The sequence below is a fragment of the Vigna unguiculata genome, chromosome 6 (assembly GCF_004118075.2).
Source record: "Vigna unguiculata cultivar IT97K-499-35 chromosome 6, ASM411807v1, whole genome shotgun sequence".
NCBI classification, from domain to species: domain Eukaryota; kingdom Viridiplantae; phylum Streptophyta; class Magnoliopsida; order Fabales; family Fabaceae; genus Vigna; species Vigna unguiculata.
In genome coordinates this window covers 33,277,902-33,409,865 of record NC_040284.1, presented here as the reverse complement: position 1 = coordinate 33,409,865, position 131,964 = coordinate 33,277,902, and the positions used below count along the sequence as shown (strand labels likewise).

Genomic DNA, 131,964 nt, shown 5'->3' with positions numbered 1-131,964 from the left:
ATAAGGTATTTATAACAGTATATTATATCTATCATATTTAAGAAAATAAACTTTAAGTTAAGTTAATTTCCTTTATCTTCGTTTTTAAAGTTTATTTTTTACATTGATAATGGAAATAACTTTACTAGAATCATAGTTGAGATTGCCATTATGTTAATATTAGATAAAAATAAAAATGTTAAACTATATGTAAGAAAAATAAAATTTATAAACATTAATCTTTTAAGATTTTATATTAGATGCAGGGTTTACTTTCTTGAGGTGGGAAACTCATATCTATGAAGTAGTTAAAGTTTTCTAAAAAAAACAAGTCAAAGCTATAAGATATAAATTAAAATTAAATAATTTACTTTTGATATTATATATACACCATTTTCTTACATGTGAAAACTATTAAAAATAAAATAAAAACACGAAATACAATATTAGTTACTTAATTATGCAATGAAATCCAGGTAAAACAAAATGAGACGTGGTGGCATGTGCCATTTTTCCTTATTATCAGTCACGTTATATATTTTAGACCATGTGGTAGATGCTTCTAGACTACTTATACATTTGTTTAAACAAGTCATACATAGAAGGTGGTGTAACCCACCAACCATTTTTTTTGGACAATTTTAAAACACAGATTTGAAAGTGTCTCTGAAGGACCACAGTATATTTTCTTGATTTATAACAAGAGAATGGGACAAGGGTGAGAGAGAGCGAAAAGAAAAGGGATTCTCTTTCGAAATATTTCAAAGAATGAGATAAGGGAAAACATTAAGAATTTTTCTGGTAAAAATTAAGAAAAATGATATTTTAACTATTAAATTTTAACAACTTCCTCTTATAACATGAGATATCATCTTCTAAGTAATTTTGAAATATTGAGAATGAAAAAATGAAAAATTAGTGAACTACTTAAAAAATGACACCTAAGATTATAAGAGAAAGTTGTAAAAATTTTGTAGTAAAAATATTATTTTCCAAAAATTAACAGTGATTTCATCATTTTCCTTAAAAAAATATTGACGTGCATTTTCATTCACCTAAAAAGAAACCCTAACACGAAATACAAGAATATCTTCATCTCCAGTCAGCTACCGGTGTGGTTATATAATCGTAATCAAAGCACATTCTGTCTTCTTAACACTACCACAAATACAACTGAAAACGCAGATATCATGGATTCCGGCAATGGCAAAACTGATAAGCCTGTTCACGTTGCGATGCTCCCATGGCTTGCCATGGGTCACATATACCCATTTTTTGAGCTGGCCAAGATTCTTGCTGAAAAGGGTCACCGTGTCACCTTCATAAACAGCCCCAAGAACATTGACCGCATTCCCAAAGCTCCCAAAACCTTACAACCATTAATTACATTGGTGAGGATACCCTTGCCACCCACACAGCATCTTCAAGAAGGTGCAGAGAGCAGCATGGACATTCCCCACACAAAGGTATGCTTCCTTAAGAAGGCTTTTGATGGCCTCCGAGAACCTGTAGCGGACCTCATCAAAACCTCAAAGCCTGATTGGATTCTCTACGACTTTGCAGCCTCTTGGGTTCCCGAAATAGCGAGGAGCCTCAACATCCTTTGCGCATATTACAACATCGTCCCAGCCTGGAACATATGCTTACTTACTCCACCCAAGAATCAAATCAAATCAAATCAACAAAGGTGTGGCCCTCCCAAGCGGCTTCATCTCAGGCCTTACGAGTTGATGAGGGCATACGCAGGTGCCAAGGATGAGGAAACAGGAGAAAGGCTTTCCGTTGATTTCGACAAGACGTATTCCAGTTGTGACTTGTTTCTTGTCAGAAGCTCCAGAGAGCTTGAGGGAGAATGGTTAGATTATCTTGCTGCTACCTACAAGGTCCCTGTGGTTCCAGTGGGGTTGCTTCCACCATCCATGCAGATAAGAGATGTTGAAGAGGAAGATAAAAACCCTGACTGGCTCACAATCAAGGACTGGTTGGATACACAAGAGTCTTCTTCAGTGGTGTACGTTGGATTTGGGAGCGAGTTGAAGCTGAGTCAGGAAGACCTCAGTGAGTTAGCCAATGGCATTGAGCTTTCTGGGTTGCCTTTCTTTTGGGCTCTGAAGAACCTGAAAGAAGGGGTACTCGAGTTGCCGGAAGGGTTTGAGGAGAGAACGAAGGATCGTGGGATTGTTTGGAAGAGTTGGGCTCCGCAGCTTAAGATCTTGGCTCACGGGGCAATTGGGGGATGCATGAGCCATTGTGGTGCTGGTTCGGTGATCGAGAAACTTCATTTTGGGCATGTGCTTGTGACCCTCCCTTATTTGCTTGACCAAGCCCTGTTTTCGAGGGTGGTAGAGGAAAAGAAAGTGGGTATTGAAGTGCCAAGGAGCGAGAAAGATGGGTCCTTTACTAGGGACTCTGTGGCCAAGACATTGAGGTTTGCAATTGTGGAGGAAGAGGGAATTAGTTTAAGGAAGAACGCAAAGGAGATGGGCAAGGTTTTCAGTTCGGAAGAACTTCATAATCAATACATTGAAGGTTTCATTGCTGCACTTCATGAGTGTAGGATTTCTTCCATCAGTTAAGCCATGTTTTGCCTTCCATTTTCATAATTTTGTCTTCTACTATGTTATTTGTCTCGTGTAATAAGGAAGGAGTAAATGAATCTGTATCACTCACTCATGGACTAAGAAAGCTATTTGTACCCATGTATTCCATCTTCCATAATGATTCAAAATACTATTATCTTGTATGGCTCTATTTTCTTTTTCTTTTAACATGATATCACGAACAACTTTCTTTTATAACATCATTATTGGAAGATTGAGAATGAGAAAAATAAAAACCACTTAGAAGATGATATCTAAGATTATAAAAGAAAGTTATCAAAATTTAATAATTAAAATATATATATTTTCTCAAATACATAAAATATTATTTTATTGAAATATTCACTAATCACTTCCTTAAATAGATCTATCGTACACCTATTTCTAATAATAAAATATTATAATAGCATAATAATAAATATAAATAAAATATTATAATAAAATAATACTTTATGTAGTTGACTTGTGAATTGTAAGTTGAAAAAAAAAATAGAGTATCAAGAGATTATGACTATTAATATTATGATATTTTATACCAAAAAAATCTTTATATTCATTTTATAGTTATTATTTTATCCTTTATCGGTTCTCTTCCTCACAAAAGTTTACTTTTTTTTAATAACTATTTAAAAATGAATTGTCATCTTTTGAAGTACCAAAATGTTATAAAAGCTTTGTTTACATGACTCTTATACAAGCTGGGAATATTACTTAATATCTTTTTTATTTAAATTAGTTTTTAGAAAATATTTTAGTTTTAAAGATATGTGTCAGTTTTAGAAATTTGTTATTATTTTAGATTAGGAGTGAGATATTCTAAATATTTTGTACTTGATATTTGTTATATTTTGCTCTATATATAGAGTATATTTATAAAATACAAAAACATGTTCCTCCGTATAACATATCACATATATCTCTCATATTTCTAAAAGTCCTAAAAATCCCAATAACTGGTATCAGAGCCATTGTTCTTACTGCTTATAAAATGGAAGGAAATATGTCACACGTCGCTATTCCACTCTTTGATGGTGAAAGCTATGATCTATGGGCGGTAAGGATGCAAACATATCTAGAGGGGCTAGATCTATGGGAAGTTGTGGAGGAAAATGATGTTCCCTTTTTTGAAAATCTCACCGCGGCTTAAATGAAAGCGCATAAAGAAAAGAAAACGAGAAAGGCAAAAGCAAAATCATGCTTGTTTGCAGGTGTTTCACAAATGATTATGACTGGGATCATGACTCTAAAGTCTCCCAAATAAATTTGGGAATACTTGAAAGCAGAATATGAAGGGAACAAGAAGATTCGAGGCATGAAAGTTTTGAACTTGATAAGGGAGTTCGAGATGCAAAGAATGAAAGAGTCAGAGACGATTAAAGAATACTCAAACAAATTGTTAGGTATTGTCAACAAGATAAAATTGTTGGGAAAGGAGTTTTCAGATTCCAGACTCATTGAGAAAATTCTGGTGACAGTGCCGGAAAGATATGAGGCATCTATTGCTTCCTTAGAAAATACAAAAGATTTGTCTACAATTACCTTTACAGAGGTGATATATGTCTTGCAAGCACAAGAACAACGAAGATTGATGAGAGAAGATCATGAGGCGGTTGAAGGTAATTTAAATTACACAGAAGATAATGCTCTCATAGTCAAGAAAAATAGAAGGAGCAAATATAACAACACAATCTTGTCCCCATTGCAAGAGAAAAGGTCATCAACCCAATTGGTGTTGGTGGAGGCCAGATGTCAAATGTCACAAATGCGGTCAATTGGGACATGTGGAAAAGGTATGCAAATCTAAAGATTTTGAAGAAGATGTTCAAATTGTGGAGAATAAATCAGATGAGGATAAATCAGAAGAAGATCTACTTTTTACAACATCATGTGTCACAACCAACGAATCTTCAAAAGATTGAATTATAGATAGTGGTTGCACAAATCATATGACTCATGATAGAGAAATTTTCAAGGAGCTGAATAAATCAAATATTTCCAAGGTAAGAATTGGGAATGGAGAACAACTTGCTGTGAAAGGTACAAGAACAATTTCAATTAAAACTCATTCAGGTATCAAATTAATTTTTGATGTCTTATATGTTCTTGAGATTACCCATAATTTGTTAAGTGTTACTCAATTGTTAGAGAAAGGTTATAAGGTCTCCTTTGAAAATAAAGTATGTATGATCAAAAATACTAACAACATAGAGGTATTCAAAGTCCACATGAAAGACAAAAGATTTGTGCTGGATTTTATGAAGGAGGAATTTGATACAAAGAAAGTGAGCATGAAAGAAGGATCAAAATTAGAAGATAAATATCTTTGGAAGAAAGTAGATGTCCAAGTGAAGAAAGTAGATGGAGGTTCACATTTTAATATTCACAAAAGGTCCAATGCCACTCCAATGAAATCCACACCGAACAAAGAAAAAGAAGATGATGTTGATATAAGAAGAAATATGAAGGATGATGCCAAATTGAAGAAAGATGTGATGCCATGGAAGAAGGAGAAAAACAAATATTGCAAGCACAAAGAGGAGAAAATCAAGCATCAAAAGATGGAGAATCAAATCTGAAGATATAAAATAAACAGATATTAAGCAAGGAGGAAAGACAAAACCATATAGAACCACAATCTCTCAATGACCATGACTATAACTAAAAACCATATATGTGAAGAATATATATAACCCAACAGTGGTATCAGAGCCGATGTTTCGGAGTGACTGACCGCATAACCATAACCAAAAAGGGGTCACTCATACACCTGAAGGGAAATATATCATATGAAAAAAAAAAGAAAAAAAAAAGAAAAAAAAATAAGGGACTCACCCTTGATGGAAGATTGTTGGGAATAGTCCAAGTGTGAGTCAAAAAGTTCCACATTGGAAAGAAAAGACAAAGTTAAACACTATATAAGAATAAAGACCCATAACAACATTGCCTTAAGGTTTTGGGTTAAAGTGGTGTCTAAGGTCTTATATGTATAAGACTAATGTCATATAACCATATAGAACCACAATCTCTCAATGACCATGACTATGCCATGACCATAACTATAACCCTTATAGTTAAACACTATATAAGAATAAAGACCCATAACAACATTGCCTTAAGGTTTTGGTGTAAAAGTGGTGTTTAAGGTCTTATATGTGTAAGACTAATGTCTAACCATATAGAACCACAATCTCTCCATATTTATAACGATAACCCATATATGAAAAAATATATAAACCTATCGGCAAGTCACCCACACGTGTTCACCATAATATTTTTTTTATATTGTGATACGTAACTAATTGATTATGTAAGACTTTTTGAAAAATATCAATCTTTAAGAAATAATAGATTAAAATTGTCTTGAATAGAATACCCTTAAAAAATTACTGTAGTTATCAACAAATAACTTATATTTATATTACAATATAAATTATCGTTGGAAAGATATAAATCAGTGACTCACCTAATAATTACTAATATTTGTAAATTGATACTGTGAGTGTGAGCAATGATAACGGGACAGAACGGGGATGAGTTTCGTTATCTCATATTATCTTTGTAAAAAAATTCATCCTCATCCTCATACCTAAATCTAATAGGTATCAAACTTTTATCTCATCCTCATCCCTACAGAATAACATGTATAATTTCGTACTCATACTCGTTTTCTTATTACTTCAATATTAATTTTAATTCATTTTTATAAAATAATAAAAAACTACGGTAAAAGGAACATAATATGATCAAATATTCAATATTAGGTGGATGGTTGTTTCTTCGATGTCAAAGACTTTGAAATAAATTATAGTTGTTTACATTTTATATTATAATACTAAATAAAATTTCATGAGAACCAAAAAATTTATTAAACTTGCAAATATTAATGAAACCTAGTTGATAAAATTCAAAAATATTTTAAAAAAAATATAAAAGGAAAACAAATATTCAAATTAAAATATATTTTAAATGTTTGTTTATTTTAATTTTTTAAATTCTAATGAATCTCTTTTTTATACACTAATAAAAGTTATAATACATCACTTGATCAAAATGACACAAAGAATTAATAATAAACATAATAATAAAGTTTTAACATAGATCTTGTATTTTTTGAACTTCATTAGATGGTGATAAAAAAAATTCATGATAATTACATTAAATTTTTATATTGTAATAAATAAAAATTATTTATACAATTATAATGAAAAAATTATAATATGATAGATAATGAGTTAGAAAATAAAAAATAAATTAGATAAAATATATCAAAATAGTACTCTACATGATGAAAATAAACAACAAATAAAAATATTAAAAAACTAACAAATGTGAGTCTTATGAACAATTTGAGAAACTATTGAAATAGATCGCACAAAAGAAAATGAATGTATAATTAAGGGTATGATAAAATAAAAAATACCTCAGAGATCTAAGAAAACTTTTCGAATACCAACATATATACTCAATAGTTGAGAAATAACAAAAATTGTATTAGCAAAACAAAAGAGTTCTTGAAATAAAACAAAAATTAATAATAATAAGTAAAGATTTTTTTTTTTATATTACCTAGTAAATGAAAAGTTTATGTTATTAAATACTTAAATTTAGAGTATTAAACATTTTCATGTGAAAGAAAAATATACAATAAATAAAATATTAAAATATAATAGAAATATTTAAATGTGAGACATAAATTTTTTTTATTTGACACATATCATTTTAACATAATTACATAAAGGTTATCATAAGATGAAAAATATATTAGAGATGCGAATGAGTTTCATGATCAAATAATTAGAAAAAATAAAAAATGAAAAGTATATATATATATATATATATATATATATATATATGCTTACTTAATTAATTGTGAATATTTTAATAATTTAAACAGAGACGGAGATATGACGGGGACGAGTATTATGACGAGAATATGTACATCCCCATACCCAATTGAAAAAGTCGGGGATTTCTCATACCCACATAGATACTTATACCCAATTAATATGGGAATTCCCCGTCAAAACAGGGACAGATTCGGACAGTATCCACAGAACGGATTTATTTGTCATCTCTATGTAAGTATGTGTGTGAATAGATGTTTGTGTGAGTGTGCGGGTACATGTGTCCCTGCGTGTGTGGATGAATGTTTGTGTGAGTGCATGTGTATATATTATTAAAAAAATAGACAACCATATGCAACAACACTTATTTTCGCTAGCTGTGGGTTAACAATATAAATATATTATGTAAATTAAAATCAATATTTCATTTATAATATTTATTGATAACGTTGAATGTGTAAAATAAATACTTTTTAATCATTATTAAAATAAATTTTAATTATAAACATTAACATCAATATTTCATTTATAATGTTTATTAATAACTTTGAATATATAAAAATATTTATTTTTATGTGAATTAAAATTTACAATTTTTATTAAAAAAATAATATAAAATGTATACATATTTTTACAAAAGAAAAATATAGTTATGTTTTTAATTTTATAATGTAGAAATTTTTGTGTTTAATATATGAATTATTGTAATTATAATGTTACCTACTTGCAATATTGCAATATTGATGAATATCAAATTAATTATACGAGATGAAATACCAACAATGAATAGATTATGTTTCGAGGAATTTTATTGAACTTGAAATATATTATGAAAGCTACAAATCAAGACCATAATGATAAATTATTCAATGGTAAAATTGTTATGTGAGAGGTTATTTTAGCCTAACTTTGATTGTTGTGATCATAATAAAGTTAAGATGTTATAAGTGATCAATAAATTATTTTTCAAATAACATCACGTTAGGTATCATTATGAATTTTGACATTTCAGCTATACTAATACCCTAAAGTGTTCATCAATCATCCGTCAATCACATGAAAATTTATTAAAAAAAAAAAAAGAATACAAAGGGACCACATCAAACCCATAATGAATAAATACATCATTAAATTACTTATATTGTTCTTTATGAATCAATGCTAAATTAGCTAACTTATCGACACAATGATTTTTTTCACGAAAAATATGAGAAATTTTGAACTACATATGTTTATAGAGATGTAGATATCAACGTTATCTCAATCTAAGACTCCAAAGAATCACTCGTTGATCAGAAAAACTATTACACATTGAAGAAATTATTTTGAATCATAGAAAAATGTTAAAGTTTCAAGCTTGAATTGAAAATTGCAAAGTTTTCAAACTTGAATTAATGACTGCATAGAAAAATTATTTTGAATTGCATAGGAAAAAATTGCAAATTCAAACACACCTTTACAATTAGATGAAGATCCAAAAATTAAAGGTGAATAGTTTATATCAAAGTTTTTGAATGACATTAAATGTCAAAGTTAAATTAAAAGTTTGTGTGTCTATAATACTTATAAGAAACATAGTTACAAATAAATGATTTGAACAAAGATGTTATTTCTACTATTATAAAAAATATTGATAACAAAATATGTATACTAAAAATTTATTTGATTTAGAATCATCCTTTAAGTTTCAAAGGAAACAATTGTTTTAATAGTGACAAAAAATAAGAGCTAAAATAAATCACTTTCTAAATTTGGATTTGTATTCATGGTCTTATGCACATGTAGTCAGTCACTTGTATATAATTGTTTACAGAGTAAAACAAATGCAAATGTCAATAACAACTTAAAAAAGTGTGTATGTCCTCTATTTAGTAACAATTTAAATTGATTTTTTTTCGTTTCTATTGAAAAATAATTAAAAAGATAATAATTAAAGCCATCCAACTGTTATAATAATTTATTTATATACCAAAAACAAAATCACTATTATAAATAATACTCTTTAAAGCACATATACTTTATTTATTCAATTTATTATAAACTCAACATATTACTTTATATTAATATTTAAAATTAATTTATATTATTATAAACAAACTTATCATATTTTTGTTATTATTTATTTTTTAATTATTGTTATCATTATTCTAATAAATATCACATAAATTTTATTGTTTTTTATATATAATAAAATATATTAATATAAATATTCAATAATTTTTTTTTCAATCGATCCGTTCATGCACGCGTCAAATAAAATAACAGACGCGAGGACCTCGTTGCTTAGCTGTGTTTTGTCATGGTATTTAAGTAATTTGGCACATGCGATTTATTGTTAGGTTTACACTATCCCATCACATCGTCTCATGTTTTCTATATTTTATTCAACATAAAACAAACTTTTTCAAGTTATTTAATTAATTTGGGACGTTGATTCAGGACATAGTTATGTAGTATCCAACTTCGTACAAACATTTTTTTCTCAAATGAGAAGAAGTTATAATAAACGTCATAAGTAACCGTTGGTTCTTACCATAAAATTCTGATATTATATAACATTACGTAGAACAGTCCACACATTTAATTTTATTTGTACTTATTTATTCATTTTTTTCTGTGTTTATTCCTCTTATAAAAATAAACTCTATAATATTAATAAATCATTTTTTTTCAATTACTTTTTTAGTATAAGCAATTTTCTTTAACTAATTATTTTTAAGAGAAAATCACCAATAATAAAACTGTAAACGTTAATTATTGTTATAATTACTTTCTATAAAAACAATTTTATACTTAATACTTTTTTTATTTTCATTTTAGTATTTATCATAATATAATTTTGTTGTTACTATAAGAAGAAATGGACAGACATGTCACTTGCATTGATAATGGAAATAAAATAACAGCCTCGTGGACCTCGTAGCATGTTTTTCTTTGGTCTTTGGTTTCACAAATGGTTTATGGATAAGGATGGTCTGCTCTGCAGTTTTACAACTAAACTGCAAGCTAGTGCACTTTCATCCGACGGTATTAAAATTATTGTATAAATAAAATTTGGTGTTTTAAGGGTTATGATTTGTGCAGCTTAAAAGTTGAACCGTAGAGGATATATCCCATATATAATATTATGAGGCATGTTCCACGACAGGCTTCGTTTTCTATGATATAAAACACACGAAGATATCATCCTCTCCCATAGCTATCTCCCATAGCTACCTGAGTATCTGTAACATTGTTGTCTGGGAATAGTTGAAGTGCTGATGGATTCTACTGGTATAGTTTCATCTCATGCAAATGGCAATGGCAATGGCAATGGCAAAATGGAGAAGCCTCTACACATAGCTATGCTCCCGTGGCTGGCTATGGGTCACATATATCCGTACTTTGAGGTGGCCAAGATTCTTGCGCAGAAGGGTCATCATGTAACCTTCATAAACAGTCCCAAAAACATTGATCGCATACCCAAAGCCCCCAAAAACCTACGACCATTCATTACATTGGTGAGGCTACCTTTGCCACAAGTACAGCATCTTCCAGAAGGCGCAGAGAGCACCATGGAAATTCCCCCAACGAAGAACTGTTTCCTAAAGAAGGCTTATGAGGGCCTCCAAGACAGTGTTGCTGAGTTGCTGAAAACCTCGAAGCCTGATTGGCTTTTCTACGACTTCGCAGCTGCTTGGGTAGTCCCAATAGCTAAGGGTCTCAACATTCCGTGTGCGCATTACAACATAACCCCAGCTTACAACAAAGTCTTTTTTGATCCACCCAAGGACAAAATGAAGGATTACTCCATTGAATCCATATGTGGCCCTCCCACTTGGCTTCCTTTCCCCACAACACTTCGTCTCAGGCCTTATGAGTTCCTCAGAGCATTGAAGCGTAATAGAGACGAGGAGACAGGGGAAAAGGCTGACTTTGATCTCAACAAAGCGTATTCCAGCTGTGACTTGTTTCTTCTCAGAACCTCCAGAGAGCTCGAGGGAGAGTGGCTAGATTATCTTGCTGGTAACTACAAGGTCCCTGTGGTTCCAGTGGGGTTGCTTCCACCATCCATGCAGATAAGAGATGTTGAAGAGGAGGATAAAAACCCTGACTGGCTCACAATCAAGGACTGGTTGGACACACAAGAGTCCTCTTCGGTGGTGTACATTGGATTTGGGAGCGAGTTGAAGCTGAGTCAGGAAGACCTCACTGAGTTGGCCAATGGGATTGAGCTTTCTGGGTTGCCTTTCTTTTGGGCTCTGCAGAACCTGAAAGAAGGGGTACTCGAGTTGCCGGAAGGGTTTGAGGAGAGAACGAAGGATCGTGGGATTGTTTGGAAGGGTTGGGCACCCCAGCTTAAGATCTTGGCTCACGGGGCAATTGGGGGATGCATGAGTCACTGTGGTTCTGGTTCTGTCATTGAGAAACTTCATTTTGGGCATGTGCTTGTGACGCTCCCTTATTTGCTTGACCAAGCCCTGTTTTCAAGGGTGCTAGAGGAAAAGAAAGTGGCGATTGAGGTGCCAAGGAGCGAGAGAGATGGGTCCTTTACTAGGGACTCTGTGGCCAAGACATTGAGGTTTGCAATTGTGGAGGAAGAGGGAAGTAGTTTAAGGAAGAATGCAAAGGAGTTGGGGAAGGTTTTCAGTTCGGAAGAACTTCACAATGAATACATTGAAGGTCTCATTGCTGCACTTTACAACTATAGGATTCCTTCCACCAGTTAGGCAGTGTTTATGCCTTCTATTTCTTAATTTTGTCTTCTATTATGTGCTTCTTCTCTTGTAATAAAGGAATGCCACTTCAACAATGTTGGTCAGAAGTGGCTAGAAGCCGTAGTTTTTGAAGGAGTGTCAGGTTTATTTTCAAATAAGATCACGACAGATATTATTATGAAATTTGACTTCTCCATTATATTTACATCTCAAAAAGAAAGTCTATCGATCAAATGAACGAAAGTCATGTTATCATATTTAGGAATTTCGAATGCGTATAATTTCATTTTAACTTTTTTCAAGACCTGGCTAGTGTATAGTGTTCGCCTTGTAAATAATAATTTTAATAGTTAAGTGACTCATTTTAAAGAGACAATTGTAATAAAAATCACAGCAATAAAAACTAAATTCATGTTGATTTCAGGATGAGACCTGCATTTTGCATAGTGCAGGGGTGTATCATGGATACACATATCAGATATAATGATTTTTTAATGCACAATCACATACATCTATTTAGTATACGTTTGTTTTCTCCTTCAACCCCTATTTCTCGTCACAAGTTGAAGATATTGGTTATTCCTACGAGTTTAGTATGTTTTGTTACAAAAATAGTTCTTAGATATTTAATGAAGATTGCCAAATATCTTACTGCACAGAATAAAAAAATGTATAGATACGTGAACTGCAAAGCAGAAGTTTTTTTATATTCATCGAGAGTTTAGAAGAAATTTTTTTTGACTCTTAGTGCACAAGATAAAAAATATATAGTGCTTAATAAACAACCATAGCTTAAAATATCAACTCTTGGAAATATTTATTATAAGTAACAAGCATATCTCTTCTGCACGGGTAAAAAGACGTAATTATGGGACAAAACCAAGTTTTGCGTGATTAAATCATATAAAGAGAGCTCTGATGAAAACTTGATTTTGTTTTTTTCAATTTGTGATTTGAATATAACAACACAAATCTGAGAATTTTGTTACAGTTACCTATGAATTATTTCTGATCCCCTCGAAGAAATCTTTTCAAGGAAAAAAAAAAAAAACAGTACAGAGGATTTGAAGACTTGTTTCAAACCCTCACAATAAATGGATGCTTCAAGTTTCCCACATGAAGCAGATGTTGTCCCAGTGGAACTTTCCTGTTGCCAAGCTCATCAACCACACTCAAATCCTTGCAAACGTCTACCTTAAACCTAACCTGTGCTTCTGATTTTCCTGGTAAGTGTACTTTCTCAAAGCCCAACAAGTGTTTCTGAGGAGCATTATGCACATCAGGAGGAGTAAAGAACAATAAAACTACATGGTTACTGTTTTTTTGGCCCATGTTCTTGACCCCAAGGTGGATATCAAAGGCCAGGTTTTGGCAATGTTCATCAGCAACATCAAGTGACATGCATTCTGATGAACGACATTCATGATCCTCAGCTAGAGGAACAGACACCAGCTGTGGTGCCTTAACTATTTTGTGATCAATGTTTGAGAAACTTATTCCATCTCCAAAGGAGAAAACAGTTTCCCCTTTGTAAAATCTATATGTTCTACCAGGGTAACCCGTTGCAGGATCTGCCCTCATGTTCATGTTTGTCATTGGCACCTTGTTTACATATGATTGTGGATACCATGTCATGGGAAGCCTTCCACCTGCATCAGGAAATCATCCTTCAGTGTCATCAAAGTAGTAACATCATAGGATTGGACTTTTTTTATTCAAGAGAGAACGTGAATGACGACTTACTCGGATTATAAAAGCCAAAAATCACGTCTGCTATGGCAGCTCCACCAGCTTCGCCAGGGTAGCCAACCCATAGGATGCTTGTGATTTTATCATTAGATTTAGCAAAAGACACATCCATGCCCCCACCAGACATGATGACAAGGATCACAGGTCCCTTGGATGCATTTGCAACTTGACTAACTAGAAGTTCTTGTTGTCCTGGAAGAAGAATGTTAATTCTGTCAAGACTCTCGGCCTCTATAGCCAGACTTGCACCCACTATGATCACAGTTGCATCTGCAGATGCTGCTATTTGTGTGGCATCATCTAACTCGGCATTCGCACATTGCACGTTTGGACATCCAGGAGCATAGCTCGTAGGAACTAACGCTGTTAGAGCTTGCAAGGGTGATATATAGCTACAAGGAATGCCTGCAAAATTTCAGTAACTCATCAAATCCCATGTTAAGCACAGGCTAGAGATAAAAAAGAGTTCAACTACAGTATCAACCATCTCATAAATTTAATAGGTTTACCAAATTTGGCACAGTTACCAACTTTATATCCATGAGGGTATCATAGGAGTAGGAATTTTTAATACCTTCATAGTTTCCAATCATTACCCTAGTAGCATTAGCATTGGGCCCTATCACTCCCAATGATTTAATGGCTTTGGCATTGAGAGGCAAAGAACCTGCACTGTTTTTAAGCAATACAATCCCTTGCCTTGCAGCTTCACGGGCCAGCTCCCGGTTCTCTGAAGTGCATACATCCTTTGGACCAAGGTTTCCATAAGGTTGCTTGCTCGGATCACCATCAAAGAAACCAAGACGCATCAATGTGGCGAAGTTGTTGGAGACAGCATTGTTAATGGCTGCTTCATCCACAAGACCTTGCTTCACTGCACCTTCTGTATATTTGCCAAGATAATCTCCACAGTTCAAATCCAACCCTGTGAAATCAAAATTACATAAGCAAACGGTATCTTGCATAATTTCTGCAAATGGGTATCACGAGTCTTTTCATATTTTCTGACCTGCAAGAATAGTTTGGGCTGCAGCTTCTTCAGGAGTTTTGGTGTAGTGCTGATCTTTGAAAAGAACTTCTACGGAATCACAGTCCGAAACTATATATCTGAACAGACCACACATTCATGTCACATTAAAAACCACATTAACAAACATAATCAATTTACATTACGTAAATTATAAGATTTAGGAATTAAAGATACCCGTTTAATTTCCATTTGCCCCGGATAATCCCCTTAAGAAGGTCAGGGTCTGCGCAAGTTGGTTTTCCATTAACCTGGTTGTAGGAACACATGACACTGGCAACATTCCCATCAATCACACAGCTCTTAAACGGTGGTTGGAAAGTGTCATCCAAATCTTGTTGTGTCACCTGACAAATTCAACATATAAGAAGGGGTGACAAAATGATCTTTCTGCATTTAAATCACATGAGCATTGAGTTTTCAATCAATGTATGCAGTAGATTACCACAGCATTGAAGGTATAACGCTGAACACCTTTCCAGTTATCCAAATCATAGGCTGTATAGTGTTTGCAACAAGCAGCAACCTTGAGCTTGTTGGAGTCTCCATCATCGGTTTGTTGAAGACCTTTCACGTATCCTGATGCATATTTACTACTTAGCAAAGGGTCTTCTCCCGGTGTCTCTTGTCCTCTTCCCCATCTGGGATCTCTGAATATGTTTATGTTTGGTGACCAATAAGTCAAACCGGCTAGCCCCACATTGTACATTGCTCTGGCTTCGGTTGAAACTACCTGAAATAAGAACAGTTAATCTTAAACCTGCTTATGATACATTTCGATTATTTAATGCAATTTAATCATTTCCCATTTAAATGTGCTATCAAAATTGAAAATAGAGTGATCAATGTTTAAACTATATCATTGGCAAACAATCAACATCAAACCCTCTCTGCCATTCACCTTAGTTTCAACATGCAAGCCAGAAAAAGGGGGACACATAAATATCTACAGTTTCACAGATGAGACTAACCATAAATTTCTGCTTCATTTATTATTGTATCGCTTAATCAGATGTTAATACCCAAAAGTCGTGAGTGAAAAAACAAACAATGTAACCACTCCTACCCACCCATCTACTTTTCCTCACTGCTATAAACACTTGTAAATAACTGCATATTAACAAAAACTAAAAATCTAAGAACAGATAAATCACTTACGTACAGTGTACAGCATTATGAAAGCAATAGAGAAGAAGTCCCCACAATGCCACAATTTTAAAGACTCTGAAGCCATAAAATGACATTTCATTACACATTCAAAACCTCACCAAACTCCCTCAAATTTTGTGATAAACAACCAACTTGGAGATTAAAGTTAAAGACTTTTGATGTCCTCATTCAGTAAAAAGGGAAAGAAACCACCCTTTCCCATTTTTTTGAGGAACCGTTGTGAATTGTGATCCACCCAACAAAGGAAAAAACTGACCTCAAAGCATGACAGAGAAGAAAAAGTTTAAATCTCACTCACTCTTCCGATGGCTTCAAACAGAGAAGAGTTGAAAGAAGCTGCAGTGAGAATGGGCATGGGAAAACTGGTGGCACCGGGCACGACACTGGAAAAGTGAGTCCCGGGTCCAATGTTGGACACTCCATGAAGTGCCTCAGACCACCACTCGTACTTGGGAATCCCAAGCCTACTCACGTTAACAGCAGAATTCACCAAGTTTCCGATTTTCTCTTGCAATGTCAACCTCTTCACCAAGTCGGCGACCCTGTCCTCCACCGAGAGTGACTTGTCACAGAATCCGTAACCCGCCAAAGCCGGGTTCTTGGCAACATCGCAGGCAAAAACAGCGGACGTTTGCCCCGAAACCCGCTCACAACTAAACAAAACCGCGACCACATACAGAAACGAGAAACAGAGGAAAACAGAAACCTTCGGTTGTCTGTTTTCGGTGCAGGCCATGTTGCGACCTCGGAAACTGAAAATAAAAACGCTAAAGGGTGTGTGTGAGAGTTTGTTGTTTTGGAAGAAGAGGTATCTATGGTGTATGGTGATGTATAACTTTTGAGAGTGAAGAATGAAGACACATTGTTTTTTAGAAACCCGTGAAGGTGGATACAGAGGGAGGGAGGTGATGGTGGAAGCCTCCCTCTGGACGAAGTAGATGTTGTCGTTGGTTTTAGCGGAGAATCTAGGAAAGAAGGAAAAGAAAAATGTATATACAAAATTATCAACAACTCAATGAGTTATTGAGATTTGTTTGGAAGCACAACTTGGTTGGGTGGTGTATATACGTGTATATATATGAACCTACTGCATAATGGATACATACAAATTCCTTTTTTTTTATATACATAAATTAAATAATGTCATCAGCAGCAGGATTGCCTGCTACGGTAAATCACGTGGAAGGTGAATGGACTTTGGCGGCTAGATGCCTTTGTATTGTGGGGCATTTTGTTAAGAGTGAAACCAAAGGAAAGGCTTGGGCTTCATGAATCAAATATCACTTCCCATGCATTATTTTTTTGATCTTATATAATTGTGGATTACTATTTTGGATTACATGTAAATATGTTGATTATGATCTAATCTAGTGGATTGAGATGTTTTAAGTTGAGTTCAAACACTTGTATGCGAATTAATTGCAAAGGAGGGAAGTGAATATTGTGAAACTCTGCAGGATGGGATCCTGTTTCTATGTCCCTCCAACTTGCCACTGAAGTTAATATCTGTGCTGTCATTTTCGTGGGCAAAGCCGGTTGCAGTGGATGTATGATAAACGAAGCAAATAATTGTACAGGGTATGAGATTAGGGGTTAATTAATCCTTGTGTCGTCTTTTGTGTTATGTGATGAGTCATAAAGATGTTCTGTGTTTAATCATGTTTCGTGAGATTGTCTCATGTATCTCAGAATAAAACTATTTTAATAAATATCTAATTTCATTTCTGAAAAAGTTACAGGACCCAATCAAATTCAAATCTGAATATATTATTAACTTTTTAATTATGAATATAGAATGTTTTATATAGCCTTCATATATTTTTTAGTTATTAAATGGTTTTTAAAAAGGTGTTTACTTCTGTTATTAATTGAGATATTACTATCGCCAAAACTGAGAGAAGAGGTGGGAGGAAAATAAATAATTGGTTTGGCACATCTAATGAATGTTGTACCTTTTTCTTTTTTCTTTTTTTCTTTTTTGTATTGGCATATTGGGATAAATTCAATGAGGATGTGGAGTGTATGGTATTAAGTTGAGATGTTGGCAAATGTGGGTAGGATCATTTAACTGATAAAAGGGATAGTTTCAGATATTTAGACTGCTTTTTTCTTTTAGGTTCATACTTATATATATATATATATATAATTCTATTTTTAATGATCCTAATAATAAATAAATATATTTTATTATTACTATTTATTTTATTAATGATTTGTTAATTTCATTTTTTTATATTTAGAAAAGTGAAAAAATAGGTTAGAATACGTTTCTCCAAAACTGAATTTTGACTTGTTTTAAGATATCTGAAAATAATGTCAGAATATATAGTTTTTTTAAAATTAATTTGTTAAATAAAGTGATTATAAATTTAATTGGTTAATTTAAAAAAGTAATATATTATTTGAGAAAGAAAATCGGGAACAACTAAAGTACTATGAGTGATGAAAATAAAATGGGATGTGGGGTTAGGATTGATGGGATTAGTCTACTCTGCGGTGGACCCGAGCACAGGTGAACTACTCTGAGTGTCGACTCATAAAAGCGCGTGACGTTAAAGTTTGAAGGAGTGGGACCCATGTGCGGGGTCCAATTTGACTCATTACCCATTGCTGACCTACATCCTCACTGTAAACCACCAACTTTCATACACTAACAACTTCCAACAAATTTCTATTTCTACCTCGTAAAAGAAATACCAATAATATCAATATTCTGCACCATATAATTTAACCTCCATGGATTTGTAAGGTTATAATTAATTAAAATTGCTTTCTGCAACCCTCAGATTTAAACCTGCACCTCTCAAAAGTGTGAGCTTTTCATATTTAATTTTAATTTTTTTTCTCTCTTCTCCTTCACCTTTACCTTCACCTCTGTGCGTTTCTGTTCTCACTTTTTCGTTCCCCCTTCTCCTGGCGTTTTTATCCCAAAGTGATTCCATTGTCTCTTATCCCTCTTTTGTGGCCTTCGTTGTGATTGCGCCGCCGTGTTCGGAGCACCGGAGTAAGGATTTGCGGCAAAGCGTCGTGATTATGCGGCTGAGGTAACACATTTTTCTCTCTCTCCTGACTGGTAATCATATTCTGGGAGTACAGTTTACGGAAAAGATGGAATCGTGGAAGACATTGAATATTTTGACTCTAAACATGCATGAGTATGAGTAAATCGATGTGCCTAATCAAAATATTAGAGTTTCAGTTATAAATAAGGGAGATATATAATATATATCATCGAAAAGGATAACAGAGAGTTAGCTAAACAATAAAGGGAAAGTAGAGGGATTTTAAAAATGAAAAATGTGAAAGTCAACAAACCTTTTCTATGCTGATCATCAATATTTACCTCTCTCTCAGGCCTCAAATTCTTCACGGTATTATTCATCAGGCTCCATGTGTTTGGTATTTTGCTTAGTAGGATAAAAGTCAATGTAGTTACTTTACTTTACCAGACAAAATCAAGTTGCTTAGACAACACTCCTAAGTTGGTATGTGCCTTTATATAAACCTTATTTATATGGAAAAGGAAGATGAATGGTGATGTATGCGAGCTTCTTAATTATTAAAGTTTCCCTGTTAAATATATGATTACAACTTAGGAAAATTGTACGTGTAGTTTGTGAGACCTCTACTCTACCTACACCCATGAGTGTGAATTGATTGGTTTTATACAGCTGTGGGTTTCTTTCTCTTCTCTCTCCTCGTGTAATGTGATGATTGATTCATGAATGGTAAAGAAGTCAAATGTGCTAAACCAAATCAAAGACTAATAAGGTTTTTTTTTGGGTGATTCTTGTTGTGTCTGGTAGTAATGTATTGCCTGGTTAACACCAAGAAGCAAAGCATGGTCATAAAAGTTTGGGAGAATTTATTATTTTTAGATGAAAGGCTTGAACCTATAGAAATTGTGTTGCAGGGGGATTGGGCAATAAATCACATTCACGTAAATTAGTGAAACCAGGAATATATTAAATGTCTCTATGCAACCCCTAAACCACCATGCCATTACCAATCAATTCAAACTCCTACCAACTACTTCAACTCAAACTACCCCATCTAGTTATAGGCTAATCTCGACTTCACACACTCTTTTATAACTCTCATTTTTTTCTCCCTTCTTAATCTTATTACAATGTACTTCAAATATTTTTCTCTATCTATTATAAAATAGAAGGTACGAACAAAGATCATAATAAACACCATAAAGAAGAGAAATATCTACTTTTCCATCTCTTTTTCTTTTTATTATTAGGAATATCACTACTGCACATCCCATTTATGGGATGTAGGTGGAAAGTAAAAAAAGCATAAGACAAAAGAAAAAAAAATGTTTGACTTGGTGTGATGTAAGAAGAAAAAAGATAAAGGTGAAGAAAGTGAAAATATTGTTAATATTATAGTTATCTTTTCCCTAAAACTTCCATGCGATGTTACTGTTTAGTGAGCGTGCCAAATTACCATTCGAAGATGATAAATTTGTTAAAAGGGACACATAGATTTAAAACAATATTATTCAACAATCATGTATGTATTACAAACTTAAATAAAAAAGAAAAATCTTTAATATTTATAAAAAAAATATACAATTAGGAATACTTTAATAAAAATACAGTAATTAAAGCTCTAAATACATAGAAATTATAAAAGTCAGAGAAAGTGTAAAAACATCCATTAAGTAATTTATTGCTTTTCCTAATACGTGTTAGAAATTCTCATGATAAATAAAATGAAATGGATAGACTATATTTTAAAGTGAATGAATAAGTTTCTCATATAACTTGGGGCTTGTAATTTCTGTCACTATAAGTCTACCTATCTCTTTCACACATCCCTTTTTGTTTACATTTTATACTATAAAATATTCGCACAATAGGTAAATTATGAATAAGCACAAGTTAAAAGTAATACCAAAAAGGAAAAATAAGACTTAAAAGGGGAATGTAAAGAACTTTTTCTCGGCAAAAACAAAAATATTATATTATATAGTATAATTAAGAACAGAGTTGAGTTAGCAGTAGTAACTACTGCACAGTGAAAAGCCAGCGTCAAATTCCAACTCCAAAATCCGCAAGGCACAATTTCCTTTTTTCAATTTAAATGAGACTTAAATTCAATTCACGATTAATATCATTTTTAACTCAAAATGTTAAAATAATAAATTTATGAAACTTGATCACTATTCAATTTCCTCGTTTATACCCATTCTGAAATTTAAACTCTCTATATAACATAATTGGAAAATGTTAAAAAATCTGCAGCCCTAATAAATCTAATCTCATACCAACTTAATAAGATGCTTCAGCCTCCTATGATACTAAAAAAATGTATAATCATACCAACTTAAGATGCTTCACCCTTCTATAATACTAAAAAAATTACATACCACACCCCTGTAACAATTATATTAATATTGCTGCAGAGAGGAAGAACAATTTGGTTTTAAGACAATTAATGAATCAGTTTAAGTGGTATTTGGTCTAACATTTACTAAAATTTTGGTAATTTTGGTCTAGTTTTCCCGCTATCACATGCTTTCATAAAAGGCAATATATATTTTTGGAAAGAAAAATGATTTTTTGACTATTAAATTTTGACAATTTTTTTTTACAATCATAAGTGTAATTTTTTAATTGGTTTTCATTTTTTTTTCATTTTTTCTTTCTTAATGTTTCAAAACTACTTAAAAGATGACAAATGTTATAAGAGAAAGTTGCCAAAATTTGGTAATGAAAATATGATTGTCCTTTTAGAAATAATATTCCTAAATTTGTAACTTTATCCTTCCACGCACTTTCCTTTTATTTGTCTTTATTCTAAGTAGATGAAGTGACATGATTCCTATGTTTGAATTTAAGGTCCAAGACACATTGTTTGTGCGAAAATAACACAGAGGGAACAAATGGGTAAAAGATTAATTGGGGATACTACGTAACGAATCTGGGCTTTTCTCATTCTTTAATAGATAGCTGTGCTCATTCTTACCGACAAATAAAACTATAATGTTCTACTTTCTTAAAATATCTATAATGTGCTCAAACTCTTTAAAATATGTATTCTAATTTATACTATTAGAATAATTTGTTATCTTTTAGTGGATTATTAGAGTGTTATTAAAATGCTACCTGATAAGAGAGTATTTGTTTTTTGTATAACAACCCTAACAAAGTTTCAGCTTTTTACCTCATGTAAAACACATCAATACGAATTTTTACATATATAGTACAAAGGAATAATAGCTAAAATACCAGTAAATTATTAACTATTTTGGAAACTTCTACCGGACAAGAAAGCATTTTCCATATATGTAATCTATAATGTGAGCCGATGAAATATAATTTATGAATAACCACCACCACGCAAGTGCTGATAAATATATTTGATAAGTTTATAAAATAAAAGAGATAAAGCCGAATAAAATTTTTAAGCTTTTAACATATTAAAATGTTGAAAAATCGTGTTTCAATTACATTTGATTTTCAGCTTGGTTACGCATCAAACAGGGTCGATCAAAAATAGAAAAAGAAAAGATTAAATGTCGAAAGTAAAAGTAGAAAAGAAAAGCATTAGTGATGACTTGATTAAAGTCATTGTTTTATTACACTATTTTTTCAAAAAAAAAAAATTGTTGAAGAAGTTCCCTTTTAACAGCCATGAATATGACCCTTGACCTTATCGGGAACGACAATAGATATGGCAGAAAAGCATGTATGGTGTAGAGTGTTTTACACGATCACGATCATTGTTTAACAAACATTAAATCGGTGCCTTTAATGCAGAAATGGACTTACATATGCTACCTACAATTTCATCCTAGGCTCTGTATGGTTCTTAGTTTTCAATAATGAGATGATAAGCACTTATTTAAGAAACGTTTGGCATAACCGAACCACCCTATCTTATTTTGTAGGCTTTTTTGGTATTTGAGGGTCGATTTTAACTCTAATATGTAAAAGGGATCCGTCTAATTTTTTTCTTTTTTTTGTGAAACAAGATCAAGTTGTTAGGATAGAAGACGATATTAAAGATGAATCCGTCTTCCATCCAGTCAGTTTCATATATTTTTCTTTTCAAAAAATAAAGTCATTAGAGCCGAGACTAATTTCTGTTCATGTGAACAGGGAAGTCATCTTTCCAGATGACGATTTCACTTTTAGGTTTTATTTTTTTTTAACAATAAGTGATAAAAAAAATAAATTGAAATAAAAATAAACATTAATATAGTTTAATATTATTATGTAATTTTTATTAAGTCATTTTTATTATCTAATATATTTTATTAAATTAATTTATTGTACCAATAAAAAATAATTACCAAAAAAATAAATATAATCTCAACTGTTAACAAAATTTTGTAAAAAAAAATATGTAGAAACTACAAGGTTAAAACAACTCAAAAGTGAAAAAAAAAAGTAAACTAAAACTGCAACAATGTTAAAAAAAAAAACTAAAAGTAAAGTTATGAGATGAGGACTTCATTTTTATTTGTACAGAAATTGTACTCTGTCCTAACGACATTACTTTAAAAAAAAATAAATAAAAAATTGACTGGAGGAGAATAACTTTACCTTTAATGTTGTCCTCTCCCATGACGACTTAACCCAAATTTTAAAAAAAAATCAACGGACTTTATTTATTTTACAAATTCATGATCAAAATAACTCAGAAAAAAAAAAAAAAAAAACCTATTTTGTAGCTTCTCATTGGTCTGAAAATTTGGACTAATCTTATTTTGATTTGGATTCCATCATAAGAGGATTTGCATGGCCATGTCCCACATGAGCATAACGTGTAGGGGAATCAAACATGATTGTGGCTTTTTTGGTTTAAGCAATCACTCATACTTATTGAAAGGAGGAGCATGATTGATAATGGTTCATCACCATGACCACTAAAAAGGTATCTAACTCACTTTAATCTTCATTTGAGCGTGGACGGTAGAGTTTCATATCTATCAGTGGTTGTGGTGCTTTTACATGAATATTCTTTCAAAATTATATATTTTTTTTCATACGTTTTAATGCATTTGTAGGATGAGGAGTAATGATTTAATTAATGGTTCGTTATTTGTGTGGCCCAATTCGACAAGGAATAAGAGATATTTTTTATTTTCTATGCAAGGCATCACAATGTAAAGTACAACAAAATTTCGCAAAATTGGAAATGTTTCACTTTTACTATGACACTGACTCCAGAGCCTGTGAATGGTTCCATATTCAAATTCCTTCTTTCTTTATTTACCAAACCGATATACCACTATTTAAAGAAATATATGTTTATTTATTTTATGATGTTTATGTTTATTCCATGTGTACGTACATGAATTTTTACATAAATAAGGATAAGAAAAACGTAATGTGCACCTTGAATTGAACCAGATCAGTCTTCAGTCAAGTAGAATGAGATGGAATAAAACGAAACAAATAAAGCAAAATATAAATGAAATAAAATCGTCATTTTACTGTTGGAGTATATATATTATTGTATGTTTCATTCCTTTCTCATATATAATAGATCAGAATATCCTATGAACAGAATCTTTGAAAGCACTATTTTGTATAAAATATTTTTTTAAAATAAATTATAAAAAATACTTGTAAATTTTATAATTTTGTAGAAAATAATTATTTGCAAAAAAATATATTTACCAATTAAAAATTTTAGAAAAAAAAATCTTTTCCTAATTTTTTTTAATAAATTTGCAATAAAAATAATAATATAACTAAAAGCAAATTAATTAATTAATTAATTAAATATAAAAAAGGTATGTATATATTATTAAAATTTTGATTAAAATTTTTCATAATGAACTAGAGATTAGTGGCATTGTGATTTGGCCTAAAAATAACACACACAAACTAATTAAAAAGGAGGGGAAGTGAAAATACTATAGGAACAGAACAAATTTAGATAATAGTTTGGAAAAATGAAACTAAAAAGTATGATTCAGCTGAGTTAATAAAATAGGTTCATGTTTCCCTTTCACCTAATTATTCTCAAACCAAACTGAAAATACAACACCACTAGTTCGACATTCTTGTTTAATAATTACTAATTATTCCTTTTTCTAAAATTATTATTCATCCATAATATACCATTATTGATGAGAATGATTATTAATGAAAATAACTACTATGAAAAGATACCCTTTTAAAAATAATTAAGACACTCTTGTTAGATATTATACATTGAGTGTGTTATTCAATTAGTTCAAAATGGTGTTAGTTTAATCTTCCATTATAATTTGTGAAGATTTGCCCTTATCAGTTAAGTTATGCTGTCGGTGCTTTAGGTCAGCCACACTTAGTCTCTTTATGTCTCTTTGAATTGACCTGCTTTGAAGATGTATCAAAGTGTTTGGTTACCAAAAACAAATATGGTGTACCATTTCCTCTAATTTGTTGTACAAGTGTAGAAGAAAAAAGGAAAGTGTCACTTGAATAACGCTAAAATACTGAAACGACAACAAGCAATAATTAAATTAATTTGATAAGTTTCTGATGCAGAGGGATCGGACAGAGAGAAACCTTGGTATGCTAACTGAAGAAGACAACATAACATTTGAAGATCAAAAGAAAAAAGAGAGTAAAAGTTATTAAGAATTCCTCACTTTTTGGGTTGGAAGATAAGATGAGACGCTACATGCTTATCTGGCTTGCGGTCCAGTACTCAACCTTTTAGTGGAAAAGAAATGAAAAATATAATCTATATATATATATATATATATATATATATATATATATATAATTCTATTTTTAATGATCTTAATAATAAATAAAAGTAAATATTTATAACAATATATAAAAGAGATTTTTTTTTTCACGTTTCAAAATATCAATTTTATTTTTTAAATATAATAATTTATTAAATTTTTAAAAATTAATTGTTATTTTTATAAATTTTTTATAAAATTGGATAACTTTGTTTTTTTTTTCTCTTTTTTTTTATTTATCAATTATTATTCTTTCATTGTTATGATATATTTCACTTTATTTTTAATGAATACAAGTTTAGTTTATATATTAACTTAATAACATTACAATATAATATAATATAATATCATGCATATTTAAAAATACATACACACAGTTGCGATAGCGTTTGTGTTTACACTAATATTTTATAATTACTATTAATTTTATTAATGATTTGTTAAATTCATTTTTTCTATATTTAGAAAAGCGAAAAAATAGGTTAGAATACATAGGTTAATGAGATTGATGGTTTATTATGGGTTCAAACAGAAGCCTTTTTGTCTAACAGAACACAGGCCTCTCTCTCATGATTCGAGGCCCAAGGACACGGTAAGATGGGCGATTTGTGGAACATTCAATCCGAAGTCACTTGTAAAAAGAGCAAAATTGTCACCTTAAAATTTCTAAGGATTTCAACAAATGTTGGGGGTGCCAAAAGTAAACCCAGTGCGAAAACAAAAAATCTGAATTTTATGTAGGGGTCAAGGCAAGGGACACAATTCTGCAATTTCTTCCTGCACCTCGGTAATGTCTTTCCACATTGCCATAAATTTTTTCTTATATTGCCCTCACATTGTATAATCTGGAAGAAAAAATGACTTCTAGATCGCATTATTTGAAAATTAAATAACTTCCGGATTGTTATTTCGAATGTCATTAAGGAAAAAATATTCTTATTCTTAGGTTACATAATCTGGCAATTATTTTTGATATTGGATTGTGTAATCCGAAAATTATTTTTCATTTTTAATTGCACAATCTATTAAAAAAATTGATTTTTCTTATATGGAGGTGCAGGAAAAAAAATTTATGGTGGCGCATGAAGAAACTACCCACAATCCAACTTTTCGACAAACACAAAAATCATCTGAAGCCCGTATTCCCTATTTTAGATAGTTTATTGTGCTAACCGCTTTGTTTAAGATGTGGAAAAAACTGGTGGTCTCTGATTTATTTTGTAGAACATAATAAAAAATTTATTCAAGTTATGTAATTAATAAATCAAACATTCACATAATTTTAAAGACTAAAACGATTTTTTAAGTTTAAAATTGAGTTTTTTTTTTTTTATTTTTATAAGCTGATGCTCAGTAATTACTCAAACGTATAATGAGATGGTTTTGGGCATGGAAGTCTAAACAAAAAAGAAGAAGAATGAATTATAAAACCTTGAATGACATAAATGGATGGAGTAGTTGTTCCTGTCGGTCAACAAAACGACTTGGTCAGTCTAACAAACCATTCAAACTAACTTTAATCTTCCTTTCTTATTGTGTGCTATAACCCTTTGCTTTATTAAATTTTAATCCTCTTATTATTACTCTTCTTACTCTCATTATCTTTTTAGTAAACACTTTCAACGTAAGAAATGGTCCACAAACACAATTTAGTATTTCAGCTATCACTAGGGACATATATCAATTACATAAAGTTGTTATAGTTTAATCGGTTAAACTTTCCACTTAAATAAATATTATGCATGTGGGTATCTCTGGTTCTGGATAAATTTAAAATATGAATAAGGAAGTATTTAAGATTATAAAATATACATACAGGTATGTAATACTTAAAAAAAGAGAGACTTTTACTCTTTTAGATTTTGTAGTGATTCTGTTTATCTTAATGAAAGTTTTATGGGAAAAATTCTCACGCTTAAAATATTATATACACGATAACAACTATATCACAATGATTATGCACTTAATATGATTTTCTCCTATAAACTATACGGTTACATACTAATTAATATTAGAAGGTCGATGACATTAAAATCCGAAAATGCATAACATTAAGCTAAGATGTATTCTATGTTTTTTCATAGATTCATACAATCAAAACATGTAAAATATGAACATCACAATATACAAGAAAATGGAAATGTACAAGAGAGTTACTAATAAAAGAAATAGACAGAAAACAAATCCGAGGAGAGAAAAAGATAAAAAGAAAAACTGAACAACAACGTGGGTGGTGAATATTTTTCAAAAGTTGAAACAGCTAAGCTATGTATGTAATCTAACACGCAGAACGTGAAACAAGTAGAAAAAAAAACAGAACAAGGAAAAACAGCCACAATTATTTGACTCAAGTGTTCACTAAAAAGTGATTAACCTCGATTTTAGAACTTTTATGTAATTGTTTTTCGAGATAAATTATTGTCTAATAATTGAAATAACTTTTGTAAACTATAGTAATTATAGTAAAATAATTAATAATTTTTGACAAAAACGTGTTTTTGTTTGTTCTATGTTTGAATTGAAGTTTGAACATTGAAAGCTTCTTGGGGCACTGTGTGGGGACAGTCACAGGCGTGCAAGCGTGCGTGTTTGACCCAACTTTCTTATTTATTACCGTTTCAAATACCAAACTCTCTCTCTCTCTTCTTAGCATTTTCATCTGAATTTTACTTTCTAATCACAATTCATACTTCATAATTCATATTCATGTAAATAAAACAAAGAAAAACCATAATAGTATAATTTTTAAAATTAAAAAAGAAGAAAAGAATAATTAGAATAGAAGCAGCAATTTCTCAACAAAGGATGCAACATTCGTTGACTTGAGCTTTCTCTTTTCCTCGACCCTTCTCTCTCAAAGCCGTTCTGTGCATTTTCTGCTAAACCCTGGCACACCCAATTGGGATTTTAGCTTCAGATTCCAAGGCAAGAGAAGAAAGTGGAGAAAGAAGAGGACTTGAAGCTGCCCACAGTTCGATTTTGTGTTGGCCAACAAGGTTAAGATGTTTCTGAGCTTGATGGGTGTCATGTAGATCAAGAGGGGCCTGCGGATTAGGGAAGCAATTGTTTATGAAGTTGAAGAGGCATGGAGAGAGTGACTTCATCTTTTATGAGTTTCTTTTTTGTTTGGGCAATTTTGGTGCTTGATTTGGTACTTAAGACTTCTGGCAATCAGGAAGGTGGGTGCTTACCTAACTCTTTGTGGTTTTAATTGTTTCATAAATGTCTCTTCTCATTAAACAGCTGCTTTATAAATGACTAGGATTAGGAAGATTCACTCAATTGTGTTATTATTATTTTTGCCCCCTTTTGATCTGCTATGTGTTGCCCTTCAACTTGATTATTACTGCTGCATGTGTTGTTTACTTGACAAATTGAACTAGAGAGGTTAATGTTAGAATCGGAGTAGATTTTTTTGTTATATTTCAGTTTCAGTGCTTCTCTAGATTTTATCTTAGTAAGCAGAAGATAATCATATAGTTTAAAGGTTTGGATGATGTTCATACGTTGTTTCTTAGTTGGGAAGTGGGAATTGTTAAGCTCAGGGAATTAACCATAATTCTTATTGAAATAGTTTGTGAGGAATGACCTGGGCGAGACAGTTTATTGAGTTCATTATCTCAGAGTGGCTTGTCAAAGTGGTTTTATTCTTGCAAAAAGATGTTTCTTTCCATTTGCTTTCCATTTTCAGTTGTTGGCAAGTAGTTAGGGGGAGTATATAAGTAGCTTCTAAGGCTTACTAATCGAAGTTGGGCTTCATGTTTGTGATTCCTGAATCTTACAATTTCACATTGCATCCTTGATATAGCAACACATTTGATTTCTTACTCCATACAATTTAATCTTGGGAACGATTGTACTTGAACATTGCTTCTTTCTTCCCATTACAGGCGATGCCCTGAATGCATTGAAGAGCAACTTGCTTGATCCTAACAACGTTCTTCAAAGCTGGGATGCTACTCTTGTCAATCCCTGCACTTGGTTTCATGTTACGTGCAATAGTGATAACAGTGTGACCCGTGTGTAAGTTAATATTTGATTTTTCCCTGTTGTTTTACAACTGTTTGACTACATGGTGAATTATTTATCTGTGTTTGGTCAGTGATCTTGGAAATGCAGACCTTTCTGGTCAACTGGTTTCACAACTTGGTCAGCTCACAAATTTACAGTACTTGTAAGTTATGAATCAGATATGATATTGTTGAGTAACTTGATTCTTTCCTGCAGCTCACGCTTAGCCTTATTTCTAGATTGACACTTATTTTCCTTTCTTCTTGCTTTCTTTAAAGGATCTTATAAGCAGTAGCTCTACATTGAGTGGCATGGCATCTAACCAATTTTTTATTCCCTTTCCGCACCCCTACATGTGCATGTACACACCCATCCTCTTTCCCCTATCCCTAAAAATATATAGTATATAAGTTGCACCACTTTTAGAGCATGGTTTTATTTTTAGACTGATCTCTTGTTTATTCATGGCAAAAGATTTGAGCTGTTATTCAATGACCATTGAATAGGAAAGGGGTTAAAGGATCTGAGAAAGAGTAATTGGATAATCTTTTATTTGTTTTATTTCCCAATCATAAAATATAGCTACTGTATACCTGCTTCTCAAAATTGTGGGAACTAACCCCTCATTTGGAAGAGCAGCTGGACATGGCAGAAAATCATTTGAATCATAGGGACATGTGCTTAATTTGTAAATCAAGTTAATAAGAGAAAGCAACTGATAAATCACGGAGGCACTCATATGGTTTAGAGACAACTATTCACAATGCAGTGAGCTTTTGTTTTCATCTTCTGTATAAAAATTCGAAAGGCCTTAACCACCTGTTTTCTATTGTTGAAGGCAGAAACTTCTGGCATTTTCCTATGGCTAACATAATATCGGTTGGGTTTTATAGATAGTTGCATAAGTTGCTAAAGCCAATATTAGAAAAGTGGTATTGTACATAAATGACCATCAATATCTGTTTGTCTGGTTCCACTCTCAAATGTGAATATTTTCTGTCACCTTTTAATTATTTGTTGGATGATTTTACCCTCAGAAATCTGATTTTTTTTCAATGACAGGGAACTTTATAGTAATAATATAACCGGAAAAATTCCAGATGAGCTTGGAAACTTGACAAACTTGGTGAGCTTGGATCTGTACTTGAACAATTTAACTGGTTCTATACCAACTACGCTGGGCAACCTTGCAAAACTACGTTTCCTGTATGACATACTATCCTTACTATCCTTATTCTCATATCTTTGCAGTGCAAAATTATTTAACTAAGTTCCGTTTTGTTTCTCCCTTTAGCACTTCATTCTTCCTTTTCACTTTCCCGTGCAAAGGTGATAAATTTTGCAGCCTACGACATACCCATTTAGGTTTTAATAATGCCTTTGATATACATGCGCAGATGAGAGAAGTATCCTCCCTATTTTTACTATTGCAGCTATTGCTATTGTTATTATTACATGATGCAATAGTGTACCAGGTGGGCAAACACAATCTAATGAGATACATGAGGTCACTGCTGTTAAAAGTAGTCTTAATTTCACCTTTGTACCCTCTATCTTGGATTTTGTGTGATTTTGGTCTCTGAAGTCTGTCTTAGCCAGTTAAGTTACTTTGTTATCCAAATATCTGGTGGGGTTTTTGATCAATTTGGGATGGGAAATAAAGTTGAGAAGTAAGAAACTTTGAGGAAACTTGATAAAAGTTGAAGGATATTATATTATTTTAGATCAAGGTTTGAAGAAGGGACAATTTGAGAGTTTTTAATGACATTTGATGTTTTGGTTGGTGAATTTTGAGCAGGAGATAATTTAATTTATAAATATTTTGAATTAAAATTTGTGAATATAAGGGTTTTTTAGGTGGAAGATATTTGATGGGGATCAAGTTTATTTTATTATAAAAATAGAGGAATTTAATTAACTAAAAAGCTCTTTCATCTTCCAAACAAGAGGGGACAAATGCAATTTGACCAGCTTATCAGAGTTTAACCATGAGTTTTAGTGACAATTTCTTTTTGGGGGCTTGATATTCAACTTTTCCATTTTAATCTGGTGAAAGCAATAAAGTGTTTTTCACATGTTTACATTAATCATTTAATTCCGTGTGTCAAAGATGCAACAAATGTAATGCAATAATTTTTCATTTACATACACATTGATGGGAGGGGATGTTGGGCGGTGGTGTTCAAGAATGGGCCATTATCAACCTGGCCACATGAAATTTTTTCAAGTGGCTGGTGTGGCTGATCTGTTGTGTAGCTTTATTTATTATAACGGCAACATAAATTACTTTTTATGCATATTCTCTCATCCCATATTTTAAACAATTAAGTTTGTGAGCATGATAATATTTTGAAGGATTGAACCCCAATTAGCCACATGATTCTTTCCCTGCAATGCATCTGTTGGTGGTGGGTTGAAGAAATTTAGAGATACCTTGTCTGTAAAATTTCCTATCCTTATCATTTAATTCATTCATGTACATGTATAGGAGTTCAATTATGATGCATCAGTGTGTCTATTCCCAGAGTTAGAGATACTTCTCATTTTTTACCAAATCACTTTACAAACTAGAAATATTCTTCTCTCTTTAAGCCAATAAATATTTATTCTATTTAAATATTTGATAATTGTTTCCTGTTATGTCTTATTACACTACTCTATCAGTAGCTTATTACTGCAAACTTGTTCATTTTTCTCTCTGAAATAGGCGTCTCAACAATAATACCTTGACGGGAGGCATACCCATGTCTCTGACAAATGTTTCTTCTCTGCAAGTTCTGTGAGTGTCACTCACTCCTATATTTACATTTTCCTTGGGTTACTGCCAAAGTACATTCTCATTTGTACTAGTTTCATATATTATGCGTAACCTGAATGAACTGTAATTTTGGAATACAGTGATCTCTCGAACAACAAGCTAAAAGGGAATATCCCAGTGAATGGTTCATTTTCATTGTTTACCCCCATCAGGTTGGTACAAATAATTATGTTATTTTCTATGGTTATTGTTGAGGGACAACCAGAAATTTTCTAATCCCATGTTCCATTTCACAGTTATCAAAATAATCCTGACTTGATACAGCCCAAAAACTCTCCATCTCCAGTTTCTCCAACTCCACCACCAGCTTCTTCAGGTTTGTTGAGGCCTGTTTATCATTCCCAATGGTTTAAGTTGATCAATAATAACTTGAGGTTACAGCTTCAATTTAAAATATAACTATAGCATGTTCACAGCCATCTTGAATTGAAACTGAACTCAAACTTTGTTCTGAAATTTTGGTTATAAGACCTGAGGCAGGAGCAAACTGAATTCCACACTATTAGGTCTACTAGACTTGGAACAATGTCAAATAATAATGACAACTGGACCTAAAAATTTATGCTGCTAAGCAAACACCAATAATTGTTTTTTAAATAAGTCTTAATGCTATGGGAATTTTGTTGCCTTGCCTTTGCTTCTTTCATATGCTGCCTCAAACTTTTCTCGTACCCACTTATACCCTTTCCCCCTAAAGGACGAGGAGAAAGGTAAGAGTTGATAATTGATAGGCACAGTCTATGTAGCTTTTTTCTAGATATTTATTCTTGTATTTATATGGAAAAGGGTGGAATATTTTTGAAAAGCAGTATCCTGAAGACAAACATAACTTAATGTCAGCTTCTGTAACTAAGTTGCATTATGCCTCACGCTTAGAAATGTCACTACTTGAGGTTGGTTTCTCGTGGTTGAATTTAACAGTGGGCGATATAATTATATTGAATCTTGAGTTTCTCATTCCATTCAATCACAAACAATTCTTGAATGGAGTTATAATTTCTTATTTAATCCGTCAATCATTTTCTTCAGGAAATAGTAACACTGGAGCTATTGCTGGAGGAGTTGCTGCTGGTGCTGCTCTGTTGTTTGCAGCCCCTGCAATTGCACTTGCTTATTGGCGAAGAAGGAAACCTCAGGATCATTTCTTTGATGTTCCTGGTTAGTTGAATGACAGAAAGATGACATACACACTGATAAATGCTGGATATGATGGCCATACCTTATTTGCTGATATTTTATCTGTTCTTTGCTGACAGCTGAGGAGGATCCTGAAGTTCACCTTGGTCAACTTAAAAGGTTTTCGCTACGTGAGCTGCAAGTTGCCACCGATAACTTTAGTAACAAACACATTTTGGGTAGAGGTGGATTTGGAAAGGTTTATAAAGGACGCTTAGCTGATGGATCTCTTGTGGCTGTGAAAAGGCTTAAAGAGGAACGTACGCAGGGTGGGGAGCTCCAATTTCAAACTGAAGTGGAAATGATCAGCATGGCTGTGCATCGTAATTTGCTTCGGCTTCGTGGTTTTTGTATGACACCTACCGAACGATTGCTTGTGTATCCTTTCATGGCTAATGGAAGTGTAGCATCATGTTTACGAGGTACCCTATTATCTGAATTGCATTTATTCATAATTTTCTCGCCTTTCTCATGTATAAAACTTTTCTCTCAGTGTCCTTCCTCGTCTCAATGTTATAGTGCTAGTGTTCAATGCCAGAATAGTTTCTAGTGTATTTTGATTTATTGTACAAGAAAAAGAATTCCGTGTTTCCAAGATGTTTTCGGGCAGCTACTTAAACAAATTTCTTAATTAATAGTTCAAAATTTCAAATACAGATGAATGCTGTTTATGTTGGATTCCAGCATGTGCAGTTTTATACTGAAACTAATTTTGTGTATGTTGGTTGATCTTGTTGTTGAAGAACGTCAAGAATCTCAACCACCGCTTGGCTGGCCAGAACGGAAGCGTATTGCACTGGGATCTGCGCGGGGGCTTGCTTATTTACATGATCATTGTGACCCTAAGATTATTCATCGTGATGTCAAAGCAGCAAATATTTTGTTGGATGAGGAATTTGAAGCAGTTGTTGGAGATTTTGGTTTAGCAAAACTTATGGATTATAAAGATACTCACGTTACTACTGCTGTACGTGGAACAATTGGGCATATAGCGCCTGAGTACCTTTCAACTGGAAAATCTTCAGAGAAAACTGATGTTTTTGGATATGGTGTGATGCTTCTTGAACTCATAACTGGACAAAGGGCTTTCGATCTAGCTCGACTTGCCAATGATGACGATGTGATGTTGCTTGATTGGGTAGGACTTGAACAACTTATGATAACTGCACTATCTATTAATCTCTTCACACGGTTCCTTATGCTCTAAATTATCAAGCTTACGATGTCCCTTGCTGATTAGTTTTTATTCATCTTCTTCAACCCTGGAAACTGTGCCTCATACTAATTTAAGAATTCAATTAACTTTCTTGTTTTTCTTTCTGGCAAGTGTTAAAAGGTTGAAGAAGAACAATTCTGTTTCAGCACCTTCTTGTTTCTTGGTTTCTTGATAATCTCATTTCATTTCAGTAGAGGGTTCCTGTAACATTTCCTTCAATGTTATAGTGTAACAACAAATTGATTTGGTATTTCTATTTCTGTAACAAATTTTTAATCTCTTTTTTTCTGACTGCTCCTTAGAATGTTTTGCTCGTGTTACATGTGATATTAATACCAACGAATGGCTGATCATTGATGGTAACTGACATTGTTGTGAGTCCAGGTTAAAGGACTTCTCAAAGACAGGAAATTGGAAACACTGGTGGATGCAGATTTACAGGGCAATTATATTGATGAGGAGGTTGAGCAATTAATCCAAGTGGCATTGCTATGCACACAGGGCTCTCCTATGGAAAGACCAAAGATGTCTGAGGTGGTGAGAATGCTAGAAGGTGATGGTTTGGCTGAGAAATGGGAGCAATGGCAGAAAGATGAGACGTTCCGGCAAGACTTCAACAACAACATTCATCACCCTAATGCAAATTGGATAGTAGATTCAACTTCCCACATCCAAGCAGATGAACTGTCAGGTCCTAGATGATGATCCCTTTAACATTCTATGAACAAGTGAATACACAATTCTGCCTGACTAGGCTTTCTGTTGGAAAGGGACATACTTCTGATTTGTGCATATGATTTTCACCCCTTCTACTTTTGTTTTCATCCTTTTGAAATTATCTTCTGTGCTCAGATTACATGCCCATTGATCACGTTGTGATTACTAAAGGAAGAAGTTTGTAATTTCTATTGGGTTGTCAAGTTGCAGAATGAAGTGTATGTTACAAGCAACTTTTGTCATTGTATGTATGAGAAATTAGCATAGATCTTTATGGAAATAAATGAAATTCTATTATCAATTTCAGACAAGTATATTATTTCAGTAATTTATTGTGGGGCTTAAGAAATCAGTGCTACTTGACTCATTGAGTAGAGTTGCTAATTTATTGTCTTTCAATGGAGGGCATTGCCATTTTTATCTGTGCAAATGTATTCATATGGCTATGCAATCGATTTTTCAGTTTCTCTTTTGAAATCTGTTATTCGCCAATTATGTATGAAGATTATGTTGCTCAAAATAATTGGCGCCAATAATTGTTGTAGATTATCTTCATGATTTACTCTGCAAGTTATAACTTTAAAGTGCTATAGCTAAACTATTTCTTCTAAACAAGCGTGGGATGCACAAATAACTTGTTAGGAGAAGGGTGTTTTTTTTTGCACGAATTACGAATAAAAGTATTAGTTGTAGTGAGTATATGTTAGTGTTAATTTGTGAAAATTGATTTGAAAGAGAGAGTAGATGAATTTGAGTAGATTAGAGGATGAAATTTGTGTTGTTCACTTAGAGATTTGGAGATAAAAGTGAGTGGATTTAAAAGTAAAATTTGTAAAAATTTGTGAATGATTTAATTGATGTGATAAATGAAAAATTAAGTTTAATTAAAAAAAAGCAAAATTATCAAATTGTCCTTGATGTTAAAAATAATGTAAAATTATATTTAGATGAATTAAATTTATTTTATAAAAAATATTTAATGCATAAATTGAAAAAAAAAAGTAACTATTTTAATAAAAAACATAAATAAAATACAATATATTTACATATTAAATTTTTTTATAAACAGTTTAAAAATTTGGAATATTAAAATATAATTTTAAAAATCATATTTTTACATTATTATCATAATATAATGATACAACATTATTAATAATGATTTACATAATCAATTTATATAAATTAAGAAAACATGCAGGTAAATATAAGACAAGATGAGAAAATAATACAATCCTTTGATTCCTTCGACTCTCTTTTTACTCTCTTTTTTCTCAAATCCTAACAGATGAATATCTCAATCATCTTTAAATCATTTTTGTCTTTCTTTTTTTCTAGATAGTAAATACCTTCAAATAAATGAACACAATGTTATGGTGGATTTTGAGGAGTTCAAATTATTTACATTGATTTTGGGAAGACTATTTATGTATTACTCACTCAATTGGAAGTTGTTTTTTCTTGTCAGGAGAGAGTATTTACTGGTTTTGTAAATTACTAATTTTCGTAAAGAGTTTGGTTCGGTCATCTTGAGTGAACTCTTTCTCTTTATCTTGTAAATTCTGTTGAATACTTAATAAAAACTTAAGAAGAAGGATTTCAATTACTTTGGTTAAAATTTTTCATATACTTAAATTTATCTTTAGAGTTGTATTATATATATATACACCCCAAGAGGAATCCACTTCTTCTAAGAGGACGTTTAAAGAGTTACTACAAGGTGAATGGCATTTATAGAGAGCGATTCTCCCTGTCCTCTTTGAAATTTAAATAGTTAACACGAAAGAAGAGACGTGAGAAAAAAATATGTAAAATTTAAATTTTTTACTTTTTTACTTTCCAAAACAAATAATACGCTATAAAAAAAATAAAAAATCTGTAAAAATAATTATCCTGAAATTATTTATTCAAACAGAAAAGAACACAAACCTTCCAATGTCTAACAGCGCAATGAAAACTTTCGGTGCTTCACTGTAGAAGTCAAAACGCCCTTGATATTAAAACAGCTAAAACACAACAAACCACACATTATATACATATTTTTAGCACTAATTAGTAGATAATTTCTTGCAAGTTTTAACCAGCCCATTCAACTTCTATACTTTGGCTCCATTATATACATATTCCATTATCCCGGAGCAGGATCTTCTCTATTTTCTGCCAGTAACACCAATGCGCGGTTTGCCCTTGACTTCAGATTCCTACATTTCATATCAATATAATTTGCGCATCATCCACATATAATTAAAGGATAATTTCTTTTAGAAAGGGATAGCCAAACCAAATACCTGAGGTAAATGCAGGAAAATGTAGGTCTTTGCTGTTGCAGGATTAGAATTTTCAGCCCCTTTACTCCAGTCATAGCAGACCTAAAGCAAGATGTCAATGTATTAAATCCACATGTTTTGAACCATGAGTTCATAGAAATACTTCCATTGAGGTAAAAGATAAGACAGCTAGAATACCTAATTTTGAAATCAGAATCATTCTATCAGCAAATTACGAATCATATCAAGAATTTAATTGCCAGATAGAAAGTAGAACAATGCGACAAAATTTCTATAACAAAAATAATATTACGGAATATTCAATTAACAAATTTTCTATGGCTCTGTACTGTATGCCACAGTAGCCATAGTCATCTTTAGAAGATGGAGGGCATAAAGATGGATTATCGAGAATATTCAATTACCTAATTTAAGTCATAAACAGGATTCAATATTGAACATCATGACATTTTGTGTAATCCATGTAGCTAACCCCACCTAGAGAAAATTGAAGACATGGATAGATAGCCATGGGTTAAAAGTGAAGACAAGTCTGTTATGTGAAGATTCTGATTCACTTTTTTTCACACTTATTAATCAAAAAATACAATTGTGAACTTATAGCCTGAAATTTGGCTTTCGAATTCCAAGCCTTAAAGTCTACTAATTATTAGAAATCAAGGCACAATAATAACCACTAACTCCTGACCTTTCCCCTCTAAAACTGCTAACACGTTAACTCTAAAAACCCAATGGTGCTAATCAATCCATATGGTCGAATGCATCACCCAAACTAGACCAGTGACTATTAGGCTTGGTTTTTGTTGTTGATGACTTTAGATATCTATACTAGAAGATTGCCATTATGTATCATGATCCCTTGTATTCTAACTACCTATCACAGAAGATTATCGTCATGGATCATAATCCCTCATGTTCTCCCTAATTAGCTTTTATCAAATATAGCAAGCAAGTAAAATGACGTTTGGTCCACACCACCCCCAATCCTCAAGAAAAAACCGTATTTTATAAAGATAAACCTCTAGATTGCATTTTTTTTGAACCATGCTTCTCGAAAGCAAAGTCCATCAACAAAATTAAGACATCCGCTGGCAAATTCTTTATCCAAGTCACTGGTTGTTTTGCTCTTTAGTATCTATTTTAAAATTTACAAATTATATTGCATCTTAACATCCTCTCACACTTAATGGTGTGCTGAAGTCAAGGGTGTTTTGTAAGGTATTCTCACAATAAATTGAAACAAGGAAAAAAAGTTATGCAGCAAAAAAAAGAAACCCAATCATCACTAGTATACGTGCATAACTCTAAACAGGTGTAAAACGAATTTAACAAAGATGAAAATTTATGCAGAATAGTAAGGTGGGCATACTGAGTAAGCAAACATTGAACCGTCACTATTGAAGGTGCTGCAAGGAATAGGTTGGTTGCATCTCAACATGGCCTGAAATAATGTGAGTTTGCATTAGATAAGTAATTGGCCAGAAAATATCACTACAATAAGTGTTCGTTAGGAGCTGATGATAAAGATGAAGTAACCTTGAGCCTCTGTTTACTATCCTTATCCCAAAAATTGAAAGCACCATCCGAACCAGCAGTTGCAAATGTGTGGTGTACCTTAATAGAAAAATATGTAAGAATGATGATACACTAAAGTGGACAAACTTTGTCAGTGATTCCTGGTGTCCATTGGGGCCAGAAGCAAGCAGAAATTGTGAATATATGTGAACAAACACCAAATAAACATTTGTACTAGATATGCTATATAATTTTAGGGAGACCATCAAGATGTAAACAGCACTCAACAAAACAGTACACTGGCGAAAAAAAGAACTGAGCGTACAAGTATCAGTGAAATTTCATAATTAAAGGGCATAGGATACTATATGCTTATTAATTGTTTACACAAAAATGAACTGGATAAAAGATGTCAATACACCATAACCATGGGGCTAAGCATTTTTCAAACTCAAACATTTCAATGTCAATGCACTAACACTTGAAATATTAGTAATTAAAATAAATTACAAGTGTTTTTATTCAATTACAACATGTCGGCATCTAAATTCCATAAATAAAAAATGGGACACTTCACTTAAGATATTTGTAATCAAAGAAGTCAGTATTAAAACCAAAAATTGAAAACATAGAATTTTGACAGTTAGTGTTAATGTGTTTCATTTCATGAGAGCTCATATATTCAAAATAACATTTTCAATGAATACAGAAGTATCTTGTAATTTTTTTTTTCATTATTACGAAACAAAAATGGATTCCCTTAAATCAGCAAGAGCAGGAAGATACTACCTTTTCATTCAAAATTTACAAAGTGATTGACTATTTAATAAACTCAGATCAACATAGCAATATATTTACACATATAGTTCAATACTTCAAATTGGATAAAAAAAAATGAGAAATTAACAAACAATTAAGAATGATAATAACATTACTAAAACAAACAATAAGGAAATCACAACCAGGAATATTTTAACACCAATCATTAATTATAAAAAGTGCAATGACCCAATTGATATTCAAAGATAGTCCAACAAATTAATACAAACTTAAATCAGAATAGTAAAGCACAGGTGGAACATAAATCTTACAGGATGGAAGTTTAAAGAGTTGACCGAGTATATTTCATTCCCCTCTCTGTGGCATTTAAAAGTGAAGTTTTTACCCTGCTGACTATCATCCAAATGATGCACCCCAACTCTTCCTTCTATTGATCCAACCTAAAGCAAGTATATTGTCAGTTTCAACATCCCAAAATTAATCAAACTAGACATGCAACTTATAAATTGATAATTAGACTGAAATGAGAATCGGGGAGGAAAAGTTATGAAAACAAACATAAGTTGGTGTAAACAGGAAAAGGGACCGAAAGTGGAGAATACTCCCCCATCTGCTAGAGTATGCTATCAGATTTAGGAGTCGATGTAAAAATAGATGAATACAAGCAACCAAAATTGTTCACCGAAGACACTAAATAGGAGCACACCGTTGGGAAACAGTTGAACATTGGTTTTTACTGAAGAATAAGATTACTCAAACGCAGAAAGGAATAAATATCTAAAACAGGTGGAGAATGATGCATACCAAGAAACCTTGTTGATCAGGGAATGCTGAAAGGCACCTTGTTTGATACTTTAAGGGTGAAACAATTCTCTTGAATTCAACCTGTAGCAAATGAACAATGGTCAAAGGTAGGGGACACTAGCAAAAAAAGAAATGAAAGTGAAAAAAAAAAAGAATCAACAGGATGAATAGTTTGTATAAACACATCATATATCAACACATTGATCTAGTCGCAACATATAAAATGCACACAATAGAATATAAAAAGGTAAATGGTCAATAAAATAGTATTCAGTTAGGCAATCAATACAGATATCGGTTGAAAAGGTATGATGTTGTCAAGCCCACCAGGTGAATGAAGAACCACTAACGTCCATTCATTTTACATCTACACACATTCCAATACATGAACGCAATCTATGGGTCTTGAATACTTGAGCTGAATAGACGTTTAACAACGTTGAACATCAAATCAACCAACTATATATATAGTTAATTGATTGTCCTACAGTGAAGCACACAGCAGAAGAGAAAAAGCAATTGCATCTTTGGAGCCAAATTGTGGCTATTCGTTTGTTAGAATGTTCATATAAGAAATGTGAAAAGTACATATGCCCTTGCGAAACCCACCCTCAAAAGTTAGCTATTAGGGGATCCAAATAGTCCACGGGCATCCCATACTACTCCAGTCAGAACCCTTGTTGGTAGCCATTTCCAAAACACTGACAACTAGGCTTTGATACTAGTTGATAAATACTGGGGGTTCCATCATCAAAAGCTATTTATTAGGGTGGAAAAACCAAACACTTAAATACTACACCGAGCATCCCATCCCATACTACTCAATTAGGGACTTAGGCACCACAAATTACCTAAGTTCCTTCCAAAATGCTTGATGTTGGGTTGGAAGTACTTGAGACTAAACTTCTGTTTAAGGTCCTAACAAGCAAGGAAGTACTTGAGACTAAAGTTCAGCTAAGTAAAAGATAAGTGAAGATTGCCTCATGCCTGGGCAAAAGTATGTTGGGCTACAAATTATTAAATGTGTGACTTGAGTGACTGACACCCCAGTAGAACTACTCGAGACTAATCTTCTGCAAATAGGTTGTCCTACTTTTGCCCAGTATGATTCCAAAAATGAGATGTCTAAATAAACCATGAACCAAATAAGTTTTTCTGGATATTATGTTAGTGACTCGAGGATGCCTATCGTACTTAGAAGGAAAACTCATTCCTTCCTTTTTACTATTTGAAACCTCTGGCTCCAAACAATCATTGGGAGTATATGAGTGAATATACATTGAATTTCTGGCCCAGAAATTGGGATGTCTCTTCTCTTTCTCCTAGATGATTTATTATTCTCATGTAACTCCTAGTTTCTGCACCAAACCCTTAATAAATTAATATTTTTATTGTCTAATTAAGCAATAAAAAGAAACAACCCCTTTTTATCATGAAGTCTTGAGATAAAATAGTCGTGATATAATAAGTGAATACATAACTAAAAGGTAACACTAATAATGCATAATACCATTTAAGTTGAGATTCGCTAAATTAGACCGAAAGTATTACCTGAGGATTTTGCAAGTTGTAAACTACAAGATTTCTATCAGCAGTGCCAACAACCATCAGAGGATATCTCACTGTCATAGCATAGCAGCGCTCTGGGAGTTGCTGTGTGTGCACTGGATTTGACTGCCTTGTATCCCAGTATCTAAAAGTAGCCACAAAGAGTCATGTGCAAGGACACGACAGAAGAATCAGATCAAGCAAAATTGCAAGCGTCATATCATACTTAATCAGAAAGATGTCATATATCTCAACAGCGCAACAAAATACTAAAATATAATGTGCAATGGCATACTATATAAAGATAATACACATCATCTGATGTGTGTGACAAAAACCAGCCGGAAGAACTGATTGGATATAAACAACAAGTAAGAAGAGATTTCATTGTAATGTTCATTAGTTAAAATTCGTGGCAAGCAAAATATTTCCAGAATTCAAATTTATCAAGAATGGCATTTGGATGCTTCAAGATGCAAAAGAACATAGGAAAATAAAATTTTGAAATTGAAATTTGAAACTAAAGTTAGGTATGATATAGCCAAGGAATTCAGCAGTGAAATAGTGGCAAGAATGATCACAAAGGAAGGTAAAACTTTGATACTGTGCTGCAATTAAAGGGACTTAAGTATGGACTAGGGGAAAAAAAAAGATCCCTAAATTATAAATTCAAAAAAAAATAAGATGCTCTAAAATATTCTAGATATAACGTTGATATTATGAGATGTTTTCATATATTCTGATTACTAAAGGTATAATTTAAAAACAAATAGCTGTAAAGGCAGCAATTGCTAGTGCAATACTTCAAAGTCTTGTCCCAGCTTCCAGTGGCTAAGAGATTCATTTCAGGAATCCAAGCAACTTCTTTGATGGGTGCGTCATGCATGGCAACAGTCATTGGTTGGCCTCCGGATAATAGAGGCCACATCTTCACTTGCTTATCACATCCACCAGAGAAGACAGTTGTGCCATCATCTTTCCATGTAGAGCACAAAACCTGTGCAAAGAAATAAATGATGAATTTATGACTTCATAAACTAGTAAACTATTTCTGTTTAAGGAAAAGGCAGAGCAGAAAGATCGTGAAAACCTATTGTCTAAAGATTCAATTGTCAAGAAAAATTGATATAGGATTAAATACGTACTTAGTCCCTAAAAAATAAATCTTCTACTTTTGGTTCCTCGTCTAAGGAAATGTGCCAAGAAATCTTGAGATTCAAAAACATGTATAACATACATACGAATATTGTAGGACCAATGCAACCCCTTACCTTAGGACACTGAATGAAAAAAATGAACTTTTTTTATTAAAAAGTATTATCAATGCACTCCAAAAATAATTCAAATGCAACCACGATGTTAGTCCAACAAGGGTTCTACTTGTCAATTCCTTAACTAGTGCCCATACAGGGATTGTTTGCAAGAACCATACCTTAATATGAAAAATAAGCAACCATACAAGGCCAGTTACATCTCCATTCAAATGCAGCAATAGACTTCATTTTAAGCAGACGGAAATCATTGTCAAACCTCTATGTCCTAATCATGATAATCTTCAAGTCCTACCAAATTAACCTCGCACAGGTACCAGAATAGTAATTCATGAAAATAAATACATACATGCACACACACACATAAATAGTAAGGAGACATGAATGAACGATAAGGTGATAACTAAAACTAAAATAGCTTACTGGATGATCGTGCGTTATAGAAGCCTTGGGGACAGTGGCGACATTTACTCCATTCCGTGCTACCTCCCAGCAACGAACCTGCAAAAGATTGCTCATAAGCCTCTCCAAGTGAGATGTTTCACAATGAAGCTTAAAAGAGAGAGAAATAAGTGAGAAAGAAAGACCTGATTGTCCCAAGAAGTGGCTACGAGGAAGTTGGCTTTGGGACTGAAACTGAGACTGGAGACAGAATCAGTGGGAGGCTGATTCACCTGCAAAATTCACCAAGAAACCAAGAAAACTCGCACACTGCACAACATAACAATATGTTTCTCGTAAACGGGAGTGGAGATCGTGTACCTCGAAGGACTTGTTCGGGTTCGGATTAGTGTTGGACATGAAATTGGACATTTGCAAATTTTGTCTCAGAAAATTTTGCAGAGAGATAGAAAGAGATACAGTGTTCGTAGTTTGGACTTTGGAGGGAGTTGGTTTGTTGGGTGGGGAGAGAAAAACGTGAAAGAATGGGTTTTGTGTGGGTAAGGGCAGGTGTAGGACTTAAATACTACGACCTAGCGTTATTACCACGCTTGCTTTTGGGCTCTAACTAACTGCCGTTAATCTTTTTATTATGGGCCTAAATATTTTGCTTTCTTGATCATTAAGTTTATTTAAAAAAAATTGGGTCAGGTTTACTAGTGTGGACTATATTTAAATGTTTAATATTAACATTTCAAAAAGGTAAATTATGAAAACAAATTTCTAATCAATTTTTTTTTAAGATCATAGCCACTATTTAAAAAAATTATTTATCAATTATATCACGTGATGTTAGGATTATTGAATATGTCAATAAATCAATAAATTTGATATAATTACTAATTTTAAATTTGATATAATTACTAAAGGTGTATCGTTGTAGACTCGCACCAGCCAGAATTATTCTTACTCTGATTTTTTTTTTTTTTTTATAGTTTGTAAAGTGCGACTAGCCATGTTAGATTATATTTGAAGGAATACTATTATACATATTGCGTTTTGTTTTTAATTTGCATTACTTATTTATTGTTATAATTGATATTTCTTTCCTATTATTAAGCATTGCATTTTCTATTTTATAATACAAATAACATTATATTTTTCTTAATTTATACAAAATTGTAAACTTATTAATTTGGTGTATTTAGAATGACAAATAAAATTTCAACCCATTCTCATTTTGACAAGAATTTGTTGAGAATATTTACTTAATATATTTTTTTATTAGATAATGATATTTGACACCCTTCAATTATCTATTTTGATATTCTTTTAGTGGTATGGAGATCTAAGGATTATTAGAGTGATTAGTTAATACTGTGTCAAAAAGAGTAGTCAAAATATCATTATCCTTTTCTATTTAAATTAATTTTTAAGAACTATTTCAATTTAAAATTTAATTATAATTTTATATTGAGATTAAAATATTGTAAATATTTTATATTTGACAATTTGTTACATTTTGTCCTCTCTTTATATATATGAAGAGAGAAAAATTCGGAATCATTTGAAAGGAGAATACAAAGAAAGCGAAAAGATTTGAGGCATGAAAGTTTTAAACTTGATAAGGGAGGCGAGATGCAAAGGATGAAAGAGTCTAAGATAATCAAATGAGAACACATATTAAGAGGGTAGGACTGTCGATGATATTTACTTAATATTTTTAATTTAAATTAAATTTTAAGAAATATTTGAGAATTTTGAGATTAAGTATGTATGTATATATATGGATGGATGGATGAATCTATCTATCAATGTATGTATGTATGTATGAATGTATGTATGTATGTATGAATGTATGGATGAATGTTATGTATGCATGCATGTAAGTATGTATGTATGTATGCATGCATGTATGTATGTATGTAATGATGTATGGATTTATGTATGTATGTATTGATGTATGGATGCATGTACGTATATATAGATGGATGGATGTATGGATGTGTGTATCCATGCATGTATGTATATGTGTATGGATGGATGGATGTATGTATGTATAGATGTATGAACATGTATGTATGTATGGATGTATGTATGGATGCATGTGTGTATATATGGATGGATGGATGTATGGATGAATTGATAAATGAATGTATGTATGTATGAATGTATGTATTTATGCATGTATGTATGTAGGAATATATGTATGCATGTATACATGCGTTTATGTATGGATGAATATATGGATGTATGCATGCATGTAAGTATGTATGTATGTATGGTTGTATGAATGTATGTATGGATGAATGGATGTATAGATGAATGAATGTATGTATGCATGTATGCATGTATGTATGTATGTATGAATGTATGTTTGTATGAATGTATGTATGTATGAATATATGTGTGCATGTATGAATGTATATGCATGCATTCATGTATGTATATATGGATGTATGAATGTATGTATGCATGTATATATGTATGGATGTATGTACGTTGGAATGTATGGATACATGCATGTATGTATATATGAATATATGGATGTATGTATGTATGCATGCATGTATTATGCATACATGCATGTATGTATGGATGGATGGATGGATGAATGGATATATGTATGTATGTATGGATGATGGATGTATGTATGCATGCATGTATGTATGGATGTATGCATGTATGTATGTATGAATGTATGGATGCTTGCATGTATGTATGTATGTATGCTTGTATGCATGCATGTATGTATATATGGATGTATGTATGTATGCGTGTATGTAATGGATGTATGTATGTATGCATGTATGTATGGATGAATGCATGTATGTATGCATGGATGCATGTATGTGTGCATTGATGCATGTATGTGTGCATTGATGTATGCATGGATGTATGTATGTATGTATGCATGGATGTATGTATGTATGCATGCATGGATGCATGTGTGTATGCATTCATGCATGTATGGATGTATGTATGTTTTGACGAGAAATTGTTGTATCAACTAGGTATGGGTATGAATATAGGAATCCCCAACTTTTTCAATAGGTATAGGGATAGGGATTGAGATGTACATATATGTGTCGTCCCTATCCCTATATAAGGATGACAACGAGGCGGGGCGGGTAGGGGTGTCATAATCCATACCCCATCCTCATAATAAAATTTCATCTTCATACTCATTCCCAAATCTAGTGGAGTATACAACTTTTAACTCATCCTATCCCCACCGGGTAACAAGTATATTCTTATACCCATACTCATACCCATTTTTTTTACTGTTCCAACTATCAATTAAATAATTTTTATAAAAATTTTTAAAAATCACACCAAAGGAATCATGATATTCAAAATATTCAGTATTTAAATAACATACTATTTTTTCTTTTCATTATGTCAAATATTAAGAAAAATATTATAGTAGTATAAATCTCAAATTAAAGTATCAAATAACAACTAGAGAAAATTCAAATAATTGTATAAAAACTAAACAAGTACACATTACTAATTTTATAATAACCAAAATATTTATTAATTTTACAAATGATTAGTGTTTTCATTTGCATTCGATCCACCTACACATAGAAAAAAAATGAATAATTACATATGATATAATAATTAAAATTGAAAATTTTAATTACTATAATATAATGTACATTCTTCATCATATTCATGTTCATCATGAAAACCTCTTTTTCTTTTAATTTTTTAACACCTACAAACACCAAATGTAGAATATTAAATGAAAATTCATAAAAAAATACTAATAATAAATATTAATAAATTTGACTAACTTACCTAGATGGTTTTAGTTTCATATCCAACTTCTTATACACATCAAAGCCTCCATAGTAATATGATGAAGTCGATTTAATAGTTACAACTTTTATTGGAATAGCTAAAACATCCTTTGCAATTGTTTCAAGAGTTAGAAACTTTAACTTATTTGTTTTCCACCATGATATGATATCAAATTCTTGTGTAACAAACAAATTATCTTCTTCCAAGTAATAATCCAACTCTGTTTTCGTAGATATAGTTCTAAATATATATCCCAAGATATTTTTCATCTTATCATAACCTTAATTAATTTATGTTGAAATGATGTATGTCAATTAAATATTTTTAATGTCTCACATAGGAATATTTATACTCTTTTTAAATATTTTTATTTATTGTATATTTTTATTTCACGTGAGAATCTTTAACACTATGAAGTTATTAAGTATTCAATATCATAAATATTTCAAACAATATAAAAAGTTTATTTTCTTTACTCTATTATTATTAATTTTTGTTTAATTTTAAATAACTCCTTTGTTGCACTAAAACAATTTTTATTATCTTTCAACCGGTAATTATGTTAATATTTTAAAAGTATTTTTAGAACTCTAAAATATTTTTCATCTTATGTGTGTGCGCGATTCCATTCAATAATTTCTTAGTGACTATTTTTTTTTTACAATAACAACTATTTTAGTAATCAATAATTTTTAATTTTATAAATTAGTATCTAAAAATGTCATTATAGTAACTAATTATTTTTATTTTTAATATATTTGTAATTGAAAGAATAAAATGTTTTTTTTTCTTATAACAGAGATAAGATAACCAAACAACCTTTTTTTTGTCTGTAGTCATCCTTAAATATATGATGTTATGAACTTACACTATATGTATCTAAAGATTGTTTTAAAGTAAAAATTACAAGTATTTTTAATTAAAATTAATGTCATTTATTACAAACTTCAAAATTATTTCTCTAAATATTTAAGTTGCACATAATTAAAAAAATAACCAGTTAAATTAGAAAAATTATACACCAAGTAATTAATACAGTAATTTCTTGAGATTGCCTTTTATGTATAGAAAGTTTCTTTTGGAAAATGACTTAAATTTTATATTAATTTTACAAAGATTTTTGTTATTGGTTTTTATCTTGTTGCTTGTTTTATATAGACACAAATGACATGATGCAATACTTTGATTTGAATAAAGAAGAAGAAAGAAAATAGTTGTCTAAGTAAATTCTTTATGGAAGATGACATCAACATATCGTATAAAAATATTGAACCTTTTACTATTTGTGAATTATTTTATTTATTTTTGTCTTGCTTCTGTTAACTAAACATAGTTTCTTCTCTATACTAATTTTCTGACTTTCGAACATGCATATATTTTGTAAAAAATGTTTAAATAAATTATTCTATCGTTTTAGCGTCCAATTGACCGAGTCTTTATAATACATTGTTTTCTATTCCAGTTCATCGTAATTGCTATATTCTCAAAAAGAATGACTTGCCTTTATTTATTTAGTTTGATGATAAACTTTTAGGAATTGGTAACGTGGACACTGTGATGTTGATTTATTTTAGGTTAATCAAATACTATGTTAATCTTATTGAACGGTGGTTGATAAATTTTAACAGGTGGTTAATTACTACGAGAAAATAACAAGCTATAATAAAGTAAAAGGTATAAATACATATTTAGTATCCAAACTTTTTTGGAAAGTTCAATTTGGTACCCAAACTTTTGGTTTGTTCAATTTAGTACCCCAATTTTCTAAAGAGATTCAATTTGGTCCTCTCCGTTAAGTTGGAGTTAACACCGTGTCCGTACAGGACACGTGTCAAGCCATGAAATTTTGTTTTTTATTATTTGTTTTTTCAAAAAAAATAATTTTTTTCAAAAAAAAATTATTTTTTGTCTAAAAATTTTAAAAACTGCCGCGTGTCCGTTTATCATTGTGCCACGTGGCAGCTTACAATCATGACACGTGGCAGTGTAATAGTTGTTTTCAATTTAGTACCCAATTTAAATTTTTGGTTCAATTTAGTACCCCAAATTTTTAAAATCATCCAATTTCGTCATCTTCCATTTGAGACCAAATTAGTAAATAAGCTTAATTAGAACCAATATATACATGTTACAATAACTTTTTCTAATATATACATCAAATCATTTTACCTAAATACTTAAATTATTTTATTTTTTACATTTTAACCTTTGTAATTTTTTATACATGAAATTTTTTACACTTGTAAAAAATAAAATAATTTGAATATTTAGGTGTAGTGATTTGATGTATAAATTCAAAACAATTATTTTAACATGTTTATATAAGTTATAATTAAGCTTATTTACTAATTTGGTCTCAAATAGGAAAGGACGAAATTGGATCATTTTAAAAAATTTGGGTACTAAATTGAACCAAAAATTTAAATTAGGGTACGAAATTGAAAACAACTATTACACTGCCACATGTCATGATTGTAAGCTGTCATGTGGCACGATGATAAACTGACACGTGACAGTTTTTAAATTTTTTGAAAAAAAATTAAATTTTTTGAAAAAAAATTAAAAAGAAAATAAAAATTTCATGGCTTGACACGTGTCCTGTACGGACACGGTGTTAACTCCAACTTAACGGAGATGACCAAATTGAATCTCTTTAGAAAATTGGGGTACCAAATTGAACATTCCTAAAATTCGGGTACCAAATTGAACTTTTCGAAAAAGTTTGGGTACCAAATGTGTATTTATACCTAAAGTAAAACTTCACACTCTCACTAATTATAATTTCCTGAAATTTAAAAATACATATATTGCTAAGGAATTGCTTGTTAAATTTGTTTTTGTATAGGTCAAACTTGCTAAAGTGCTGTATTTCATGATTTATTACCGGTAAATTAGTAGAGATGCTAATAAACATTTGAGGAATATGAAAATAGTGGGAAATTTTGATTGTAGTTGGGCATTTTTTTTCAAATGTAACTTTTACATATATATATATATATATATATATATATATATATATATATATATATATATATATATATATATATTCATGGTGATATAATTAATAGACATGCATGTTCATATAATTTTCTATTTTTGTTTGTGAACAAAAAAACAAAAATATTTCCGTAGTTGACTATAATTTTAAATTTTTAGAAAATTATAATTCCTTGTCATGTTTTGCTTAAAAGTCAAATATTTCATGAAGAAAAATATAAATTAATGGTACAACAAATATAAATAGTACTAGATCAATTTAACTTTAAGGTATTTCTTTAAAATTAGAATCTGTCACAATTTATTTTCTCATAGTTTTTTTTTTTTTATCACAACTTTGACTTCATCTATTTAGAGATCAATGATCCTAACAAGCTTATTATATCCCTTTAGGTGATTTTATGGAGAATCAAATAGGTTGGAATAATTTTTTATATACAATATAAAAAAACTCATATTTAAAAAAAAAATAAAGTATACAAACTTGCCCTAATAAGTCAAGAATCTCTTTTGTTTTCCTTTTATGTTTAGGACAAGATGTTAGATTGACTATTGCAATGCAATTATTTCTTTCTACGTAGGAATTAAAAACTGTGTCGTTTTTTGTGAATTATTGCAGAATCTGAAAATGCATGCATATGTTTGTTCAAAATATTAGTTTGGCTCTATCTGGGTATGCTTTTTCCATTGTAATCGATCAACTCAGTTCACATTCTACCAAAACGAATAAACAAATATATAACAACGTTAATAATTTCATAGTGCTTCTGCACAATTAGTTTTTTCAGTTGACCGAAACATATTTCGGCGAACATAAACTACATATTTGAGTAAGAAAATTATGGATTCTTTCTCTGGTTTGATCCAAGAATACATCCAGTTAGGTTTATAGAGGGGTTTTTATTGAAAAGATACAATATTAATATAAAATCTGAGCTCAATCACATAAAACATTAATCCCATTTTTAACCAAAAATCTTAAAATAATAGATTTATATTTATTTAATTATGTCGACCAACAACCATGGTAGGAGATTTTAATTGAAGTTCATGAATATCGATTAACTCAATCATGGAATGAAGAATTTAATTGAAGTTAACAACTTTTCATCTTGTTCACACGTGGGTTTTTGAATTGAAATGTCATTAATTATAGTTAAAATTTTCCACGTAGCTTTGTATCACTCCATTTTATTTGGAAATATAAGTGTTTTTTCCATGTAGTTTCTAGTGCACTTATTTTCCATTCGTCATTAGAAAGTCAAAAGTGGGTTAATATTTTCCACTGGCTTGCGTGTAGGTATTTTCAAACACTTTTTAAATGCTTCTTTTTATTTGTATCTTCTTTTTTTTCTCTCCATTTTCGTAGTAATTATGACTAGTCTTTTTCAAGCCAAACTTGTAGTATAAATAGTGTATATATGATGACTATTCGTTTTGAAACAAGGGCATAGGTAAACACATATGACTTTTCAAATTAAAATATTAGTAGTCTTTGACAATTGTTTGATTTAGCTTATGTTATCCATAGTGTCCACCTTCTATTGTAGTTAATTATATATATGATGAATTCTTATTGTCATGCTAAAAACATGGATAATTGCTGCATATAACTTTTTGTTTTATCATATTAGGTGTAAAAATCTTTCCTGTTGACGCCTGTTGTGGACTTCGAAGCCTAATTAAGATTCCAAATTAAACAAATTAATTATTTCTCATTTTTTTTACCATATGCAATTCATTAGTCCAATTGACACTAATTATTTGGACTTTGGATATCATCTTTTAATACATAATTTTGAAAGTTGAAAGTCTTGCATATAAGAATAAAATTTATTTATAATATATAAATAAATACAAATTTTATATTACGACTTAGTTTATATTAATTTTATAAGATTGAGTTAAAATTAAAATTTATTTTTCAATTCTCTAATCTCATTAAACTGGTTATGTGAAGAAATAGGTCTTTAAACAAATCGAAAACGTGTATAATATATATATATATATATATATATATATATATATATATATATATATATATATATATATATATATATATATATAAAACTCTAAATTTATTTATCTACAAAATAATTTAAGATATATCATTTATTATGTTAGATGAATTATTTGATATGTTATTGATGATCTGTCTACTCAGGTTAATTATCGATGGTAGATATTGATATTTTTTCTGATTTTTTTGTTACACGTGAATTTTGTATATAAATTTTTGTTCGTTATTGTATATATGAGTGAAACCGTGTGTTATCTTCTTGTCTATTCAGTGTTTCTTTATTAATTGATCAAACCCAATAATTGATAAGAAAAAAAAAAGGGAGAAGATATTATATCACCTATCTTATCATATAATTCATTGATCAAATTTTTATTGCAGTTATTTTAGATTTTTATGACAATGGATTTATATTTAAATTATATGATACTTTTTTTTAATATTTTTTAGCTTATTTCAATAAATTACTCATATTAACATTTTCAAAATAATCAATTGATGAAACTTATATTTTATCACTTCGTTGCTTGAAATAATAGTAAATTTTAATGTCCACACACTATTCATGATTTTGATTTTTAGACTGCTAAGATATTATTATAATTTTTAAATTTTTTTGATTTAATGTTACATTTTTTTTTCTTATTTTGAATTATTCAATTGTTTACTATTTTAATAAAATATATTTTTACCGGGAAATGATAATTATTTTTAAATTACAATAATTGTTTTTTTTTACCAAATGTAACTTGAATCTTAATTTACAAAAAAAAAATAGATTATATAAAAATTTAAAAAATAAAAACAGACAATTATAATAAAAATGTAATTATATAATATTAAGATTTTATTTAACAGTCAATCATATCCTTATTTTTCGTTATAAATTTCAATTAATTTTATCAAACATTTTTAATTTAATTTCTTTTATCTTCGAATTAATTTTTAATTTTTAATTTTTCAGCTTTCTACCTTTTTAGTTAACTTTAATAAAAGTAACCTTATTTGGATGTTTATAAGATTTCAAGTAAAGCTTGCAACATGTTTTCTACTCATCACTATCACTTGTCCTAAGTGTTTTGGCTAGTGAGCACTTGTGATAACTTTAAACTCAATAATTGATGTTTTTCACACTTTATAAAAACTCCGAAATTTAACTATTTTTTTAACTATGTGTACAAAGTCAAATATGTTATTATATGTAAATTGTGAAAAAGCTAGAAACATGTTTCTTACATCTTCATTTGTTTGGATTTTCTTTCAACTTAGTTTTTTGTGATCAAGTTATAACAATAAATGCTTTCAAGATAGATTATAAAACATTTGTTTAGCCAAAGTAATGATATATCTTCAACGGCGAAAAATCTAAGTATAACAAATTTTAAATTACAAACAATCATGAAATAAATATATTATGGAAACAATATTTTGTACAATAGGAAATTAACAATGACTAAATGTCATATTAAGATCTTTTATATTAAAATTTTAGTCAATAATGATCATGATTAACAAAAAAAATTGAATTTTAACTAAAAAAATGTTGCAACAATGCTGAAAATTACGCTATAGAAAAATAAAAAGTAATTTCTTTTGTTGCCCATAAATAAGAACATAAATAAAAGTACTACATGAATTTAATGCGGTGGTTTGAGGTATCTATTTCCATGAATATTAAAAAAGAATTATTATTTTTCAACATGTAATTTTTCTAGTAAAAATTATCATATAATTTTTTTAGCAAAAATAAAAATTTTAAATTTTCTACAATTTTTATTGACGAAATTGAAACGCACAACTACCCAAACTCTTTATGCACTTAAGAGACTTACTAAATTGTGTTAAAAATTGTTAAATCAACTCTTTATCCATATATTCTTCTTATTGCTCCCTTATTTATATTACTTTTTGTAAGATTTTGGAGAATATCCACCTAAGATTAATAAACATTCGAAACACAAATTAAGTTGAAGAAGCAAAATAAAATTATATCATCTACATATTCTTTATACCTTTTAAGTGATTACATAGTTTTAAGTTTTTTTTTAGGTGAGTGAAACCATTATAATTCTTCATAGGATGAAGTACGATGACCTTAAATTGTTCTCTTTTTGAAATTTGTTCTTATTTGTTTATTGTGAAGTGTTAATTTTTGAGAGGGTGGAGTTTAAAATAGTATAACGTTGATTTTGTATTCGATATAACCACAATTAATTTATTCACTCATATAATATAATTTATTTTATTAGTGAACCTATTTGGAACTGTACCGCATCTAAGCGACCAAACAAAAATACTCACATTTCTCATTCTTTGCCGCTATAGGTATACCGGCACAGACTGGGGGACTCATGTATCGCACCTAGGCGGCCTAACATGACTATAACAGCAAAATCCGCGTACATAACCCCAGGGATGCGAATAGTTACCAGATAAATCAAGCGGACAAAAGTAGACGGCCTTAGCCGTCTACTATAGAAGACGAAACGAGAACCTAACGACCCTTACAGACTTAAACATTACTAGCAAAACTTCTAAGGCCCACAATGATTGAGCTAAGGGTCCTGGACTAGACCCAAGCCCACCTGCAACCCAAACAAGAACCCAGTCCATGACATGGTCAGACATAATTAATAAGTTATAAATACGCGTGGACCCCAACAATTAAAGATACACATTTATTAATCTCTTAATCACGAGATTTGACTTTTTGAGAATTCTTTGCTGACTTGAGCGTCAAAGTCTTCTCCGCAGGTAACCCCTCTTGGTTTCAAACCCCGGTCCAAGCTGAGACACCAGATAACATATGCAAGTCGGAAGGAAGCCTACTAGGGAGATTGCGGATTGAGGTAAAGTGATATTTGTGTCTGACATCTTTTATTTGTTCTCCGTAGGAACAGAAAAAATTTCTATAAAAAATAACTGAACATTACTCTTGAGTTTTGGTGAATCATTATAAGATATTTATGTGTTGTTTGTATTTCTTGTTCCCTAGATAGCCTTCAAAAGTGAGTAATTCCAATTATTTAAGTCTCAAAATGTTAAAATTATCTTTTTTGTAATATTTTTTTATTAAAAATTACACGAAATTAATATTTGTATAGTTGATTAAATAAACTTTAGTTTCAAGGGCTCTATAATTAACTTCATCAATGTTTATAAATAATGAATTGACCCTAAACAGACGAAACCATAAAAATATAGCGCAACTATGTTTTAATTTAACGAATATAAAATTAGGTATGTGGAAAATGAAATTGAGAAAGGGAAAAATCAGTTTCTCACATGTGTCTACAAACATTTTTTAATTAGTTGGTATATTATGCATATAAATATGTGGCCATTGTGGAAATGAGTGGCACAAGTGTTACTATTAATCTAAGCAAAACTAGTCTGAGAAGAGTTTCAATGGCAATTAGAGCAATGTACAACTCTTCAATTTGCAGCGCTGATGTTTTTCAGCCTAAGATGGTAGTTCCAAGGTAAAAATAATAATCTCAATCATCTTCACTTATTTCCTCTACTCTTCTCTTCTTCACTAATATAGTATTAATCCATAGCTTCTCTTGCACATTCAACACTCAAAACGTGAGAATCGGTATGTTCACAGCTCTTGTTGTTCTTTGGTTCAACTTTTCGTTTTAGTTTTTGGATTTATCATCTTCATGACTGTGATCATGCGTGCAGGACACTGCACTAAGGTACCCAGGAATGTAAACATGGAGAAACTGCAACATGGTTATTTATTTCCTGAGGTCCTTTCTTTTCCACAATTTTTCTCTTCTCATGATTGTCATCACTTTAATTAATTAATTAATCTGGCTTATCACATCCATTTACTGCTTCCAAATTTCATTTCTTTTTAGGTTTAATTAGTCGGATGGTAGTCACTTTCGTTCAGATATGTCAGTTTGGTATCCGCTTTTAAAAATGTATAAATATAGTCTCAACTTTTGAAAAAAGTGTCTTAATCAAGTCCATTTCAGACAAAAATTACTAAAGTCATTAACTTAATTCATGACTTTTATCACTAAATTTTAATATAAATATCAATACTTAATTTTGTAAGTCATTTTAAATATGAATATCGTTAATGATGTTAATAATTTTTTGCTGAAAAGGACATAATTGAGGCATATTTTCAAAAACTGAGACTCAATTGACACTTTTTTAAAAGCGGATACCAAACTGACACATCTAAATAAAAGTAGGTACCATCCGACTAATTAAACTTTCTTTTTAACCTCCAATTCAACATATTGTGATGTTGATTTCTATTTTAGCCATTTTCCTAGGAGAGAAAAAATATCTGACAACTATTTTTTTTTCTTTTTTTGCAATAACCTTCAAAGTTTAATCTTGTTTTGCTATAATGACATTATTTGGAATATGTTTGGATTGGTGGAATATAATGGTATTATAGAATTTTATTGGTTGGAATATGGTAATAGACCACATCGAAGATAACATTTCCATCTTTTTTATTGACATCGATGTTTGTTCCACGTTAAGACGAATGTGAAATGAGAATTTTATTTTGTCATAAAAGATACTAATAATTGAGCGAAAATTTATTTTCTAATGTCTCATTTTTTTATTAATCCAAACATAACTTCACTTTCCTTGACCATCCGGTGTATATAAATTCCTATGATTTTAGTATTACAATTTTTCAGCATTTGTTTCATATTGATGTGACAAAATGCTACCTACCAAGATCAATTTTGTATTGGAAAAACCTTTTTTATATCTTATTTTGGATGTATGGACTGAAGATACAATAAACCTAAAACAAAATATTATAAAAAGCTGTTATATATATATATATATATATATATATATATATAATTTTAGATTACTATAATCCAAGATTTTTCAGTCTCTTCTGGGTATTCACTTTTTCGTATGAGATGTCTTAGATTTTATGATATAATCAGATTGAAAGACAAAAGATGATGCACTTGAAGAGGCATCCACATGCAGATGTGATAGACCTTGGAGTTGGTGATACGACACAACCCTTACCAACAACTGTAACAGCTAGCATGGTTGATGTAAGTTAATTATAAACCTTATTTTTTCTGAATTAGCAGAAGATGATGCATGTATAAACTCTATGAAATGAGAGTGTGTTATACATAGAGCTCTTAAAATGGACGTATCGGTCTGGTCCGATTCGATCCACTACGAGTTAGTCATTTGATGGGTCAATTCAATCTGATTCATTTATAAGTAAGTTAAAAATTTTTGAATCCGACCTGATCCACTACGGGTTGGTGGGTTAAACAGGTTGACTTACTAGTCCACTTATTTAAAATAAAATATCATTTTTTTCTTAAATTATAAATTATAATATGAATTAAAATTTAAATAAACTTCAGTACAATCTAAGTACAATCCAAAATGATGTTAAACTCCAATACAAACCAAAATAAAATAAAAAAATTGCTATTTAAGATCAAAACATTCTTGTCACTTATCCAACTATAATATTAGAATCTTGAATGGATAAATCCACAACATTTTCATTTCTTGAAGCATATTCTTTATCCTCATCTATTTGGAGTTGAAGTTAGATTTCCATTTGCCAACCCATTAATGTGTTTGGTTAAAAAAACAATCTAACATCGCAAAGCCCAACATAATGTGTGTGACCATACGGGTTGGTGGGCCAACCTGACTCACCACATGTTCAACCTGGGTGATTCGAGTTTTTGGGAGACAGATCAAAAGTTGACCCATACTGACATTTGTAAAAAAATTTCAACTCAACCCGACCCAAACCTGTGATAGGCTAGGTTGACCCACAAATTCTAATCCACTTTGACGACTCTAGTTATACATGAAGTAACATGAATTATTGTCCCTTGCCCCTTGAATTTATACAGTATAATACAAAATGCGTCTACCAGTATTTGTCAGAAAAATTTAACGATTCTTGTGCATTTTCTATGAATTTGTTTTAACTCTCTTGAATTGAGATAGCAAGTTTATAACCAGAAGCATTGGTGTTTTGCAGTTTGTGCATGGCCTTTCAACAGCATCAGGCTATAAAGGATATGGACCAGAGCAAGGTGAAAAGGTATATAGGATCTTGTTTGAGAAATTCATATTTTTTTTTTCATTCCGATGCATTTTATCATGAAATTCTCATATGAAACAGAAAATGCTTTCTTTTTATTCATTCACCAATATTGAGGTGTTCTGAATAAATATTCATGTATCTCTCCAATAACGAATCCACCCATATATTAATTAAATAATTTATTAGAAAAAATTACAGAAAAAATTATATTAAATAATAATTAATTGAAATTTCATGATAGTTATAATGTTTATTATTTTTCTTTTATAAGATTAGAGCTGTCAAAACGGATAAACCGACTCAATCCACCATGGATTGATAATTTAATGAGTCAACCCAATCCGGTTAACTTTTTAATGAGCAAACAAAAATTCGAACTCGGCCCGACACACCACGAGTTGGTGGGTTAAACGGGTTGGCTGACGGATTCACTTAATTAAAAAAATATTATTTATTTATTTATTTTTATTCAAAACTAAATTATAATTCTAATTAAAATCTAAATAAACTTTAATATAATTCAAATACAAACCAAAATAAAAAAATTCAAATTATTTATGTGTTGATTAACATAACCCAAATGTAAAATCCAACTTAATAAAAAATACTAGTGTGACGTGACTCTTTTATTTGCGGGTTGGTGAGCCAACCCGGCTCACAACAGGTTCAACCCGGGTGAGCCGAGTTCTAGATAAGTCGGGTCAAGAATCAACGCGTATTGAAATTTGTAAAAAAATTTCAACCCAATCTCAATCCGTGATGAGCCAAGTTGACTCGCGAGTTTCAATCCATTTTGACACCTCTGTTCAAAAGATTGATGGAGGAAGAATATATTAAGAAGTTGAGTAATCTTGGGTGAACATTCAATCGATTCAATTGTTGGACGTTAAAAGTGAGAATGAAAAATTATGTTATTCGATTATCTAATAAACTAAAGAATTTCCCTCAAAATTATAAACACACGTGATCAAAAAATTAAATATTTAAAAAATTTAAAATGATAAAATATTTAAAAAATAATTTTTTTTAAAATTATAGAATATGTACTTTGAAAATTATTTAATGTGGTAATACTGAGATTTACATTTCTTAATATGTAATCCATTAAAGTCGCACTAAAAAAATTATAATTGAAGTTGCGATAAAAATACCGTAGGATACGAGTAAATTTGGTAGATATCGATTAAGTCGAACAACTAAAAGAGAGCAGAGAATTATGTAGATAAAGAAAAGTTTTCTAAATAAAAATAGAAAAAGGACCATAAAACGAGAAGAGAATAATAAAAATAAATTTTTAGTTTCATAATAAAATAAGATCTTTTATAATTTAAAAGGTTGCAATTACCATATTTAAAGTCGCACGATCTTCTGACGATTCTGACGAGAGTTAATGTAAAGTATTGATAAATATACCATTTTTTTTTCTTTGAAAGAATCAGTATCTAATACTAAAACGTCAAATGTAAACTGAGAGTGAAATTATAGAAGTCAAAATATCATTTTCTTTACCTTTGTTCGTATCCCTGTCCGATCCAATTCTCTATAAATATTGTAACAGATTTAGACAACAAATGTATGGTGAAGTTATTTGTGATCCTATATGGAAGTGTTTTTGTATTTGAAGTACTTATTATTAACTCTGCAATCTATCTTTATCTAATCTTATGTTTTGTGATGAATCATTATATATCATTGCAGGCCCTGAGGAAGGCAATTTCTGATTCATTTTACAAAGATCTGGGGATTAAGCCTTCTGAGGTTTTTGTTTCAGATGGTGCACAGTGTGATATTACTCGTCTTCAGGTCATGTCTCGTCCTCATCGTAAATTAGATTCCTTTGCTAATGCTCACATTAGTATGAAGTGCTGAATTTGATTTCTCTCAATGTATCTAGTTACTTATGGGTCCCAATCTGAAGATAGCTGTGCAGGATCCATCCTTTCCGGTATAGTCATTCATCTTCTTCACTTTGAATAAGTTCTCGGGAATAAACTTTTAGAACAGTAAAAAAACCTCAGTGTTTGGTTACATTCTATCTTGTCTTATAATGTGGAACTTGTTTAAATGTTTTCTTAAGACAGGCCTACATAGATTCGAGTGTCATAATTGGTCAAGCTGGGAAGTTTGTAGATAAAGCTGGGAAGTATAAAAACATAGAATACATGACATGTGGACCTCAAACTAATTTCTTTCCTGATCTGCCAAGCATTTCAAGGACAGAACTTATTTTCTTCAATTCTCCAAACAATCCCACTGGTCATGCAGCAACAAGGAAGCAATTACAGCAACTTGTGGATTTTGCCAGAGTCAATGGATCGATCATCATCTTTGACTCTGCATATGCAGCATACATTACTGATGATAGTCCTAAATCAATCTATGAAATTCCTGGAGCCAGAGAGGTATGTGTGCCACTAGTCCCTTTCTGTTTCATGTTGTTTTCACTACCATCTTGTACACCCTTTTTGTTATTCTGTACTATTTTCTGTAATGGAAGCTTAACCTATTTTGCTCCTTGTTATGTTCAGGTTGCAATTGAAGTGTCATCGTTCTCGAAATTTGCTGGCTTCACAGGTGTTCGCCTTGGTTGGACAGTGGTCCCTGAGGAACTCTTGTACTCAAATGGCTTCCCTGTTATGCATGATTTCAACCGTATAATGTGCACATGTTTCAATGGAGCATCCAGCATAGCTCAAGCTGGTGGACTAGCATGCCTTTCCCCAGAAGGTTTAAGGGTAAATTCTACTTCCTAAGAACATGTATAGCAGCTAGTCAAAATTATTGCTACTATTGTTTAGTTCAAATTGTGGCTTCTTTGCTACTATGATCTGTATGGAACTGTTTTGGCATTGGTGTGATTGTGGAAAATTTCAGGCCATACAGTCCCTTGTCGACTACTACATGGAGAATGCAAGGATGCTGGTTGATGCTTTGACTTCTCTTGGTCTGACAGTTTATGGTGGTAAAAATGCACCCTATGTTTGGGTTCATTTCCCTGGCTCAAAATCTTGGAACGTTTTTGCTGAAATTCTTGAGAAGACTCACATAATTACTGTCCCGGGTAGTGGTTTTGGACCAGGTGGTGAAGGGTATATAAGAATTAGTGCTTTCGGTTTGAGACATTCCATCATTGAAGCCTCACAGAGACTCAAATATCTTATCTATCAGGAGCAAAACTAACACTATCTTCTGTCAGTTTTATGAATAATATATGCATAAAATAAAGCAAAGTGTCAAATCTGAGTATTTCACCACTTCTACTTGTAAGAGCATTCCTCTAAGAACTAAACCTGTAACATAGACATCTTTGTAGTGCAATAAATAACAGGAACTTGTTCTTCGCTTCAATGATATTCTTCCTATCGAAACTCAACAGGACCAACGTTTAACAAATGAGAAAGGTCGCTAATGTTGTTTAAGGATTATGTTCTCTCTTTCTTTTCCTATATTAGTAGTTACTGAAAAATGACTTTTCTCACGAAATTTGTCCTTTCAAAGTGTGAGGCATTGATCAGTTAATCTTTAAAGATAAAAAATTGTAGAGAGATTTCCTAAATTGCATTCTTTAGACAATTTCATTTTTCATTAGCTTCGGTTATTAATTCATATTTGTTGTATTTTTTCTTAAAGAAAAATTGTACTTTAAGTTCGATCTTGACTCTCGTCTTCTACTTTTTTATGTAACATAACGTAAGTCATTAATTTTTTTAAAAATAAAATAATTGTATATTAATCAATTATCCACGTTAAGTCACACCAGGATTTACTGTGAATCAACAAATTGGAGTGATAATAGAAATCTTAATTGATCGAGTTTTTCGCTTTCCTGCTTTTCTGTGCTTTTTTCAACCTTTCACTTTTTATCGTGGAGAATTTTGTTTTTTAACATGCCATTAATTACTGCTTTAGTTCTTGATTTCTTGTATTATTTTTTTTCACATCAAGAACAACTCTCTTTAAAAATAATTGGTCCGATTGAACTTCAAGGAGAGCATTATGCAATGAACCTAAATAGTAAAACTATTTCGCTGATTTTAAAAATTCTTATTTAATTTTGTTAATAATACTGTAAATCATAAATCTAGTACTTGGCCCCATAGATTACCCTTCATCCAATAATTTTTCTTTTATGCAAAAAGTTTTCCCTTACATTTATTGTATTGATTTTTTAACAAAGTAGATTTTTCATGGGAAAGCTTTAATATTTCATTGAAGTTTGTAAGGTGCTGCACTTAATTAATTTTAGCTTGGAACTTTGGACGGTAATGGAAGAGTTGGAGTGATGAGTTTCTGCTAAGGTTGGTAGAAGTATCAGAGTGATGGTGGTCCTTGGTTTGATGTCATACTCTGCTACTTTCTGCAGCATTGAACAGAAGAAGGAATTTAAGACTGAACCCACTTAAATAATGTCACATGCCATCCCTCAGACAAAGCAGTGTGCGTATGCAGAACTCATGCAATCATCATTAAGGAAGCTTCGATCAGTCATGTCTGTTTCATTTAATCATCTTCTAATTCTACCTCCTACGTGTTGCTTCATAAATCATATTAATCTCCCATTTTTTCTTCATTTTTCTTTTTTCATTTTCTTGTTGCATAATCATACATAGTTTATACAGCATTATTAGTAGTTTGATTCTTGTATTGATTAGTTGATTTGCTGAACATGTAAGAGCAATACTCAGCAACTTGTAACATTTCTCTGCATCGATCTCTCCCCACTGATTTTAGCCATTTTTGTGCATCGACTAAATACCTTTGATGCATCGCTGTCCAACTACATTTTCAGCTTTTCCACTATATACCTAACGCCCATGCTTAAATAGTGGCTATAACCTTTTTGCAGAAGACAAGAGAAAACGACCATATCCACTATACCCTTGTAACAAAGGGTGCCCTACTTCTTCAGCTTACATAATTTTCTGTGGAGGATGAAGACGAAGTGCTCCTTTGTATTTTTCTTACTCTCATCACTCATAGCTGGCTAAGGTCAACAATAAGAAGTGGTGGATAAAAGAAGAGTTCTTTAGTTTTAATATCCACACAACACCCCAAAGCTACAAATAATACAAGAAATTCATGTTCTATCTAATGTGATTTTCTGCGACATGTCCTTGTAATCCATTATAGCAAAAAGGGTTAGTAGAGTGTCGATTTCTCAGCATTAAAAGCTGAAAAGGACGTGAATTTGGAGTCTTTAAAGGTCATATATATGCAGACATAATACATAAAATGACAAAAGGGTTCCACTCTTCCAGTGAAGTCATTGTTATTTGTTAGCTACATCATAATGACAGCACGTCTCTCTCGTATTCTATAGTCACTTTCTAGTTCCTTCCACTTTGAAAACCATCGTAAGTGTCAACTACATCTCTCTAAACATATACACCGTCCTCTTTGGTCTCAGAATATCTGATATTGTGATGAGCCTGAAGAACAGTAAGAGGAGAATGAGGAATGGTTTGATGTGTCCCTCTGAGGCATCAACAGCAGTTTGGTCTGTGGTCGTGCCTCGGAGTAGGAGTAAGAGACATGAAAGAAGTGTTTCTCTGGATGATACAAGGTTGATCAAATGTTCCAGCTACTCCAAACTTGTTCACTCTGCCACTGCCACCTTCAAAGACTCTCACTCTCTCTCTTCACCAAACATCCAGGAGAGAAGCCAAGATCAACACAATGGATCAACCCAACTTCACAAAACCACATCGGATCATGTCTTCCAGGTTACTCAGATATATTATCATCACTTCACACTTTCTCACTCCATGTCAAATGCAATGCAAATTACAAACGTTTCCTTCATTTCTTTTTTCTCAGTTGTTAACCTTTCTTTCTCTTACATTTTTGTAGAATCTTTTGCACTGTCCTTTGCTTTATCTCTTCTGTTTTTATCACGAAAATGATAAGTCCCTTCCGGAAAAATTTGAAAAAAAATGAAAGGAACTATGCTACAGTAGTTGATAACTTCCGATTCAAATTCTTAAAACAGTAAGTACTGCTAGCATATTAATATAATGAGTCCAAAATAATAGACAGAAGAAAAGGAAATGGAATTCCATTTTTTTGTTGCACATGTCAGAGTATTTCCTTTTGAGTATGGTCAACTAAGCCTCAACAGTTGCACATTCTGTATCACTGCTAAACTCTGCAAAGCAACGTGGAGCACTGATTATTTCCCTTTTCTTCATCAAATAATTTTTTTGCTCTCTTATCTTTGCATTTTGAAGGAGTTATGTATGTGTTTGTTTATGGTCAGGTGGTGGTGATGAGGGTCGCTATTCACTGTGAAGGATGCGCTGGTAAAGTGAAAAAGCATCTTTCGAAGATGGAAGGTACATCATTACACATATATATTTTGATAATCTGAAATGATAGTAAGAAAAATAACGTTGTGTTTTGAACATATATACAATGCAATGTCAGGAGTTACATCATTCAGTGTAGACGTAGAGTCGAAGAGGGTGACAGTGATGGGATACGTTTCTCCGGTGAGAGTTCTTCAGAGCATTTCCACGGTCAAGAGGGCTGAGTTCTGGAATTGTTGAAAACCACTTCATTAAATTTCTCTTTGCTTTCATCGCTGCAACTTTTCATGTTTGTGCTTAGATTCATGTTGGTCTCACGTTAAAAATATTAACTGTTCCTGTTTTTTGGACTGGGCCTAGCTTCTTCATCGTGGCCCAACAATTTACGAAGAAATATATTTTCTTTGAACGCTACGGTTTTATCTTTTCAGTCACCACCAGCTTCTTTCTTTGGATTTATTGTTGACATAAATAACTAATTTTTTACATCGTATCTCGAAAAATTAAAAAAGAAAATTATTAAATATTTAATCTAATAAAAAGTTTATTTTTGTCAAACCTGTGGCGTCAGCAATAACAGACAGACCATAAGATTCCTGATATTGTTTCTTTCCCTTTGTATTGTGGAATCTAAGAATTTAAATTGCCTCTGCATATTATTTTTGTTATGAAATTACGAATGAATTTACAGGGAAAATAAACAAATGAATATGTGTACATAATATGCATGAGTTAAAGGAGACCTTGCAGAAGAAATCAACAACATATATCCAAAAGTCTACATCAATATTCAATTTTTTTTTCTAAATTAAGAATCAAAACCTGATTAGCTTCGGCACCTTGTTCATTTGTAAGCAGGCAGCATCGCATTTTATTAAACTATTTGTATTAATTCCTCTTATGATTGACAGAGGTTTTACTTTTGTTTTTCTTAAGAAAATGATCGTTTTGATAGTTTTGTATTGGTAGAGTTTTCGTTGCTATTAAAGGAGGTTTCGAAGTTCATAATTGTCTCCAAACTTGAATTCATTTTGTGTTTTGCGTTAGAGATTAGAGAGAGATGCAAACAATTTAGAAATTAAAGGACGCTGCGGATTTGAAGCTTCTCCACCTCCAAATTCAGCAAATTCTTATTGTTGAGGCCATTGGAGAAGCTCAACGTCATGGTAAGTTTCAATTTTATTCCTGCTTCTCAGTTTCTTCTTTATTACATGCTTTTAGGGTTTTCTTTTAAGTATTTATCATTCCAGTTTCAGCCGCTAAATAGCTTTAGTTGTTCGGTAAATCAAACGTAGAAAGTGAATTAATAAGTATCGTTAGGAATTCAATTGTGAGTCTAAGTTCTACATTGGTTAAAAATGAAAAAGTAGAACGCTATATAAAAATAAATACCAATAAACTCATTGTCTTAAGGTGTTGGATTGAAAGTGATGTCAATATCTTATATGATTAGTCTCATGTTTCATTGATGTTTGTTCTCTCTAATGAAACTCCTCCTTTAAAATCTAACCAGAAGTTCAAAGTTATAAAAAAAATAAAAATGAAGACACATAAATATTAAATCTTATGTGCATTTAAATAGGTGAAATTGGATGAATAAAACATCTGAACTCAATTTGGTGTTTAGGAATCTATTGTTTGTCTCTTTGCTCCCTTTTTAATTTGTGAAACATGATGGGTTTGTGTGCAATTAAAATGAAGATTTAAAGTATGTGCTTACGAAAATTTTATGTAAAGTGGATCTTTAAAAAAAGCGTAGTGATTGATTGATAAATAGAATAGTGGAGTGAATTAGTCATTGACCAAGTGAAAATAAAGAGGTGCATGCGCAACAAACCTATAGCCACGTGGCAGTTAACCAGTGGTTCAAAAGATACAAAAACTAAGGTTTTATTCTGTGTATTCAAATCCAATGAATTTAGACGTGCTTTCCATAACCAAACCAGTAAAAATGAATGTAGACATATCCATATTCTTTTAAAGTTTTAAATGTATGAAATACTTTTATTTTAATTATTTAATCAACTGTTTTTCAAACGAATACTCAATAATTTAATTTCTTTATTAAATCAATTTTATTATTCATATTTTCGTTAATTTAAAACTCATATCATACAATTTAGAGTATTCAAAAAAGTAATATAAAACTTATTTTTTTTTTATTTAAAGAAAAGTTTAAAATGGATTTCTTAAGTATATGTAGTGATTAGCAAATATTCTATGAATCATGAGTCAAATCGCGTAAAATCATGTAAAATATTTAAATTAAGTTAAAAATTATTGTTCTGGTTGGTAAAGAGGAAAATAAAAAAAAAACAGCAAATAATGAGAAAAAAAAGTGAGAATGACAACTGTTTAATGAAGAGAAATAAATACAAAATGAGTAAAAATCAAGATTATTTAATTAAAAAATAAATAAGAATAAATAATATCTCAATTTCGTCTATTCAAAAAATTAAAGAAAAATGCAGTCCATCCTGAATAAAAATTTTACCAAGTTAAATTTATAATAACATAAATTATATACAAATAAGTTAAGTATGTTATATCAATTGAAAAATAATACTATGAATTCTATTTTTTAACTCACATCCTTTCGTCTTCTTATGTGATTTATTATAAATCATTTATTAATATAACACTATATTTTTTTAATAACTCATAATAAAAGATAAAAATATAAAATATAAAATCATAATATCATTTTCCGTATTAATAAGGGCCAACGAAATATTTATCCCCGGTTTTTATAAGAAACCGCCTTCGAACTTTAATAACAAATGTATGCAAGATTTAAAAGGCAATGTCAAATTGGGGCGTGAATAAAACGACAATTAAACTATTTTACAAAAATTCAAATTAATATAAAGTTCTAACAAAAATAAAGTAATAAAATTTTAATTTTTCTTTTACCAAAAATAATAATTTGTCAAAATTTGTAAAACTAAACTTTATCAAAAATATCATTTTTGAATAAATAAATACACTGTACAAAAGTTGTTACACCTGTATCACGCGCAGTGCAAGAAAATTTATAAATATAATCAGCATTTAAAGATTATAATTATATAACAAGGTATTAGTGTGTTAAAAAGACTGTATTGATGCTAACAGTGATCAAAGTTAAATTTAAATTTCAGTGATTGTCATAATTAGTTTTAGGTTTAAATACTTTTCTTCTTTTATAAATTTCCAAATTCCTCTTCAATAAACTTCTATAGTTTCTTGTTAGTTTTCAAAGAACTCTATTCTTTTTATTTCTATTTATTTTTGTCAATCTTTTCTCTTAAGTATTGAAACTTAAAAGAGGATAAAAATTCACAGAAATTAGTTTTTTTTAATGGAATTATTCAACTTCTTTAGATTTCATACCAAAGAGTAAATATTTGAAAAAACTAAACCCTAACAAAAAAAAAACTTTATTTGAATTATATTATTTTATTTTATTTTTAAATTATATATATATATATATATTAAAATTATATATGTTTTTTATGAATAACGAAAAAAAAATTTATGATGATGACGTGTAAAATAATCTTTAAAGTGAAATCACGAGTTTTAATGTTAATGATATTTTTTTTTTCGTTTTTTCTTGTTGAAGTTGCATTGAAGTGGTAGTGGGTTGTTGAGAGTTGAGAACCAATGAAGAATATACCATCCATATTTGATACATTTTCTTACCGAACTTTATGTTTTCCTTTCGATAAAAAAATAAAATAAAAACATGGTTCAAATTATAACATAAATACAATGCAAAATAAATACGAAAATTTAATTATTTCTACGTATTTATTTATATTTTTTTTATAATAGGTATAGTTTTTATATGTTTTGTGAAATGTAATTTTTATCATGAAAATGTTGTGGTCTCAATACTTTGTATTCTTTTATTTTATTTTATTTTTAAAAAATTTTCATGTGAACAAATAAATGAGAAAATTTAAAGACAAATTGATTATTATGGAAAGTTATAATAAAATAACAATAAAATAAAATCTAGTCTAATTTAATAGATATTGGTTTATCAAAGGATATTAGGTTCTCTATGACCATAAGGTTCTTTCACGGTGTAAGTCATCAAGAACAAAAAATATGAGAGGCCAAAAGGAAAGACAAAGAGATAAATTAGGAAAAAAAGATTAAAGAACAAAATTGACAAAACGGATTCTCATTGGATCTCTCATGGATCAATGTTAATATCATATTATGATTCATACATGTTAATGTGTGAGGTCATGAATCTTAAGATCCTAAATAGATATTCTCAATAAGTTATGATCCTTTGAAAACTACAAATTATTTACAATTAGAACATCATTCCCCTCTTCCTGCAAATCTCCTCTCACAAATCCCTACAAATCATTAGAAATAAACACCAAACATTTACTTTTCAGTCCTCACCATCCATTAATGACTAGAAACTAGAAGTGAAAGCATAGGTGACAATGTTTGTTTTGACAAAATAAATCAACATAATTCTTCAAATTTGAGAGAGATAAATTAAGAACTATTGAGAGTCCTAGATAAATTAAAATAAAGCAAAACATATGTGAATGAGTGTAAGAGTTTGAAGCACAACAGACAACATATGTGTTTCAAATCTCGCACTAAGAGAATGAATGTAATCTTATATATAATTATTTCCTGGCACAGAGGTCAACCCCGCACTAAGACGCACGAATGTGATATAATTTTGAATTAACTCCTGGTACAAATGTCAACCACACGCTAAAATAAATATATGTAATCTGATATATAATTAACTTCTGACACGAAGCTCAACCTCGCACTAAGGCGAAAAATTTACTCCAATATATTGTGCAACTCTTGTCACAAAGACCAACCTCACACTAAAACAACGAATTTGATATATCTAAACTCAAATGTTATCAAAACATCTTTTATTCGTATAAAGATCAAGAATTACTATCATGATTACACCAGACACATGTTATAATTTCTACCATAGAGATCTCTTAAAGTTGAAAAAGACAATTTGTTTAATCATACCGGTGTATGCATTTTATATTTAGTAGAATTAAGTAAGTGTTTTAACTTTAACGCTTAGGTTGGATCTACATTTGGTGTGTGAAGACAAAGTTTGGTTGAGAATAAAGTTAAATGATGCAACTATGAATGGTAATCAACAAAAGTGTGATAGGTATCATAACCAACCAATGGAGTAGGTCAATAATTAATCTCTGTTATCAAATCTAGGGTTGGCCTATGTGTTATTTTTTTTTTTGTTACATTCGGAGGGTAATATATAAATTAGTTACACAAATAAATTTCAACTAATAGAAAAAGAAACGGTAAATACATATTAGATTGCTACTTGTTTTTGTTTAAAATTTGCCTAAATTTTTACTTGTATATTGCCAAAAAAGTGACTAAGTTGCATATAAAATGTGTATGCAAAATATAATTTCAAGTTTTAATATGAATTTGGTAACATTTCTCTCCTCGACTCCATAAAAAAAATCCAACGTTGTGACGGAAAAAATTTAATGAAATTATAACTTTTAATAAATTGTCGTAAATTTTCTTTAAATTGCAATACATTATGATATGACTTGCTTCCTTCTTTTTTCTGAACGTTTTTGTTTTCCTTTTAAATATTTTACAGTATTTATTATACCATTTATTTTATTTTTCCATCTTTAATTCAATTTTATTGAGGTTATAAATTTAAAAAGCAGTTTTATTAAAATTATTTAACAATAAAAAATTTACAAAGTTAATTTGTATTGAAAGTGGTGTGATATTCTCTTATATGAACATGTTAATATTATTGGTATTGAATTTTTCCTTAGTAACAATATTAATAATGTCATTTTTTTATTAATAAAAATAAATATATTAAAGAAGGATAATTTGAATATAAAATAATATATATCAAAAAGAAAAATAAAAGATAATAATATAACTCTCTACATATGATGCTGCGAAAATCATTGTTATGATAACAATCCTGTTGAAGATTAAACTTGACATTATAGTTGTATTAATTTTATAATGTCATGACAACAATATAACTCTCCTTCTCTATTAATATTGTCATGACAATTAACTTAATCGAAAATGTTTAATAGATGGTAGGATAGAGGTACATGGCAGGACAACTTGAAGGATCATTCTTAAGTATTTACAGATCTTAAGATTTAATTAAATAAAATCAAGATTTTCTTGCAAGCATGGGATGCAGGTTTTTAAGATACGTAAAGTAGGCAAATTGCACAAGTTTATATTGGAATGTTGGATTAGTTAATTAAGTAAACCAAATCAAAAGAAAGTCAAATAAAAAAAAAATCCTTTGTAGAGAAAGACCTAGTTATTGAATGAAACTTTCTATTATATTTTTTAATATCATTTATTATTGAATGAAATTTCCTAAAATTTTAAAAGCCATGAGTATATGATTCATTAATATGAAAATCTACACATCCAACAACAAAACAATATATTTAAAAGAATATATTATTAACACTTTTTCTTCTTATTTTAGTCTCTAACTAGACCTACATAGATGAACATGTGGAATCATGTGCATCATTCAATGTGTTAAATTAGCATTGCAACAAGTAGGGTACAAAGCTATCATCATAGACTATCTCGATTAACAACAAGTATACTCAAAGATTTGATTTTTAATTATAGGATTAACTTCACATAACATTCTGATTAAGAGATCAAATGATAATTTATCTAATAAAAAATGAGTAATCGTTTCCCACTCCTATTTTTATTTCTCTCCTTTTTATTCATCGAATATCTCATCATTTTGTATTTTAGTTCATTTGCATGGATGAAAGTAAATGCAAATTATAAACAATGGAAGAAAGTCATTATCCATAAATAATCAACATGGAGTAATGTACAGAACAAGTGATCTGGTCTCAGTTTTATTATTTCAAGATAACAGATTAAAAAAACAAATCACGCGAATATTATAAGATTAGTTTGCTAAGTAATCAAATAATAAAATAAATCTGCATGTTGGAAATGAAAATCAATGAGACCCTTCCCCAGTTAAGTTTTTTTGTGCTTGGGAAACATCAAACATACGATAGCGTGAATAATAATAATTCAGTCGAACCATTTTTTTAACAAGATCAGTTTCAGCTTTATAATTTAAGTTTTTATTTCTTAAAAAAAATGAAACACAGCCTTTGAGATTGAGATTCTGGTAGCCACTTTTAATGACTATTTGAGATCATGTGTGTGCGTGGTTAAATATTTATTATTTACTTCTGTACAGTGATTTTTTAATATTTATTTGAAAATATTTAAGAAAATATACGCTACTAACAACTTTTTTCCAACATATTTACATATATTGTAATCAGTTGTTTACTGTTAGTCATAAAACTTGTTGAAAATCACTAATTTAACGAGTTTTATTTATAATTTTTGTGATTTTTAATACCGTTTAACTAATAGTACAGTAGAACAATGTATTAAAAAATATATATTAAAGAACATATTGTTGAAACTAATTAATATTTGCTAAAAAGAATTTGAAACAGTTGTTTTACAGAAGGTCCAATTTATTCAAGATTAAGAAAAAATAGTCTGGCATAAAGTGTTTTTTTCTTTTTTTCTGTTTTTGATTATTTTAGACAATGGTAACAAAACACACGATTTTTTTTAAGTCATAATTAAAAAAACACTTCTCATTAAAAAAAATAAGGAACGAGCTTTATTGTTAGGAAGACTTTCGATATAAAACAATACTGCACTAAGAAGATATAATATTAACTGAACTCAATCACATAAGAAATTATACCATTCTTAACTCAAAACCTTAATGCAATAAATTTATGAATTTTTATTCTTATATAATGTCCTATTTCTCATTTCTAATCAATGTGACTTAAAGTCATACTTAGATTCTTAACACCATTTTTGACATTTTTTACAAGGTTGAGAAAGTACAACATATGATAAGTAAATGATATAATTAAATACATAAAATAAAAAATTATTTATTATATAAATTACTGCAAATAAAATATCCTTACATATCATGTATTTGTAATTATCTGTCTCATTCTAAAGTATAAGAAATATAAAATATCCCACCAAAGCTACAATTGTATTTATTGTCAACGCTATGCAAATATGCTGTGCTGTAATCTCCATATTATAAATTACCAGTCAACGCCTACATTAATTCTTTTTTTTCATGAACTTGGACACCATATTGTCCCCATTCATTCAAACCAAACCCTCTGTCTCTGCCTATTATAAAATATACATTTTCGTTTTTACTATTTTTTTTATAAACTCTCTAAATCATACCTTTGTAACAACTTATAGTTTTACTATTTTTCCTCCTATAATCAATATTTTCTAATTTATTGGTTTCTCTTTTAAAAAATTATGTTTCCTTACTAAATACAGTGGATTTTATAGGGCTTTTAATTTCAAGAATGTTTTTTTTTTTGTCAGCTTTAATTTCAAGAGTGTAATGAGTTATATTTTCTTTAAGATATCTGATTCGCAATGTGATATACAATTACATTTTTTCTTTCTAGAACTAAAGCCGCCAAATAAGGAATAAATAGAGTTTTATGTTCAAAGAATTTGTGAAATAACTCTCGATACTCAGGTATGTTTCAGTTTATTGATGATTTATGTATTCATTTAGTATCGGTAAAAATTTAATGCAGAAATTATGTTAGTTGCTGGGTTTTAAATGATTATAAGTGTATTAAAAGTAATTCATTTTTGTTGAAATAGTTTAAGTAAGTGAAAAATTCTACATTAGAAAGAATAGATAAAGTTAACACTATGTAAAAATAAAGATCCTTAATATTATTATCTCAGACTTTTAAAGTAAAAATAGTGTAAATTATCATATATATATATATATATATATATATAAAAAATCAATGTCATATATCTCTCTTAATTTATAACATATAACATATGAAACATAATTCAACATCGATGAAATATAATTTTAATTTTCTGTAGAACGGTTAAGGTTTATATGTAGTTAGTATCATGATGGAAAAGCCAAGTGAAACTCTTCTTCGTTCTCTGCTTCAGTAATTTTTCACACATTGCTCTGTGACTTGTCAATACCTAAAAGCAAGTCCGTCCAATATTCAATGAATGTTGATGAATAACCAACGTGTAACATTCGAGAACAGAAAACACACACACTCCCACCCAATGTGTAAATTAATTGATAATCATGGTCAATCGCAATAATTAACCTTATCTAGGTGTCATTCATAAACAAAAAAAGAAGTTCAAGTGAGAATTCGTTTTCAAGTGTTCTGTTTCACAGCCCCTTTTTTTTTTTTATGTTCTCATTCAACCTTTTAGCCCTCCCACTCAAACCATGTAGAACGTTTGTGTACGAAATCTTAGGTACCAAGTTGGTGTGGTTGACTTGCATTAACAAATAGAAGAACAATTTGTTTAATCGAAGTTGAACCTCACACATTGCATCAACAAAAGTTGACATTTCCCATCACTTGTCATTTATGATCCTATATAAGCACATGCCTCATCACAGAAACAACAAGAAGTTCGAGGTATCAGAGCTTATAACATCATTTGGTATGTGTCTTATGGTTCAGTTATTTGCATTTAAGAATGTTGGCATCAGAAAACGTGGCCATGCAGAGTACAGCATAACTAAAGTGTTGTGTGGTTTGCAGGTGAGAGGTTAAATGAGTCAGCGTGTGGGTGACGAGGCTGTGACGAAGGCCATGGGAGAAATACGAAGTGGAGCATCTTCACGCAGACATGGAGATACTTTGCCACACATTCATAAAGTGGGATCTCCTCCGAAGCAGACACTTTTCCAAGAGATCAAAGATTCTGTGGCAGAGACTTTCTTCCATGACAAACCCTTACACAAATTTAAAGACCAATCCGGCTTTAGAATCTTTGTATTAGCCCTGCAATCTCTCTTCCCCATTTTTGAATGGGGGAAAGATTACACTTTTAAAAAATTCAGAGGTGATTTCATTTCTGGGCTCACTATTGCAAGTCTCTGCATCCCTCAGGTAAAGTTTCACTCTCCAAAACTGTCACGTCATAAAAGGGTTTGAAATTGAAATGCGCTTTTTAACGATAACTTTTTAACGTGTGTATGTATGCATGACAGGACATTGCATACGCAAAGCTTGCTTATTTGGAACCACAATATGCACTGTGTAAGAATCTTGATTTATTTTGAGAAAAATTTTTGGCATCTTACAGTTTCATGACATGGCTTTTCCTTCGCTGTGCGCAGACACAAGTTTCGTGGCTCCTCTTGTGTATGCTTTCATGGGAAGCTCAAGAGATATTGCAATTGGGCCAGTAGCGGTTGTGTCCCTCTTGCTTGGGACTACGCTGTCCGATGAAATCAGCGACATCCACAGCCATGATTACCTGCGTCTTGCATTCACTGCCACATTCTTTGCAGGAGTCACTCAAATGGCACTTGGTGTTCTTAGGTATATATATATAGTAAATGATTCTCTATCATTCGTTGTTCTTTCTTGCTTTGCCTAAATTTTTCTCGTACTGTGTTACAATCTAAACGTGAATTTTGCAGGCTTGGTTTCTTGATTGACTTTTTGTCTCATGCTGCCATTGTGGGATTCATGGCTGGAGCTGCCATTACAATTGCACTGCAACAGCTTAAGGGTTTTCTTGGCATAAAAGACTTCACTAAGAAAACTGATATTGTTTCTGTCATGCGCTCGGTGTTTCAATCAGCACACCACGGGGTAAAGTAAATTTGGTTTTGCTTAGAAATTCACTTTAAAATGGCGCTCGTACTTAATTTGCTTTAATCTTTGCTTGCAGTGGAATTGGGAGACAATAGTCATTGGAATATCATTCTTGATTTTCCTTCTTGTAACCAAGTATATTGTAAGCATGCGCCGACAACAACTTTCCTTCTTTGATGCTCCTTTACTTGTTGGAACTTTCAGCATAATAACTTAACTTTATCGTTGCAATGGACAGGCTAAAAGGAATAAGAAACTCTTTTGGGTGGCTGCAATCTCTCCTATGATATCTGTCATAGTGTCTACCCTTTTTGTCTACATTACCAGGGCAGACAAGAAAGGAGTGGCGATTGTAAGTAGCACACAATTGATTGAGTGGTCGAAACAAAATTAAGCACTGTGAAACTAAAAGTATGTTATTTCAGGTGAAACATGTTAAGAAGGGTGTGAATCCATCATCTGCCAGCGAGATTTTTTTCAGCGGAAAATATCTAGGCGCTGGTATTCGGATTGGTGTGGTAGCTGGTATGGTAGCTCTCACGGTAAGCAACTTTCAGTTTCCTAAAGCAAAACTCCCTTTTATTTTCATTCTCTTACAGCTAAATTTCTCAAATTTTAGGAAGCTGTAGCAATTGGGAGAACATTTGCTGCCATGAAAGACTATGCACTGGATGGCAACAAAGAAATGATGGCAATGGGAGCAATGAACATGGTTGGTTCTCTAACATCTTGCTATGTGGCAACAGGTACAATTTCAAACCGTGTTCAAGCCTTTTTACACAAATTTTTTCTACCTAAAACTGTCATATCAATAGAAGTTGTTTATGATCTTTGTGTAGGCTCATTTTCTCGGTCAGCAGTGAACTACATGGCCGGTTGTAAAACTGCAGTATCGAACATCGTTATGTCGATGGTTGTGTTATTGACTCTGCTACTCATTACGCCGCTATTTAAGTACACTCCAAATGCGGTGCTTGCTTCTATTATAATAGCTGCTGTGCTTGGCCTTGTGAACATTGAAGCCATTATTCTTTTATGGAAGATTGACAAGTTCGATTTTGTTGCTTGCATTGGAGCCTTGTTTGGTGTGATCTTCAAAAGTGTGGAGATTGGCCTTCTAATCGCGGTAATAAGAAAATCAAGACAAGATTCAGAAAGAGGTTTCTGTCAATTTTGCATATTCGATTTGACCAATTCTTGCTTATGCAGGTGGCTATATCTTTTGCTAAAATTCTCTTACAAGTGACAAGGCCAAGGGTTGCAGTATTAGGGAAGCTTTCAGGAACTAGTGTTTATAGGAACGTCCAGCAATACCCCAAAGCAGCTCAAATTAATGGCATGCTCATTGTCAGGGTTGACTCTGCAATCTACTTCTCAAACTCCAACTATATCAAGGAGAGGTAAATGACTAATTTTATTCCTAACAGTTTAACAAATATGTGTGTTTGAGCATTGTAATTTGGGCTGAGGAATGATTCCATCACAACTAATTTGCAGAATTTTGAGATGGCTGAGTGATGAAGAAGCTCAAAGGACAGCAAGTGGATTGTCCAGAATAGAGTATGTCACTGTGGAGATGTCACGTAAGGGTTCCTAAGCAATCCTGTTTTCGAAGATTAATTTTGATGAATGAATTTATTCACCCAACCATGATGTTCTTCTTGCAGCTGTTACTGATATTGACACAAGTGGCATCCATGCCTTTGAAGAGTTATACAAGAGTCTTCAGAAAAGAAAAGTCCAGGTAAATAATCATAGAATTTTAACGTAGAAATTCTTTTGAAAAAGTCTCTAGGTACAGATTCTCTTAAACTTTGCCAAAAATGATGAGGAATTCCAAGGTCCATGTCCTATACCATATTTGCTTGACAATGAGTGAACTAATTAATTAAATGAGTTTGTTTCGTGCAATCAATGTTGTCATCAATCATTATAATATTATTATGCAGTGGAACACAAGTTGTACTAATTGTGATGACGTTAATCTCTTTTTGTGTTTTTACAGCTTATCTTGGCAAACCCAGGACCAATTGTAATAGAGAAGCTCCATGCATCAAAGTTAACAGACTTAATCGGAGAAGATAAAATATTTCTAACAGTGGCTGATGCTGTTTCAACTTTTGGTCCAAAGGGTGAAGGAGAAGTATGATGAAATAAAATATATAAGTGCTTCAATTCAGCCGTTGAAGTAAAAAATGCAGTAAAGGGTCGGAATCAAGTGTTGAAGAAACTCATCAGAGTGTTACGTAGATTTGTGATCCATAGGTGTTGTTTGGTTTTGTTGAATCTATAATCCCAGATGATGTATATATAAAACAAAAGGGAAAGAAAAGTGTGTAATGGTTTGATTGTAGTATGTATACTTTGTGTTCATATCTTACTTTGTGGAAGTAATTATTTTGTTCATGAGATGCAACACCTTTCTATGCTCAATGGTTGCAGAAGAAAAAATTGACTTCATGATTTGAGGAATGTCACAAATAAAAAATGCTTCACAGCAAGAGTTTTTTATTTTTATTTTTTATATCTGATGACCTACGCAAACAACATGATTTACAATATGATATGCTTCAATCAACATCAACAATTATTGGAATATAAAAATTGTTTTAAGTATGTTGTATCAGAATCTTCATAAGTTGAGAGTGACATTTTGTATTGTTGTGTGATTGGCTTTTGGGATGCGGAAATGGTACTATATAAGATATGGTTTTTCTTACCTTTCACATCAAGAAACATCACTTCTATATTTTGTGTTTAATCAATCATCATTTTATATAAATCGGAATAGATTTTAAAAAACATTTTTAGAAAATATCTTATATTCTTTTAATGAAAAATTCTTAACTTCTTGTTTCTTTCAATTTTTAATTTTATATTATTTTTAAGTTAAATATAATATTTTCTTTAAAAAATATGAATAAAGTAAAATAAAATTGTATCATGATAGAAACTATTCATCATGAATTCATAATACAATTTATATGTTTAAACTTATAAATTTTAGATGCGTGAGATTGCATGAGGGAATGATATGAGCTAACGTTTAGGTTGGATTTGCATTGACCTAATAGGTTTACGTGGGGATTTTCTTCCTTCACCCCCAGTTTTTCTACCTGCACCACCTAAATTAGAAAATACCAACTTTTTCTCTTAGTCGTTCCAGAACCTAAGCATATAGGCCGGAATATTTAATGAGGTGCAAGAAGAAAAAAATAGGTGCAGGAAGAAATTACTTTTGTCGTGTTGGGCCAATATTTTTTTGTAATTTGTAATGAAAACAAAAATTTTACACAAAAAAATAATTATGTTATTTTAAGATATTACTTACAAACAATTGATTAAAATTTACAGTATTGATAAATAGACTGTGCTGTTAGTACTTTTCAATCGAAACCGTTAAAAATTATTGGCATAAATAGTTCTATTATTAGTTTTTATGTGTAAAATTTATGGTAGAACTATTTCTATGTAATTATTTAGTTTATACAAGTTAATCATAAAGAAAAACACGGTTTATATCTTCTAAAGATAAAACTATGTATGGTTTTCTTTATTATCGGAAAACACATTTTTTTGTTTTTGTTTTTCTTCTCAAAATTCAAACTACACATTTTCGCAATAGCATTTTTCATAACTAGGCTAGGTTAGTTCATGTGTGCAATTTTCTTTAGAGTGTGTTTGGATAGAGTATTTTAACGAAGCAATTCATTTTTTTGAAGAATTTAGATTTCTTTGTAATGAAATGCTTTGTTTGGATAGAGAAATTAAAAAGCATTTCAAATGCAAGCATTTTTTTGAAGGATTTCAATTAGTTAAATTAGTAGAAATTCAAATACCCTCAAAATAGGTGGAATTTGAAATTCTTCTCACTCAACTTCATATTCTAGATGATCCGAACAGGCACGACGACCCGAACGTGCCCGACAACCCGAACGTGCCAGACAACTCGTACGGGCCAGATTATCTGGACGGGCTCGACAGTTTGAACGGGCTCGTATGAGTTGTCGGGCCCGTTCGAGTCTTGGGCCCTTCTGGGTTGTCGGGCTTGTCCAGGTCGTCGGATGTGTCCAAGTCGTCGGGCCCATCTGAGTCGTCGGGCCTGTCTGGGTCCTCGGGCCCATCTTAGTCGTTGGACCCGTCCGGGTCTTCGAGCTGGTTTGGGTGTACGGGTCTGTCTGGGTCGTTGAACTCGTCTGGGTATTTAGAATCGTCCAAGTATTCGGCCCCATCCGGATTGTTGGGCTCATCCAGCTCGTTGGGCCCGTCCAGGTCGTCAGGCCCGCTTTGATCGTCGGGCCCATTCAGGTCGTCGAACCCATTTGGAGCATTAGGCCAATGACCTAGACAGGCTGAACCAGGCCATGTTGATGAACTTGACGATACAATCGTGCAGTATGGGCCGTTAGGCCTCTAGATCATTGGGCCACCCAACCTATCTGCTCTTCCCAGTCGATCCAGTTTGGGTGGGTCATTGGATCTAACCAATCCGGTTGCGTAGTTCGGTCTGCCCGACCCATCTAGGTTGTCGAGCATATTTCTAAATTTATCATGAACTCAAAACATAATTAAGCGTAAAATAAATATTGTTAAAATTAAATTTTATCTTACAATAAATTTAATTTTTTTTTCAAACAAGAAATTGAAATGTAAGGTATTTTAATTTCCTTATCCAAACAAGTTATTTGAAAAATGAATGGAATTTAATTACAAGCAATTCAAATACAAAGCATTTCAATTTCTAAGCATTGTTGAAATGCTCCATCCAAACATAAGGTTAAAAAAATCTGAACTAATTGAAATCAATACAAAATTATTGATTTATTTTTCTTCCCAAATATATGTAAATCTACCTGTACTAATTACATTAGGAGTAAGTTAGGATGTGTGATTTCAAACCACCTAAAATTTGAGCTGGTAATTAGATAGTAAAATCATACAGCTCTAATTGATTATATATATATATATATATATATATATATATATATATATATATATATATATATATATATATATATATATATACTCCAGAATTTAAATTTTATTTAAATTAGTATTTAAAGAGTAGCTTTGATATATATATTTTTTATTAAAAATAATACTTTTTGGAAAAGGTATTAGCGGGTAAATGTGAACATACAAAAGGGCTCTCTTCTTTTATTAATTTTGAAATCTAACTTGACATGACATTCTAACTACATGTAGATGGATTCCAACATTCCCTCGTTCAGTTTTTTTTTTTTTTGTCTGACTTGCTGAGGAAATATCAAACATACCACAGCATAATAAACCAAATTTTCATTTTCAATATTTATCCTTTGTTTAAATTTATAACTATATAAAAATATTACAGACTTTATAAAAAAAAATAGTCATTACATCATGTGTGTATGTGGAAAATGCTACTACAGTGAATCCAGGTTTGAATTATTTAGATTGGGATTCATTGTAGTTATAGAGAAAAAGGACATTTTTAATCATAACCCTTATATAAGAACAAAAAGTGGGCATTAGATTAAAACTGCACTCTTCACAGTGCCCAGGTCCGAATTCTTCAAAGTATATGTTTGATTTTGATAAAAGAAATAGGTTAAGAAAATATAGATAAATTTTTTATTATTGTTTAGTTATTTAAAAAGTACAAATATGTGAGAAAAAACTTAAATATTATGTAGTTTAGTTGATTTAATAAAAAAAATGAAAATAATAAATCACATTTTTTTTAAATTAATTCCCTCCCGGTCCTTTTTCCAAATCAAACCAATACAATTAAATCTCTATTCCCCTCCTTCCCTTTCTATCTACAAAATAAATTTCATATTTATAATTTAAGTTTTTTCTTAAAGTAATGAACCATGACCTTTGAGTTAGGAGTTCTTATATATTCTGATATGGAATAAATTGAATAGACAGAATAAATATGAAAATAATCAGACATCAAAACCGACTGTTCAATTAAAAACAAAACACAACAACAGAAGAATCTGCAACCACTCTTTCTAAGTTTACCGTTTCAAATGGAGAATAGCACCAAAATTATTTTTATGATTATTATATGAACAGCATATACATGTATTTAACTATTCCTTCTCATTCTCGTATTACTGTTTATTTGTAAAATATATTTATATTTATAGAAAGATTGTACCTTCCTTTCACCGTTATAGAAAAATCCCCATAATAAGGTTATTTTCTGTACCATAATCAGAAAGCAAGTACCTGCAATCCCGTGAGCAAAATAAACTTTTCTTTCTAACGGAACAAAATAAAAATAATTTAATTTAATTTAATTTCTTGGAGAACATGGCAGGGAATTTGGATTCTCCGCAGTTCTATGTCTAGTTAAATCTATTATGAAAAGCCCAGTAAAACTCACCTTTGTTCTTAGGTTCAGTCATTTTTCACTCAGCTGGGTGACTATTTTCTACCTAACTACAACTCTACAACATTCAATGAATCAAGCCAACATGTAACATCCCAGAAGAAAGCGAACCATTAATTGATAACTATGGTCAATTGCAATCATTAGCCTTATCTTGGTTTCATTTATATATATAAAAAAAACATAGAACTGTTGTTGTCTATGAAATCTTAAAACACCAAGTTGGTATTAATAAATACAACTACAATTTGTATAATTGAAGTTGAGCCTCGCTTAAAGTTGACATTTCCCATAACCTCTAATTTCTGATCCTATATAAGCAATGGCCTCACACAGAAAATAGAACGGTGTGATTTGCAGGTGAGACGCTAAATGAGTCAACGCGTGAGTGACGAGGGTGTGAGAAAGAAAATGGAGGAAATAAGAAGTGGGCATGGAGATACTTTTTCACACTTTCACAAGGTGGAATCTCCTCCTAAGCAGACACTTCTCCAAGAAATCAAACATTCTGTGGTTGAGACTTTCTTCCCAGACAAACCCTTAAACAAATTTAAAAACCAAACCGGCTTTAGAGTCTTTGTATTGGCCCTGCAATCTTTCTTCCCCATTTTCGAATGGGGCAGAGACTACAATCTTAAAAACTTCAGAGGTGATTTCATTTCTGGACTCACCATTGCAAGTCTTTGCATCCCTCAAGTAAGTCTCACTCTCAATTATTTCTTATACACTCCATAACTGTGCCGTCCTACAATATAATCTTAACACAAGATTACTTTGGAGTTAATAAGACGCTCGTAAACGCCTTCCAAATCGTGTCTCGCAGTGTCCGACAAGTATCGCACGACGCTTATATGTGAAATGTCCGATTTGAAATTTTTTCTGAAATTTCGTAAACTTTTTTTCACTTTTTAGATATCGGAGAGATAGATTAGATTCAATGAGAATATGTTTAAATTATTATATTTCACTAACTTTATTAATTAATTATTTTATAAATATTGATCGTTAAATTAAATAGATTTAATATATAGATCCGTATCCCTGTCTTACGAGAGACTATATATATAGTGTCGAGTATTCGTGTCCACTGTCCATGTGAGTATATGTGCTGCGCATAGGTTAATATAAACACCTCTAAAAATGTTAAAAACGCACTTTTTTTTTTCACATTTTCTTATTACATGAGATTCACGTGGATCGCACTAAATATATAAACTTTATTTGTCGTGGGTCTCATCTCAAACTAATAAAAGGAATGGGTTGAAAAGAAAATGTCAAAAATTACGTTGATATTGTCGATTGTTATGTCTTTTTTATGTTATTGTCTTCTTTAACACATGAATGCATGCATGGCAGGACATTGCATACGCAAAACTTGCAAATTTGGATCCCCAATATGCACTATGTGAGTGTCTTGGTTTTGTTTTAAGAATATAACTTGGACATCTTAGTTCTTCAGTTTCATGACTTGGCTTTCTTTCACTCTGTGCAGACACTAGTTTTGTTACCCCTCTTGTATATGCTTTCATGGGAAGCTCAAGAGATATTGCCATTGGACCCGTATCTGTTGTGTCCCTCTTGCTTGGGACTACACTGTCCGATGAAATCAGCGACATCAAAAGTCACGAATACCTGCGCCTTGCGTTTACTGCCACCTTCTTCGCAGGAGTCACTCAAATGGCACTTGGTGTTCTCAGGTATATATAGGAAAGAATTCTCTTTCGTTCGCTGTTTTTTCTTGCCTCGTTTAAACTATTCTTTTTGTGTGTTAACTTATTGTCTGACGTGAATTTTGTAGACTTGGTTTCTTGATTGACTTTCTTTCTCATGCTGCCGTTGTGGGATTCATGACTGGATCTGCCATTACAATTGCACTGCAACAGCTTAAGGGTTTGCTTGGCATAAAAAATTTCACTAAGAAAACTGATATTGTTTCTGTCATGCGCTCGGTTTTCAGTTCAGCACACCATGGGGTAAGGTTTCATTTTGCCTTGAAATTCACTTTAAAATGGAGCTTGTGTTTATTTGCTTCAAACCTTGGCTTGCAGTGGAATTGGGAGACAATAGTCATCGGATTAGCATTCTTGGTTTTCCTTCTTGTAGCCAAGTATATTGTAAGAATGTCAAAATCAAGTTCCTCCTTTTCTCCACCTTTCTATTGGGGATTTAATTATCATAACATTTCTGTTGTGATGGACAGGGTAAAAAGAATAAGAAGCTCTTTTGGGTGGCTGCAATTTCCCCTATGATATCTGTCATAGTGTCAACCTTTTGTGTCTATATAACCAGAGCAGACAAGAAAGGCGTGGCAATTGTAAGTAGCGTAAAATTGATGAAGTAGGTGAAACAAAATTAAGCACAGTGAAACTGAAAGTGTGTTATTTCAGCTTAAACATGTCAAGAAGGGTGTGAATTCATCATCTGCTGGAGAGATTTTTTTCAGTGGAAAATACCTGGGTCCTGGTATTCGTGTTGGTGTAATAGCTGGTATGGTAGCACTCACGGTAAGTAAATGTTTTATTTTCTTGAGAATCATCCTTATCCACATTAGTGGAGCAAATTCATTTTTCTTTCATTTCTCTTATTGATTAATTCCTTAAATATTAGGAAGCTGTAGCGATTGGGAGAACATTTGCTGCCATGAAAGACTATCCACTTGATGGCAACCAAGAAATGATGGCAATAGGAGCAATGAACATCATTGGTTCTTTAACATCTTGTTATGTGTCTACTGGTACAATTATTCAATCATGTTTAACCTCCTCATACCAACTTCTTGCACCTATCACCGTCACATTAACAAGAGTTGTTTATGATGTAGGCGGTTTTTCTCGCACAGCAGTGAACAACATGGCCGGTTGTAAAACTGCAGTATCGAACATCGTTATGTCGATGGTTGTGTTATTGACTCTGCTACTTATTACGCCGCTATTTAAGTACACTCCAAATGCGGTGCTTGCTTCTATTATAATAGCTGCTGTGCTTGGGCTTGTGAACATTGAAGCTATTATTCTTTTATGGAAGATTGACAAGTTCGATTTTGTTGCTTGCATGGGAGCCCTCTTTGGTGTGGTGTTCATAAATGTTGAGATTGGCCTTCTAATTGCGGTAATTGAAAAATCAAGACAAAATTCAGAAAGGTGTTTTTCATTTCTTTCATATTCAATTTGGACAGTTCACTGTTATATCTGTTTAACATTTTATGCAGGTGGCTATATCTTTTTCCAAAATCCTTTTACAAGTGACAAGACCAAGGACAGCAATATTAGGGAAGCTTCCTGGAACTACTGTTTATAGGAACGTCTGGCAATACCCCAAAGCAATCCAAATTGATGGCATGCTGATTGTCAGGGTTGACTCTGCAATCTACTTCTCAAACTCCAACTATATCAAGGACAGGTAAATGACGAATTTTATTCCTAATAATTAGTACGATTGTAACACTCACGTAATTTAAAATGGAAGCTACAAGTGGCTATTATGATAATTTAGGAACCTTTAACTGTTTGTTGAAACTTGGAAACTATTATCACTAGGAAGTGAGAGGTGGGAACCTTTTGGTATAGTGTTTCACACCGAGGGTCAGTTTGGAATGGGGTTAAAAATTAAGGTTAATGATTTATGGATAAGTTTTATTGGTACCATGACCTTTAGGTATATAATAATACTATTAAGTTTGCAGACACTCTCAGGTCTAGGTTAAGAAAATCTAAGTATTGGTTTACTGATTAGGCTGGTGAATAATTCCATCGCAATTAATTTGCAGAATTTTGAGATGGCTGACTGATGAAGAAACCCAAAGGATAACAAGTGGATTGTCCAGAATAGAATATCTCACTGTTGAGATGTCACGTAAGGATTTCTAAGAAATCCTTTCATCCTGTTTTTCTAGATTAATTTTGATAAACTATTCACGCAACCATATTCTTCTTGCAGCTGTTACTGATATTGACACAAGTGGCATCCATGCTTGTGAAGAGTTATACAAGAGTCTTCAGAAAAGAAGAGTGCAGGTAATAAATGAATAACTAAATAATCATAGAATTTAACCTTTTCTACATTGTTAGTCATTTCTAATTTCTGTAGAAATTCTTTTGAAAAAGTCTCTAGGTACAGATTTTGTTTTGTCTTGTGCTGATAAAATTTGCCAAAATTGGTAAGGAATTCGAAGGTCCATGTCCTGTACCATATTTGCTTCACGAAGATACATATACTTTATGAATAATTAAATGGTCTTTTCTTTCATTTCAGGAGACAAATTTATTAATTGAGTTGCTTGCGTGCAAACAATAAAATCAATAATGATATTATTATTGTAATACAGTAAAAAAGAACTTGTACTGATTGTGAAGACGTTCATTTCTTTTGTGTTTTTACAGCTTATCTTGGCTAACCCAGGACCAATTGTGATACAGAAACTCCGTGCATCTAAGTTAACAGATGTCATTGGAGAAAATAACATATTTCCAACAGTGGCTGATGTTGTTTCAACTTTTGGTTCAAATGGTGAAGAATTATTATGAAGAAATTAAATAAATATAGCTTCAATTCAACCGTTGAAGTCCAGAGGGTGGGAATTAATTGTTCGAAGTGCTCATTAGAATGTTTCTGAGCAGGGAGTTATGCAGGTGTCTTCGATAGCTCTGCTTGGTTATCTTCTATTATTTTATGTTTTATAGGTTGATGTATAAAAGGAAAAGGAAATATAAAATGTGCCATGTGCCTATATCTTAATTTGTGGGAATATTAATATATCCGTAATGATATTCATACGCTCAATAGTTGCAGAAGAAGAGAGAAAATTGATTTCATGATTTGATGGATACAGTTGATTATATATGATGAATGTCTAAATAAATGAAATGTCGCAAATAAAAATGTTTCAGAGTTTTTGCTATACCTGATTGATGACCAACGCACACCACAAGATTAAGAACAGTATCGTATACTTCAATGACCATCAAGAAATTATTGAAATATAAACTTTTTTAGAATATTATGATGGACTGAGTTGTATCAGAATCTTCTTATGCCCAAGTTGACGGTGGTATTTTGAACTGTTGTGCGTGGCTTTTGAAATGCAGAAATGGTAGTCTAAGGATATGGTTTTGGTTTGTGCTTTTAATAGCAAAGTATGTCTGTTTCTGGTGAAATATTCTCTTTTCTCCAAACAGCAATTATATATTTGTATGGTATGATTGCGATCCATTTTTCTGATATGAAGCATCTCATAACTCATTCGATATTTTGATTTAGATGGTGCAAATTTCTGGGCAATTCCGAATAATAAAATTAATTCTTTTGTATAATGTGGAAGATTAGTTCTACACGAGTGTGAATAGCTTCGAATACCTATTAAGTAGTGAATGATTTTCATCCTGATAACTCTTAGTTCAGAAAAAATAAAATTATTATACAGTATATCAACCACTGCAGTAGAACTAATCCTGCGTAATCTGTAGTATTGAAAAACTGAACTACATATTACAGACAGAGCATACAGAGATATTCATCCAAGTAAAAACACAAGCTGATCTCATAGTATTTGAAGTGGTTCGTTCATTCATATGTTTCATTTGAATTCATGTTTCGTGCTCTGACTCTAGAGCCCCACGATCCCTCCCTCTGTGCCATACGAGTGTGAGACCTTCTCTTCAACTCAACCACCTGCTCCTGCCACCTACATCTCCAACTCTCATCACCCACACTTTTCTTGCTTCTCAAACCCAACTCATAATCATAATCTGCTCGAAGCTCTGGGTTCGACAACGTGGTGTAGGCTTCGTTGAGTTGCACAAACATCCTCGTCAACTCCTCTTTCTTGGAACCGTCATGGCACACGTCAGGGTGGTACTGAAGAGCCATTGATCTGTACGCTTTCTTTATGTCATCTGTGGTTGCACTCATGGGACTCAGACTCAGTACCTTGTACAAGTTCTCCTCCACCGCACATGGTTTCTGTTTTGTGGCTCTGCATGAAACGGAAAACTTTGTACGAGGTGGTTGTGTTTGGTGTTTTTTTGACAGTGGAAGCATCTGAGTGGTGCTAAGGTTTGAGGTGAATCTGAGAACATCCATTGCTCTGAATCTAATTGTGTGGTTTGCTTTTCAGTATGTGGGGTACATATTTATAAGTGTGCAAGAAAGAGCTTCGACATTTCTAGAATCACCATTTGAAATATTACACTCATTAATATTAGATTTTCTTTCAAGAAACAAATGTATTATTTAATTACTCCTACACGTTTTCTTTTTGTTTACTCTTCTTTTTGCCAAAACTAAAGCAGTCTGGTGATATAATAATGATATTTATGACCCAATTCGGCGTATTTTTATTTTAAAAATAACTCAGGCATATTTTAGTATAACTTCTAGACAAAAGATGAGAGGTTCATTTAATCTGAGAACCTTTTTCATAATTTAAAATTGGCTTAGTTATAAATTTCTAAACCTTTTGTGTTTCCTATTTGATCTAAAAAAATTAGCCTTTCAATACCGTTGATTTAATAATAGTAGCAATAATTATAATAAATAACAGTAAAAAGTTAAGTTAACATATTTCTTAAATGTGAAATATATATATTAAATAGCAACTTTAAAAGCTAACGGTTAAAAATAAAATCCACATGAAACGCCAAATGCGAAAAAGAGAAGAAAAATACAAATAAAAGTCTGAATTGGAGGGAGTAGGAGGGACCTCTGAACACGAGTAGGGAATGAGTGAGGTAGATTCAATTCAAAGGTAATATAGAAAAGGTGTTATTTTCAAATCTATGTTTTCTTTTAGCTTTATTTTAATTAAATAAAATTGTTTGATACTCTCTTATTCGGATATGCATAACACGTGTAACGAAAAGAAGCAATATCATATACCATATATATGCCAAACTTTTTCAACTCGTTGTACATCTTTTTATATTTATCTAATTTAATTGATTGAATAATACGATTTATTATATAATTTTTTAGGTTAGTGTTCCATTTTTATGAATTAAAAAATATTATATATTTAATTTGTAGGTCTTATTTCGACATTAAAATTAACGAAAAAAAAATAGTATAAAAAAGTATAAGGGATTATTTTCCGAACACGCATTAAGGAATGGTCTTCAGTCCAAGCCGAATCTTCTGTTTTTGTTACATCACATGAAGAAAGAAACAAAGAAAAGCAGGAGAAAAAATTGCTCTCTCTAGACAAGAAAACTTACGAAAAACCAAGTAACTGTTTGATCATGGCATCATCTTCGTCTTTAACTTCCGTCAATTTTCAACAAGCAATTACTCACCTATATAAATTTCTCTTTACATTAATTATACTATTCTCTATGATTCTAGAATCACTATCTTATTTTTCTTTTCTTTTCTTCATTTTAATCTCTATATACTTGAAACATTACAAATTTACATACTTTATTCTGATACGATCGAATTATAGATTTAACATGTTAAAAAACAGTTTAACTAATTAAAATTAAAAAATAAAAATTAGATAAAAATTATAAGTTTTTTTTAATTGAGGAATAAAATTTAAATTAAAAATGTGATGAAAAAAAAAAATATATATATATATATATATTTTTTATTTATCTTTGTCTTTCTTCTCCGTTAACCTGCAGCAGTCAGTAGTCAAAAAATGCTTATTGACGTCAGAGTTTATTCCATAGTTTTTGTAGAGGTTTGGATCCTCTGCATTCAGTAGCAGAACTGCGAAAATGTATTCCATTAAAATACTATTAATTTTAAATCTGATCCATTAAGTAATGTTATTTTAACGGTTGGGTTTATATCTGCACCGCGTCGTATTTATTTTTGTAATGAGAAAGGATTAAATTCTGGAAGGAGCGCGTGAAGAAAAATTAGGGTTGAAAAGTTGAAAATGAAGGAAGATTCTGATTTGCAGAGTGAGATGGCAGTGTAAAAAGGATATGAATCCTCAACAGCTTCAAAATTAAAATAAATCGGATGGGATAAAATTGTTCCAATTCTTCGTAGTTAGTGATATAGTAATTTCATTAAAAATTTATTTGTTTTCTAAAATCACTTTTAATATTAATGATACATTATTTAATTTCTCATCGTTAACGTATTTATTATTGACTATAGGTCAATGATCAAGATATAATTTTACAATATTTTAAAATAAGAAAATATACGATGTATTTTGTTTATTGTTAATATATATAAAAAAAACTCATAAGAAAAAATTATAACAATTTCATTGAACGTCCCAAATATATTATATCTATTCTCACATTAACAAAATTAACAAAACTAAGTGATGTTATTAAGAGTGACAATATTTAATTCTGGAGCGACTAAAACAAAATAATTTAAAATCTGTATATTTAATTATCGCTATTAATATAAGAAAACTATATATTTAGTATTGAAATTTTTTTATATTTTTTTTTGTGAAAAAGTATAATTTTGAAATTATTTGAATCAAATTTTAGATTATTAATATGATTTTTTACCTGTTATTTTTTAAATTTAAATAAATAGCTCCTTCGATTTAACAATTAAATATTAGTATCATGATTCATGAAAAAATTAATTAAGTAAAAGCTCTTCTATTTAATTTTAATTTATTTATATAAAAAACAATCTTAACTCAAAACATTATTATTATTCTTGATTAGTTTTAAGTGTATATTTTATGGTAGTTGAGTGGTTTGTACTCACAAGGTCAATGAGACAATTCCCATGTCTCCAGTTATTTATGATCTCAAATCTGTTTCGTGTTTATAATAAACGAATTGGTGATAAGTTTTGTTGTGGTACGATGTCTCCTTTACTATTAATTTTATTAATGAGATTATATTACGGATAATTATATTTTGACTACTAAATTTTAACAAATTTTTTTATAATAAAATATTATTTTTTAAGTGGTTTTAAAATATTAAAATTAAAAAAATGAAAAAACGAAAATTTATTTAAAAAATAATACTTAAAATTATCAAAAAAAATTATCAAAATTTAATAATTAAAAATATTCATATTTATAAATAATAGATATTTATTTTTAATATTTATTTTTATCGTAAATTTTATCTGCGAATATCGATGAAACGAAGTTTTTTCACGTCACGAACTATCATAACTTGCATGAATAAATTACTGAATTCATCCATTCCAGAATCTCACACGCCATGCCAAGTTGCCTTAGACTTCTAGAACACAATACAAAATTAGTAATCATAAACAAAAAGAATCTAATTTTTTTATATACACATTAGTCCATTTCACTACTTGACCAACCCAGGAATATTTTTAATCAATATTTTATATATAATTAGGCACAGTGGACCCGACACTCATGACTAACTGAAACAGTTTATTTAAATAATAAATGTACGAGTCTGTCATTTAATAATAAGATTAATACACAAGTTTAAAAATAATAAAAAGTGAAAAGTTTATATATTTAATAAGAAAATTCGAAAATTGAGGTGTGAAATTGTGGAGCCCACCTGGTCCACCAGTTATTATTGTTATGTTGAAGAATTAAAAGAGAATGTGTGGAGGTGGTGTTGGATAGGAATAAAGAATGAGAAGAAAAATTGAACTTGATAGCTTCCTTTTGTCACTGTTTCTAGTTCTTTTGACAATTCCTTTACGTAATAAATAGAAAAATGGTTAAATAATAGTGACGACGACAACACTATTTCTGCAACTTTTTGTTTTAAGTTTCTAGATCTTAAATAATTGTGAGAAAACAATATCATTTTTAACACCTTTATCCACGTAACCACGTTCTAGACAGCAAAATATTTTCCATAACTTACAACTATTATTCCTTACAGATATCTATACAATTCTTTCACTCTTCAACTCATTAGTTAATCTGTTTCAAATGTGATTTAAGTTCATAGTTAAAATCGTTTCTTGGTTTTCTTGTCACGTTTTCTCACACATAAGCTAATTAAATTGTATTTTTTTATATAATTATCATTAACCTAAAAGTGTTTGTTAATTTTTATGTCAAATATAATTATAGTCATCATAAAACACAACATTCCATTTTGATGATAAATTTAAATGGATTTGAGTGTAAAATTTGTGTTTATTTTTAAGGGATTTTAAAGCGATGAGTGAGTTTATAGATAAAATTTATGAGTGATTTCATTAATGTGATAAACTAAAAATCAAGTCTAATTGAAAAAAAGTAAAATTATTAAATTGTCTTTGAAGTTGAAAGTAATAAAAAATTATGATTAGATAAGTTAAATTTATTTTATAAAAACTATTTAAATGAATGAGTTGGAAAAAAAAAATACAAATATAATATATTTACATATTGAATTTTTTTTGGTAAACATGGAGTATTAATTATTGTTCTAAGCATAATTTTAAAATAAACGATACACATACACATGAATAAAAAGTAGTAATAAGTTGAGGTTATAATTATATTTTATCGGTAATCACCTTTAGATAAGTCTATGTGAGGGGATATGGAAAGATCAAAGAACACCTCAATTCCTTTCTTTCTCTCGCACTCAAATACCAACAAGTGAAGAAGTTTGTCACCCTTAAATCATGCCTCCCTAATTTCTCTAAAGAGTACATCTTTACAAGTGAGCACAATGTCAAGTAACTTAACATTGATTCAATAACTCACAACACATAATGGATGTATGCAATGGCAGACCTTAGAAGGTCGGAAGGGGGTCATGTCCCCCCCAATATTTTTTAATTTTTTTTAAATTTAAAATTTTTTAAAATTGATTTTTGTTTTTTTTATAAAATAATATTTAATATTAATAAATAAATAAATAATTAAATATAATAAAATTTATTGATTTTTTTTCTCTCCCATTATAAGTTTCTCGCATATTGTATTTATTTATTACTCTTACATTTCTTTTTTTGTTTTTTGTTCTAAAAAAGAAATAGAAAGTTATATATAAATTCATTCTCTTGCTCTTAGTTCTCATTCGTTCTCTTTTAAGATAAAAAAAAAATAACTCTCTCATTTTCTCTTGATAAGAAATATTAGTTTGATCTTTATTTTTTTTTTATCTTATTAGTTTTTTTGTATATTTACTTTTTAATGAATATAAAAAGAAAAGTTATGTATTATATATTTTTTCATAACCATTTCTTAAATGTAACTTGATTATCATATTTTTTTAATAAGTATATTGATGAAAAATAAAATAATAGATTTATTTTGTGTAAAGTGATAAAAGGGAAGATATCCTTGAAGATTTAAAACAATACAAATTTACTTCTTCACCTATTTTCAAGCATGATACTAAGAATTCAATTGTTAAATTAGATAATCATTTCTTAAAATTCAAATAATTATAAGTGGGAAGTTTCATATTAATTCTTTTGAATTATAGGCATAATGTTTCATATTAATTTTTTGAAACTCATTATAAGAAAACATGCTCAAATGTGAAAATATACAAAACAAGAGATTAAAATAAAATAAAAAACTAATTTAAAATGAGTTTATATCAAATACAATTTCAAAAACTATAATTTGTGTAAAGAAAAACATACAAAAATTTCAACACTAAATTTGTGTGTGTGTGTGTTCAAACTTTTTGATCAAGATCCACCAAAGGATATATATATATATATATATATATATATATATATATATATATATATATATATATATTATATTATATATATTATATATATTATAATATAATATATAATATATATATCTATATATTATATTATATATACATATATATTATAGAGGAGTAAGATATTTTAATATTTCACATACATCTACAAGTTACTTTATTACTTTATCTTCATAATATTAAAAAGATTCACACGTGGTGACCAATGGACTCCAAAAGACATATATTAGTATGGTTTTTAGATTATGATTAAAATCAAGGCATCTCATTTTATTAATGAACAATGTGCTCTAATACTCAACATTACAAATTGTTGGAAGTTTCATCTCAATTAGAGATAAACTAAATTTATAATATATACATACGTATAAATCTCACCTTACCAGGTGATTTTATGTGATTGAGTTGAGATAGATTTAATGTCTAATTCTTAATATAATATCAAAACTCTAATTTAGAGCTTATCCTAGTGAAATTGATATTTGTTAGATATATTGTTCCACCTGTTATCGGGTCATTATCAGATCAACCATGTGTAGTCCAATACGTGAGATGTATATACCTTGACATGAGAGGATGTGTCGGAAGTCTCACATAAATTATAGGCAAGATCGATTTATAATATAAAATTGGTTGCAAACTTTCTAACCACGTTAAAGGATCAATAATTTCTCATTCTTCTAAAGTTATCACACCATGCAATATATTATCGTAAAATATTATACAACACATAATAAATAAATTACTCAAATATACATGAGACGAGTACATATGAGTTTTTTATACTTAATTTACGTGATCCATAGATTTTGCACATTGTTTATCACTAAATTTAATTTATCGTATTTTAATTGAAAAAAGGTCTTTTGCTATGATGAATTATTTAGGAATCTTTTCAAGATTCACATACATAATTTGATATTTTTTTAAAAGTATACTGACCACTTATAATTCAAAATTTATGTGAATGCGGATCGTATGGATGACATATTTTTGAATTTACATATAAACTAAAAAATTAAAATTAAAATTTCATTTATATTTTATTAAATATTTATAAATATTCATAGACATCCATGAGTTTCCTATAAAAATTTTCAAACACATATTCGATAAATATCAGATAAAATTTTTTATTATAAATTAAATAAAAAATAAAAATGATCCATGTTCGATCCAATCCGTTTACATTCCCAACAGATTATCATCTCAAGTATCAGTAGTTTTCCATTCATCTCAAATTATCATACCATTCAATACATTTTTAACACATAATAATATATTACTCAAACTAGTTATAGATGTGGTGAGTATGTCGATTATAATTATCAAAAATAATATTTTTTTTCACATATAGAACAATGATCATATATATAATAGATAACGTACGTGATTTTTTAATTTTATAATGTTTTAAAACTTTTAAATGTGAGTTTCTTATACTTAATTTACGTAATCCACAGTTTTCAGACGTTGTTTATCACTAAATTTAGTTTCTCTTATTTTAATTAAAAAAAGGTTTCTTACTATAATGATTTATTTAGGAATACTCTTGTTTTTAAAGTATACTGGCCACTTATAATTCCCAATTTATGTGAATGAGGATCATATGGATGACAGATTTTTTAATCAGCTTTTTATATTTGATTTCATGGTCTACATACTCCGTGAATTACCTACAATCTATACTACCAAACCAAGTCTAATTGAATTCAAAATTTAATCTGATTTTTTGCATTAGTTATACAACATTTAATGATTTAGATAAATTATTATTAAGTAAATGGATGCGAAAAAAAAGAAGAATTTAGATATGGAATTACAAACCGACCCATGTAAGGTGATTGTCTTAAGCAGAAATAGGGGTTGGAAAAAAGAAAAATAGAATTTGAATGGACACACACTTATGGACTTAAATGGATGGGCCAATCTCCACACAGCACATACGATATCAAAGTCCAGCTCACCACAAAATAAATTATGGGCCCACACTCCATGTGCCATACTTACACTGCCGTTTCTCAATTGGAATCCTCCAAAATCTGACACGCAATATCACTTATAAAGTGTAAACCAAATGTTCCCACTTTTAAAAATGGAACAATCTATCAAATACTTAGGAATTATCCTTCATTGGATCGGTGCTGTAACATATTACTTCGCAAAGATGGGACAAATTGGGCCCAATTCAATTATGAACTCAACACTCTCCAAAACTGCTTCTGCAAACGCCACTTCTCATTCTCCGAGTAGGGTTAATATAACTATGAGTAAAAAAAAACATATTTATGAAAATCAGCTAAGTTTTTGTTATTTTGTTGTTCCATGCATCAGATAACTATTATTTAATGGGAAAATGTTAGAACTTATAGGACCAACGTAGTGGCCCCCAAAGATAAGGACCTGTTTAGTAAAGTTTCCAGTTTATCTGAATCCAAAAGTGAATTATTTAAACTATATATAAAAAAAAAAAGGTATGGATAATGTATGGCAACGGAGACTAAAAAATTGAAAGCAAAAAAAAAAAAACAGAGGTTTGTGAAAAGTGAACCTGACTCGGTCGTCTACACAAGGTAGGTTATTATTTTCTCTGTGTCTCGATTGGGATAATTCGGAAGCAATAGATATGGATAATGTACAATAGTATAACAACAACGTAGTACTGTTCTTGAATAAACTAAAGAAGAAGAAAAAAATCCTAAAATATGAAGACGAGATGAAAAATACACTAATTTGAGTTCATGGTTTGTGCTCTGACTCTGGTGCCCCAGGATCCACGATTTCGTTGCGTACGCCTGTGAGATCTTCTCTTCAACTCGGCGAGTTGCTCCACCCATCTCATTCTCCAACTCTCGTCACCAACGCTAATTCTGCTTCTCAAACCCAATTCGTAGTCGTACTCCGCGCGAAGCCTCGGATTGGACAAGGTGGTGTAAGCCGCGTTGAGTTGCACAAACATCCTCGTCAACTCCTCTTTCCTCGAACTATCGTGGCACACATCGGGGTGGTACTGACGCGCCATTGATCTGTACGCTTTCTTTATGTCGTCGGTGGTGGCGCTGTTCGGACTCAAACTTAGAATCTTGTACAAGTTGTCTTCCACACCTCGTACCTGTTGCTGCTGCTTTGTGGCTCTGCATGAGACTGAGAAACGCGTTTGAGGAGGACGTGGTGTTTGGAGTGTGTTTGGGAGTGAAAGCGTTTGAAATGGTTTGGAAATGCTGAGGGTTGAGGCTATTGTTAGAACATCCATTGCTCTGCTTCATTGTCTCTCTACCTTTTAGAATGTGTGGTATATATAGTGCGGGCTCAGATATTTGTTGAAACCTGTCGTGGCAATGTAATTTTAACTCGGGAGAACAAACTAAACTTTTCAACCTCATTTGACGTTTAATTATTGCAACCCACCGACAGGTTTGGTTCCGGTGTTTTGACTCAACCACGTCGCACTAATCTTTCTACACACCCATTGCATCTTATCGGATATCGTGTACGCTTTTTGCGGAAAATAACTACTCGATATACCTAGAATATTATACAGAATAATAAAATACGTAACCGTATGATGCAAGTTATTTAAATATTTCATTTAAATAGATTATGATTTGGAAAATAGTTTTGGCAGATAATGTGCCGACCTAGTAATGATGGTGAAAATCCGTGTCATCCACTTCTTCAGGATGAAATGGATGAGGCTTTGTTTTGTCCTTTTTTTCAAACAACTCATATGTGATTTTGTATTCTACTGGACAATTAATACAATACTAACCAAACAGGTGAATTCCTTCATCAAACCATGTGCCTCATACCGTGTTTTTTTTTTCCATGCGCCGCCGCCAAAATCAAATTAATTCAGCCCTAATTCGTTAGATAAAGAAATGTAGACAGTGGAAGAATGTTAATCAATTAATGAAGGAGAAAAATATAAAATAAAATAAGTAAAAAATTAAAATGAGAGAAAAGAAAACCAAAAGTATATCCGAGAGGGAGATAGTGAAAAATACGTACAAAAGTATATCTGTAATTTATTTTGGTTCAATTGAAAATTATCATTTAATTTGGCCAAGAAAAATTCGAAATGCCTCTCTGTCTTTATTTTTTAAAATTTTCAAAGGAGATATCTCAAACGTACGTTTTGGATAAGGGAGCAACTGGCTTTATGAAAAAACTAGTTCATATTTTGGTACACCGGAAATAGACAATTATTGGTGGTCGTTGGACACAAATTTAGTTCTTATCCTTAGAACAAAATACTCTTACATAACCGGTGAACAGATATATTGTGAAAAATCACTATTACATGAGAGTACTTGCTTTTATGTATAATTAAAAAAAAAAAAAACTTGTTTTAGTGTTTTTATCGAAAATTTGAAGAGTGACATGTGACGTGGATAAAAGAACTTCAATTATGGGATTTCTATTATAGTATAAGCTTATTGATGGATAAAAAGAAAGTTTAAGAATTTTTAACAGTCAAATTAGTAAGAATAGATAAGATAATATTTTAATAGAAATATTGAGATAATTTGTTTTTTTGTAGAATAATATATTTATGAATCTTTTTAAGTTCACAAATATTAAAAATATATATATTAACAGTTAATATTCCTTAACTTTTTCAAAGATTATTATTTTTATAATAAATCTTGTCTTTTTTATGATATCAAACAAGCTTTTAAACCCATTGTATTGACATTGCTTTGAGGCACTTCTCATCCCGAACTAATGTGTTATATTTCATGTAGATGAAGAAAAAAATGCAATTGCCATGCATATTTGATTTAAGTCATCCGTGATGATAAACAAATGTGAATGGGAGAAATTTGTCATTTTCACATCCAGAATAAGAAAAGCAAAAAAAAAAGTACATCTTTCAAACATATATCTAATTTTATTTATTAAAATATTTTAATCTATCATACTTATCCTATTATTTCAAATCTACACAAATTATATATTTTTTAGTCCAAATAATTTTATATTCACTTTTTTTTCTCTCATATTCATCTGAATAAATACATCCTAAGATAATGGATAACTTTTTGCACCCATTGAACTTCCATTGTGTGAACCAAAGTTGAAGACATAGCATCACTGCAACCTCGACTTTGGTTCTTAAATCCGTACATTATTGGTCCCTTTCTGACCGGTTCGGACCCATTAAATATTGTTTCCAGATCAGTTGTGTTATAGAAATTAAGATATAATTTAACTCGGGAGAAAAATATAAACGAAAATTTAATAAATTTTAATATGATTATAGAAGGATTAATTATATATACCGTACTAAAAGAATACATTAATAGTTTATTGGTCAAAATATTGATCAGATAGGTATAAAAAAAGCATTAAAACAAGTTATTTATAATGAGATAAAAAAAAAAATGCAGTTCCTTTTGCTATAAGATCCAAATTGATATTAATATAAGATAAACATCATTTAACAGAAAAGATGGAAGATTTTGACAGGTGCCAAACTTTGAGGCACAAGTCATTTAATAGACCTAAATATTTTTGTCTGTAGCAAAAAGACTTTATATAATTAGCAAAAGACCTGAATTTTTTGGTCCTAGTTAATGTCTCTATTAGAGTCTGGACCTCTGCTACACTAAAAAAAAAGTTTCACCGTGGACGTATATTAATTTAGATGTCCATTGGTTGATTTACTTAATATATGAGAAAGATGGTGGTTGCTTATCACACAACACAATGTCTTTAACGTGTGTCCATCCTTTCTACATGTACGTCTCAAAGGCAAAATATGAAATTTATTATCAGATACAAAATTTTAAGTCAATTTTAAAAGTATATTAATTTATTAAATATAGTTTCACTTCCATACTTTCAACTAATATATAGTTAATTTTGTTTTATATACTCAATTTGATTAAATGTGTTAAAAATAATTTAAGTGGATGTTCAAATTTTACATTGAATTAAAATGATAAAATTAAACAATATGTAAGAGAAAAAAAACATAACTCTATTGTTTTGAAATTTTTAGTTAAGATAATATTGATTTGCTATGTAGATTGAACTTAGAACATATTTATTTAATATTTCTTGATTAATTTTTACAAAATAAAAAATTATCAGTTATTTCAAAAAACTCATCTTGAGAGAGACTATATTATAATTATAATATAAATATGAGTTTAAGTCTATAACATTCACAAAATAACATAAGGTCTATGTGAATATAGTTCTTACAAATATTTTATTTTAAATGAAAAGTTAATTTACTTCTGGAATGGCTAATATATTTCTCATTAAAATTTTACATAAATGATATAATTTAATTCATTAATTTCACATTTTACTAAATGTTTTGTTAAAACTGAATTTTAAGTCTAACTCAACCAGTTTGTAAGATGAAGATGGCACCCAATTATATATTATGAATTGATCTTGTCTTTAATTAATATGAGATTTCTAAAATGCTTATTGTACTTATTTTTTTATGCATATGGTACATGGATATACACATGCGAACTCACTCTCTTTCTGGACTTTCATGATTGTGAAAAAATCTTATGGAGTGTTTTTAGGTAAAACATTTCATATTTCTTCTCTACCCACATATGTTTTTTTTTTGGTATGTTGAGGAAAAATATAATGGTGTAGATGATTGAGTTGTGGTGTGCACAAAGATAGAGATTTTTATGACTAAATATTTAATTCGGTGGTTGAGTGATTGAATATTATGTTTTATGTTAAATCATAGAGTTTAATTGATATTCATGGTGGAGTTGAAAGAGCAAGTCATGGCTTTATTTAAGAAACTGAAAATAAATTCAACAGAATATGGTGAACCTGTTTCCTAATATGAAGAGAGAAAAATGACTATTTTTTTTTTAACTAGGATAAAATATAAGATATAAGAATAATAAATACATAATATAAAAGTAATTACTATTATAATTTTTAACTAGTATTTTGGAACACTATTTTTTATGCCACTCTAAAATATATTTTTTTACAAAAACCAAAATAAAAAAAAACACATTATATATATTTCAATTCCTAAGCATAATAAAAGCATGATAGTGATATGAACTAGGAAGTAGGCCTTGACATGTTTCTTTTTGTTTTTTTATAACCTTACCTGAAATACTCTTGTCTTAATAAGTTTGATTACAATTCAGTATAAAAGTATGTTTAAATTTTAAATTTTGTTTTCTTGTTTATATTTGGTAAAAGTATTCAAAAATAACTATTAAAATCACACAATTTTTTTCCAAAAGCTTCCAATATATTTATTTAATTATTTAAAATTAAAAAAAAACTAAATTTAGAAAAAAAGTGGTCTAATATAAATTAAATCCAAATAATGCATCCATAACAACTTGCAATTCAAAATAATGTACATTAAATAATGAATGAAAAGATGGAATATAAATTTGAGAAAAAGGTAGATGATTAGGAAGTTTTCCTTGTCATGGTGTCCTTATCTTACCTTACAATGACACAATTGGTGCCTTCCAAATCAAAAACCAACCTTTGAATGAGAAAAGCAATAAATGTGGATGAAATTTGTATGGGCTGAAAACCATTGGGCAGCCCAAAATAAGAAAAAAGAAAGCGAAAAGAAGAGTGTAAGAAGAGAATGCTGAAAGAAGTTCAGTGGCACAGTTAGTTACTTGTAATTAGATTAGGGATCCATCCAATAACAATACAGCAGATTAGGGTTTTTTTTAGCAATGTTTGAAAAGGAGATCCTCTTTTATGAAGGTTTATCTAAGACAAATATTATTGAAAATATCTGTTTAATATTTTTTTTATTTATTTGTATTTTTAAAAATTCTAAAATACTATCAAAGGTATCATGAGTTATCATTATTGTTGTATCTATATAACATGAGAAAAAAATTGACAATTCATTATAACACTCATGGAAAAAGTTATAGTTTATGGACTCTATATATGAAAGAAGATTACATTATTGATACTCAACTTAAAAATCCTACCATGGCCTAAATCAATATGCAAAAAGGGAAAAAGAGGACAAAGAAGACAAGTAAAATCATGTTTTTTTTTTGTTGTTGGTGTTTTATAGATGATCTTGCCATAACGATGATCCTAAAATCATCAAAAGAATTTTGAAATTATTTAAAAGAATAAAATGAAGGAAATGGGAACAAAGTATATAAGTGTTGAATTTGATAAGGGAGTTTGAACTATAAATGATGAAAAAAATATAATTGAGCCAATTGAAAAATATTCAAACAAATTGTTAGATATTGCTAATAAAATAAAATTATTGGATAAAAAAAATTAGATTTTAGACTATGAAATTTTTATTACTTCATTGAAAAATACAAAAGGTTCTTCGTAACTTCTCGCTCCTAAAATAGAGGTGATACATGTATTACAAGTAGAATAACATAAAGAAATAATGAGAGAAAACAAAGTGATCCAAAGTAATTTTTTACTTCATATTGTTAAAAATGATTTTGAAATCAATATCTATAATATACGCATATACAATAAAAGTAATACAGATTTTTTTATTGACTATAAGTAAAGAAGATATAGAAAAATATCAAAATCAAAAGAAAACAGATATTTATTAGAGATATTTGATATCTAAGAAGAACATGTATATAAAAAATCACATTTTAAGTCAATGTTATTATCAAGAAATTTATAACAGAGAGAAGGTGATATTGACAAAAGAAAGAAGTACAATAAATAATGTTGAAAATGTGATCACACAAAAAAAAAAGAAAAACAGAAAGACAAGACATACAAGAAAAAGAAAAAAATAAAAGAAATTAAGCATAAAAAAGAAAAACTAAATTTGAGATTTCAAATTAAAATATATAATATTGACTAAATAAAATTATTATTTTTTAAAATAAAATAAGTAATAGAAGTATCATTCTATTAAAAATATAAAGAAGTTAAGATCTATATAAAAGTTATGTAACATGCGAATGTCATTTTATTACAATATTAAATAAATAAATAAAAAAATATTTATTTAAAAAATAACAAAAATGTCATTTAGTATATGCATAATTTTCCAAAAAAAAAATAAAGGATTAAATATGTTTTTGGTCCTTAAGTTTCAGTGAATTTTGGAAATAGTCAATTTTTAAAATTTTATACCAATTTAGCATCTTTAAAAATGTGTGGATTTAATCTTTTTTACCAAAATTTGTTAAGTTTATTTGACATTTTAAACACATTTTATAATAATATTTGAGTTAACATTAAAACAAAAATGTGTCAAATGGGGTAAACAATTCAAATACTATCATGTACTTGAAACATCATATAAACTTAATAAAATTTGATTAAAATGATTAAATTCATTTATTTAAAAAAAAAAATTAAATTGGTTGAAAATTCTAAAAAAAACTAATTCTAAATTTTAGTAAAACTTAAGGGAAAAAAAACGTATTTAACCCAAAAATAAAATAAATAAGGCAATAGGAGTCCCTACAAACTTAATCGAGTTAAAGCATTTTCTCTATGGCCCAATATGTTACCTACTACTAAGTCCATTTATTAACGTGTTTATGAACATCCCAATCGATTATGCTTCTGAAATTTTAAAATTCTTTATTAGAGTTTCTTAAATAAATTTTCTTTATCTTGTAATATTGTTTTTTCGTACGTCAATGCGAATTGTTCATAAAAAGCATAAATTTTAAACACTTTCTACATTTACTTAATTAACAAACGATTAATTCATTTTTAAAATTATCACATTCAACAATGTTAAATACTTAAAATTAATGAAAATTTATTGATCGGGCCCTGGTCCACACCACCGCCTTCAAATTCTCTTCTTTCTGACCTTGACCTTAAACGGTGGCCGTCGTTTATGGGTTTCGTTTTCAAGATTCAATTTTTATTTCTTCTTTTACTATGGGCACAGGTTGTGAATGTGGTGACCGGAGAAGTTCTTTTACATAATACACAGGTTTTAATCTCAGGGTCTCATCGGAGAAGTTCTTTTGTTTCCTCTTGTTCTTCATTGATGTTGGATCTTAATTTAAAGCTTGTCATTTTTGTTACCTTTCACGAGATGAGATAAAAGAACACGTAACACCTAACTCTAGCCCTATAGAGTTGATCTCCAAATCTTCCAATCCTGGATATAGATACAAACATTATCTGCCATACATCCTCTTTCCTCACGTACGTGTCTAAATCTGGACACAGATGCCTTTCGGCTTAGATAAAGGACCACAACGTATGGTCGGTCACTTATGAAGAATTTGTTTGTTTTAGTTGTCATAATTTTGCGCCATAAACATTATAGTTTGTCGGAGATGAAAAATAAAAAAAACAGTTTCACCGAAAAAAAACATGAACTTCCACCAGAAAAATTTGCCAAAGTAGATCCATTTTGAAACACTTAACTGCTGGAGTTAAATCTTCGAAACACAACCTCTGCAAGATCCATGTCCGGCAATAATTTTGCACAGGGAGTTGGTTGAGGACCTGTGGCGGTGAGAAAGAAGCCTCTAGTATCATTTGGAAGCTAGTGGGGGAATTCAACCACAAAATTCCAATCACACCCACATTAATATCACATCATATAATAATAATAATGGTAGACTCACTCGTATACATCATAGAACATAAATATACAAGCATAGAGTAGGGTTCAACTCCCTCAATGTTATCTACTTCATTAAGTCTCACAGAAGATGGAAAAGTCAGAAGACAGGAAAATAGTCTCTCATTTGATGTCCCTCACCTCAAAATGGAATGAGAGATACAACCACAAAGAGGCAAACAATAAAGGATCCAACAGAAATTGGGATGCGTGCTGATGCTGCGTTCCCAGGAGTTGATGATGGAGCTCCACCATTTGCAGCAGCAGATGTTGAAGAAGACGAACCTGCAAGAAAATTATCAGAAACACAAATCATGTGAGAAATTTAGAACCTAACAACAAAGATCAGAAAACCTTTGAAATCTTTCACACAACGCACTATAAATTATGAATGCACGGATATGGGATAAAAACAAGTAAACAAACATGCATAATGGACACGCTGAAGATATAGAACAGATCACGGCTTTTTATTTTCCTTCCACCTTCATACTACATTTCACTGTTGATAAGGAACATGAATAATAAGTCCAGTAATCTCCCAACCAAATCAAACAAATAAGTGGAGAAAATTAAATTCTTGACAACGATTAATCACGGCTAGTTAATGATTGAAGATGCTCAGTTAATTTAAAAACTGTCCACAAAAAGAATACCCAGATGATTAAATGACAGTCGAAAGAAAGCAGATAAAAATTGGCCCTTATAAAACTTTGGGATCAAACAAATGCAGAATCGAACTTAAAATATGGCATAAACGTGTATACATACCAGGTGCAGGAGCAGGCGAAGGAGACACTGCAAAAAAAAAAAAAAACTCATTACTAACATAAATCTAGAAAGGAACGAAATTTATCTTCAACAGAGCGTAAAAAAGAAAACTTTGTAAGAAAAAGGGAATAAACGCGAGAAGAAAAGAAAATGGGTAGAGAAAAAACTAACATCCACAGTTGGAGAGAGAAGGGGTGGAGAGTTTGCAGGCAGCTGGGAGAGTGAGAGCCTTGGTGACGTTAATGGCGATGCCAAGCTGAGCGCTATTCTTGAAAGAGTCGCAGAGGCAGTTGGGAGCGGTGGCGAGAACAGTTTTCAAGGAAGAGCAGCATTTCCCCTGAGGTTTGGTTTGACCGCCGTCGTCGGAAACGAAGGGAAGACAATCCGCTAAGGTAAGGACGAGGGCGGAACAGTCGGCGGAGGGTGCCGGGGCATGGGCGTGACCGTGGTGTGACGACGAGACGGTGGGAGCCACGTCAGCAGAGCAGATGACGGCCACGAACGCAATGAGAAACCATTTGGGTGCCATGAGCAAGGTGTTATCAGGTTTCAACTCTCACTGCTTCACTTCTCTCTCAGTCCGTGAGTGTGAGCTGGAACTTGGAAGTGACCCTTTATTCTCCACATGCCACCACGTTCATCAGTGTTTAATGTCAGAATTTATTATTACTTCAATGCATTTCACGCTTTTTATATTATTCTTAGGTCTAATTCAAATAAAACCCACTTTAAATTTAAATCAATTTATAAGCTACGATCACTTTTTTTTTTAATTTTAATTGAATTAATCAAATTTAACTTTTTAATTGAAATTCAAGCCCTCACTAGCTACAGATCTGTGCTCCGTTATCGACTAACTTGGTCATTTATTTATTTACTAGCACAATTCAGTGTTTCCGACTATTAAATTGTACTGATCAAATATGTTTTTTTTTTTTTTTACTTTTGATGATTTTTTATTTTAGTCTTAAACGAAATGTGTAGTCAGACACGTAGTTTGTGATGTGTAAAAATTGAGTATAATTTTGCAGAATTATGGCACAAGAAAAAGCGCATTGCATATTTCATACTTTATGTTCATTTTATCACTGTCCATAAGAATAAAGATGACTGAAAAGTATCTTACAGAATAAAATGTTTTTGTCCTACACTGGAGGATCCAACTGATCCCAAATAAGAGGAGAAATCATGAGAAAGAGTTACCATCCTTCAGTGTCATGATAAATTCACGTATCTATTGGTTTGTATATACAAATGGAACATATAATATGACAAAAGCTATCTAGGTTGAACTAATGAAACTATAACGGTTACATCGTCAAGCTTGCCACCAACGTATCCTACATAACCCAGAGCCTGCGCTTCATCAGAAAAAGGACTTCTTATGGATGTTGATCTTCCAACATCTTGTGCCCTCACGACCAATAATTCTGCTATTTCCTGCAAAATTACCGCACACGTAATCATAAGCTGTCAAGTGTTTTGGAGTTTAGACTCCAGAAGAACCACTTTCATTAGCACATGGAAATCATAATATTGACCTAAATTATGAGGAGATACGTTTCAACAGGGTAATTTACAATAGCATATTCCCAAATGTTGTCAAAAGAGCTAATTGGTTAGCAATAAGTTGTGGTTGTTTTCTCTAATTTTGTGTTTCTCACCTATAGAGTTGAGATGATGAATTTAAATGATAATGATGGATATATCTACATTTTATGTAGTGCTGAGAAGAAAATCCTTTAAAAGGGAAAGATACACAGATCAAAAATTAGAAGAAGGACATAAAGTGAATCACCTGAAGTGTCAAGCTAGCTTGTAGTGATTTTGATATAATAGATGCAATTTCTTGCTCATAAAGATTGTCGAAGAGGCCATTCGTGGCAGTAACTATCACATCACCATCGTGTAGATCGATTGTGTAATGCTGAAACGATGGTTTAATGAATGTTCATAACTTGGTAATCTAAAGTCCTCTTATGTCATTTCTAAACTTTAGAGCATCACTGTTCAAACAGCGAATACATGAAAAATGTTTCCAATATTAACATCTAAAGTTAGATTGTGTACCTCAATGAGTGGTGAGGGATCATGTCCTGTAACTACGTGTAATGGAAAGTTGAATTCATGAAACATTGGAGTTGATTTTTTGAAGATGAAACCATCTCTTATAATGATAAATCCGGTGTTCCCAACATTGGCTGCATGAAGCACCTGGAAATAAATTGCTAAAGATGATTTACATATTGGAAAAATATACTGCAGTTTTACATTTATTTAGGCAGTGAAAATTGTAGTATGTTTGAATGAATAACTTTACTTGATCTTGTACTTCCATCATTCATTTGAGCAACCCACTTACTATGATCTAATTCAAACCAATTCAAACCACTTAACTAAAACATTTAGTCGTATACCTGTCCATCAAAATGAGCAACCAAAACAGCAGATGATCCTGGAGTTTGCGTTTCAGCAGCACCTCTGGTGATAACTTCTGCAGGTTTTATCGTTGAAATGTTTTCACAATTTGACACCATATTTTCACAATTTTCAATGAGTTCCCTGATATAGAGTCCAGCATTTCCTGCATAGTTATCTAAGGAGTATAAGTTATAAGCATAGAACAAAATTAAGAAAGACTACAGATCAGAGATCTAATAATGGTAACTGGCAAGATATGAGAAGCGTGATGTTAGACACTATTCATCCAATCCAACAGCAGATGAAGATAGTAAATGCAGGTTCAGAATTATCAAAAGGAAGAACAAGCGTAATTTCAAGAAGTGGCACTATGTTATTAAATGGAACCATTATAGGAAGTAGCAAACTAACATTCTATACAGAAATTCTGTACCAGATTGCACTTCCTTAAGTAGACACAAAGAAGGGACAAAAGCATAGGCATTTTAATGGATATCCAAATATTGTTGAAAGGATACCTTCAAGAGACCCCAGACCAACTCCATCAGCAACAGCTAGCCAGTTTTGTTGAGAAATGAAATAAGCATCCTCCCGACCTGTCAATGCCTGAAACTTGTTATTAGTTGGCTTATCATCTGTCATTCAGGATTCATGCACAGGTTTCATGATTATAAACATATAATAAACAAGTCAGATTCCTAGGCTAGAAGTATTTGCCCGTAATTGCTTCTAGATTTGTAAACTAAATAAAGCATTTGGGAGCACCAACTTCTAACAACAAGATGGCATATCCTACTGACCAAAAAGAAGTTTGCCATTACCTTATTTTCTTCTATGTAATGCATACACACATTTGACACGAGCACTCCCAGATTATTTATTGTCAGACTTATCGTAAATTTGGGAGAAACTTTTCGCTTAGAAACATCAAACAAATCAATGATACCAAAACATAACAAGAACTATCACAAAAATTATTTTGTTAAATGAAGAATTTTATCATGTATGGAAAGGGGAAACAATCACGAATTCAGAATGGTGATTAATTTATTAACGGAGGAGCGAACCTGATTCTATTCCCTAGAAAAATATAGAAAACACAGCTTGAATCATTTATTTATTTAGAATTTGATTCAACTAGGATACTGAAATCTCAACACGGTCATTTGTAAGCTTAACATGCTCCATTCTCATCCCTATAGACTTGGAAGAACGAGTCTTGATATTGAAGTATGGAATGTACCTTTGAGGGATGAGGCAAGCAAGCGCCACCAGAAACTAGGCATAGCTCCGTTTTTGAAGAATCCGTCCTGTGTACATGAAACAGGTGTCATTTCCAAATTCCAAGAAGTTGCCATGCATCAAACCTACATTTTGCATCTTTAATGATTTGGCTTTTAGAAGAATAAGATAACCATTGGGAGCTATTGTACTTCACTCGTCACTAACAGCAATGTATTACTTGCACCGTATACAACTTCTAATTATCATTTGCTTTTATCACCAAATTCAGTAAGTAGATCATGTTCAGAAACATTCATGTTGAAGGAAAACGGAGGAAGTTTCGTTGGGTGAAAATCATATATCAGTATTGTAGGCCGTGAGAAGAAGAGGTAACATAATTTAGAATACAAAATAGAAAGAATATTGTTGGCATACCGATGACTAGCCACCTCAATTGAATGTATCTGTGGTATAGTAAGCTGTGGTGTGCTTTCATAATCACTTCTTTCGGTATTGTCAATATCTGTGATGTTTTCCAAATCTGAGGACGGAACCTCATCACGTGACTAAACACAAAATGAACACAGAAATCATATTAGAAACTGTAGCATATGAATCCATTAAAAAGCAGTTCCTAAAGGGAATGCTTTGATCTGTTAGGGTCAATATAATTGGATAAATGCACTCAAACAAACTAACATGCACAAAAAAAGTAAGTTCTAGCCTTTGTAAGGAAAGGGAATAAGACTAACCAATTCTGACTTTCCGGTTTTACTTGCATCAATTAAGTCATCTACAATGAGTTGTGTTGTTTCTTCACCATTAGCAAGTGGTTCAGACTCTAAAGAAGTGGATACTGGCATCAATTCACTTAAGTCGGCATCAACACCACCAGTCAGGTTGTTTGTTTCAGTATAACCAGCTTGTTCGGACCCTAAAAAAGAGTCTTGTGGCAACAATTCACTTTTGTCAGCATCAACAACGGCATTCAGGTTTTTTGTTTCACTATAACCAGCTTGTTCAGACTCTAAAGAAGTGGATTCTTGGACTAATTCACTTAAGCCAGTACCAACAGCAGCAGTCGGGTTGTTTATAGCACTATGATCAACTTGTTCAGACTCTAAATAAGTGGATTCTGGCACCACTTCACTTGCATCAGTATCTTCATCACCAATCAGGTTGCTTGATGCACTATAATCAACTTGCTCAGACTCTAAGGAACTGGATTCTGGCAAAAGTTCACTTGCCTCAGCAGCAACAGAAGCAGTTGGGTTGTTTGTTGCAGTATAACCAACTTGTTCAGAGTCAGATTCTAAAGAGATGGATTCTGGCACCAATTCACTGATTTCAGCAGCAACAATGACAGTCGAGTTGTCTGTTGCACTGTAACCAACTTGTTCAGACTCTAAAGAAGTGGATTCTTGCACCAGTTCACTTAACTCAGCATCCACCGCTGTAGCCAAGTTATTTGTCACTCCATCTACACCATAACCCTTGCCAGCTGTAGAGAGATGAGCAACTTCAATGTTAGCCTTCTACCTGACAAACAGAACAATCACTATTAAAAACATCAATGGATAACGTTGACTTGGAAGACACTAAATAATCTACAACATCACCTTCGTCCTCTTCAACTTCTACAGAAACGCCACTCTTCAGATCAGAGACCGCATCAGACTCTGGAGCAACAGATGAAACTACAGCTTCTTGATGAGTATCAAGTTTCGAATCCTCTTCAGACGCACTCAGGAAACCATTACACTCAGTACCAATATCTTCACTTAAAACTCCTTGATTACTACCATCACCATCCTCCAACTTGACATGCCTGTCATTGATCACCGGATTCCCAGAATCACTATTAAGAACGACACTCTCCTTTTCCTTCACGGGAAGCAGAGATTGTTGATCAGCAACACTAACTACTACAGTTGAAGAAGACTCAATTTCATCCCCTGATGGATGATAAACACCAGTGTTCAATTCCTCAACACTCTCACTCACCAAAGCTCGAACACCAGCTTTGCTTTCTTCCACAACAACCTCGGAAGCAAGCTTTTTTTTGTTCAATGTATCTAGTTTTTTCTTTTTGTTCAATGCAATTGATTTTTTCTTTTTGTTCAATTCATCTGCTTTTTTCTTTTTGTTCAATTCATCTAATTTTTGTCTGATCTCGCTAGCAGTGGCGAACTGGAACAGAAAAGTACCATTGGAATGTTCTGCCAAAATAACCAGAAGCACTAATCCGCATTGATAATTTCAGAAAATAAAATAAAGCCCACAAACGAAAATGGAAAATTAAAACGAACCCTAAAGATACAAATGAAAAAAAATTAGTCTTTGAGGGCAAGGGCGGCATACCAGTGGAAGAGAGAATATCAAAATCGTCAGGATCAGAGTTTGGGGAAGAAGTGGCATTGGGAAGCATGTGGGTATGGTGCGTGAAGCTCATCCAAGGTTTGGGAAGTGGAATTGGAGCATAAATTCGAAGCCTTTCAGAAGATTTTGGTGGAAGATTGCAGCATGGTAACCAGAGACAATGGAAGCTTCTGGGGAGGAGATGAGCCATTTCATGAAGTTCACTTTTTTTTTTTCTTTTTCTTCTCAAATTTGATTAATTGTTTTTGAAATTTGTATCAAAGCATGATTTGCATGGCGGGTTGGTTGAAGAGAGTGAGGAGGAGGGTGGAGCAAAGGAAGGACATGTGGACAACAACAGATTACAGACAGAAACAGAGGAAGAGCCATTCATTTGATGATTATGCAGTGTATTACCTTCCAAAAATCCAAAAACACATATGTGAAGTAGAATAACTACTGCTACGAGATAAAAGTATGTAATAGTTAAATATTTAAATTATTTTATTTTTTATAATGTTAAAAATAGAATAATTTGCGTATTCAGATGGATTGATCTTATATATAAATTAAAAAGAAAATGAGTTGAAAACTAAAATGATTAAAAAGTTAATAAAAGAAGTAGCATTAGTTATAAAACGCCGCGTTTAGATTAAGACAGGACGGATCGCATTTTGAATTAGATGAGAACGTACAAAGACTATGATTTCTAATAAACTCATTTATATTACTGTTAGATATAATAATTCTAATTTAATATATTAAATAATATAAGAAGTACAAATCAGATTTATGCCACTGTTTAATTAAAAATCATCATGAAGGACACGTTTTTTTTTTCGGTTTTTATATAATTATCTTAAAATCTTACCAACTAGTATGACCTTTTTTTATTAGTTAATAATATAAAACATATATACTTATAATGGATAGCCACTAAACTAAAAGTAATATAGAATATTTTTAGTAAGGTGTTTTTATTAAGGTGAAAGTCGTGAACAACATTTACGATACATGAATATTATATGCTAGTTTTTTCCTTTATTCAAATTATATATATATATATATATATATATATATATATATATATATATATATATATATAAACGTATTTATTCTATTAACTTATCTAATTTGCGGGCTATATTTCTTATTTATCATGAGCAGAGAACATATCTAAATTAAAATGTTATTTAAGTTTAATTAAATTTCAAATCTCTCACAAATTTAAATATTTTTAATTGAGATTATATTAGATATCGTCTATGAATTTAGATGAGTAGTAGTTGAAATAACGAATATGAATATGTTATGACAATCCAAAATTTTAAGATAATGAGTTTATAGATCTTGATCTTTATATGATGTTTTATTTTCTTAATTTTAGTCAATATGGGACTTAGACTCACACTTAAATTCTTAACAAAATATGTCATAGATTTTTGTGAGGTAAAGAAGTAGGGTTATACTCGTCCACATCTTGCTTCATTAAAATGGTTTTGTTGGGACGTGATTCTATTGCAAATTATTATCTTCCTAAACATAGACAAACAGGAAAAGATAGGAAGAACAACCTAAGTGGAGGGCATAGGTGGTTGAGTTGTCCACGTGGCTGGAAGCAACTTGGGATGAGGATGGACATCTAGTTCCTATTGGTCCGAAATCTATCCGTTGTTCCTTAAGATTTCTTCAACAGATTTCACCATCCTACTTGGCCTTCTATGACAACTCCATAGATTCTCTCACACTTCACATCCACACACACATAAAATCTCTCTAAGTGCTTCATTTTACAAGTAAACCTCAGAAGCAGCCTCTATTATTCTCACTGTCTCCAGAGAACTTAATAGAGTGATGGCAGCTGCAACATCTGGTGCTGTGTTAAATGGGTTGGGATCTTCCTTCTTGAGTGGAGGAAGCAGGAGCCAAACCCTTCTGGCCACTGCTATTGGAGGCAAACTCGGTGTTGCAGTTAGTCCTAGGAGACTCATTGTGGTTGCTGCGGCAGCACCAAAGAAGTCATGGCTCCCTGGTGTTAGAGGTGGTGGCAATCTCGTCGACCCAGAATGGCTTGATGGATCGTGAGTCCACCCAAATTCCTTCATCTTTTTTGTTTCAAAATGTGTTTTCTGAAATATTTCCACGACTATTCAGATTTTTTTTCACTTTCTGAAAAAATGTTTCTAGGTAGAAACCAAGAAAACATAAACGGTTAAAAGAGGTGTTTTTCGCCGTCGTATTTTGTTTTTGGACAATGGTATTTGCTAATGGTGGTGTTGTATGATGTCCTCGCTTAAGGGTGAGGCATCTGCAATGATGTTGAATGTGGTGGGGCATGAACTCGGTGTAGTTGCATACTTTGAGTTCTGAAAACAAATTTCTCTTTAGAAATTGATTGATAATGTTGCAAGTGCAGGCTACCAGGTGACTATGGTTTTGACCCACTAGGCCTGGGGAAGGACCCATCATTCCTGAAATGGTACAGAGAAGCTGAGCTGATTCATGGGAGGTGGGCAATGGCTGCAGTTGTAGGTATCTTCGTGGGGCAGGCCTGGAGTGGAGTGCCATGGTTTTTGGCTGGAGCAGACCCCAATGCAATTGCTCCTTTTTCCTTTGGTTCTCTTTTGGGAACCCAGTTGCTTCTTATGGGATGGGTTGAGAGCAAGAGATGGGTGGATTTCTTCAACCCAGACTCACAGTCAGTGGAATGGGCGACTCCATGGTCAAAAACTGCTGAGAACTTTGCTAATGCTACTGGTGAACAAGGGTACCCAGGAGGCAAATTCTTTGACCCTTTGGGCTTCGCTGGCACTCTCAAGGATGGAGTTTACATCCCGGATACAGAGAAGCTGGAAAGATTGAAATTAGCTGAGATTAAGCATGCCAGGATTGCAATGTTGGCCATGCTCATTTTCTACTTTGAGGCTGGACAAGGAAAGACCCCCCTAGGTGCACTTGGCTTGTAAACTACACAATTCATGTAGATAATTGAGTTGAGAGGCTGGAGTTGCAAATGAACCTTTGTCCTGTTTGTGTTACCCCATGACAAATTCAAATTCTATGCTAATATGGGTGCATTCACTTTATATCAGTACTCTAATGTAGCCACCGTATAAATACTTGCGTTTACTTTTCATTCTCAGGCCAGGTGTAGTTGAAGTCATATGGGAGATTTGAAAATATTGGAGTTTCAAGTATCTTTTTTATGCACAATTGGGTAAAAAATGTATAAAATATTGGATTGCCATAAACAAATACTCTGAATGAAAACAAATTTGGATGAGAAAACACAAGGTCAAATGCCAATAGATTCATCCATCTAAAAGATAATCTTGCACTAAATAACAAAACAATCAAAGCAAAGTCATCTAGAGAGAACTAGAACAGAATGTCCAGATAGATTTCATTCAAAATGCATACATCAATCTAAACGTTCACAATGTTCTGCATTCAAAAGCAGAATCATTTTAAATTTAACAATAGAAGAATATAAACTCCATTCCAATCGGAAGGAATGCGTCTACTTATTCACTCCCCATCGCCATCAAAAATTCACCCTCACACACAACTTCACCTCCAACATATGCCTTCCCATCCATCTTTGCTATTCCAAATCGCTTTTGCAGCTTAGTAAGCGTCATTCTCATAACTAAGGTGTCCCCTGCAATCACTGGCTTACGAAATCGCACTTTGTCAATTCCAGCAAAGAAGAAGTTTTCACGAGAACCTCCCACTTCAGGTTGCAACATGACCAAACCGCCAACTTGTGCCATTGCCTGCAGCAAAAGACCTCATGTTCATGCCCACTTTTAAAGCATATTAACAGAAATTATATAAATTTTTCCTTCTTTTCTTTATATTCTTACGTTGGAGTTGAGATAGTTCGTAGTGAAATGGAGCTATTACAGAGTCTTTTTGCGTGCAGTTCTAAAGCTTACAGCTAACTTAGAAACTTATAGAGGCTTGTTGTTCATCTCAACAAAAGAAGTGCTACAGAAGTTGGAGCATAAGAATTATAGTTCACTGAATAAAAATGAGTTTAACAATCTAACAAGTGATAGTAATATGTTGTATGTCGGTGTAATCAAGATAAAGATATAAAAACAGTTTCAAAGATTGCATATATTGGTCTTTTGTTGATGTTCTCATCACATTTAAAATGGTAAAAGGGAAACAAATTTTGACAATACGGTAGACAACAAGGGACAATGTTTGGTTGGAGCATAATGCACTCAACCCAGAAAAACGCATGCATACTACAGTTAAATTTTACTTTCTGAGCATGGACAAAAGATGTCATAAGTGAGACATGAAACGTGACACAGAAAGAAAGGAAGAAAGAAAGAGCACCGCCTATATAAGTACGGTTTTCAAAATCAAGGAAGTAGACATTATTTACACCAAACATGCCATGGAAGTAGTTTCTATGTTTAATTGAGCAAGTAGATGCAAAGACAAAGGTCTAATGCAAACATGATCTTGATATGACAGATAAGAGCATTTGATATGTCTCATAATCTAGCACAGAGAAATATGCATTAACAAATGAAAGACTGAAAAAGCTACAAGCCTACCGTTGTAGCATTACCAAAACAACTTCTTTAAAAACAGATACAACCAAAGATTTAAAAGCCGTGAAAACAAGCAAGGAACATGTCCTATACATGGCCCCAACATCATTTATATACAAGTAACATTTGCTAACCCCGGCACAAATTCAGGACTTGGGAAGCAAACCAATGACGTAAAACTAAGCCAAGATTTTTTCATTTGCAAAATCGAATCAAAACTCATGGTCCAAGATCTACAAGTTTAACTGATTTGCAGATAGCCCTTGTAGGGTGAATTGAAGAACTACCACAAGTGGGAGAAACTTAATCTATAATTCCGAAGATCTCAAAATTCCTATATATCCTACTAAAAGTATTTGTCCTCTAATTCAAAACTTTTTTTATTACCCTATGCAAAAGCACCAACAATTGACTAGTTCATTCTTTTGGTGTCTTTTGAATTTATGACAACATATATAATAAAGAAAAAGATAAGTATAGGAAAATGTTTACATTTACCATATCCAGTACTATATCCATGAGTTCACTATTAAGGAGACATGCATGGAAAGAGAGAAATTGCAATAATAACATTGCTTCCTTTTTAAAAAGAAAACAGTCAAATTTACTGCTCCATACAGCACTAAAGAATGTTTTCAATGTTTTAAAGCATCTAAACGAACATCTTTAAATTTTTATCGGTTGTGTTTAGTCAAATTCATAGGTTTTCTAACTAGTTAATACAGTCAGACCACTTTCAACAGAGGTGCACATTTTATTATGGCAAATTGTGAATGCAAGCAATCACACTGCCGTGTATCAATTCGAGAGAGGTACATAAGAACCGAGTTAACCTAATTTGATGCGTGATTCAATCATGTTTAGTATCTTTTAAACTTTATATTAAAGAAGTTTCTCTCCAGAAAAATTGCAAGTTTGAAAAGCACAAAAGCTCTAGGATAGTAGCAAGTTTGCAACCACAACACTGTTAAGTTTAAATAAATGGATATACCATTTTGCAAATGCAAAGTTTACAAGAGGTTTTTCATCCTTATAGTTTTAAACAAGCTACTATAACGATATAACCACGTAAATCAATACAGATAGATGAGATATCACAAACTTTATACCACTAATCCAAGTCTAGAAAGTGTAGAAAATTGATTCTGTTCTATTATATTTATCATATAAATAGCTAATCTCATTGCAGATACACAAGAATTAAAATCACATGATTACAGACATGGCAAGACCAATATAGCTTAGTACCTCAACCATGAGAACACCTGGCATGATGGGCCTTTCTGGAAAATGTCCAGGAAAGAAATTGTCATTTATTGTCACATTCTTTATAGCGACAGCAGAAACGCCAGGGTTGTACTCAATCACTCTATCCACCAGAAGGAAAGGAAACCTGAATGAAGAAAAAGGGTGAATGTGAATCTCATCAATGTTCAGAAAACAAACAAGAGAAGAAGAAGAAGAAACGCTGAGAGTACCTGTGGGGTAAAATGTCACGAATCTGGTTGATATCCATGACTGTTGGAAATGCCGGATACCCTGCAAAGTGCACACTACTGCTTCTCAAAAAAGGAAGAAAATTGAAACGTGTAGAGAATCAAAAGCGAAAAACAAAGTTAAAACTCGTACTTAATTCAATTGGGGTGTCATTTTGAGGAGCATTGGCGGCATCCGAGGAACAAAACGTGGTCGTTTTGCTCAACGAGGGGTGGGATCTGGTGCTGGGGAATTTGAGAAGTGGGAATCTGTGTTGAAAGGAAATGGATTTGGGTTTGGAAGGAAGAGTTACGGGAGAAAGTAATGCGTTGGAGAAAGCAGAGGCTGCCATTTGCTTTCAAGTGTGAAATGAAGAGTCACACCAAAGCTTGGAATTGAAGAGTGAGGCACTGAGTGAGTTATTGAGTGTGAATGCAATAGCAATTCCAGGTTAACGATAAAACCAAAGAATGGCGACAAGAACAATGAAATTAAATGGTGGAAAGTGCGAGTTCCAAAACTAATGCTACCTTTTGAGTTCAGTTAGGGCGGAGCTTCCATGATGTTTTTGTTGTTTGTTCAATGTTCACTGTTGTGTTGGACCATAAAGAATGCATTACTCACTCACTTGCTCACTCTTCCAATGGACCTAGCCCAATCACTCTGTTGGATCTCTTCCAATGGACCTAGCCCAATCACTCTGTTGGATCTATTGTAGGCCCATAACCTCATTTTTCAATTTCTAAAATGACAATAGCCCTCCCATTTATTAATTTCTTTTTTTCATTTTATTAGTGTTTGAACTATTATCTTAAATAAGTGTAGTGTCTTACATATCTGTTAAGAAAATGTCAATCCAGTATGATATGATTGATAAAAAATCATAGGTCTTAAACATGTTAGAAGTTAGATTCCAGAATTTGCTATACTGAAAAAATATCACTTATAAAAAGATAAACTCCTTAAATAAACTTTTCCACTTAATGAAAATAGTTTTTCACTTTTAGACAAACAAGAAACTGAAGAATTAGTTACGATAAAGAACAAATACCTGAAAAAAAAAAACCATACAAGTAAAAAATCTTCAATTCGTGAAAGATAATATTAATATAAATTAATAGCCACATTCTATAAGTGTAATTGATCCTATTAATTGACATTATTATTGACTAGTGAAAACACGGTGGTTGTCGTGTACGTGTGTTCGTTTTTCTATGTATCTATATATATATATTATTAAGAATAATCAATGATAATTTATTATGGATATAGTTGGTTTAAAAAGAAAGCAGTAAATTACTAATTTGTAAGATTGTGTGTCAACTAATATTTAATACATTTGATCAAGATTTGAGGTTAATGAGTTATATGTGATGAAGTCAATAGTAGTTGTCTATAAATATACAAACTATTTTAGTAGGTGTCTATAAATATACATTCATTCAAAAACTGAAATATATATTTACTACATACATGATGTAGAAAAAAATTAGTAAGTGAAAGTGAGTTTCTCATCCCGACACTACTATATAAGGTCATGTCGTCTTACTCTCGTCGTCCCACCTTACTACCTTCACTGCAATTCTAACATCTAACATCTCACATCCCACTCCACTGGTATATCTTTTTTTGAACCTTAATCCTAACTAACATTTTATCCTTCTTTTATATGTCTTTTTTACATTCTTCTCATTTTTTTATACTCAATGTTTCACTACTCCTATTTCACTTTTTTTTTTCATCGTCTTATACTATTTTTCTTAAATATGTAGGCTTTTACAAATTTCAGAACTCTATATTCTCCATTTTGAAAAAATAGTTATTTGTGTGAAAGGTGAATACAAACCAATTCAAGCTTGTCCTTTGGATTTTTTTTTATTGAAAATATAAAATTTGTTTAAGTTATTGTTTATACACTTGCTATATTTAATTTAGGGGAAAACATTATGTTTCAATTGTTTAAGAGGGACCTTATGAAAGTGTAAATAATTGTGGTGTTTTTTCCTTTAAATTTTCTCCTCTTTTTTGGAGGTGTTTTAAAATTCAGCACAACCAAAGAGTATTTAAGTTCAGTTTGTTCGGTTCGGTTCATTTTGGTTTTGTTTGGTTCGGTTCGGTCCGGTATGGTTCGATTTAGTACGATTTGGTTCAGTGCAAATAGATTCAATCCGGTCCGATTTATTTCGATTTAGTTTAGTGAGGTTCGCTTCGGCTCAGTTCAATTCGGTCTGGTATAGTTCGTTTCAGTTCAGTGCGATTCGGTTTGGTTCAATTCGGTTCGGTTCATTTTGGTTTGGTTCAGTTCGATCTGGTCTGGTTCGTTTCGGTTCGGTTCAGTTTGGTTTGGTTCGGTCTGGTCCGGTTTGTTTTGGTTCAGTGCAATTCGTTTAGTGCAGTTCAATTTAGTTCAATTCAGTTCGGTCCAATCCAGTTCAGTTAGGTATGGTCCGGTTTGGTTTAGTTCAATTCGATTCGATTCGGTTCGATCAGTTTAATAAAGAATATATAATGAATTTTTAAAATAGTTGTTAAACGTAAAATTAAAAATAAAATAAAATATGTACATAAGAGAGGTTTTTAAAACAACTATTGAAGACAAAATAGAGTTTTAGACTAACGGTTAAAAGTAAACTATTTATAAAATAATTAGTTTTTAAAATAATAATTAAGGGTAAAATTGGAATAAGGAAATATGGACACAAAAGAGGGTATTCTCTTTATATATTGTTATAGATGAACAAAATTAATCTAGCTAAACTTAACTATAATTATTTGTATTATATGAAAGTAAAAAAAAACTATTTTTAATAAAAATTAAATATTAAAGTAAAAAAATTTAATAAAAATTAGACAGTATTATTTTAATGTTTATTTTAAAAAAACTGAACCTCTACCGGTTAACTGTTCACTAATTGAATTATGTATTTTATTTTCCTAAACACCGCGCACACTCCTTTTTTAATTCAATCACCACCATTGAGACAATGATCATGAACTTGTCATCTCCGTCACTACTATATAAGGCCATGTCGTCTTGCTCCCATCGTTCCACCTTACCACCTTCACTACAATTCTAACATCTCACATCCCACCCCACTGATTTGTCTTTTTTTGAACTTTAATCCTAACTAACATTTTATCTTTCTCTTATATGTCTTTTGCATTTTTCTCATTTTTTTATACTCAATGCTTCACTATTCCCATTTCACATTTTTTTTTCACCGTCTTATAATATTTTTCTTAAATACTTAGGCTTTTACAAATTTCGGAACTCTATAATCTCCACTTTGACAAAATAGTTATTTGTGTGAAAGGTGAATACAAACCAATTCAAGCTTATCCTTTGGATTTTTTTATATTGAAAATATACAGCTTGTTTATGTTATTGTTTATACACTTACTATATTCAATTTGGAGAAAAACATTATGTTTCAATTGTTTAAAAGGGACCTTACGATTGTGGTGTTGGTTCTGAAAAAACTTTTGGGTATGATATTTTTTGCGGACATTACAAAGCGACTCTCCTTTTGCTCTATATTAAATAATTATGAAAGTGTAAAATTTTTCATTAAATTTTCTCCTCTTTTTTTGGAGGTGTTTTAAAATTCAGCACAACTAAAGAATATTTAAGTTCATTTTGGTTCAGTTCAGTTCAGTTTGGTTTGGTTTAGTTCAGTTCGGTTTGTTTCAGTCTGGTCTATCCGGTTCGGTTTAATGCAGTCTGGTTTTGTGCAATTTGATTCAGTCTAGTCCGGTTCGTTTCGATTTGGTCTGGTCCGGTTTGTTTCGGCTCGATTCGGTTCAGTTTGGTTCAGTTTGGTATGGTCCGATTTGTTTTGGTTCAGTGCGGTTCGGTTTAATGCCGTTCAATTTAGTTCAGTGCGGTTCGATCTGGTTCAGTTTGGTTCAATGAAGTCTGGTCTGATTTGGTTCAGTTCAATTTGATTCGGGTCGATTCAGTTTAATAAAGAATATATAATGATTTTTTAAAATAGTTATTAATTGTAAAATTAGAAAAATAAAATATGTACCTAAGATGGGTTTTTAAAACAATTATTGAAGACAAAAGAGGTTTTTAAACTAACGGTTTAAAGTAAACTATTTATAAAATAATAATTAAGGGTAAAATTGGAATAGCAAAATATGGACACAAAGGAGCGTATCCTCTTTATATATTGTTATAGATGAACAAAATCAATCTAACAAACTTAACTATAATTATCTTTATCTGTATTATATGAAAGTAAAAAAAAACTATTTTAATAAAAAATAAATATTAAAGTAAAAAAATTAATATAAATTAAACAGTATTATTTTAACGTTTATTTTTAAAAAACTGAACTTCTACCGGTTAATTACTCACTAATTGAATTATGCATTTTATTTTCTCATTTTTCTTCGATGATCTCTTATCCTAAACACTGCGCACACTCATTTTTTAATTCAATCACCACCATTGAGACAATGATCGTGAGATTCTCATCTCCGTCACTACTAGATAAGGCCATGTCGCCTTGCTCTCGTCGTCCCTCCTTACCACCATTACTGCAATTCTAACATCTTATATCCCACTCCACGTATATGTATTTTTTTGAACCTTAATCCTAACTAACATTTTATCTTTCTCTTATATGTCTTTTGCGTTCTTTTCATTTTTTTTATACTTGATGTTTCACTACTCCCATTTCACTTTCTTTTTTTCATCATCTTATAATATTTTTCTTAAATATTTAGGCTTTTACAAATTTCGAAACTTTATATTCTCCACTTTGACAAAATAGTTATTTGTGTGAAAGGTGAATACAAACTAATTCAAGCTTATCCTTTGGATTTTTTTTTTAAAATATACAGTTTTTTATGTTATTGTTTATACACTTGCTATATTTAATCTGGGGAAAAACATTATGTTTCATTTGTTTAAGAGGGACCTACGGGGTTGGTGTTGACAAAACTTTTGGGTATGACATTTTTTGCACACATTACAAAGTGACTCTCCTTTGGCTCTATATTAATTAATTATGAAAGTGTAAAATTTTCCTTTAATTTTCTCCTCTTTTTTTGGAGGTGTTTTAAATTCAGCACAACTAAAGAGTATTTAAGTTCAGTTTGGTTTGGTTTGGTTCAGTTTGATTTGGTTTGGTCCGGTTCGATTCAGTTCGGTTCGATCTGGTTTGGTTTAGTGCGATCTGGTTCAGTGCGATTTAATTTAGTCCGGTCCGGTTCATTTTGGTTCGGTCTGGTTCGATTCATTTTGGTTCGGTCTGGTCCGGTCATTTCGGTTTGGTCCGGTATGGTCTGGTTCATTTTGGTTCAGTGTGATTCGGTTCGATTTAGTGTGGTTCAATTTGGTTCAGTGCGGTTCGGTTCGGTCCGATCCGGTTCAGTTTGGTTCGGTTCGGTTCACTCTGGTTCGGTTCAGTTCAATTCAATTCGATTTGGTTCGGTTAAGTTTAATAAAGAATATATAATAAATTTTAAAAATAGTTGTTAAACGTAAAATTAAAAAAATAAAATATGTACATAATAGAAATTTTTAAAACAACTATTGAAGATAAAAGAGGTTTTTAGCTAACGGTTAAAAGTAAATTATTTATAAAACATTTAGTTTTTAAAGTAATAATTAAGGATAAAATTGGAATAACGAAATATAGACACAAAAGATGATATATCTTTATATATATCGTTATATATTAATCATATTATTTTTATTTGGTTTTTAGTGTAATAAGTATAAATATTAGCAAATATTTCAAACTAGTTAGTGAATGAATATGATCGATACATACATATAATATTTCTGCTAAAAGAAATAATCCATGAGTAAATGATTTTTTTAGGTCAAACAAAAGTCAACATTATGTTTCTCTCTCTTTGAAAATAACTATCACCAGAATGGCACTGCATTGATTGAAAACTCTAATCAGTTGTCTATTTTCAGCCATAAGTTGGCTTCGTTATTAAATAATTGTTTATTCAACAACCTCTATTCATTGCCTAACCAAGAACACGTCAAAATTATAACCATGGACAACTTGTGTATTGATTCTGCATCTTATCCACATCATACATGTTTTTTGGTGAACGAGTGTTCTTCAATATCAATCAATAATGAACGTGCATGTACATAACCCACTATAGTTACCACACTTGTGATAGTATTCATATGCAAGCACAGTGAATTTAATTTGAACTAGACAGGAGGTGACCAACTGTTAGGTTTATAAGGAGGGAGTTTCACTGGAGAAAAATAACACCAATGAGACCTGAGCCTAACCACATAAGACACTGACACCACTCTCAACCCAAAACCTTAAGACAATGGGTTTATGGGACTTGATCCTTATATGGTGCTCTACTTTCTCAATTCTGATCAATGTGGGACTTAGACTCACATTTGGATTCGGATTCCTAACACTAACATGACAGTAATTCCCAAATCAAAATAACATAGAATTCAATGTATAATAACCTAGTCAGGATAATCAAGTCCACCGATTGCTGCAATTATTTCAATAACAATGAAACTAAATTAGGGTTTTTTGCGAAACAAAGGGGAAAGAAATTACCGTGGTTTTTTGCTTAATTGGTCATCATCTTCCACAAAGGAACGCTTGGTGCTTCTGCGAGATGATTCTTCGGCCATTGATGCTGCCCAAGGAGAACTAGTTCATAATGTTTTGAACTTCTGGGCATACATGTTTTTTCCCTTCTCTCAAGACCTCTTCTTGTCTCTCTATTCACTTTAGATAATTAACAATGAACTAATTGATCAAATAACATTATAAATTTCCCAATAATACTTTACAAAGGTTCAGAATCTCAACTGTGTTGGTCCAAGCCATAAACAATATGTATCAATAACAAAATGGACAAGTTGTTAATATTTATAGTTATGTTTGACAAATTACTATAATTAATAAATATTTTTTCAAGGTTATATGGTCAATTTGTTTGTAGTTATTTAACAAAAATATTTTAGACAAAACAAAACAGATTTTACGTAATAAATAAATAAATAAATAAAATTTAAATGTCGTGTACAGTAAAAAATAGTAATTGTATTCGCTTACATTTAAAAATAGAATAAGTCAAATGCATGGCAAATACAATAACTGACCATAACTGTTTCAAACCTTCAAACACCATACAAAACAGGTTGGTAGGTATTATACGTCAGAATGAGTTCCGAAAGTGATGTGATTACTACATGCTTTCATTTAATTAAGGCATGATTTGATTATTATTTTTTAATGGTTTTTTGCAAATGAATGGGCTTATTTATTTGATTTACACGGTATTTTGGGTTTCTTCATGCACTCCCACGTTTTTCTTCGTGTACTCCCAAAATTTTCCAAATCCCAAAAATAACCTTTGACTTTAACTAAATAAAAATCCTATTATTCTCTTCTTAATCACTATCTCATTAGTCTCACTGCACCTCACAGATTTCTTCTTCCTCCATTCCTTGCATGCTGTTTGCTTTCATTTTAATGTAGACAAAGTACAAGCCACTATAGTTACCACACTTATCGTATCAATTTTCATAAAATTCAAGGAGTGCATGTTAATTGCTCAACCAACATGAGAACTACAGTTACACAAACACAAATAGAAAAAAAAAGGCCTACAACATTAGTTCTGTAACTTTTACAATTTGGAAAAAAAAGAAAAACCGGACCACAAATGCGTATCGTACACTTTTCTAAACCATGGTAGTTAGCTAGTTAAAGGCAGAACATATCTTGCGAATTTCACCATTGGTTCCAGTCTTCAACTCAATGTTGCTCATCTTCACCATAGCTTTTGCAAATTCCACATTGAAAAGCGAGGGTTTGGAGGCCAAGTAACCCTGTACAAATGACTTGGTGGAAGGATCGTTCCAAAGCGCTTGATCAGACTGCAGAATTCCACGCCCATTTCTCAAATTGCCAAAGAATGATGTGTCAAATCTGTTTTCACTACCGGTATCAAGAGCTACTCGGTTTGAATCACCACCGTTTTGCGGGCACAATGTTCTTAGCTGAGGAAGAAATAAAGGGTTGATTGAAGAGTCAGCACCATTTGCAGTGAAGTTGTACAATCTGTTGCTGAAGAACTGGCAAGCTGTAGTACCAATCGTATGACCACCTAAATATACAAAAACTCGTTATGTTTGTCAAGTTAAAGTAAATTTTATAGACTTTTTTATATATGCAGCCATTGAGACATTGGTTTTTTAAAGACAACCTATAGAAAAATGTCAAAATCACTAGACAGTGAGAGAAGATTTGATAAGAGTCAAATAAGGTACAAGAAAAGTGACATCAAAAGGTCGACAACACAATTCAAAGTTGTATATGTTTGTTCTAATGATGATCAAGTGTGTGTAGGTAAACAAAGTCATAAGTGTAATTACCAACAAGGGTGACGAGGTCTTGTGTGTTGAGTCCCTTTGCTGTGAACTTTTGTTTCTGAACATCAACAGAGTCAAAAGGAGCAGGCAAGTTACTCACATCAGAAGCCTGTGATATGCGTCCATCTCTGCGTCCAGTAGGCACTTGCCAACTCAATCCACCACTCTGCCATGCAAAAAAAAAAAAATATAATTAACTCAACTTGACAAATCATTTAACTAAAGAATATACATTACGATGTTAATGTTAATTAGTTTTGAGTTAATTACCAGAAATACAGAATCACGAGCAGCAAGAGCAAGGATATCAGCACAAGACAACACCGGGGCATGCAGCCTCTAGCTGTGTTTTGGCATCATCAATAACCTCGTATCCTCTTACACCAAGGTTTGCAAATGCTGTTCTCTCAGTGCCAGCACCAGCAATGAGAACAGAACCGTCACAACCTTGCACAAAACAATCGTGAAAGTGCATCCGAAGCAACCCAGCAGCCAAAGTACGATCAGACCTAACATGGGATTGAACTGTGGACCTAACAATGGACTCAGCGCGAGGACATGTTCTTGCATAGAACCCTACACGCGTCCCTTGGCCATGCACAACGTTCAGAGTGGCCAAAGCAAGCAAAAGAAACATTAGTGAGCACAAACTCCGTCCCTCCATTATTAATTATCTCGAGAAAAGTGTTGCAAGTGCACCACTCAATGAGAAATGAAATAGATGATATTTGTTTAGGGTAGTGAATGAGAGAGTAGTGTATGATTGTGTTGAATGCAATGTGATGAGGAAGAGGTGTATATATAGGTATTTATAGGAGTGTGTAGTCAACTTTCCAAGATATAAACGAAAAAGTCAAAGATTGGATAAAGAGTAAGCAAAGCCGGCTAGTAGAAACTGCATGTCACGGGTTTTGTTTTTGTTTAGTTTTGTGTTCTGCAATGGAAAAGTACAAACGATAGCGCGTTGGTGTGAGAATATATTAAGTCAAAGCTTATTTGTATGCTTTTTCCCATAATGATCAGTGACGACCACCACTTGCAAAAAGGTGGAATCTCTAAAGAAAAACTCAAACCTCTAAATGTCAAAAGCAAAAGCTAAACTTCACAAAAATCACACGTTGGTTCATGGAACCACACTACAAGAGTCGTATTCTTTACGTGAAATCCACCTTTATCCACATCCATTAAAATTTTCTTTTACAATATTCAACATATTGAATAATTTTCTACGGTAAATAATTCAAATTTCAAATCAATGATAAAAGTTTGATGAATGATGAAAAATATGAATGTGGTCATATCTAATCCAAATGCAATTCACTAATTTAACCAAAGGTTGACTTTAACTTTTGTTATCAAGAGTTGGTAGAATGAGAAGGAACGATTTGGTTTCCCTATGAAATTTTGTATTGATAAAATAAATAAAAAAAGTTTATTGATTTGACATATGTAATGTTAAAGCAAGGCCTATTAACCAATAACTCAAATTCATACAGACATTTCTTTTCCTTTTGTTCTATTCGTAATTAACAAAATTTAATCAACAGCTACGTAGTGGTTCGAATGTTTAGTGATTAACATAATATTCTTTCCAATTTGTAAACTATTTGTTGTATGTGGGATCAAGATTCAGAATTCTATATTACTTACAAACAGGATGCAGTGATTGGTCCCTATCACTATTTTGGTACATGTTTTGTAAGAAGTGTATCAAAGGATTGATTCTTCTTTTTTACATGTAATTAATGGAATAAAATGGTTTTCGTCTTCATATAAGTTTACTAAAAAAGTCAACATCATGCTATCTCTCTTTTAAAATGACGATGCCAATTATGAATAGTTAATATTCCATTCCCACAACATCATGTACATATGACATTGTGTAAGATTGAAACTTCCAGCAATTGTCTGTTTTCGTTCCTTATTTTCAATCAGCTGAGACAACTTTGGGTTCACCAATATGGAAATTTCGTATTCTATAATGTTGTTTATAATTAATGCAAATGTTTCAGAACACTCAGAAAAGAAAACTACGGACATCGTGCAATTATGTAGGTTTAAATAATACATATTACCTTTCATTTTCTTGTAGACGAATTTATAGACAGAAACTGCCATAGTTATTAGATTTGGCTCATCCAACATAATGTAACATCAATGATTACACACAATAGTTAATTTACGGATAGAACCCGAAATATATCTACGTAGAATGTTAGCTGCCAAAATATATTGAAATTATTTTTTAATTAAAATTATCTAAATATTATCGAAGAAAAACATTTAAAAAATTTATCGTTAATTTGGATAGTAATATTTTAAGCTCTCAACATAGGAAGTGAAGTTGTTTTAACATTAATTTATTGGCAAATCACTTGAGATTACAGTTATTTTAAATTTAACTAAACTTCTGTCACTTTTTATTGACACGCAGAATCTATATTGGCTTTAATTATAACTAATTTTTTGTACGAAAAAATTAATTTGACCAGTTTTACTGGATGTTATTTCTATTTAAGAGATTTAAAAGAAATAATTTAAAAAGACTATATTTATTGTATCACATCAATTTGCTGTAAATTTTACACTTCCAAGATGGAAACATTTTGGTAAATGATACACTTGACTTGCATATACCAATAACAGAGACAAAGAAAACCAGCTTTTCAAGCAATATATTAATTGTTTGAAGTGGCTAGTTGATGGCAGAACAAATCTTGCGAATTTCACCATCGGTGCCAGTTTTCAACTCAATGTTGCCCATCTTCACCATAGAATTTCCAAATTCCACGTTGAATTTCAGTCCAAGCAAGCCTCTTATTAAGCCCAAGTACCCCTGCACAATTTTCTGTGTGGAATCATCGTTCCAGAGCGCTTGATCAGACTGCAGAATTCCACGTCCTCTCCTCAAATTATTATAGTAAGATAAATCAAATACTCTTTGACTACCCGTGTCTAGGGCAACGCGGTTTGAACCGTCGCCGTTTTGGGGGCATAACGATTGTAGTTGGGGAAGAAATGAAGGGTCGATGGAAGAATCAGGACCGTTTGCAGTGAAGTTGTATAATCTGTTACTGAAAAACTGACAAGCTGTAGTTCCAATGGTATGTGCACCTGTATATTCACCAAAATAAATAGTTAACATAATTATTTTTTCATATATGAAAGGTATAGTTACACCAAGTTCATTTGAGTATTCGATTTTTCCACGGAACTTCCTATTGCACCTTGTTTTTTATATCAATTGGAAAGTATATATAGTTTAGTTTTCGTTTTTCAAAAACGATATAAAACAATGTCAAATCACTTGATAATGATGAAAGAAAAGACAGAAAAAGATGTTACTCTAATGGGGGTATCAGATACGAAAGTGTAAAAAAATGGCTTCAAGAGTCCAACTATAAACTATGCTTATTCTAAAAACTGAGCTATCACAAAGCAACCGTGATACTGTTATATTCATTCATTGACTTGAAGTGTGAAAACATGCTATATAATATATGCTAAAGGGTGATTACCAAGAAGGGTGACAAGGTCTTGAGTGTTGAGTCCCTTTGCTGTGAACTTTTGTTTCTGAACATCAACAGAGTCAAAAGGAGCTGGCAAGTTACTCACATCAGAAGCCTGTGATATGCGTCCATCTCTGCGTCCCGTAGGAACCTGATAGCTCAGTCCACCACTCTGCCATGCAAAAATGCCAAATTTTAATTATAAACAAATAAAATATACTCTCACCAACTTGCAGATTGATTAAGATATAAACCATGGTGTTAATATTAATTATTTATAGTGCATAGAGTTTGAGTTAATGAATTACCAGAACAACGGAATCACGAGCAGCAAGTGCAAGGATATCAGCACAAGACACAACACCGGGGCATGCAGCCTCGAGCTGTGTCTTTGCATCATCAACAACCTCAAATCCTCGTAAACCGAGGTTAGCAAAGGCTGTTTTCTCGGTGTTAGCACCGGAAATGAGAACAGAACCGTCACAACCTTGCACAAAGCAATCGTGGAAGTGCATCCGAAGCAACCCAGCAGCCAGAGTAGGATCAGACTTAACGTGGGATTGAACTGTGGACTTAACAATGGACTCGGCACGAGGACACGAACTAGAATAAAACCCTTGACGTGTCCCTTGCCCATGCACTGTGTTTACAAAACCTAAAGCAAAGAAAAGAAACAGTAGAGAGTAGAAACTACGTGCCTCCATTTTTTTTTGTGAGGAAAGTGTTGCAAATGCAAATGCAGCACTTAAAGTGAAGTAAGAGGTAATAATGTGGAAAAGAATGAGAGAGTAAGAGGTGTTTTATAGGGGTGTGGTTTGGTCAACCATTGGAAAGTGAGTAAGAAAAGTCGGCTTTGTAAAGAAAGTTGACGTGTATAATATTGAAATGATGTGGCGAAGAGAGGTTATATTATGAGGGCATGGCCTAGTGTGATACAGTGATAATGCAAAAAGATTCATTCCGCGTGAGAGTGCATTTTGTCAAACATTGTTTACTTTTTGTTACAGCACTTCTTGCAAGTGGAATCTTTCTTATTGCTTTTGCCTTGTCACCTTCGTATGCGACGAAAATGGAAGCTGGCAGGAACAGTAGCAAAGAACTTCTCCACCTTGTTTTAGCTCACCACGCACTTTCTTTTCTATTTTTAAAACATAATCATATTTTTATGTTTTCCTCGACACATCTCGTTATCATGATCAATTAGTGCGTGGATTAGTTAGTACACAATCACCGAATATTATTAATTGCGTTAAATGTTATAAAACAAGAGCTTTTGTAATAGTTTGATTCAGTTGGAACGTGGTCTTTCAAAAAGATGACACGATTCGTAATTTGGGATTTTAATTTGGTTCTTTTAAGTAAAGTTTATTCAATTAAACACAAATGTTATGTCTAAACAATTGACACGTGAACTTAAAATTCTAAATTTAATTCTGAACTTATTGCTTTGAGTGGAAGATTTTGGATTTTCTTTTGGTTCGAATTAGATGCGGAATTTAAATAAGTTTATTATGACAAGTTTCTATTGATTTAACTATTGAGGACTTTCTTTCATCTTTAAATAACATTCCATAGTTGAATATTGTGAAGGATAAGAAGAAAAGTGTTGAGAGAGTTATGTTTCTTTAAGTGATTGGTTTGATTTTTGAGTCATTAGTTTGATATAAAGTGAATGTCAAAGGTAAATCCTAAGACAAATGATTGATTAATTATAAATATAATGACATTAATAGTACGTTTATGATATAGTATCAAACATTTTGAATATAATAATATATTTCTATATTAATGGATCCAACTGATATTTCTTATATTTTTAAAATGAAAGAACGTGAACATTTCAACAGTTACATTTTAAAATATATATATATATATATATATATATATATATATATATATATATATATATATATATATATATATATATATAAAGTATACTAAAACAAGGAATCCCGAAAAAAGAAAAAAGAAGTGAAACCACTAACATTTTGATATTATTATATGAAGCATGACAATAATTGTGGAAATAATTGTACCCTAGTATATGTTCATATTCATGATTACACGCATAACATGCAGGTGAAGTTAAATTGCATGTATGAACCCACGACTTCTGATATTTTTCCTGTAATTATTAAATAAGTAGTTAGGCAGGGGTAACAGGTGGGTCCTGTTTGACAAATACTAAGTTAAGTATATCCATTTTATATATATATATATATATATATATATATATATATATATATGTGTGACACGTCAACGTCTTCAAAATTAATCCTTAATTCACGCCTATGACAGGAGTATTATATTTATTTCATTTTCTTTATAAGTATCAGTAATGAAACACATTTTAATGAAAACATTTTCTAAAGAATTATAGGGGCACAGTGTCCTGTAGTGTCCTGTTCCAGTGGGAAAATACAACTACACG

At 31.4% G+C, this 131,964-nt stretch overlaps 17 protein-coding genes and 1 long non-coding RNA gene across 22 annotated transcripts; 9 read left to right on the top strand and 9 right to left on the bottom strand.

Annotated features, from left to right (window-relative positions):
* Positions 1-1,082: 1,082 nt before the first annotated feature.
* Positions 1,083-2,715, top strand: LOC114187399 (soyasaponin III rhamnosyltransferase-like). Its single transcript, XM_028075647.1, has one exon. It carries the CDS (start codon positions 1,170-1,172, stop codon positions 2,553-2,555), a length of 1,386 nt encoding a protein of 461 aa, XP_027931448.1. The 5' UTR covers positions 1,083-1,169; the 3' UTR covers positions 2,556-2,715.
* Positions 2,716-10,583: 7,868 nt separating this feature from the next.
* LOC114188207 (soyasaponin III rhamnosyltransferase-like) lies at positions 10,584-12,369 on the top strand. The gene has a single exon (XM_028076767.1). The coding sequence runs from the start codon at positions 10,684-10,686 to the stop codon at positions 12,130-12,132; it is 1,449 nt and encodes a 482-aa protein (XP_027932568.1). The 5' UTR covers positions 10,584-10,683; the 3' UTR covers positions 12,133-12,369.
* A 543-nt stretch (positions 12,370-12,912) lies between these two features.
* Positions 12,913-17,115, bottom strand: LOC114188003 (beta-xylosidase/alpha-L-arabinofuranosidase 1). The gene is made up of 7 exons (XM_028076478.1): positions 16,365-17,115; positions 15,342-15,629; positions 15,074-15,243; positions 14,879-14,976; positions 14,444-14,794; positions 13,864-14,274; positions 12,913-13,769 (listed from the first exon to the last, which is right to left on the bottom strand). The coding sequence occupies exons 1-7, from the start codon at positions 16,800-16,802 to the stop codon at positions 13,198-13,200; spliced, it is 2,328 nt and encodes a 775-aa protein (XP_027932279.1). The 5' UTR covers positions 16,803-17,115; the 3' UTR covers positions 12,913-13,197.
* Positions 17,116-18,492: 1,377 nt separating this feature from the next.
* LOC114187588 lies at positions 18,493-19,758 on the top strand. The gene is made up of 2 exons (XR_003605286.1): positions 18,493-19,110; positions 19,421-19,758. It is a non-coding gene; the product is annotated as an uncharacterized LOC114187588 (long non-coding RNA).
* Positions 19,759-28,553: 8,795 nt separating this feature from the next.
* LOC114187310 (BRASSINOSTEROID INSENSITIVE 1-associated receptor kinase 1) lies at positions 28,554-36,021 on the top strand. Its single transcript, XM_028075528.1, has 11 exons — positions 28,554-28,951; positions 29,663-29,795; positions 29,875-29,946; positions 30,846-30,989; positions 32,491-32,562; positions 32,682-32,753; positions 32,838-32,917; positions 33,631-33,759; positions 33,858-34,199; positions 34,521-34,915; positions 35,378-36,021. The coding sequence occupies exons 1-11, from the start codon at positions 28,858-28,860 to the stop codon at positions 35,693-35,695; spliced, it is 1,851 nt and encodes a 616-aa protein (XP_027931329.1). The 5' UTR covers positions 28,554-28,857; the 3' UTR covers positions 35,696-36,021.
* A 1,563-nt stretch (positions 36,022-37,584) lies between these two features.
* Positions 37,585-44,842, bottom strand: LOC114189084 (protein RAE1-like). Its single transcript, XM_028077791.1, has 11 exons — positions 44,676-44,842; positions 44,501-44,587; positions 44,337-44,414; positions 43,446-43,639; positions 42,646-42,787; positions 41,095-41,175; positions 40,602-40,730; positions 39,532-39,609; positions 39,365-39,436; positions 37,996-38,076; positions 37,585-37,908 (listed from the first exon to the last, which is right to left on the bottom strand). Exons 1-11 carry the CDS (start codon positions 44,724-44,726, stop codon positions 37,858-37,860), a joined length of 1,044 nt encoding a protein of 347 aa, XP_027933592.1. The 5' UTR covers positions 44,727-44,842; the 3' UTR covers positions 37,585-37,857.
* An 11,658-nt stretch (positions 44,843-56,500) lies between these two features.
* Positions 56,501-62,551, top strand: LOC114189046 (aminotransferase ALD1, chloroplastic). The gene is made up of 10 exons (XM_028077743.1): positions 56,501-56,600; positions 56,679-56,716; positions 56,806-56,873; positions 58,056-58,172; positions 59,138-59,200; positions 60,902-61,006; positions 61,098-61,148; positions 61,285-61,605; positions 61,732-61,938; positions 62,078-62,551. Exons 1-10 carry the CDS (start codon positions 56,527-56,529, stop codon positions 62,381-62,383), a joined length of 1,350 nt encoding a protein of 449 aa, XP_027933544.1. The 5' UTR covers positions 56,501-56,526; the 3' UTR covers positions 62,384-62,551.
* Positions 62,552-64,457: 1,906 nt separating this feature from the next.
* Positions 64,458-65,938, top strand: LOC114188943. Its single transcript, XM_028077619.1, has 3 exons — positions 64,458-64,926; positions 65,460-65,535; positions 65,627-65,938. Exons 1-3 carry the CDS (start codon positions 64,627-64,629, stop codon positions 65,746-65,748), a joined length of 498 nt encoding a protein of 165 aa, XP_027933420.1. The 5' UTR covers positions 64,458-64,626; the 3' UTR covers positions 65,749-65,938.
* Positions 65,939-74,982: 9,044 nt separating this feature from the next.
* On the top strand, positions 74,983-78,683 carry LOC114186972 (high affinity sulfate transporter 2-like). The gene is made up of 14 exons (XM_028075061.1): positions 74,983-75,084; positions 75,186-75,536; positions 75,638-75,686; positions 75,767-75,971; positions 76,073-76,247; positions 76,327-76,392; positions 76,489-76,602; positions 76,676-76,792; positions 76,870-76,996; positions 77,090-77,376; positions 77,460-77,650; positions 77,748-77,833; positions 77,918-77,994; positions 78,256-78,683. Exons 2-14 carry the CDS (start codon positions 75,198-75,200, stop codon positions 78,397-78,399), a joined length of 1,977 nt encoding a protein of 658 aa, XP_027930862.1. The 5' UTR covers positions 74,983-75,084; positions 75,186-75,197; the 3' UTR covers positions 78,400-78,683.
* Positions 78,684-82,916: 4,233 nt separating this feature from the next.
* LOC114187393 (high affinity sulfate transporter 1-like) lies at positions 82,917-87,411 on the top strand. Of its 3 annotated transcripts, XM_028075643.1 has the most exons (13): positions 82,923-83,328; positions 83,989-84,037; positions 84,125-84,329; positions 84,431-84,605; positions 84,681-84,746; positions 84,833-84,946; positions 85,020-85,136; positions 85,240-85,366; positions 85,454-85,740; positions 85,841-86,031; positions 86,399-86,484; positions 86,569-86,645; positions 87,012-87,411. In XM_028075643.1, exons 1-13 carry the CDS (start codon positions 83,005-83,007, stop codon positions 87,153-87,155), a joined length of 1,962 nt encoding a protein of 653 aa, XP_027931444.1. In that variant the 5' UTR covers positions 82,923-83,004; the 3' UTR covers positions 87,156-87,411. The 3 variants fall into 3 exon arrangements, 1 of the variants encoding a protein (XP_027931444.1); XR_003605249.1 differs by lacking the exon at positions 86,399-86,484 and having other exon boundaries at positions 82,919-83,328; positions 87,012-87,032; XR_003605250.1 differs by lacking the exons at positions 86,569-86,645; positions 87,012-87,411 and having other exon boundaries at positions 82,917-83,328; positions 85,454-85,772.
* A 570-nt stretch (positions 87,412-87,981) lies between these two features.
* LOC114188761 (chaperone protein dnaJ 20, chloroplastic-like) lies at positions 87,982-88,756 on the bottom strand. Its single transcript, XM_028077396.1, has one exon. It carries the CDS (start codon positions 88,708-88,710, stop codon positions 88,192-88,194), a length of 519 nt encoding a protein of 172 aa, XP_027933197.1. The 5' UTR covers positions 88,711-88,756; the 3' UTR covers positions 87,982-88,191.
* Positions 88,757-96,773: 8,017 nt separating this feature from the next.
* Positions 96,774-97,539, bottom strand: LOC114187063 (chaperone protein dnaJ 20, chloroplastic-like). The gene has a single exon (XM_028075186.1). It carries the CDS (start codon positions 97,489-97,491, stop codon positions 96,967-96,969), a length of 525 nt encoding a protein of 174 aa, XP_027930987.1. The 5' UTR covers positions 97,492-97,539; the 3' UTR covers positions 96,774-96,966.
* Positions 97,540-104,758: 7,219 nt separating this feature from the next.
* LOC114186754 (non-specific lipid-transfer protein-like protein At5g64080) lies at positions 104,759-106,234 on the bottom strand. Its single transcript, XM_028074756.1, has 3 exons — positions 105,754-106,234; positions 105,583-105,609; positions 104,759-105,096 (listed from the first exon to the last, which is right to left on the bottom strand). Exons 1-3 carry the CDS (start codon positions 106,109-106,111, stop codon positions 104,954-104,956), a joined length of 528 nt encoding a protein of 175 aa, XP_027930557.1. The 5' UTR covers positions 106,112-106,234; the 3' UTR covers positions 104,759-104,953.
* Positions 106,235-106,637: 403 nt separating this feature from the next.
* LOC114188963 (probable protein phosphatase 2C BIPP2C1) lies at positions 106,638-112,014 on the bottom strand. 2 transcript variants are annotated; one of them, XM_028077647.1, is made up of 10 exons: positions 111,589-112,014; positions 110,847-111,446; positions 109,980-110,728; positions 109,663-109,793; positions 109,247-109,313; positions 108,522-108,609; positions 108,000-108,178; positions 107,653-107,796; positions 107,381-107,509; positions 106,638-107,022 (listed from the first exon to the last, which is right to left on the bottom strand). In XM_028077647.1, exons 1-10 carry the CDS (start codon positions 111,794-111,796, stop codon positions 106,861-106,863), a joined length of 2,457 nt encoding a protein of 818 aa, XP_027933448.1. In that variant the 5' UTR covers positions 111,797-112,014; the 3' UTR covers positions 106,638-106,860. The 2 variants fall into 2 exon arrangements, with proteins under 2 accessions (XP_027933448.1, XP_027933449.1); XM_028077648.1 differs by having other exon boundaries at positions 108,000-108,166; positions 111,589-112,013.
* Positions 112,015-113,332: 1,318 nt separating this feature from the next.
* LOC114187661 (chlorophyll a-b binding protein CP24 10A, chloroplastic) lies at positions 113,333-114,764 on the top strand. Its single transcript, XM_028075968.1, has 2 exons — positions 113,333-113,666; positions 114,002-114,764. The coding sequence occupies exons 1-2, from the start codon at positions 113,440-113,442 to the stop codon at positions 114,549-114,551; spliced, it is 777 nt and encodes a 258-aa protein (XP_027931769.1). The 5' UTR covers positions 113,333-113,439; the 3' UTR covers positions 114,552-114,764.
* Positions 114,765-114,905: 141 nt separating this feature from the next.
* Positions 114,906-118,417, bottom strand: LOC114187662 (3-hydroxyacyl-[acyl-carrier-protein] dehydratase FabZ-like). Of its 2 annotated transcripts, XM_028075969.1 has the most exons (5): positions 118,319-118,417; positions 117,786-118,281; positions 117,635-117,695; positions 117,405-117,549; positions 114,906-115,361 (listed from the first exon to the last, which is right to left on the bottom strand). In XM_028075969.1, exons 2-5 carry the CDS (start codon positions 117,982-117,984, stop codon positions 115,110-115,112), a joined length of 657 nt encoding a protein of 218 aa, XP_027931770.1. In that variant the 5' UTR covers positions 117,985-118,281; positions 118,319-118,417; the 3' UTR covers positions 114,906-115,109. The 2 variants fall into 2 exon arrangements, with proteins under 2 accessions (XP_027931770.1, XP_027931771.1); XM_028075970.1 differs by lacking the exon at positions 118,319-118,417 and having other exon boundaries at positions 117,786-118,297.
* A 6,754-nt stretch (positions 118,418-125,171) lies between these two features.
* Positions 125,172-126,790, bottom strand: LOC114187611 (cationic peroxidase 2-like). The gene is given in 4 exon segments (XM_028075902.1): positions 125,172-125,759; positions 126,028-126,190; positions 126,295-126,343; positions 126,345-126,790. Coding segments are annotated over 4 exon segments (963 nt in total). The 5' UTR covers positions 126,689-126,790; the 3' UTR covers positions 125,172-125,352.
* A 1,767-nt stretch (positions 126,791-128,557) lies between these two features.
* On the bottom strand, positions 128,558-130,310 carry LOC114186549 (cationic peroxidase 2-like). Its single transcript, XM_028074484.1, has 3 exons — positions 129,842-130,310; positions 129,543-129,705; positions 128,558-129,138 (listed from the first exon to the last, which is right to left on the bottom strand). Exons 1-3 carry the CDS (start codon positions 130,235-130,237, stop codon positions 128,720-128,722), a joined length of 978 nt encoding a protein of 325 aa, XP_027930285.1. The 5' UTR covers positions 130,238-130,310; the 3' UTR covers positions 128,558-128,719.
* Positions 130,311-131,964: the final 1,654 nt, after the last annotated feature.

What these genes read in the sequence shown, in the direction of transcription:
- LOC114187662 (XM_028075969.1), bottom strand. Translation starts at nt 117,984, where the DNA reads ATGGCAGCCTCTGCTTTCTCCAACGCATTACTTTCTCCCGTAACTCTT. An exon ending in CGTGACATTTTACCCCACAG is followed by an intron (nt 117,550 to 117,634) that starts GTACTCTCAGCG and finishes TTCTTCATTCAG; the next exon opens with GTTTCCTTTCCTTCTGGTGG. An exon ending in CAGGTGTTCTCATGGTTGAG is followed by an intron (nt 115,362 to 117,404) that starts GTACTAAGCTAT and finishes CTTTTGCTGCAG; the next exon opens with GCAATGGCACAAGTTGGCGG.
- LOC114187393 (XM_028075643.1), top strand. Translation starts at nt 83,005, where the DNA reads ATGAGTCAACGCGTGAGTGACGAGGGTGTGAGAAAGAAAATGGAGGAA. An exon ending in CAAGTCTTTGCATCCCTCAA is followed by an intron (nt 83,329 to 83,988) that starts GTAAGTCTCACT and finishes CATGCATGGCAG; the next exon opens with GACATTGCATACGCAAAACT. An exon ending in GGATCCCCAATATGCACTAT is followed by an intron (nt 84,038 to 84,124) that starts GTGAGTGTCTTG and finishes CACTCTGTGCAG; the next exon opens with ACACTAGTTTTGTTACCCCT.
- LOC114188761 (XM_028077396.1), bottom strand. Translation starts at nt 88,710, where the DNA reads ATGGATGTTCTCAGATTCACCTCAAACCTTAGCACCACTCAGATGCTT.
- LOC114188207 (XM_028076767.1), top strand. Translation starts at nt 10,684, where the DNA reads ATGGATTCTACTGGTATAGTTTCATCTCATGCAAATGGCAATGGCAAT.
- LOC114186972 (XM_028075061.1), top strand. Translation starts at nt 75,198, where the DNA reads ATGAGTCAGCGTGTGGGTGACGAGGCTGTGACGAAGGCCATGGGAGAA. An exon ending in CAAGTCTCTGCATCCCTCAG is followed by an intron (nt 75,537 to 75,637) that starts GTAAAGTTTCAC and finishes TATGCATGACAG; the next exon opens with GACATTGCATACGCAAAGCT. An exon ending in TTCAGAAAAGAAAAGTCCAG is followed by an intron (nt 77,995 to 78,255) that starts GTAAATAATCAT and finishes GTGTTTTTACAG; the next exon opens with CTTATCTTGGCAAACCCAGG.
- LOC114189084 (XM_028077791.1), bottom strand. Translation starts at nt 44,726, where the DNA reads ATGTCCAATTTCATGTCCAACACTAATCCGAACCCGAACAAGTCCTTC. An exon ending in ACTCTTTAAACTTCCATCCT is followed by an intron (nt 39,610 to 40,601) that starts GTAAGATTTATG and finishes TTTTCTATTAAG; the next exon opens with GTACACCACACATTTGCAAC. An exon ending in ATAGTAAACAGAGGCTCAAG is followed by an intron (nt 39,437 to 39,531) that starts GTTACTTCATCT and finishes ACATTATTTCAG; the next exon opens with GCCATGTTGAGATGCAACCA.
- LOC114188963 (XM_028077647.1), bottom strand. Translation starts at nt 111,796, where the DNA reads ATGGCTCATCTCCTCCCCAGAAGCTTCCATTGTCTCTGGTTACCATGC. An exon ending in AAACCGGAAAGTCAGAATTG is followed by an intron (nt 109,794 to 109,979) that starts GTTAGTCTTATT and finishes TTTTGTGTTTAG; the next exon opens with TCACGTGATGAGGTTCCGTC. An exon ending in ATTGAGGTGGCTAGTCATCG is followed by an intron (nt 109,314 to 109,662) that starts GTATGCCAACAA and finishes TCATGTACACAG; the next exon opens with GACGGATTCTTCAAAAACGG.
- LOC114187661 (XM_028075968.1), top strand. Translation starts at nt 113,440, where the DNA reads ATGGCAGCTGCAACATCTGGTGCTGTGTTAAATGGGTTGGGATCTTCC. An exon ending in CCAGAATGGCTTGATGGATC is followed by an intron (nt 113,667 to 114,001) that starts GTGAGTCCACCC and finishes TTGCAAGTGCAG; the next exon opens with GCTACCAGGTGACTATGGTT.
- LOC114186754 (XM_028074756.1), bottom strand. Translation starts at nt 106,111, where the DNA reads ATGGCACCCAAATGGTTTCTCATTGCGTTCGTGGCCGTCATCTGCTCT. An exon ending in TTCTCTCTCCAACTGTGGAT is followed by an intron (nt 105,610 to 105,753) that starts GTTAGTTTTTTC and finishes TTTTTTTTGCAG; the next exon opens with TGTCTCCTTCGCCTGCTCCT. An exon ending in TTCGCCTGCTCCTGCACCTG is followed by an intron (nt 105,097 to 105,582) that starts GTATGTATACAC and finishes ATTTTCTTGCAG; the next exon opens with GTTCGTCTTCTTCAACATCT.
- LOC114188943 (XM_028077619.1), top strand. Translation starts at nt 64,627, where the DNA reads ATGAGCCTGAAGAACAGTAAGAGGAGAATGAGGAATGGTTTGATGTGT. An exon ending in CATCGGATCATGTCTTCCAG is followed by an intron (nt 64,927 to 65,459) that starts GTTACTCAGATA and finishes GTTTATGGTCAG; the next exon opens with GTGGTGGTGATGAGGGTCGC. An exon ending in GCATCTTTCGAAGATGGAAG is followed by an intron (nt 65,536 to 65,626) that starts GTACATCATTAC and finishes ATGCAATGTCAG; the next exon opens with GAGTTACATCATTCAGTGTA.
- LOC114189046 (XM_028077743.1), top strand. Translation starts at nt 56,527, where the DNA reads ATGGCAATTAGAGCAATGTACAACTCTTCAATTTGCAGCGCTGATGTT. An exon ending in CACTCAAAACGTGAGAATCG is followed by an intron (nt 56,717 to 56,805) that starts GTATGTTCACAG and finishes TCATGCGTGCAG; the next exon opens with GACACTGCACTAAGGTACCC. An exon ending in TGCAGGATCCATCCTTTCCG is followed by an intron (nt 61,149 to 61,284) that starts GTATAGTCATTC and finishes TTCTTAAGACAG; the next exon opens with GCCTACATAGATTCGAGTGT.
- LOC114187063 (XM_028075186.1), bottom strand. Translation starts at nt 97,491, where the DNA reads ATGGATGTTCTAACAATAGCCTCAACCCTCAGCATTTCCAAACCATTT.
- LOC114188003 (XM_028076478.1), bottom strand. Translation starts at nt 16,802, where the DNA reads ATGGCCTGCACCGAAAACAGACAACCGAAGGTTTCTGTTTTCCTCTGT. An exon ending in GTTATACCTTCAATGCTGTG is followed by an intron (nt 15,244 to 15,341) that starts GTAATCTACTGC and finishes TGAATTTGTCAG; the next exon opens with GTGACACAACAAGATTTGGA. An exon ending in AGCCCAAACTATTCTTGCAG is followed by an intron (nt 14,795 to 14,878) that starts GTCAGAAAATAT and finishes TTGATTTCACAG; the next exon opens with GGTTGGATTTGAACTGTGGA.
- LOC114186549 (XM_028074484.1), bottom strand. Translation starts at nt 130,237, where the DNA reads ATGGAGGCACGTAGTTTCTACTCTCTACTGTTTCTTTTCTTTGCTTTA. An exon ending in CTCGTGATTCCGTTGTTCTG is followed by an intron (nt 129,706 to 129,841) that starts GTAATTCATTAA and finishes TTTGCATGGCAG; the next exon opens with AGTGGTGGACTGAGCTATCA. An exon ending in AGACCTTGTCACCCTTCTTG is followed by an intron (nt 129,139 to 129,542) that starts GTAATCACCCTT and finishes GTGAATATACAG; the next exon opens with GTGCACATACCATTGGAACT.
- LOC114187399 (XM_028075647.1), top strand. Translation starts at nt 1,170, where the DNA reads ATGGATTCCGGCAATGGCAAAACTGATAAGCCTGTTCACGTTGCGATG.
- LOC114187310 (XM_028075528.1), top strand. Translation starts at nt 28,858, where the DNA reads ATGGAGAGAGTGACTTCATCTTTTATGAGTTTCTTTTTTGTTTGGGCA. An exon ending in CTCACAAATTTACAGTACTT is followed by an intron (nt 29,947 to 30,845) that starts GTAAGTTATGAA and finishes TTTCAATGACAG; the next exon opens with GGAACTTTATAGTAATAATA. An exon ending in TCCACCACCAGCTTCTTCAG is followed by an intron (nt 32,918 to 33,630) that starts GTTTGTTGAGGC and finishes CATTTTCTTCAG; the next exon opens with GAAATAGTAACACTGGAGCT.